The sequence below is a fragment of the Lutjanus erythropterus genome, chromosome 22 (genome assembly GCF_056507025.1).
Source record: "Lutjanus erythropterus isolate fLutEry1 chromosome 22, fLutEry1.hap2, whole genome shotgun sequence".
In the NCBI taxonomy this organism is placed as follows: domain Eukaryota; kingdom Metazoa; phylum Chordata; class Actinopteri; order Lutjaniformes; family Lutjanidae; genus Lutjanus; species Lutjanus erythropterus.
In genome coordinates, this window is record NC_139338.1 from 14,954,759 (window position 1) to 15,056,815 (window position 102,057).

General features: G+C 39.9%; 2 protein-coding genes across 2 annotated transcripts; one reads left to right on the forward strand and one right to left on the reverse strand.

Moving 5' to 3' along the window:
• Window positions 1-30,219: 30,219 nt before the first annotated feature.
• ccdc146 (coiled-coil domain containing 146) lies at window positions 30,220-97,124 on the forward strand. Its single transcript, XM_084710706.1, has 22 exons — window positions 30,220-30,528; window positions 50,459-50,541; window positions 51,967-52,182; window positions 58,405-58,462; window positions 62,415-62,497; window positions 62,723-62,816; window positions 62,935-63,008; window positions 64,408-64,635; window positions 65,239-65,328; window positions 66,180-66,276; window positions 68,483-68,575; window positions 70,009-70,176; window positions 70,912-71,000; window positions 73,410-73,574; window positions 73,761-73,836; window positions 74,848-74,996; window positions 75,080-75,308; window positions 89,275-89,385; window positions 89,547-89,684; window positions 90,537-90,662; window positions 92,742-92,864; window positions 96,482-97,124. The coding sequence occupies exons 1-22, from the start codon at window positions 30,316-30,318 to the stop codon at window positions 96,680-96,682; spliced, it is 2,904 nt and encodes a 967-aa protein (XP_084566832.1). The 5' UTR covers window positions 30,220-30,315; the 3' UTR covers window positions 96,683-97,124.
• fgl2a (fibrinogen-like 2a) lies at window positions 32,499-44,074 on the reverse strand. Its single transcript, XM_084710705.1, has 5 exons — window positions 43,231-44,074; window positions 41,894-42,098; window positions 35,575-35,797; window positions 34,003-34,173; window positions 32,499-33,532 (listed from the first exon to the last, which is right to left on the reverse strand). The coding sequence occupies exons 1-5, from the start codon at window positions 43,828-43,830 to the stop codon at window positions 33,217-33,219; spliced, it is 1,515 nt and encodes a 504-aa protein (XP_084566831.1). The 5' UTR covers window positions 43,831-44,074; the 3' UTR covers window positions 32,499-33,216.
• Window positions 97,125-102,057: the final 4,933 nt, after the last annotated feature.

Consider the following 102,057-nt stretch of genomic DNA (forward strand, 5'->3'; position numbering starts at 1 on the left):
CGCAGGAAACCTACACCCAAAGACTGTGCCTGAACGCATCCCGTAAAGAGGACTAAAGATACTGCTGCTGCTCTGCTAATGTGCTGCTCATGCTAAGCCTCCTGTTTAGATACAGTATAAGAGTGTTGATGAAAGCTGTCAGTGATACACATTATACACAGACCAGCTCTGTGTTAATGTTTGATAAAATTCTCACATGGTGTTCCACAGGGTTCAGTGCTGGGCCCATGGTTGTTTTATTGTTGGTGGTGGGGTTGTTGTTTTTTATCGATGTTTCTGTGTCTTTCTTTTGGAAACCAAAGACTGGTGAGACAGACAGACCTGTGCTCTACGTTTTATGTCCACATAAATTAAATAAATAATGTTTTCCGTCTCTCTGTCTTTCCATCTGTCTGTCCATTTGTCCCATTCTTGTGTGGTGAATGGGACAAACAGAAAGAATTTCTTCAAATTTGTTACAAACTTTTGACTCCATGTACAATCATGTACATCCTGTTCTTGTGATCCCGATACCTCAAGAATAACTCAAGGGAATTTCATTACATCTGGCACAAATGTCCACTTGGACTCAAAGATGTCCTGATCAGATTTTCCATAGTCAAAAGTCACTGTGACTTCAAAACAATCACACGTCTAATATCACATACCACATACTGTATGAGTCTGGACAGACATGGACATAAAATGATGACAGATTGGTGGAGACAAACCACCACGAGGTGGTAATTCTAGTCCAATATTATATATAAAGCTTGTGGATGTGATTTATCTAAATTCTGACCTTTCTTTTGCTGCTCAAAAGACACCAGTTGTACTGTCTTGTTTTCCTCCAGCATAAGTACATTAGTGAAGAATGATTATGTCTTAACTTAGTTTCTGTCTCTGTGGAAAGCTCACTATGAGCAGAGCTCATGCTGCTGCTCTTCTCTGGTTATCTGTGGGTTTTAAAATGGACTTAAATTAATTTAGAACTAATAGACTCTGGCTCCTGTCTTTTTTCATTTTCATCATGTGCCGTCTGTCCGTAACCAGATCTTATCTCCCAACCAAAGGTCATTATTGTCCTTGTGTTTTAGCTGTGGAGGGGATTTTGTTCAAAAAACAAACAAACAACATAAATATGTTAAGTTTATCATATTTTTGGAAACTTTTGATGTGTTTATTAGATGACATTTGGCAGTAATGTAATAGGAGCTTTGCTACCTACTGTCAGCCATTACCAGTACTTTTCCATCATACTTTCACTCCATACAAACCACTATCTGCTTTGGTTTTGTCCGATTTTCCAACCAGAATCTCCTCTCCAAGCCATGCTGCTTCCTCAAGCTCTGATAAGTCTCCATTGCCTCAACAAGTTGGTTATGATTCATCTGTGCAGACTTCTGCAGGAGTGAAATTAAAGAACACATAAAGTCAGAACAACCAGGTGTCACCATAATCACAGATCACGCACCAACACAATGCAGGTACTGGCCTGCTAATAACAGGCTCAGATCTCTTTCTATGTATCTGGCTAATATTTTGTGGTATGCGACTGCCCTGGGGAACTAAAAGTATGAGTTACAAGTTATCTCGAGTCATGCCATATATTTACAAGAATTTTCCAGAGATCAGTGACCTGTATTGTGTGTGTAACACAACCACACACACCACACACACATAAACACAAAGGTTCTGGAAAGAAAGCAGTCATAATCGTTTGCAAATGTAACAAGCTTCTCTGTAATATCAGCAAACATACCAAAAAGCCTCATTATCGAAAATGAAGCGTAACTAATCTTGGAAGATGTTTCTTGGGAATTCAGTGCAGTATAGAGGATGGATAATGAGAAAAAGTACTTCTTCGTCCTTAATGCACACAGGCTCTGTTAGTTCTATACAGATGACTTTCACTTCAAAATTACATTTCTACCATTTAGAACACATAATTATTTTAGCATACTTTTGACTGACAAGTAATTTGTTTCTCACAGTTTTTTGATGATTTTTGCATCAAACAGTCATTTGAAAATAGTCTCGTCTATACCCATACTAACTGTAACGCTAAGACAATGGAACAATATTTGAGATTTGGCTACATTGGGGCTTCATTTTCTCAAGGCACAGAGCTTGTTTACACAGGTGTCAGATGTGAGAGGTTGTGGATGAATAGATGTAATACTTAAAACTACCCAGCTGCAACTTCAAATCTTGTTAAATGGAAACTTAATTAAGTGTAGCTGCAGCTTGCAGTGAAGGAGATTGTTTGAGGATTCACATGACTTAATCTGTGTTAATACACTGGGGAGAAATGACTTCCTCTGCTGAAACACACTATTTGTAAAAGTCAATAACATCTACAAAACAGATTGTTTCTCTAACTAATTATATCTCCCCATTACACAATGTGGGGAGGCTGAGTAGGGTCTCCAATTCCACCAATCAGGGATAAAAGTAATATGACCATTTCAGTGTTTACCCACCTCCTCCACAACACCACATGTTGGGCCGTGGTAACCCAATACTGCAAATTATTTTACAGGAGTCATTTTAATCCTAATCTGTAAACCTAAGGAAGTGTTTTTTGTCCATAAACCTCACTGTCACATTATAAAACATAATACATTTGTACAACACGCACAATCAAGAAACAAAGTGTTCAAATCTTGCAGGTTTCACAGATCTAAGGCTACCATCTAGCAGTCTTGTCTCCCTCCCAGCTCATCAGGTACCGATGAAATGTCTCGGAGTCGGAGTACCCATTCACAGCTGAAAACAAAGCACTGGGCTTTTCCAGTGACTTCACTGTAAACCCGTCTGTGGCTGACGCCCCAGGCTGCTGACATAGTAAAAAAAAGTGAGAACATGGATACATGGGGGAGATGGGATGGATGGATGGCTCAGACAAACATAGGACTTCCACGCAAGATACCAGAGTTTTGGTTCAAGACTTTAGTCACGTGCCTTTCCTAATTATGGTAACCCCAAACATTTGCCAGCGTTAACAGCGTTAATCATGTGTTAAAAACAGCTTTCTGAGTGCATCAGATAGAGCAGCCAAAGGATACCTTCTGCCTCAGCATCAGACGCAGAGGTGTGGTGACATTTCGTCGGTATGTGATCAGTTGGGATGGTTGCTGGTTGCTGCAAGACACAACACACATGGTGGTTATCAAGGCTGGAAACTGGCACATAAAGATTCTATACAGAAAGGTAATGAAGTAATAAAAAAGTTTTACCCTGATTTTTGTACTTATTGCTGGTATAGTCATATGACTTATATCAGATTAAACTGTAGTTTCTCAGTCAAAATGTAATGTATTCCTCACTCATTTCAAACCACTATGCTAATAGAGCTAGCTTAACAATGACGAACAGGGGTGGGGTGCAACACATCTTTAAAAAGAAAATCCTAATTTCTTTTGCAGCTTTGTGATTGCCACTAGCTGGTGCATAACACACAAAAGTTTTACATCAGTTTAATTGCATGTTTCTTTAATTGGATCTTTTATAGAGATTCTATATTTCTCCCTGAAGCTGTAATCTGTGATTTAATAGGATGACAGCGCCATAAACCTCAACCGCTAATAGGGGCTGTGGTGTGTCATAGTGCTCTGATGCCATGCCACTTTGTGGACCATTTATTAATGTCGCCAGCTGTTTATAGCAGCTGTCACACAGTGGTAAACACACACACACACACACATAAACTCATGCTGTCTTTGTTGTAAGGTGAAATCCCCCTTACCGTAAATACTTTTAGTTGCAGCACCTTAACAAAACTTGAGTTGACATATTGTTAGAATAAGTAATTGAAAACCATTGGCACTGATGACTGAGAATATCTTCCACTGAAGGTAATCAGTCTTCTTGTTTGGCGAGTTGGTACTTCTCAGGGCACTGTGTCAGAAAGAGCTTTGCAGAAGATACATGAGCAGGCTGTTTATGTGATCTTTGCTCTCTACAAATCATTCGTCACTGTAGTAAATGCAGGCGTGAAACAACTTTATTTCTAATATTCAGCTACTTGCAACAATGTAACAGTGACTGTGTTGTTGAACTGGGACAGAGTCAGCAGATTGATCACATTGTCTGTATGAAGCCAGACTGGATACTTCAGCTGATTCCATGGAAAGCTTAAAACATTACAGTAGAAGACCCTCCTCTGCAGTCTTATCCAAATCTCCACCAAGACCTTCTTATCCTCCACGTCTCTTCTCTTCATCTATGCATCTCTTCTCCTACTCCATAATCCAGATTTTCCATTTACGCTGCAATCCCTTTCCCCCTTTTTAAGTCTTTTTTGTCAGTTTCATCTTTTCTTGCGAACTTCTGTCTTTTCCTTCTTGTCCTCCTCTCTTTCCTTCCGACCTTGCAGAACAACCCCTTCCACAGTTCACCCTTCACTTTTTTTCCTGCCTTTCTTAAGCTGGAGGGGCACCAAAGAGAAGGACAACTCAATCTCCTTTTAAAGTCTGCCATTCTGATGTTCAGGCATGCATTCAATTGTTATAAAAACCCACTGCTCACACTACACCGTTCACCTAAAAGTGAGAGGAAAGAAAAAATGATGAATGATCTACACACTGGAACAAAGATGGAAGAAAATATCCCCGAGCTGCCTTTAAGACTGGGACTGATCCAGGTGAATGATTGACTTTTTCTTTTTCAAGTGAAGTCAAAGGACAGAGAAAGCAAACCAATACATATAGTTTGTGAGATGGTCATGAAATCTTTTCTATTAGATTTGTGACACAGATTTTCCATTTTGTTCGTGACACTCAGCACGACTTTTAAACTAGTATTATCCACTGTCATTCTTATCCTGCAGTCAACTTAGCAATAATAAATATCCCACTTTCAAACACTCTTGGGCGCCTTGACTGTGAGTTTAGGTTCAGGAAAATATCATAGTTTGGCTTAAAATAACTGCTTCCTTAAGCAACCGACACTGGCTATTGGTCCAGAGTAAATATCATGAATTTATTATGAAATGTTGTAACAGGATGCAGTGGATGCAGGCTAGGACACCAAAATGTCCACAAACAACGCTGCAGCTAAATGATATAAATAACTGGAAAGCAGTGGCTGCCTGGAACAGAATGAAGTGAAAGACTTCAAAGCTCAACTGTAACAATCTCCATTAAATTCATACAACTCATGATTTTTAAGAAAAATACATTGAACAGGTTTATAATTGAGTTGTTCATTGAAGTTTTCATGGTTACAGCACATCAACAGTTGGATGGCGCACTGAAAAGGTAAGGAATTTCTCAAAACGGCCTCACGCTGAAGGACTCTGGGAGATTTTCCGGAGTTCACAGCTGCAGAGCTCAGTCTGCCGTCTACGTCTTCTTTGTTGATTCCCTTGTGAGGACATTAGTGAAAGTCTTCCATGCTGAAGGGCTTTTGGAGCTTCTCTGGAGCTCTTCTCCAGATGTCACCTGCTCTTTGCTGCAGTCGGCTCTGCTTCACCTCCTCAGCCTCCACCTGATCTATACAGGTGGCCCCCGCACTCCCGCCTCTCACCATCCGTGGTCATCTCCAGCTCCTTTAATGCCTCGTGGAGGGTCTACTGAGCCTCCTCTTTGAGCAGCACCATTATTTTTCACCTCCCTCTGCGATCTATCTCTGCCATGTAGCATCCTGATCCTGGTGTTCTTCCACCATCTCCTAGGTGAACATTTCCACAGTGGTTTACATCCTCCTGGACTGGCATGCTTCATTAGCCATGTTTTTATCTTCCAGAAGCTCAGACAGCCATAATTCATTCATAAAGTCGAAATGCGCAGCTGTTGCCTTGGTAACGCTGTGTTATGAAATGATGTTTGATCAGGCAATGCAAGCCAGAGACAGACAGTGTAATGTGTGTGGAAATGTTTTTGTTGCACATGTTTTTAACAAGGTGAATATGGTAGATCCTTATACGTAACAGCACTGTTTTTCACCTGCGAGGCTGCAGCATGGAAAATAAACATCTGCCCAACAGCTGCATGCCAGGCAGGGCTCTTAATTCTCAATATTAAGATTTATTTTAAGTGTGATAGAGTCTCCCTTCTGCATCCCCTCCAACACCTTTCCCTCTTTCATTTACTTCTTTCCCATGTTTACCCTTTTTCACCTTGTGTCATCCTCTCCTAATATTTATTTTTCTTATCCTCCCTGTGTCACTTTTGTCACTCCTGGGTTATGAGTTTTGAAGGAATGGAGAAGCGTTTTTTTCACATGCATGTGTCAGTATCTGTCAATGTGAGTGAGCCAGCACACCTGCTCTTCTTCCATAGATGTCAGTCCAGAGCTTAAACAAACATAAACTGAATCTTCCGACATCTTAAAGGATTAAGGAGGCCAATTGAGCAAGTCAGATAGCTCAGAAGCGCAGATACTGAATTTCAACCTCCCACGAAGTCCCTTGAATCTCTGAAAGAGCTCAGAAAAAAACAAAAACACCTTATTTCTGCTTTTCCCATCTACATTTCTATAAATCTTCTGGATAGTACAGAATTTAGAGAGTTTTATATATACAGGGGAGTATGGACACATGTCTGCTCACACATACATAACTACATACACTCATCAGACAGAAGGCCCCTTGATAGCTGTGGATCTATGAATAATTGCAGAGTGAAGCAAACAAATCTCCCCGTTTCATGTTGGCTAAAAAACATCCTCTTTGTGCCGTCTTCCTCAGGCCAAGTCTGCGTGATTTATAGTGAAATGTGCGCTCTAAGTGTTGTGAATGAGTGTGTGTGTGTTGGTGATGGTGTCTGTGTGTCTACAGATGATTTACCATGAAGGGTGAGTTCTCATTGGAACATCTGCTCTGCAGCACTGAGGGGCTACAGTGTGATAATGACATGTATGTGTGTGTGTTTGCGTGTGCCGTCGACCCTGAAGAGGCGCCACCTTCAGAGCCTGACTGCCTGTTCTGTTGTCAAAGAGTATAATTTTGTTCCTTGTCCTGTTATGTTCTGTTGGTGGATGTAGTGGACTGACAGAAAATAAGTAACCAACAGTATCGATCATTAATGACCATTAATGATAACTTGTTGAAGTCATTTACCAAAAGCACAAAAATGGCTATTCTGTGGTTAGAGGTTGTTTTTTCTCCATTTTCTACTATCACAAGTTGAATGTCTTATATGTCTTAAACAAAACAAAAATTTTGTGATTTTGTACGTTCCAGATGAAAAGAAAGATTAGATGTTCCTAGATTGACGCAATTCTCCAACTTCCTAAATAAAAGATCAAATCAATTTCTCATCTGAAAAACTGTATAGTCGCAAAGCTGAAAACAGGCTCATGAAAAGTCACAGGGGAATAAGGACCCACACATTTTACATGAAACTTTGCACCTTAGTCAAATATTTAAATACTTCATCTGATCATAGATGCAAAACTGCAAACTCGATTTCTAAGCAGCATTTAAATATTGTAGAGTTTTGAAGAGTAGCTTATTTTACATTCAATACATTTACTGTACTAAATCATAAAATGACCATAACATGTCATCAGAGATTAATGAAACATGCTTAGTAAAAATACTGTTTCCTCCAACAACAACACTACAGCCAGCATATTTTTTGCTTTGAAATTTCCAGTCTGGTGCGGGATGTCTTTTTTTTTTGGCTTAATTTGCTTTTAGTTGAGTTCAAATTAATGCTGAACATTTGATAAATGAGCTAGTGTCTGTTTATGAGTCACAAGAAATCATTAATCATCTTTTCAAAGGCGCAGATGTTTATAACAGTTAAATTGAACAATATGTTAATGAGTGTGGCGGTCAGTAAGTCAAGCAGTCACTGAACTCCACCTCCAGGGCTTCCAATTTCAGGATAACAAGTTTAGCTTTACTTTGGCAATTGACAGTTAAAGCTACAACTCTGGCAGTCAGCGTTACTTATCGTTGCCAGAATATGATGTTGTGCTCGTTTTGCGCTTGTCAAGGTTCAGTTTTCCTGCAGCCTGCTTGAGCTTCGAGTCTGGGGACGACAGGACGTGGGAAACAACTCACTTCAACCATAGATGGTACATTAACTAAACTATTTGCGCTATTTGGACTGCGGTACTCATTTTGGGACACTAAAGTCTTACATGTTGCTCCTTTGAATACTCATTATAATCTAGTTAATCTATAACAATGCATCATATTTTATAAACTGACTATATTTTTTTATGTAAGATATTTATCTGCAAAGTAACTATTAACTATGCCTGTTGGAGAAATGTAGTGGTAGAGGTAGAACAATGTATGCAGTAGCTTCAGATGGAAATACTCAAAACTACACTCAAGTATAATATTTGAGTAAATGTTCAAATGGCAGTCACATTACACCAGTGCACAGGAGAAGCAACAGAATAGCAAAATTTTGCAGAAATTGTCGTCCAGGGGACTTTTGCATTAACTGAGTATTTGCACAAAGTCAGTAGTAAAAAGCAAAAGTAAAAGAATGTTTGCTGTACAAGTTACGGCCCTCAACGCACCGCAAGGTCAGTGGACAATATTTTTCGTTTAAACATGGCCATCTAAATGGTGTTTATTTTCTCCACTTTCTTTCAAGGGGTTAACTCTAATATTTTGTCGGCAGTCTCTTCTGTTTTCTCAAGTCCATCAAAGCCCTACTAAAGCAAATTCACTGGAAGTACTTCTCCCTTGCTTAGCTCATGGTGGAGAGCCAAAACAGCAGGAAGACAGGAAAGAGCTGTTTAGGTCAGAGAAACCCCACAGTATTCTTTACAGTAATATATAACATGTCTTCATATTTGTGGTCCATCCAAGACAACACAGGAGAGAAGATGATTGGCCAAAGGTTGCAATGTCAACACGCATCTTTCCATCTATGCTTTAGCAGTATAGGACTGAGGTGAGGGAAACTACAGTCGGTCTTGTTTTGACAGTACCATTGTTTCAGCTCTGTGGAGGCATTATAGACACTGTCAGTGTATTTTAGTTATATGGTTTCAATCCAAACAGTCTGTGAACGAAACATAGTCTGTAGACTGTGTTGTTTTAAAATAGAAGTCTAAAAATGAAGAGAAACCTCAATAAAAGTTCCTGTGAAGTTAAAATTGGACTCCCCAAAGGGTTCATGTATTTTTACAGAGAATCTGCGCTGTAGAGACAAAAGTTTTACACAGATCACAGAAACTTGTCTCACAGGCTGTTGCAGATTGAGTTTGTTATTCCAAGCTCTCATCCCCCAAAATGTTTTCAATCAAAATTGAAGTCTTGCTTTATATTGTAGATGCAGAGAAACACACGCACACACATGTACATGGTAAAAATTTAACAACCTCTGGGATTCAGGTCACAGAAAGCAATATGTATGCAGCAGTATAAACTACTACATCTGCTACAGTAAAGCAGAGAAGTGAGGATATTGTTCATGGATGCAAACTGCAATTTCAGAACTTTAACTTTATCAAATTAGACATAAGATTTGCATGTTTTTTTCTATGAAGAGACCTTTTGGGTTTAGGTACATTTCCAAAAGACAAGCATATCTGTAACAGGCATCTCATTTATTTAAAAAATGTTTACAGCAGGAATTTTAAAATGAAGAAAGCAGTGTGACGTTTATTTAATTACAGGACATAAATTGTGCAGGATAGATTGTGCATCAGTTCTGGTATTATTCTTGCTTAGGCTGCAAGACGTCCCAGGTTCAGATCCTGGACAAACCCCCAACTTGTCATGACCAGCTCAGACATAAAATGGGGGGCAACAATCAATCCGATCAAGTGATGAATTTACCCTTTCTCTCCATCATATCTTGGACAAGCCCCCAATTTGTCATGAACGACACAAATCGGGAGGCAACAGAAGAAATCAATGAATACCTGACATCTGGACCACACCTACTGGGCTTCTGCAACAAAGAAAACACAGAAGACAAAAACAAGCAACCCACGTAGCAGCCAAAATGTTCTACAAAATATAATATCCAAATAAATATCCAGAAATCCAGACCTGTTTGCATTGTGTGCAGGCACGCATGGTGAATTGCATGGCCTCTGCACGTTCAAACACTGGCCAACACCCCACACATGTGAATGAGGGTTCAAAGGTCACCAAGAGAGCCTGTAGCCAACCCCGGAGCTGCATATCTTCACCATGATCTCAGCATCTGCTCATCTTTGCTCACCTTCAACTGAACCATGAAAACACGTGTGTTAACTTGTCAACCTGCTCATGAAATGTGTGTCATTAGTAGCTGCTAAAAAAATATTTTTGTCTACATTTTTCGTTCTCTCCCCAGGCCGGGCGGTCCGGTGGCAGGTCTGTGCGCCTGTTACGTTTCATCGCTTCATTTCATTATGGAGTGGTTTTAAGACCTCACAAAAACTGGCCACTAAATATTAGAGCCTGGAGGATTTTTGGGAATGCGTGTAACTGCGTGAGGACTGGCTCACTGTGGGGGGTCGGTTTCGAGGTCTGAAGTGTAATGGTTTAACTGAGACCCAGCAGACAGAGTGAGTCACGACGTTTTTCAGTAAACCCAGTTCTGTTTAAGTGGTCTGAGCAGACATATGTGGATGCACACAAAATAATGATTTGTTTGTTGTTTGTTCTTTTAAGTTCTATTTTTCACTTCCTAAATTTGATGAAGGCTGTTTTCAAGAAAGTGAAATTCCATTTTTTTTTATGAATTTGAGATGTTTTTTGAAGGAGCTTAATTGTCTGCGCATTTCCCCCCTCCGCCTCAGTCTGAGCTCTCTACTCTGTAATTTTGGTTTTGGGCTGTAGGCTACACCCCGAGGACCAAACAGAAATCACTCCACACTGCATAGAAACAGTCTCTGACCACAGGCAGGGGGAAAAAAAACACTCAAAATAAGTTGTGGATATAGCATATCATGCAATAAAAGTGAACTGTGCCTTCTTCAAGATGGCACCAGCATCCATGGAAAATTGTAGTCTGTGTCTGTGGTTTGTACATTTTGTAAAATAGAAAATGAAACAAAGGAAAGTAGTAGTTTATGGGTTTGGGATGTAAAATTATTGGAGTGCCAGAGTTTATGGTTAACATTTTGTTGGGAAAGTGAAGGAGCTTGTGCAAAAAAGTTTATTGGTCACTCTGTCACTTCTTAAGGTGTTTTGTTTAAATGTATACTGCATCACAGTTTCGGATTGACAATTTAATCATTAACAATGATAAAATAATTATAAAGTTAATTTGTTTGTAACTGGAGACATTAGTAGGAGAGGAGGAAGAAGCTGTTGTATGAGAATCATCTCATACACTATGGAGAGTAATGAGTTACAATTAAGAAACAAGAAAAATTGTTTTTTCCAAGGAAGAAATTTTTCATGTGTAAAACTGTTCTTTCACTCTTTACTCAAGTGTACTTTTAAGCCTGCTCCCCACCTCACTGAGAAGGTGAGAAGAGTGTAAAGAGCACTTCTCCAACTTGCTGTCTGGAAGAAAAATAAGCCCCTGCTGTCTTCTGACCATGATGCAATGATGACAAAGCAAAACCCAGAACAAGAGGCAGCTTCTAGCGGCAATCCCTCGCCACATCTGGCCACACTTTATTTACCAAGATCTGAAAGAGTTTCATGATTGAAGTAATTGCTGTGCCAAACCTCAACAAACACATTAAAGTAAGCTGCACAATCTGTCAGCATTCAATACACTTCACTATGTTATATTAAAGCATGATGTTTTAAAGTTGCTATAATCAATATTTTTCGTGTTCGTATTTCGATATTAGGCAGGTGTAAACACAATCTGTACAACAATCTTGATGATCTACCTGGGATACAGATCATCATCGAGTTTTTTCAGGAATTGGTGGAGACCAAATCAGAGCTAAAAAAAAAAAAGAGTGAATATTGAAAATGTATTTCTCTGGCGGCCAAAAACAACTCTAAATGAATGCACAGACTAAGGTGTCATATTTAATGAGCTGGACATGAGAATGTGTTGAAATAACCTCTTTGCTAAAAAGTTAAGTAAACCAAACTAAAAGATAAGATAATATGTAAATGAATATTGTGACCAAAAAGGTTTACATTTTGGAAGTCAACCCTTGTTGTTATTAGTCCAGTAAAAATCAGAGGGATAATTAATGTCACCCTACTGAAAAACCTCATAATAGACCGTATGATTTCATCTAATAAGAGGTATTACTGTATCACTGTGTGGCCACTGTGCAGAATACACAAAGACATATTTCCATAATACTGAACACCAGTTTTCCAGTAAGAAACATTAGGCAACATGGGTTTTTAATATGAGCCTAATATAGCCCCTCCAGAAATAAGAAATTCTCTCAGAGATTTTGCTATTATCATTCATTAGTGGTAGCGAGTGACAAGTTACCAGATGTGGAGTGTGTGTGTGTGTGTGTGTGTGAGCAACAGAGAGACAGAGAGAGATTCATGGTGAGGAAAAGTGATGTGTTCAAAGAGAAAAAGAGAGCAATGGTAGATATAAGAAAAGGATGGATTATATTGTAGAAGCTGACTAAAATAAAAGAACTGACAGAAACTGAAATACAGAAAGACAGAGATGATCTGTCTCGTAGCTGTTCCGTAGATTTAATCATGTTAACTAGGGAGGGTGGTGTTTGCAAGGATGTGGCTGTCTGTGGACTGTGGCTGGGATGAAAGGGAAGGAAACCAGGAGACCCTGGAGGATTCCTCCATGGATCTGTGGGAAGCACACACATTAACACACGCACAGACTCACAATGTGAACATGCATGTAAATGAGAGGCTACCCTCTAGATCTGGTGAGCAGATGATGTTAATTGTTTCCATCTTTCTCAACAGGCAATGTGCAACTCTCAGGGAAACCAAGTTATACTAAACAGACACTCATCATGGAGCTTCTTTCTCTCTTTCTTTCTTTCTCAGACATTCCAGTGTTGCCCATAAAAGAGGTTAACACCCTCAAGGATGGGTCAGCTACAGATGTTTTGTAGGTGATTAAATCTCCTCTGACGTGATGTAACATGCATGTATGTCTCTGTTTTCCAATAACCTTCTCCTCTCTGTTGTGTTTTCTTTTGTTTTTATTACTGTACATAGATATAAAGAGTGATGCATAGATTCCCTTTTGCACATGCATTTTTAAAAAGTGATGGAACCTGACTTTTTCATTTTAAGTACTATGTGCAGTTTGCAAGAATATTTGTTTAAAACATTCAAGAATTAAACTAAAGTTATTGACAGAATGTGAAGAATTATCAGTTTTGACATTGAATTGTATTGCAGAGATATCTACTGTGGTTGTCACGCTAACCAGCTGACCCCAGTCCATCATGTCTGGTGCCATTCTGGCGCCACTCAAGTGGAGCATTTCCCACTGGGTCCCTACCACCCTGGGCCTGAAAACCTCTTCTTACTGGTGGTCCAAAGCTCCTGCGCTAGCGGCATAAACACCAACACTCTCCTGGAGTTTCAAGCTCCCATTCTTACATTTTGCATCTCTGAGTACAATGTTAAGGTATTGGACAAAAACTATACAAAATCGTGATGACAGCATACTAACACAGTACCAAAGCTAACATGGTGATGTTTAACAAGTAATGCTTACCATGTTTGCCATCTTAGTTTGGCAAGTCAGGGTGCAAACATTTGCTCATTAGCAGTAAACACAAAAGAGCCACCAGCAATTGTAAACATTTGGTCGTAAAACATAGCCTGTTGCACTAGGTGATATGTCCAGGGGTCAACAAGTTATTGAGATTATCCCTACGATAGACATAAAAGTCAACCAGATTTCATGGGAATTCATCCAGTAGCTGTTGAGATATTTTGCTGGTCAAGTGTTCAGTAGTTGTTGAGATCTTCACCAAAGTGGTAGCCCAACTGACTGGCCAACTTTGCCATGCCCAGAGCCACACTGCTAGCATATAGCTCTCACAAAGATGCTGCTTAGATGTTAATGCACCAGTCATAGTAAAGATGTTCTGTCTTTAGAACTTTATCTTGCTGGTTTTATGTATATTTTGGATTCTAGAAGTTGTTATGCACAGCTTTCCTCTGCAACTCCCAAAGTTGTGTGACGGCCCACCCATGTGTCTTGTTTTGTTCACCCAGAGACTGGGTGGGTCGTCAGTGAGACTGGTTGCACCTGAGAGTTGGGAGGAGCCAGAGGGCATAAAAGGGCTGCTCTGTCATGGTTGTTGAGTTTTTTGGATTTGTTTTGGTGTTCTTGGTGTTTCGGTTTTCCTTGTTTCCCTTTTTCCCCCCTCCCCTTTCCTTCCAGGGCAGTGTGTGTGGCAGCGGCGGCGGTCATTGGCTGGCTCAGCATAATGAGACGCACCTGGCTCTCATCAGTGCACTTCCCCGGGTATATGAGCTTGGCCTAGTCTCCACTCCTGTGCCGGACTATTCAGTCGTTGTCGGTAATGTAGCGCAGCAAGCTTTCTAGTGGATTTTTGGTGTTTTTTCCTTCGTGACTCTAATCAACAGTGTTTTTGTGCAGCCTTCAGTTCCTCTTCCGACCGTGGGTGCAGCTCTCATGCTCCTGATCCTACGCCAGCACGGTTCCCCTCCTGCCTACCCCGCTGCGCCAGCCAGCCGACCGCGTCCAGCACCTGCCCTCGCCTTCCGTTGTTTTTTGCTTTTTGTGAAACAATAAACTCTTTGAGAACTGCTTTATCTCGCTCTCTGCGTCTGGGGTCCTGGCCAAACTCTGAACCTAACAGAATAGTCCGGCCAAATCATGGACCCCGCGGAGACAGATAAATTACGGCAGGCGCTATCCTCTCAAGGAGCACGTGTTGGCCAGATGGGGGAAGCCATCCACGAGATCCAAGGCGTTCTCCAGACCCTGGTGACCAGCGTATCCCAGCTCGGCAGCCGCATGGATCAGGCCGTCAGTCAGATCCCCAGTTTGGCTCCTCCTGGGAATCTTCCTCCTTCCTCGGCTCCCTCCTTGGCGACTCCGGCTCCTCCACCCGTCCTCTCCCGGGAACCATACATCCCCACCCCGGTCAGGTATTCGGGAGATTTAGGGGCATGTAGTCAGTTCTTGCTTCAGTGTACTTTAGTGTTTGAACAGCAATCCCAGACTTACGCCACAGATAGATCGAAAATTGCCTTCATTATGAGTTTGTTAACAGATCGGGCTGCCTCCTGGGCTTTGGCTATCTCCACTAATTCGGCGGTAACTCAGTCTTATTCCTCTTTTGTTAATGAGATGCGCAAGGTTTTTGATCACCCGGTCCAAGGGAAAGAAGCCAGCAGCCGGCTCCTTTCCCTCCGCCAGGGTACAGCGCCAGTCTCCCAGTACGCTATCGACTTCCGCATTTTGGCAGCCGAAAGCGGCTGGGATGAGCGCGCATTGCAAAGTGTTTTTCTCTTGGGATTAGCTGATAATATTAAGGACGAATTGGCAGCACGAGACGAGACCCAGTCTCTTGACGAATTAATCTCATTAGCCATTAGACTCGATAACCGGCTACGTGAGAGATGCAGGGAGAGAATAGGGAGACAGGGCGCCCCTCCTCCTGTGGTTTCCAACTACCCTCCGGTGTCCACTCCGCAACGCGGGATTCCCCGGGACCTCACCCCCGTGCCTGCTCCCGCTCCTCGTGCGGGTTTTTCCTCCGTCCCTAACGAAGAGGAGTCCATGCAGTTGGGTCGAGCCAGACTGTCTCCCGCAGAACGGGAGCGCCGATTACTGCACCGGCTATGCATCTACTGTGGTCAGCCTGGCCACTTCCTCGCCACCTGTCCTCAACTGCCAAAAGGGGAGGCTCATCAGCCACGGAGGGGGCGCTGGTGAGCCGTACTATCTCTTCCTCCTCTCCCTCCACCCGAGTTCAACTACAAGGTATGCTCAGACTCCCACATAACACGATACCACTGCAGGCACTGGTCGATAGTGGAGCTGATGACAATTTTATTGACTCTGAACTGTGTAGTCAAGCGAACCTTCCTATTGAGCCTCTCCCTGAGCCTAGGAACGTTCTCACCCTGAGTGGACAATTACTGGCTAGTGTCACCCACCGTACTGCCCCTGTGACCCTGCTGCTCTCTGGTAATCATCAGGAAGTAATTTCGCTGTTAATCATTCCCTCTCCCACTTCACCTCTGGTTCTGGGTCTCCCCTGGTTAAAGTTGCACAACCCCCATATTGACTGGTCCGCCTCGGCCATTACCAATTGGAGTACGTTCTGTCATTCCCATTGTCTTCACTCTGCCATTCCCTCCAGTGCCTCCTCGCCACCTGTGCCTACCGAACCTATTGACTTGTCCTCCATTCCCCCCATGTACCATGATCTTCAGGAGGTTTTTAGCAAGGACAAAGCGCTTTCTCTTCCCCCACACCGTCCCTATGACTGTGCCATTGAACTGCTCCCTGGAGCCCCATTTCCATCTCAAAAACTGTACAATTTGTCCAAGCCTGAAAGAGAGTCCATGGAGCAGTACATCACAGACTCGTTAGCTGCGGGGCTAATCCGCCCTTCCTCTTCCCCAGTGGGAGCGGGTTTTTTCTTTGTTGAAAAGAAAGACAAAACCCTGCGCCCTTGTATAGACTTCAGGGGGATAAATGACATTACAGTGAAAAATAAGTACCCACTCCCTCTGATTGATTCCGCTTTTGGCCCCTTGCACCAAGCAACCATTTTCTCCAAGCTAGATCTCCGTAACGCCTACCACCTCATCAGGATTAAGGAAGGAGATGAGTGGAAAACGGCGTTCAACACCCCCCTGGGACATTTCGAGTACCTGGTTATGCCCTTTGGTCTGACCAATGCACCAGCTGTTTTCCAGGCTTTGATCAATGACGTTTTAAGGGACATGCTTAATAGGTTCGTGTTTGTTTATTTAGACGACATCTTGATTTTTTCCAGAGACCTTGATGAACATGTCCAGCATGTAAAGCTGGTTTTAAGAAGACTATTAGAGAATAGACTCTTTGTGAAAGCAGAGAAATGCGAATTCCATGTCACATCTGTCAGTTTTTTGGGGTTCGTGGTGGAAAGGGGACAGCTGAAGGCGGATCCGGCCAAAGTTCAAGCGGTGGCCGAGTGGCCTGTCCCCGCCACCAGAAAACACCTCCAGAGGTTTTTGGGGTTTGCAAATTTTTACAGGAGGTTCATTCGCAATTACAGCCAAGTAGCGGCCCCACTCACTCAATTGACCTCCTCCAAGCTCCCCTTTGTGTGGTCGCAGGCAGCCGATGCTGCCTTCGACCGATTAAAGTGCCTGTTTACCTCTGCACCTGTGCTTTCCCATCCAGATCCTGCATTACCGTTCGTGGTCGAAGTCGACGCCTCTGACTCTGGGGTAGGGGCTGTCCTCTCTCAACGCTCCCCAGTTGACCACAAAATGCACCCCTGTGCCTTCTTCTCTCGTCGGCTCACCCCAGCAGAGAAAAATTACGACGTGGGCAACAGGGAGCTCCTCGCTGTGGTCTTGGCTCTCCAGGAGTGGAGGCATTGGTTGGAAGGTTCCACGCACCCTTTTACGGTATGGACTGACCACAAGAACCTCTCCTATCTACGGTCTGCACGTCGACTAAACTCCCGGCAGGCTCGGTGGGCCCTGTTCTTGGGTCGGTTCCGGTTCTCCCTCACCTACCGCCCTGGTTCCAGGAATGTTAAGCCCGACGCCTTATCCAGACTGTTTACTCCACCGGTGGAAGACACACCTGTGGAGACCATCCTCCCTTCCTCCTGCGTGGTGGGGGCGGCCAGGTGGGAGATTGAGCAAGTCGTGCAGGAGGCTCAACAAGATCAACCCATTCCCGAGAGCTGCCCTCCCAACCGGATGTTTGTTCCACCCGCCGCCAGAACTCCTGTGCTCCAGTGGGGACATGCTTCCAAAGTCGCCTGTCATCCTGGGTTTCATCGCACCCTCTCCTTGCTCCGACGCAGTTTCTGGTGGCCCTCCATAACGTCTGACACCAAGGAGTATGTTTCCGCCTGCTCCGTCTGTGCCCGCAACAAATCCTCCCACCAGACTCCTGCTGGCCTCCTACGTCCACTACCCATCCCCCATCGCCCTTGGTCTCATGTTGCAGTGGACTTCGTCACTGGACTCCCACCGTCAGAGGGTAACACAGTAATTCTTACCATTATTGATCGTTTTTCCAAAGCTGTGCATTTTGTTCCTCTGCCCAAACTCCCCTCAGCCCTAGAGACGGCCAACCTCCTCGTCCAACATGTGTTCAGACTTCATGGTATACCTCAGGACATAGTTTCGGACCGGGGTCCCCAGTTCTCCTCCCAGGTCTGGAGGGCCTTCTGCCAGGCTCTGGGAGCTTCAGCCAGCCTCTCGTCTGGATACCACCCCCAAACCAACGGCCAGACGGAGCGGGCCAACCAGGACCTCGAGTCAGCTCTCCGGTGCGTCACCGCTAGACATCCCGCCTCCTGGTCCACCCATCTTCCCTGGGTGGAATACGCCCACAACTCTCTGGTCAGCTCAGCCACAGGTATGTCCCCCTTTATGGCCTCTGTGGGTTTCCAACCTCCCCTCTTCCCCATCCAGGAGACCGAAGTGGCAGTTCCGTCCGTTCAGGAGCACCTCCGGCGGGCACGGCGGGTCTGGCGGGAGGCAAGGGCGGCTCTCACGCGGACTGCGGCTCGCAATCAACGATTGGCGGACAGACGTCGCGCTCCTGCCCCCCACTATCAGCCGGGTCAAAAGGTGTGGCTTTCCTCACGCGACCTCCCTCTGCAGACGGAGAGCAGGAAGCTAGCCCCCAGGTACATCGGTCCTTTTGAAATTGAGAAGGTAATCAATCCCAGTGTGATGAGACTCAAATTGCCCGCAGCCCTTAATGTTCACCCGGCCTTTCACGTTTCCCTGTTGAAGCCTGTGTCCACCAGTGCTCTGTGCCCTCCGGCCGAACCCCCTCCACCCCCCCGGCTCATTGATGACCACCCTGCCTACACTGTCCGGCGGTTGCTGGACGTCCGCAGACGGGGCCGGGGATACCAGTTTTTGGTGGACTGGGAGGGGTATGGTCCGGAAGAACGGTCATGGGTGTCCCGTTCTTTTATTCTGGATCCGGACCTTATTAATGACTTTTACAGGGACTTTCCTGGCAAGCCTGGCAGGCCGCCGGGTGGCGTCCGTTGAGGGGGGGGTAATGTCATGGTTGTTGAGTTTTTTGGATTTGTTTTGGTGTTCTTGGTGTTTCGGTTTTCCTTGTTTCCCTTTTTCCCCCCTCCCCTTTCCTTCCAGGGCAGTGTGTGTGGCAGCGGCGGCGGTCATTGGCTGGCTCAGCATAATGAGACGCACCTGGCTCTCATCAGTGCACTTCCCCGGGTATATGAGCTTGGCCTAGTCTCCACTCCTGTGCCGGACTATTCAGTCGTTGTCGGTAATGTAGCGCAGCAAGCTTTCTAGTGGATTTTTGGTGTTTTTTCCTTCGTGACTCTAATCAACAGTGTTTTTGTGCAGCCTTCAGTTCCTCTTCCGACCGTGGGTGCAGCTCTCATGCTCCTGATCCTACGCCAGCACGGTTCCCCTCCTGCCGACCCCGCTGCGCCAGCCAGCCGACCGCGTCCAGCACCTGCCCTCGCCTTCCGTTGTTTTTTGCTTTTTGTGAAACAATAAACTCTTTGAGAACTGCTTTATCTCGCTCTCTGCGTCTGGGGTCCTGGCCAAACTCTGAACCTAACATGCTCTCCTTTGACTCTTTCTCTCTGGCTGGGCTGCTGCCACCATTCCTCATGGCTGTCTCATCCTTTCAGTTTTGGGTTTGAATCCTTATTTCAGCACTCTTACATACATTCCTATACACCCACACATGCACTACATTACTGATTACAGATTCATCCCCTTTTTTTTCCCACATTTCTTTGGGTTTACAATAAAATATCCAGATAATTGATCTTTCTGTGTGCTGACTCCCTCCTTTTGTTGCAACTTTGAGCCAAGCTGTAACAGTTGGTATGTCTAAGAGATAAAGCGAGACTTTCTACTATTTTCAGGATGTTTTTACTTTATTAGATTCTATTCTAAAAATTAGAATTTGTAAGTGCTAATCCAACTGAGCTAAACTTAGAATCTTGTCTGGAAAGGTACTAGTTTGAAGGAGTGGAACATTTGCATTTGGGCTTTAAATCATGTCTGTATAGACAAAGATTGAAAAGAAAAACAGTCTTATGACAGTTCTGAAAAACAACCATAGTACCACCTGGAACTTAAAGCCTAAACCAAACAAAAAATGTTTATGTAACTTGAGTGTATTTCTGTGAGAATGAAGAGAAACTGACTCATCACTTGTGGCAGATTGATTGGCTTTTGCTGCAGTGCAGTAAGACAACCTGACCCTGATGTGTTTACTTCAAATCAACATTTTGACTCTTTTCAGGAAGGTAATGTGACCCTGTGTGACCCTTCTGAGGTATTCCAATTTACTCCAATATCCTTGACCATGAAATCCATACAGGTTTGCGGAGAGCAGTAAAATAGATACAGGACTCTGTAGCCTTTCCTCAGTGGAAACAGGAAAAGTGGTGGTAATTTTATTCTAATCCCTCTGGACATTTGTAGGGTGTCCTTGGATAAATTCCACTGCAAAGGTTGTGAAAGGTCACATACCTGGAATCAATTACTGTCCAAGCTTTACCCACACGCTTCCAGATACATTGGACACAAACAGGGATTTATCTGACTATAAATTAATCTATAAAAAGTTTGTTTCTCTCATTTTCTTAATACTTTTATTATTTGCTACAGTATTCTTCTCTATAAAGACGTTTAGGACGGAGGCCAATCACTTTACCACTCATGGCTTTACTTTGTTTTGCTGGTTACAGTCCAATATCATCCACGCGAACAAAGACGGGGATTCAGTGGGTTCCAATCAGCTATAATTAGTCTGGGCATTTGAGGTGAAAAGCATTAACTGAGGTTGATTCAGCCTTTCATTTAGCATGGAGCTAGACTGCCCAAATCATTTGTAATTATCCTTTAAATAATGTTTTTTTCCATTGATTTTCTCCAGGAATTATAAGTTATATAGAGTGATGATAAATACAGTCATTGTTTCGAGTGTCAAAAGGCAGGATGAACTTAATTTGTTTGGCTGGAAAAGCAACCAATTTGGAAAACAAAATACAGAAATACTGACGTGAAAACACACACACTAAAGATAATAAGAACAATCTACTTCTGTAAAGCGTGTCAGTAAAGTGGTCCTCAGGCTAAAAGTGCATAATAAAACCTAACTGTAGCTGAAAGCGACCACTTCCTGTCAGGTTATACTTATGCAGCAGTTGGTAATTTGTTTCATTTTATTGGACGTCAGCCACAGATAATTAGTTACAAGCACCAACTGCAGTTCCCTTAGAAGTGTATGAGGCCTTGTGAGGAACAGAGACCGGCTCTGTAAAATAACAAGAAAGACCACATCAAAGGTAGAAAGAGGAGAAGAGACGTTTTAAATGGTTTGGTCTCCACAATAGAGCAAATTTACTGATACCATGGAGAAGATCCGCCTGTGACCACTTCCTGCAAGAACAACTTGAGTCAGTACAACTTATATCAGTATTTAAACTACAAACACCCCTTGACCGTCATTGTCTGTTAAAAAATGTACCTCTTCTTTTAGGACACCACAAAATCTTGACTGATGTTTAATAATTTGACAGTTTGATCTGAATTTCTTGAATTTGAGGTCATGTGGTAGACGGACCTGCTGACTGGACTACAACCAATTACAGCAGTGAATCATGTAGCATCTGGTTTTTCAAATCTGTACCTTTTAATGCTCTTCACTAGAAATATATAAGTAGATGTTGTATTGACTGCTTCTGCCTGGTGCATTATGTCTACGCTAATTTGTGCTTAGAACATAACCACTGTGAGATAATCAGTAAATTATGTCATATTTTTCTGATTCACTGGTTTTTCGTTACCAGTGCTCCCTCACCTCATTCAGAGTCCACCTTGCATGACCGCAGCTGTGTGCTCTCTCTCTCACACACACAAATAAATGGACACAAACCAAAGGAAGCTTCTCTAGTTTGCAACGTAAACTGCAAGACATCGAACCTGGGTACATGAAATAAGGAAGTGGCGCAGGGAGACAACTCAGAGATGAGCTTGATTTGGTCCATGAACTGCGCCTGAGTAGTGCCAGGTTTCGGAGATATTTCAGGCTGACTGTGGAGCAGTCTGATCACTGGCTTGGCCACCACAGCGTGACATCAGGTTGCGTTTCTCCGAAAATCTGACCCTGCTTCAACTTTTCCACTGCACGCAGCTACTTTTTTTTTCCTTCTTTCTGCACTGTCACAGCCTAAGCGGACTAACTCAATTCAGAATAAATGAGATGACTGGCATTTTCACCACAACACCTGTTCCTGTCTGAATGCAGCCTTATAGTGCTTTTTATTCAGAAAAAAACGCAGCTTCCCATTTACATGTATTTGTTCACTGGCCAGTTTTGACCAGACCAATATGATGGAGATGTTGATGCACGATCCAACAGCCTCTGTGGTGTCTGACCATATCCAAGGCTGGTGAAATTCTGTCTGAATGGAAGAGAACCAAATGTATCTGCCAGAGCAAATGAAAACACGAGCTTGGCATATTCTACTGGGTTCTACGCTGACACCATTATAGGCTGCAGGTATGCCATAAAAATTATAATAATATGACCATTTAAATCATTATATGCGCTCATGTGTAGACTCCCTGAATGAGGAGAAGTATGAAAACATTATCTCATCCCACAGGCCTGCACCGTCAGATCTCAGCAAGCAAACACTTCTAAAACCTAACGTCAGCCCAAGAATTCGCCCCTATACATACACGTGTTCACATCCCCATATTTAGACCAGGTGTTGTAGCTAATAGTGCTGAAAATCCTATAAAAACACAGTCAATCAGTCTTGCTGGTTGTGAATATAATTAACTTAGCTGCAGTTCCTGAAATGGCCACTTGAGGCTGGCTTCAAAAGGGAGTCAATCCCCGTAGACCAACATATTAACATGCCCGCTTTGACAGCAGAAATAAACATCCTGGTACAAAAAATGGTTTTGGTGTCTCTAGAAACTATGCTCATGTTTTATACAGTCTGTGGTAAAGATCCATACCTCTTGCATGGTATGCTGTGTAATATAATCCATCTATTTATTATATGGTGTAAATGGCAGTTGTTAAAGTTTAATATGGAACAAAAAATATCTTAATACTTCTGATATATTAAAATTGGGAACACTTTATAATAACTATAATTCACAAAAAGTAAAGTGATAGTCAATTAAACTGAAGTTAATAGTAATTTTACTATTAACAATGAAATTATGATAATAATATTATAACTTATAAACTGTATCATAGCTGTCAAAAGACAACAACAATTCTGATTACAAATTATAGCATTACTACTAATTACTGATAATAATAATTTCAATGTTTTTAACCATTAATAGTTCACCATTTACTAATGACAGAATATCATTAATGTAGTCAGATGTGATATATTGCAATATAATACAGTGCACTGCACTATCCCCATGACCTTATTTTCCACATTGTTCATTGGTCTTAAACTTGTGTCCCGCCCCTAAAATCCTGTAACTTCGCACTTTCCCAGTGCCTGAAACATTTCAGTTCCTTATTTGTCCTAATAAACTGCATTTTTTCCCCCAACTTATTGACGATTTATACACTGACTCTTCAAAGTTTAGGATTTCTTCCAATTGCATCAAGATATTATTTAGAAAATGTGCACAGCTGTTGCAGGCTCACACATATGGCTTTAGTTGACTGACACTGATTCTGAAAACACACACGGGGTTCCTCAGTACACATGATTTTTTTGTTTATGTCTGGAAGAACTATACAGAGGGGTGAGTCAGGGGAGTCCAAGCTGCAGGGGGTGTTACAGTCTGAGGGGGCGTCTGGTCTGCCCCCTGACACACTGTGGAACAATGATTCTCCACAGAGATCACTGTGAGGAATTACATCAGACTCAGTCTTTGCCAAAAGCAGCTCTCAGTTTCTCGGTGATTTATGTTTCAGGTAGTCCATTAAACTCAAGATTTGATGGTACAAAATATTTATGCAGAATGTCAACTCAACAGTATGAGTTTGATCCAACAATGAGGACTTAGATCATGTTCATGTTTCCATCCTCCTGGTGAAATCACGTAACAATAATCATAACATCTCATGCACTTTCATCTCCTTTTATACATTCTGTCTCTGAATGTAAGGTAAAGATTTCTCAGGGACAACAGTATTTTAGCAGTGCACAGACGGTTTGGTCCAAGCTTCAATAAAAAGCTGGTTGCAAGGTTTTAAGAGACTTTAAAACATCTGTTTATAAACTGTCTCCAGACGCTTTGTCTGAAGGACAAAATCTCTGACAGGACAAATTGTAACAGCAGATTTTATGTATGGAAAAAGAACACACATTGCACGTTGTTGGTGTGTGTGCGTGCGTTGTAATTAGGACCTTTAAACCGGCCTCTCTCCCAACACCCAACTGCACATGAAAGAGAGGTACCTAGAGGTGGAAGAGGTTGTAAAATTACCCCCAATCCCCAAGTTGCATTTGTTGTGACTACAATACAGCAGTAAAACAGAGATCTGGACACTTCAACTTGGGAGTGCAGTAACTTTTTCCAGAGGTCTGCTTTATGCAAGGGCTAGTGAGCAAACAAACACACTCAGGACATGAACACACATACAGTTGCTGTGGTTCTTGACCTGCTCTTACACATGGTTCACTAAATGAGAGTTGCAGCAGAGGTTAGGCCTCTTAAATCTACTTTTAAACCAGTGGTTTTCAAACTGTGGGGCATGCAGCCACTGCAGGGGGGGTGGAAGCCCAGGGGAAAAATAAAGAGTGAAGTTGAATGATGTAGGGGAAATAAACAAAAAAGAGTTGGCTGATGTTATCATGCTGATCTTATTTTAGTTGCTTCCCCCAATTATTGTTCTTTTTTTGGGAGTCTACTACCATGCTAGTGGCCCTGTGACTTAAATGCTAATGTCAGCATGCTAATAAAACAACAATTATAATGCTAACATGCTGATATTTAGCAGGTAACCAATAATGTTTACCATTTTAGCTTGCCATGTAGCATGCTAATTAGCTCTAAATACAAAGCACACTTGAGACTGATGGGAATCTGATTATTTTTGCATAAGCCAACATAAGCCTTTTTTTATGGTGCATCTTTGCTTTTACAGGACAGCTGTGGGTCTGATAGGAGAGCAAGGAGCGAGACAGGGTATGACACGCTGCAAAGGGCAGAAGCACGTAACAAAACTGGGGCTCCAGTAATTCATGTTCAGAGGTGTATGAATGTCTGCACCACATTTTATGTTGTCCTAATCCATTCAATAATTGACATTTTATCAAAAACCTTGAATTTGGAGCTAATGGTGGAACTACAAAGTCAGATGATCGCCAGCATCAGTGGAATTCATCCTGTGGGGACCATGAATGTCTGTTCAAAATTTCATGGGCTCTCACACGGTTACCATGGCTCAAATAATTTAGGTACCATGTGCATTTATTTGTCATTATACAGCACAGGGTTGTACAGCAAGATTAAGTTTCAGTTCCCATTTCGCTCACAAAAAAATGTGTTCAATTTGTATGTAGTGCGATACTTGAATAAATACAAATAAAACAAATGATTTTACATGGCGGAGTGCTGAGGAGGTATTAAGCAGCCTCACAGCGTGACGGACAAAACAGCTTTTCAGTCTGGTGTTTACGGCAGCAGGGTGAACAGACTGTGCCTGGGTTGGGTATTGTCTTTTAGGATTCTTTGGGCTCTGCACAGGTAGCTTCACGACATCACTGATGCTCAGTGGATGACTACCAGCGATGATCTGGGCAGTTTTAATAACCAGCTGTCGAGTCCTCCTGTCCTGGGCTGTGTGCATCCCTTGCCAGTTTGAAAAGTTTACAGTCAGGATGCTTTCTATTTCTCCTCTGTAAACACTGACAAGAACTTGACAGTCTAAAGTACAAAATGCATATTATGTATAAGAACTATATAGTGGTAAAGTTTATGTCGGTGCATTATGTAATGACTGACTCTTTCTGTTATTCCCACATACGTTTGCAATTCAACGTTGCTCTCCCCAAAATAGCTATAAAAACGGAACTTTTGTTTTATTTAGCCAAAAATGGTAATAGCAGGGGCACATGAAGGGGCATATTTTCATCAGAAAATAAACTGGAGTCTGGCAGGATTCAAAAGTTCACATATTATCCAGACTGCTGGAAAGGATTCAAGGTTAATTTGGAAACCTGAGTTCTGTGGAAGAAAAGAAAAAAAAAAACAAAAAAAAAAAACACATTCAAATTCCAAAGTGCTGGGTGATTTGCTGAGATTTAACGAGGGGTGATAAAATTAGTCTACATAATTAACAGGTTTAATTAGAGAGTCTGTCTTTAAAAGTCTTATTTGGTCTTACATGTGAGGAGGATGGTACGTGCTGTAATCCCCCCCTTTTTTCATTCATACTGGCTCACAATGAAAAACGGAGGATGGTGTTTCTGTCCTGCATGAAGTTTGGTTCTAAAAGGTTTACTATTATAAGGTTGTGACTGAGCTCTGAAGCCATCTCCCATGTGTTACTATTTTCAAAATTTAGAACAGAAGCCAAACTGCGGTTATTGTGTCAAACAAAACCGCAGTCACTGGAAAAATCATTCATTTCAGTTGTTGACTTTGTGCGCAAAAATAGTCCATCTCTTCTGCCAAAACAACCAAATGGCAAGTGTGCAATCAGATGGCCAGATATGGCTAAAGTGAATTTAAGATGAGTAATAGAAACAGCCATCACTGTAATCATGGCAGTTTAACTCAGAAAGGTCTAGTGCCAAATTATTTTTCCCCTTGGAGGGAAAAAATGAAACTTCAGGGGAAAATTTGGCACTTTTCATGTGGATTTCCAGTAAGTGTTGATGGTAATTATAGTCAACTGAAGCGATAAATTCCTCAGTTTTTGTCATATAAACTGACGAAAAAAAGAGTTTGTAGTTTTTTTCAGGAAAAACTACAGGCTATTTCAGCTTGGATTTCTAGTTTCTACCTTTGTGTAGCCAGGAGGTGTGCTAACTGAGTATGTCTGTCACACCATATTGCTAACAAAGTAAATGGCGATAACATGGCAACATAAACATGGGAATCACAAGCTTGCCTGCAATGCATCCAGGTACATGTAGGCACTGCTCCACAGCTGTGTGAGCAGGAAAACCCAGAGTACATACTCAGGAATTTATTGCTTCAGTTGACTACATTTACAAAAAAACTGACTGGATATCCACATAAAAAGTGCCAAATTTCCCTTTAACAGTGCATCATGGGCCAAAAGCAAACACCCACTGTATTGTATTGTATTGTTAAGATGCAAAATGGTACTAGGAACTAAAATTCCCAAAGTATCACTCTGCCCACCAGGCTCAGATCATGAAAAATAGTCATTACATATTTTAAGAGCAGATCCATTTATTTTTTTTTTATTCATTCTGTGCCTTCCCTGTGGTGTTCCTTATGTATTTAAATCCAAATAATCAATGTTTGATAAACATATGCATATTTAGCATCAAAATACTACTTTCCAGAGACCCACTAAGAATATTTTTGCATTTTTTTCCTCATGAAGGTTTATGCAAGATGACGTTGCTACATATAAAACTCCAAAACACTCAGGGACCATTTTTTAAAAAAAAAACCCTGCATAACAGCAACTTAAATTATAGTTTTAATATTTATTATTATTTTCACTAAAAACATCTGGACGGGCAAAATCGAACCTTATTGAGGACTAACTTCGACCCACGGGCCCCATTTTGAGCAGCCCTGCTCTAGTGTATATGTGCATGCAATCATTAATACTCCATCATAGTTGTTTCCATGTGTGTGTTGTTTTTGGCTGGTGTGTGTGCATGAAGTTACATGCACATAAAGATTCACTCACCCTCAAAGCATTGTAAATGCACATACCTGTACCATATGTTAAGGCATATGGTTTTGTGTATTTTTTGTACTGTACAATGAAAACAGCCTTTGAAGAGGAGGGTTATTTGTGAAAACAGCCAGTAAACCCAAGATAAATGAGGAACATACCCAGGACAAAAAAATCAAGGCTGACAATGCCAGTATGAAAAGAGGGTTAAAGGTGCTTCTTGCTGGGAGTTATAGGTTTTTCAGTCAACGTTGGTAAAGATATATCCATTTCATTCATATATATTCTATGCACGCATACATACTGGCATGCACACGCATACATAGCTGAGATAACACATCCCTGCAGCTGTTGTAGGGAGTGAGTAGTGGGCCATGCCAGCCCCCAGAGTGCACCGTGGGAAAGAAGCTAACAGGAGAAGAGCACTATTGCATCATCACCATCACTTTCGCCTTGGATTTAGGTCAGCTGAGTCCACTTTCATTTTAGTGCTTTCATTGTGTAATCATTCAGCTGGCCCTCTGTGGTGCTGGCCAGTGCATGACAAATGTTTGTTTGTTGTTGTTGTTGTTTTTAAATAAACCTATTTTATAAAATAGAAAACAAGACTGGAACCAAATATACAAAAGCTGAAGACAACAATCAAACAGCAATGGTGGAAACCCTGCAGCAAACCAAATACAAATAGGAAACGATAGAGGGGTCATATTGAAAAGCATCTATAATAACAATTAAAACAAAACATATAAGTATAAAAACAAGACAAAAGAAACAAGCAAAAAGTGAACACAAAGGAGCAATTTATAATACAGTACTTAAACAAGGACTGAGAAACACTTTTTTTCTAACCTTTCAAGACAAGATGGACAGTGAGAGAAAAGTGTGCATCCAACTTGTTCATAAAATAAATAAACTGGAAGTAAATGGAGGCATGTTGTCCATCTACAGAGATAACCAGTCAGGCCTATGAATTTCAGACCAAAACAAAGTGACATGAACATTTAGAAATGAGATGGTCAATGGTTTCAGCCACTGAGAAAAAAAACATGAATCAAATGCTAATTTAAATCTTTTGTGTGAAAAATCACAAACACATGAAACATGTTGGTGATGTGCTGCAGTACAGACCACTGTGAAATTACTATTTCCCACCATCTGCTGGACAGTTGCTGCAAGTGTAAAATAAGATCTTAGATTTTGTATGAGTGCACTTCTTTAAAACTTTTACACCTTTGTAAATTACTTAACCAAAATGTACGTACACACACACACACACACACACACACACACACACACACACACACACACACACACACACACACACACACACACACACACACACGTATACACCTACAACCAACGCAAAAATAAGGTATTTCACCGAGGACGTACCCATGATGCGTCGTTGCTATGGTAACCACAACACACCATTCAAGCAGAGGGAAATCTGTGATTGGGTTTTAGCTAACATTAGCTGGAGCTAATTAGTTTTAAATGACAAAGGGACGTGGGATTGAGGACGTGTGCGAGGACTCAAATAATTCAGAAGTAAGACTTTCGAATAAATATTGCTTTCTTTGTATGTTTTTTAAGCAGAACAACAAACCAGGCACAATTAGCTAGTCTAACTAGCTACTTGTGACATTAGCTAATCCAGCTAGCGTTTGAATAGAGTTTAAATGAGAAAAGCTTAATGTTTATCGGCGTGAGAAAGCATTTCAACCGTACTTGGAGAACTTTTACAGAAGAATCCAGGTGTTCTGGGACAATAATTGAGCTGAAGAAGGTTTCTATCAGGGTTTTTACATGTGCGACAGGACATTACAGTAACGGTGACAAGATGCAAACATCCAAAAAGAAAGCTAGCGTTATCAGTAAATTTGTATGCTGTAGTATCGAGTCTGTCGAGTAGATATTTTATCACAGCTGTTAATAGTCTCATCACTCAGGCTCTTCCAGCTGCTTTGGCTTGTGGCTCACAAGAAGCAAATCACTATCACTTGTTTTGGGTCTGTACATTTGGCACAAGATTTACACAGCATTAGTGACTGCACCTATATTTAGGACAAAAATTGCTTTTGGGCTTTTGCATTCAACAACTTTAAGTTTTAAGACAAAATACTTGAAACTCTGAATGTGGCTTGCTAGAAAAACAATTACAAGGAAGCTGACTTAAGCTAGAAACCCCAGAGGACTGGTATATTTTTTTTATTTTTCTTATAATGGAAAGATTCACTGTCTCCATGAGGCACCAGGGAAAAAAACACCCATCTTCTATTTTGTGGTCTATAATAATGTGATCCCAAATAAAAGGAAAAAAAAGAACAAAGACTACAGTCCCTGAAAGTCAACTGTAAATATTGAAACTGTTTGTGTACTCTGCTGTACCAGTCCGCGCTTGCTAGTATTTCTACCCGTCTATATATATTTGTCTATGTACACCTAGATTAGTTGTTCTTCTGTATCTATGTGTTTTGCATTAGTGAATGGTTCTGTGGAGCAGCACGACAGCAGGCCTCCCAGTGGAGGAAAAGTGGAGCTGAAAGATCAAGAGGAGGAGAGGGGAATGGAGGAGGACACCCCCCTGGTGGCCCTTGCACCTGATGCGTCTCTCCCGGAGGAGCAGCCCTCTGCCAGTACTGATGTCTCTGCAAGTCCTGCTTTACAGTGTCTAGATGAGGTAAGACTCATAAATGTAGTTCGGTGATCATATTTCATGTGAATGGCATTTTGAGGGTTTCATAGGAAGCACAAACATCATATTTGGCAGTGAAAGTATTCACTGTAATTACAAGAAAGGATTCTGAATTTTAGATAAGAAACGAGAGATCTAATGTGTCTGTTTAAAATCCCTCAGCATTTTATTTTCCAGTTAAATTTATGTTTGGATTTATGTGCCTTACAACATTTACCTTAAAATGTTTTTAATGTTTATACAAAAGTGAATACTTAGACCTTGAAATCATTATGTGGATGAGCACAATACTCTTTTATTAACTTGATCGTCACATACAGTAAACAGACAATTCAAGTCACAGGCCCACAGTTTGATCATTTATCGTCTGTGAAGTTCATATGAGCTAATTCTTTTATTGCGTTCCTTTATAAAGTCAACACCTCATTAACCCATTTATTATGGGCATGCAGCACCTCCGCCCTCCATTTTTACAGGCGTCAAATTGCCCTGGATACTAGACAGCAGACACTTCAGAGTGTGGGGTTCCTACTCATGGATACTCATGCTAAATGTGTATACATTTCTGTTTGCATTCATTGAAAGGTGATTCCAATACAGAAGATGCTTTAAAGAAGGGCAGGCATCAATATGATTTACAGACACTGCAGTGTACACAGCCTTGTAGTTAGAACTTTATTCATTTTTTGTTATAAAAAGTGCATTTTTTTTGGCATGACAGTTGAATATGAATGATAGAAAAGATCAATATTGTACACACACACAAAGCTCCAAATACACACATATAATTACTATGAATGGTCACAATACTGCACAGTCTTTTCATTGCTCAAATATCAACAATCATTAAACCTTGCGCTGTAAGACCTACGTATTATATAAAAGCTATCATACCTCACAAAATAAAATAAATACTGTACACGTCCTTAAAGTGAAACATTTCATTCCCCGTCTGTCCCATTCACAGTGTGTATAGAATGGATTAAATGATGCAGTACAGTTTTCTAACATTAGGCAGCAGTATTGTACAAGTGGTGAGTCAAGGAGGAGATTTTTTTTACATATGAAAACTGGTGTATGGCATCAAGAGATGTGCAGTAGTTCAGTGCACCCAAACATAAGGGTGGAAAAACATTTTTCCTCTTCTTGCTGCTCTGCTGTGGAGGACTTTAACTGCCAAAATCAAAAATAAATAGATAAATAAATGGCTGAATTTATATATCAATGCCATTTAATGCACCAAACATAATATAAAAAAAATAAATGTTGGCATTAAGTAATTTAGAAAATGTGACATAAATTGTTACTGTTATTTTTGTCTTAATTTGCTTCTGTATTTATTTATCTTTGTATTAAATTCCTATTTTTTTTACTTTGCCATTTACCTTTTCAGTTTTATTATTTATTCCGTTATTTATTTCTGTATTATTTCCCTTTGTATTTTCCCCTGTTTGGTTCTACATCATTTATTTTTTTATTTTCTTTTTACATTCTATCTTTTATATTTGTGCTTCATTATGCCGATGGGGGGGGGGGTCATGCAAAGTGTGTAATGGGATCAATATTTTGCCTGTTGGTTGATGACATCTGAGTGCATAGACTGAATAAGTTGTTTGCTGCCACACTGAAAAAGGAATCATAAATAAAATGGAAAATTCAATGGGAATGTAAATAAATTGGGGAATTAATATGAAGGTAAATAAATACAGAAACAGATTAAAAACGGGAATATCTATTTATGTCACATTTTATAAATGAATGCCAGCATCTATTTCTAATATTATTCTGATGCATTTAATGGCATATTTATTTATTCATTGAGGTGTTTATTGAATTTTTTATTCATTTATTTTTCATTTGCAGTTACAGTCCTCCATAATTTACCAAAACTTTAATAATGCAAGAGTGTATTTTAAATAGATATTAATCTCAGACTGCATATTTAAACTGGGATGTTTTATATTGTATAGGATGATGATACATTAGAGCCCCAGTGTGATTAAATAAATGTCACAGAAGCTATAAGTGTTGTATATCTTTCCCTGTAGTTTTGACTCGTGTCCCAGCATGAAGTCTGTGACAATGAATTTCAGACCCGCTCAAAACTGTATCATTACCTCTCATATACCTTACTTGAGTGGCTGCTGTTAATTATTAAACCACTTAGAGCGCAAAAAATGATAGCTCATTGGTTTTTACTACTACTGTGTGCTGCAGTGTGTCTCAACTGGGTTTATAGCAGGAGGCAGCAGGACTTAAAGTGGAGAAATGTCAGAACCCGTGAAAAATCTCTCATGGTAACCCTCCGTATAATATTATGGCCCCTGTAGGAGGCTGGCCTTTACACTGCATGTGTGGTTTTTTTTTTTATTAGTCCATCATCGTTCATAGTCCATTGTCCTTTATTATCATCATTTTAATCCAATGTTTTGAAGGCCACACTCACTACAGTGGAAAATAGTAATAGCACAGTTAATTTTTTCACAAGTACTTTTGTTATTACTGCATTCAAACTGTCTATAGGACTTCTTTTGTGGTGTACACGTATGCATGTGTAAATGTGTGCAAATGCATGACTATGTGTATGAGTTTCAGAGCCTACTTGTTTGTCCATTTTCTGACTGTCTTTGCATTTGTCCGTGTGACTATACTCGTGAATATTTACCTGTCCACTTAAGGAGCATAGTTCTTGGGCCGGATCATCATCTTGACAGTTTTGAAGGCCTGCCTGTAGTTGGTAGGGTAGTACTCCGTCGACATGTTGTGCCATGTTCCCCAGAAGATCCCGTTCCTGACCCCCTTGTACCTCTTGTGGTAGTACTTTCCGTTGAGGTTGGCGGACATGCAGGCATCGAACCACCAGCCAGAGCTGTAGTAGGCACCGCAGTTTCCAGAGGGGTACATGTCGTTGTCGCGGTCGGGTGTGGAGAAAAACTTCTGGTCATGGTTGAAGTGCTTGTTGAAGCTGATGGCATTCCCAGCTGTCCCACTAGAATGAAGCATCAATTTATATTTATGATGAAGTCCTCCTTCACATAGGGCTAGGCAATATATCAATATTACATAGATACTGTGATATGAGACTAGATATCATTTATCATGATATGGCATAAAGGGACTTAGCCTGGTTTTAATGGCTGCAAAAATCTTGATGTGTTAATATTTTGTAAAATCACCAACAGTCATCCCTATAATATTGTCACAACATGGATATCGAAGCATTTGGTCAAACATATTGTGATATTTGATTTTGTTCATATTGTCATGTTTGTTTTGTAGTTTGATCAGCAGCAATGTGTCATGCTCTATAAGATCATTATGTTTGCAGTATTTGAGAATTCACACTTATTTTAGAGAAAATATGTGTATTGAGATATATATCTGGTATTGCGATTGTTTATGCCATATCACCCACCTGAAATCTGATCACACATGCATAGATGCATTCTAATATTTTACCTGTATCCGCTGACAGACAGCCGGTATCGTAGATATTCATTGGCCACATAGAACTGGTCATACTTGGCATACTCCCGAACACCCTCAAAGTCTTCCAGCTCGATACGCAAGACCATGTCTTTGGCTTTTGTCATCAAGTGGATATGGTCATTTCCCAGCCAGAACTCACTTCTGCAGCATAGAAAAGGGTAGACAAAGGAGGGACAGACAAAGAAAAATAGCTTAAAAAGAGCTCAGATGTCTGTACACTTGATTAAAAAAGTGGATACAGTAACTCAACCTGAATTTACTCATCCCCACAGGGAAGGGAGAGGAAAGCAGGGGATGCAAGGGGAGAGTAGTGTGACAGTAAAAGAAGCATGAGAGGAGACATTATTCTTTTAGTGGGAGGTTATACTAGATCTGTAGGCATGGTTATCATGAGGTAACCATGGTTATTTCCCTTATAAAATTCCTTCCTACAGGAGCTGAGATTAAAATTGAGAAAATGAGCAGAAATTTGAATCCAGTCAGAGGCTTTAGTGGACACTCTGCATTAAAACAAAATACTGTCAGTGTGAAAAGGCTGCTTCTTTCCATTTTCACTGGGACCTGTTTCCCATCTTTAACATTTTTTAACCATTAACTTTAGTCAACAGGCTTGTTATTTGTTAAAAATGGATAAGCCATGCTGTGGTGATTTGAGTGTATTTTGTTGACGTGTTAATCAGGGATAGTGAAAACAGGTGGTGAACAATCAGCGATATGGAGCACAGATGTGCATCATTTGGCCCTCAAACCACTGAGTGACTGGGCACTCTCAAGTTGTGGGAGGCGGGGTAAAACAAGTGTGTAACATAATATTTTAAAGTAGTTAGTTAAAGTTTGTGCACTGATGGGTGTGTGTCGGTGCCTGTGGATACATTCTGCTTGTCTGTTGAATCTTGAATTAATGCTTACTTAACTATTGTAAGATTTGTAATCAGTCTAGCTCACCCCTGTGGTTACCTAAGCAGATGGTAGGCTCCATTTAGGAGGGGCTGAGGAGGTGATAAAAGGCCGGATACTAGCCCATAGTTCTTTTGGGTTTTTTTTTTGAGAGTTGGTGGAACATGCAGTGTGTTTCAGCTGTGTGGCACCTTTTCAATTTTAAGTTGTTCTTGTTGAACTTGGAGTTTTTGTGTTACCTGTGTTGTTTTAGTTAGTAGGCTACATAGATTTGGGGGATTTTATGAAAGACTCGGAGGGAAATTTCTCAAACAGGGCTACACAACATGAACTACCCTCTATATGGGGTGGTGCACATAGAGCGTGCATATATCATCCATGATTAGTTATGAGCTAAACTGTAAGACAAAAATGGAAGTAAGCCACTGCCTTTACTGTGAAGACAGTGTGGCTGTGGCTGATAACAGTCAACAATAAATCTTGTGAGGAATAAACCTGTCTCCTGTGTGAAATGTCTGTAGCTGAATAAGTAGGTCTATGCTACTATATTTTAACTTGAGTCATAATGGTGGTAGTTGGAGAGCTTAGTATTTCCAAAGTGGAATTTGTTATAAAAAGTTTGCGAAACACTGCCCAACCCATTACCTGAGGTTTCCAAAACCTTTCTTATACTCGGTCCAGGTGCGGTTGAAGCTGACAGACCCATTGAGCCGTTGCTGTATCACGGTCCATCCGCCACCAAAGGACTCCATGTCGCACAGGACCTCAAATGTCCCATTGCGGGGATCAGGGGTTACACGATACACACCGTTCTTCCTCACTTCTAGCACATTGTAGTCTGAACAGTCCCGAGGGGCCATCATGATTGCTGAAAGACAGAACAAAAGAAGAGAGAGAAGTTTTTTAAGGGGACAATATTCAATAATCTTTTCACTTTTCTCTGGCATTTTTCTTTGCCCAACTGAGAGACAGTAATAGAAACAGCCCCCGAGGCTAAGGATAGGAAAAGAAATGCGATAAGTTAGCAGGAAATCCAGCCTTAACCATTGTGGAAGTTCTCATTCCTGCATTAATTTCCGGGGAAGTCTATTGAAACACAAAGCTGTTCAGCATGTTCTTCACCCAACCGGGCACTAGACTATTCCCCAGTTTCTCTCAAACTAAAGTTCAGCAAGCATGAAACAGAGTGCTATCTTTCAGTATTTGAGAAAAGTCTAACCTTATCCTCTGCTTCTCAACATGATATCCCCTTTCTGGTGATCACACTGAGTATCAGGACTCCAGCATGAAAGAAAGTAAGTGAAAGGACAAAGGCCACTGTCAAAGGATAGGAGAAGTCAGTGACCTTCCCCTGTGCTGCACCACAGGCCTATTTCATACAGCTACTCTACTTTCTGAGATCCTTTCCTTTTTTTTACCTGCCCACTTATTTCTCAAACCCTTGCTCCTGTCCCCTGTGTCGCGCTGCAGGCTGCTGACCCCACCCAAAACCGAGGTCGAAAGGCCCCTGTCAGTTAGCATTTGGGAACTGAAAGGAACAGACTTGTCAAAACGTGGGAAACTGTAAAACTGGATTAGAGAGGCGTACCCCCTCCCTGCATGTTCGGCACCTGGGGCCTAAATCATCCTGACATTGGGCAGGCAGCATGTGGACCCCTCCTGAGTTTGTTTGGGGCACTCAATCGCTGATACAGTTTTGTCAAACTGTTAAATCTGTTTAGTGGGTCTGGTAGATTATAATAGAGCAAGGGTAGGGGGACTCCATGCTGATTACAGAGGGACAGACGTCAGGTTTCTTCAAGCACAGGGAGAGAGAAGTCTAGACCAAATAGTGTTTAGTGGAGAGGAGAAATGTGCAGTCTTGCTACTTCCCAGTATCAGTGCAAGGTTAGACTTTTTTTTATTTTTTCCTCTCATGATTAAATGAGAAGGTATTTGTTACTAGAACATGGTGCACAAAATAAAGCACCATTCATGTGTTTTGGTTGCTTTGACTCTATAGCAATTGTTATGTGAACAGGTGGTGCTGTTCAGGTGATTGGAGGGTGGCCCTGCCCCCCTTTATTTAAGGCAGCTGGAGATGGAAATCCCCTGCTCTCCTCAACAAAGCAGCCTTCTGACATTGCATTGGGAGGATGATTTGGGTCATATGGCCCATGGCATAGCTGGTCCACACTTCCTACATCTTTTTGTTCTTTTTAGCCAGGCCTTCAGACTCATAGTTTTGGTTAAATGTTGATATTAGCCTAAAAAATGTAATCCTTGGGTATGATTTACTCTATATGTTACTGGTCATATATTCTGGGGGCTCATCCAGGATGTATTTTCCTTTCCTTTCAAAATATGCAGACTGGGTGCAAAATGGATGCAGATCACTCCATATGGAAAACTGTCTGGGAATTGAGCGTTGGGGTTTGCAGATTTTATCCTTGTCACGTTAACAGCTCTGTCTGCACTTGGCATTCAAAGTATTGTCCTGTAAATTCTTTCAGTGTCTCCTTCAGTTTAAGTGTCTGACTGTAGTTCCCCCACTTGCACATCTCCTTCTCCTTATTTGTCCCCATCTGTCTGATTGGGCAGCCAGGATCCCCTCAACAGACAACAGCCATCTCATATAACTGCCCCTGGCACTATGCCTGACCTAAATAACTCTAATATCAGCCACTTACTGATGTCCAAATGACTGTTGGCTGATTGGCTGTCAGGCTGTTGAGGTGGCTGTTGAATCAAATGACTGCTTAATTGGGTGGCTGATTGCTTTGCTTACTTACTAACTTCCATAACTGTTAGCCTGCTCTCGTAAAGGCTGATAACTGACTTGCCTTTATAGGCGACTTTTTGCCCGGCTGTTTTTAATGCCACATTTCCTGCTTGACTCACTGCATACAGTTACATGATTGGCATAAAAGGAAAACAACTGTTATCAAGGAGGCATTCCCTTTTAGAACCAGTAGTCAACGAAGATTAGCATTTGTAATGGAAGTGCGTATGTGTATCTAAAGTGATAGTATAATTTTTTTCCTACAAACACAGCTCAAACAGACAAGTGCCAGAGTAGCACTGTCTGTTTTGAACGAAAGAGGCTCATCAAAAAGCAACATCCTTCCTTTAGGAAGCTGTGTATCACCACATTGCAGACAAGCAGCTCCTGACAACATGGTGGACTGGACATCCATTCTCTTTGTTTATAATTGAGTTAATGTAGCTGAACAGTAACATGAATTGCTTTCCATTCACCTCAAGGCCCTAATATGTCTTGCAGGAGTGAAAGTGAAGATTAGTGCTTGCAGCAAAGGATGGGAATTGGCAAAGAGGGTAAAATAAATGCTTACAGCACTGTGAGCTGTGTGAGTGATAAAAGCATCCTGACAAACTAACTATTAGTCCTGCTCGATGGAGAAACTGGGTTCTCTGCCTAAAATGTATGTGCGGGTAATGTATGCTAGGGTTACCAGCTGCATGTTCATTAGCTGTATTTTTGAGCCTGGGAAAAGTTATAAAAATAGTGGATAAAGGGATGAAACAAATTAGAAAGTGACTGTCCTTAGATGCCTTCTCTAAAGCCACGGAGTGTAAATGTTGTTTGAACTGTGTAGTGTAGCCTAATGAGCTGTACCAGTGTGGCTGCCTTCTAAATCCCTGTGCATGTGTGAGTGGTTAATATTTGCTTGCCAATGATCCATCGCCACAGCTCCTATCTACATAAAAACACTAACATCTGTCTTGTAGGAGGTCTCCCTCCAGCTGTAATCTAGATATAATCTTCAGATGATGTGGTCAGGTCTGCTCGCTTGTCTTGCTTTGGATGTACACGGAATTTAAATTTGGTTTGTGCAAATCTCCATTTTATTTAACAATTATTTAATGATTTAGCTGTAATTTGGCAGCTGTATGGTTTATTCAGGAGTCAGGGGAACCATTAAACCATGAATTGCTTCACTAAGCACTTTCGCATAGTGATAAACAACCGGAAAACATTTTTTTTTCACTGAAAGTCACTCTGTAGTGTACATGGAAAGTAGAGGGCTGTATTAATTCAGCATCTGGTATTTGTAGTATTAAAATGAGAAGTGTAAGGAAAACCTTTCTGAAAACCTGTCTAAAGGATATGAAATATGTCATTCCTATCATTTGTTAATCATGCCTTTTTGAATAAGATGTATCACTTGAGTAAAACAGCAGTTAGGACATTGTTTATACTTGTGTTGTGAAACCGCAGAAGTCTTATCATCACATGTTGCTCTATTACCATGGTAACAACAGCTGTCTCTTATCTACTTCTTTTTGGATTCACTTCAGACACCATCAGGCATGATTTCCTAACGTGCGACAGAATAATTTGCCGGTTCTTGGGTTTAACATGACAGATTGATGTACAAATACAAGTGTTACTGACCCTGTGTGCCATCCGTGACTAATGTTGGAAAAGCCGCCCACATTACTTTCTTGTGTTGTTGTCAAGAGATAATGAGAGCGAGTTGTTTTATGCAGGAATGAACACTCAAGAGCATGACCTCCAGAGGCAGAGAGAGGTAGGGGGAAGGCACTGGGGAAAAGGGATTAAAAGAAAGAGGGAGATGGGGAAAGTTTTGGCAAGAGAAGAAGTGAAAAAGAGTGGCAATATGAAGGAAAATGGAAAGATGAGGAACGGACAGATTGAGGATAAATGTAAAGGGGAGAAATGCGAGACTGAAGGAGAGTTTGAAGGAGAAAGAGAAGCAAGTTTAGGGGAGAAGAGAAAGCTGGGATTCCCTTCACACCACTGTCCCAGCTAATCTACTTAGAAATAAGCTCACATCTGTTTTCCACATAAAAGCCCCAAAATAGTGTCACATTCACATTCACTCATGCACTATCAGGACATTATTCAGTTTCAGCCTGAAAAAGTGGCCTGCATTTCAACTGTGCCATCATCCAAATAAGCTTTTACATCAATGTAAAGTGGAATGTGTGCTACGCTTGGCTAGTTTGCAATCCCCACTGATGCGTTTTTGCATACTCTCCATCATGAGGTTCTCCTCATTCCTCTCCGCTGAATTGAACCTGACTCTAGAAACTGTTGCCTTTTAAGCATATTTTTTAAAAATATTCACACTATGGTAGTGTAAGTGCCAAGTATCTGTCTCTCCATTTCTCCCCCTCCCCTGTGAGTTTCTCCATATGGAGAGTAGTGGAATGTCAAAGCACTTGAATTAGTTATATAAGAGGTCATTTGAATTCTCACTTTGACCCTAGTTGTCATATTGCTTCACTCATGTACAGTATGACCTCAATGTAAAACTATTTTGCTTTTTAATTTTTGCTATGGCTGGGCTTAGCAGACTCATGCTCTATTATGGTAAGGTAGTGCACCTGGGCAGCTATTGTTGGCATGGGAAACTCACTTCAGTATATTTTTAAGGCAGGTACTATGCTCTCAGGATGGAAAAGCCACTGTGGCTCTTTGTACCTGAAGAAGAATAGCCACTTTGGCTATTTACTCCCAGGTGTCTCTAGCCTAGCACAACAGAGACAAGCACCTGAGGGTCATGATCTTGTGATAGAATTCCTGATGATATCTATTAGTGTTTCAAATTTTAATTGTTGTGATACCGGTGTTTGATTATTGCTATTTGGAAAACTCATAGTAAACACTGAACATCAGCATTAACCTGAAGTTAGCAACAGTCTTCCAAATGCAGTCTCTCAGTGTTGTCACACTCTGACATCAGAGGACACACTGCCATTTCAAACTGAGAGGTTCTCAATGTAAAACTTGGTGAAATGATTTCAGTCTGTCAACACACTTCAAAAATTAGGCAAAAATAAAGATAAACTTGATAATTTTGGTCGCTACAGTGGTGATATGAAATTTTTATACCATTTCACCTCTTGTGTTGCCTAAACATAACCAAGTAGTTATATTGCCTAAACTTAACCTAGCAGTTATGTTGTTGCAACCAAACCAAGTAGATGCATTGCCTAAATGTAACCAAGTAATTATGTTGCCTAAACGTAACCAAGTAGTTGCATTACCTAACCAAACAGTTATGTTGCCTAAATCTAACCAAACTACAACTGAAAAATAGCCAGTGTGGCTGTTTGCTCCCAGGGTGGAATAGCAATGTAGAATTAACTCCTATGATCCAAGGAAAGGTCATGAACCCCACTCTCCCGCAGCTGAGTCCCATGCATAAGTCATTCACCCACTGCAGACTGTTGATAACTGCAAATTTTATACTAAGACTAAGACCAAGGGGGTCAGATGTGAATGGCCAAATAGCTACCATGTGCCTCAGTGCAAATAGACAATAGATATTCTTAAAGGTGATGGAAAATTCCTGTTACGATTATACAGATATCCCCAAATTTTCCTAATGCTCATGCTGATAAGGGAGAAGGCATGTTGCAACAAAACCACTGTGTGTGTAGTAAACAATGTCATTCTTAGGCTGCACGATTTCATTTCCCATTTCCCAGAAAGGCCGTGTTGGGTGAAGGTGACCACCCAGAGTTGGGCTGTTTGTAGTGATTACAAGTCGCCATGTCCACTTAGGCATGATTGGATACGTCCTTTGCCAGAAAATTCACCTCAAAACAATCCAATGGATCCGCTACAACTCGAGTTTCATTACCATAATAACATCTGCGGTGAATTTAAGGGAATAGAAAAGAAAAGAACACAAGAGAGGAGAACAGAGAAAGATAGCTGGCTCAGAAAGATAGCAAAAAGTGAAATACATAAGAGCAGGAGAGCAGAGGAGAGGCATCTTTTGAAATGGCAAAGATGGAACAGAATAGTATATAACACAACAACAAAAAACACACAAGAAAGGTTCAAAAGAGAATTCATATATAGTAAATAGCTGAAAAGATGGAGAGGGCTTTCAAAGAAAAGTATGAGATAGGATGAAAAAAGATTGGAGCATTCAAAATGACAAAATAGAGAATGCTACCCCACCAATCTTAGTAAAAGCAGGCTTACACTGAGGGGTGTTCTGTACTGGGCACGCGGTGGTGCAGGTGGAGCTGAGCTTGTTGACCACTCCAGTGATATTCTCCACTTGTCTGTCCACCATAGCCTTGACGTTGTCCATGTTGAGCAGGTTGAGCCCCTCCAGACGACCGTGCAGAGCAGAGATCTGGCTCCTGGCGTTGCGTAGGCTGGCTGACATCCTATTCAGCTTCACCTGGGAAGGGCCAGAGTAGAGGAGGGGGGGGGGGGGGGGATTATCTCTGTGCCCAGAATACAAAGCAGGTGGATTACCGAAGTCACCAACCTCCTTCATTGTTTTAACAGCCAATTAGAATTTTTGAATAGAAACAGGTCTGCATGATGGTTGGCCGTCTGCCAAAGTGGCCAAAAGAGTCAACAAACTTAGCAGACAGAGCAAAAATTTACCGCCATTTGGCTGGTGTCAAACGCTGATTCCCCGCCCTGTTTACAGTACCAGGAATTTTCCCTGGCGGTCCGGTGCCAGGTAGGACTTTACAGGTCTTTAAACATCTGGTCTGTTTACATTCCAGCTGGGTGCATTTGATTGGGCAAATTTAGGTAAGTTTATATCTACAGTGTTACTTTGTTTAGATCAGTGTCACTATAATGTTCACAAGGCTGATAACGATAGGCTGGCTAACTGGGAATTCACATTTCTGATGGAAATGCAGAAATTGGTGCAGTGCCACTTTGCACAGTTTGTACATTTAAATTATGTTTAGGGTTGTTACTGAAATGTCAGGAGATGGTGAAAGATGTCAATCACTGTTTCCCAAAGCCCAAGATGATGTCCTCAAATGTATTGTTTTGCCCACAACCAAGTCAAACTAATTAATCAATATCAGAATAGTTAGCACAGTTTGACATTCTAAAAGTATTGCTTACCCTAATTTAGATTAAGAAGACAAATGTAGAATATAGAATATACACCTTGACGTTTCATCTATGTTTTTTTTCTTTCAGCTATTTTTATAATTGATTAATCATTCCAGTCATTTTTCAATCCAAAAATGTCAAACATTTGCTGGTTCTAGCATCTATAACGTAAGAATTTGCAGCTTTTCTTTGTAATTTATGATAGTAAATTAAGTCTTAGGGTTTTGGTGTGTTGATCAGACAAAAACATATTAGAAGACGTCACTTTGGGCTCTGAGAAATTGTGATGAGCATTTTTTTTTTTTTACAATTTTTTGACCATTTAAACTAAATGATTAATTGATTAATCATGAAAATAATCAGCAGCTGCACTTCTCAGAAAATCCATCATTTTCTAATTAAAAATGTTAAAAATTCTCTTTTTTGTGAGTCTGAACTGCGTCTCTTACCTGCATCTCCTGCATAGAGCTAGGGCTTGGCGTAATTTTTCCAAAAATAGAACCTTGCCCCGGTCCAGCAACGTCCACAGTAGCTCCAGGGATCATCCCGTCTCCCCTCTCCTCTTGGCTGGACCCACCTTGCCCCTCCAGCGTTGTCGGGACCCGTCTCTCTTCATCCCCAGCATCCCTCTGAACCTGCGTCTGTCCCTGGTCAGCTTGCTGCTGTGCAAAAGCCCCGTTGCCCCGTGCCCCCCCACCCCCACGGCACTCCTGGCAGCCGCTCTTCAGCTTGTTCACCACCTCCTTCAGGCTCTGCAGCTCCTTCATCGTCTTCTCCAGCAGTCTGAACTGCTTGGGCAGCTGGATGGTGAGGGGAGGCAGGGTGAGCTGGTAAGGGCAATCCTCCCCCTCCTCTGCCCCGGAGCTCCCGCACTGGCCTGAGGGTCTCAGTTTAATGGGGCAGGAGGTTGTGGGGGCGCCAGGTTCAGATCCCAAAGAGAAGGGTCCTCTAGGGTCCCATCTCTGGTGTGAGTTGACAGGGAAGTCCGCTGGCACCAAGGTGGCTGTGAGCAGGAGACTGGCACAAACGCAAAGCACAATTGTCCTCATTTTTCAGAGTGTGATTGGTAACGGAGAAATAAGTGTGTGTAAAGTGTAACTGCCTCTGATATGAACTCAAGAAAGTGTCTGAATGCGTGTGTGAGTGTATATCTGTGCCCGCCGCTGCAGATTGTAAGTATAGGAGTGTGTGAATGTGTGTCCAGTATCCTATTGGTTTAAGAGTGTGTGTATGAGCGCAGCCTGCAGAGGGGAGAGCGCGCAGGGGAACTGCTCGCTGCCTCAGATAGCTGTGTCATTAATATCAGGGTGAGTGAGGGAGGGAGAGGAAGAGAGAGAGAGAGATGGGAGAGGGAGGTGTTGAGTTAGAAGGGATGGGAGGGGCAGCACTATTGCGTAATGCAAAACACCATATCAGCAGCAGCACTGTTAGAAACCACAGAGATGCAGACTGAAATTATGAGAATTGGGGAGAAGGGAAGAGGGGGAGGAAAGGAGAAAGAAGGTAGGTCCTTTGCCTGCAGTCGGTGTGCAGTGCCGTCTTGCCCACTCTGAATCCAGCTCATTTCCCTGCAGAGCAAAATGACTCAATGTACAGGAACTATCCACTCAACTGGCATTAGGGTGATGTTTTTTTTTACGCTCTGTTGTTTCGCTTTTTTTGGATGTCCGCAGCACAAACTTTAAAGTCCCCTGACCAGGTTGAAACTCCAAAGCCTTATTAAAACAGAGTAAACTCTTGCCAGTTTCTCTCTAGTTCCAAATTAGGCTCAGGTGGGCTCAATTACTGTAAAATCCATGGTTAGCCAGCAGCAACAATAGAGGGTTTGTTTCAATTAGTACTAACAATTTTATTTACAAGTCTTGCTCAGGATGTTACACATTAAGCATAAGAATCATCAGAGACTTCTGAATCAGTTTTCCTTGAATCCCATTAGAGATCAGAGAATTTTGGCACCTGCTGTTGTCTTGATTCAGTAATTTTTCCTTTGTAGTGTACAGTGAATAAAAGTCAAACCAGATGGAAAATCTTTAGTTAATTTGTGAACAGTGAAGCATATATAATTTAGGAACAAGTTCTATATATGACAGGCAATCCACATACAGTATCCTTAGTAGATATGTGTAATATCAAACTTATGAGTTTGACAACCGTCACTGAAACAGGTAAGATGTTACATATATGAAACATACACATAAAAAACAAAAAACAAATGTAATGGTGTATATTTATCTATAAAAAGTCTGTCTTTATAACTAAGGTATGTTTAAATATTTATAGTCATGGAGTGCCCCAGCAGATCACCATGCATCAAAGCTCTTAAGGAAAAACAAGTCGGGGAAAAAAACTTTTTTGTGATTGATAAGATTGCATTCTGCGGTGTTTTGCACTCACAAACTCCATAGCAACATGTCCACAGTACTGTGTGGACAAAAGTTTAATAAGACAGAAGCGCTAATAAGCAGCTTTCACTACTGTCGATGCACAGAGCAGCCATCTTGGATTTTGGGGTTGAGGTTGATGAGGTTCCTTCAGCTTTTTGGACTGGAACTTGGACTTTCAGTTGAAATTTCTAACTGGAAGCTCTGACTTGTCTGACCTGTCTCCAAACATTAGATGTTTAATGTGTACGCTTTACCTATAAACAACATAGATTCCATATATTAATAATTAATTTGAAATGTGCCAGTGGATTTCATGAATAAATTGTTGAATGAAAAATATTTTTTAGTTTTATTAGGTATACAATACATATATAACTAATGTTTAATCTTGGAGGCAATGGACAATTCTTTTTCCGTTTTCTTTTCCATTTGGGTCACATTGCACCTTTAATAGTTTCCTATATTGATTTCCTATATTTATTGCGACAGTGTCAGGAAAGTTTGGGCTGAATTTAAACTGCCTCTTTTTATCTCTAGCATGAACAAAATATGGAAATTGTAGAGCAGTCTGAAACCAGCAGCACCAGATACAACTGCAACATGTCACTGAAATAAATGCAAACTTTAAATGCTCAACTTTTTCTTTGCTTGCTTTGGTCGCCTCACTGTCAGTGTGGATATCATTAATTGAAACTGCTTGCTGGTTGATCTTTATTCACTTATGCCACTTAATGATTCTCTTGCATTTACCACTGCGTCTCAGGAATGTTTTAATGAAGTGAAATGGGACATTTTTGTAGTTAAAATCTGAAATATCTTGTTTTGGGAACCCCTTGAAAACAAGATGATACGTCTCAAAGGCTGATTTAATAAATTTGACTAGTCCATACAACAATGCCTTGACTTTTTAGACTTTATTTGCTCACATGAAAGTTATTTCACCTGCCCCCTTCATAGGGAGATCAAATGTCGGAAAATTATAATGTGAGTCTGTTATTTTAGAGTAAGTTCCTTGCTCACAGATCTTGAACGTGGCAGATATAGGCTGACAGATTTTGAATCATCTCGCTGCTCCATTTTGTGGCCCTGGAGTTGCGCAGCATACAACTTTTATTAAGACTTTCATATCTGTGACTTCACCATTGACTGGCAGTATAAATTTGTTTACGTTGTTTTCGATATTAACAAAGTGAACACATAATGAAGTCTTAATGAATAAACAATGCACTTGTTTTTGCCTGTAACGATGTGGTGATGTGGTCATTTTTTGGTGGTTTTGAAATTGCACCCACAAAGATTATTCATACATTGCCTAATTCCATGGAACGTCTTCTGGAACATCCTATTAGTAACAATCATCAGCCTACACAATTCAAGCTCTTAAAATGATTGTTGTTTATTCTACAGAGTGAACAGATCTTTGGAACTTTGACATTTACAGTTTGGATTTTACCCTACTTGGAGTCTTGTTATAAACTCATAGTGAATTCATTAACTTGGCACTGATTATTTGTTTTCGGGACATGGGTATTATTTTGGTACACTAAGTGATTCATAACCACGGGTCATAATTGGATTTCTGTTTCTGGGGCGTTATGTCTCATCCACTCGTCATAGTTCTAGAGAAGTGACACAGTTTCCGGATAATTGATTTCAGCTACAGAAGTGGCTCTCAGCCCTGATGGAGGAGCGCTCCAGAAAGGAAAATATTACCGCACAAAACCTCTTCCTAACAAAGTGATTCAATCTAGCTGTAGGCCCAACTCCAAGTCAAACAGTCAATATTCGGACATGATGGTGGAGATACACACAGAGAAAGATGGTGCTTCTCTCCATCACATGAAGGAATTCAATGCAGTGTCTCTGTGGTCATTATTTTTCTCCCCGAGGGTGCAGGGTTTGAAAGCCCACAGGTTCTTTTTGTTACACATTTCACATACCTGCTGCATTACGCACTATTACTGGAAGGTTTACTGCAGCGCAGATCACATGCTTTGTTCGCCAAGTTGTATATGTGTGCATGTGGGTGGGTAGGGGAGTAAATGGACAGGTATGTGTGTCCATGCATCAATATCTTCCAGTGATTGTCTGTATCTCACTTCAAAGATGTGCTCTGCCACATGTGAGCCTTATGCAGCCACCCCATAAAAGCCTCCAGTACTATACTGCTGAAGATAAGTCTTGGCACCAGAATTAGAGAGGCTGCCTGAAACCGCTTCAGGCTGCTTCCCTCGATAAATGCCCAGCGTATGGCCAGGATGTCTGCTGCATCACTGGTATGCTTTCCACATTGCTGAAAACACAAAAATGGCCATATTTTATGTGTTATTCAAATCTGTTTTGAATTGTTTTCATCCGGTGCAGTGAGATAATGTTCCCGTAATTTGCTTTTTTTAGCACTCAATATTAGATTACATGACTAAGAGTTAAAGATCAGTCAGCACCAGATGATCCACTTAGAATTTCAAGATGTAAGAGTCAGGGTTTAAAGGGTTTACAGTGGCAATTATTAATAGATTTTGAATTGATAATTTGATTGGTTTGAGTAATTTTTTGGGAAAAAGTCAAAATTCTGATTACAGCTTCTAAAATGTGAATTTTTTAATATTATAATAGTTTCTGTACTCTTTTATGACTGTAAAGTGAATGCCTTTGGGTTGTGAACAAAATAAGACGTGAGGATGTCATCCTGGGCTGTGGGAAACAGCGATCAACATTTTTCACATTTTTCTGACATTTTCTAGACCAAACAACTAATGGATAAATTGAAAAAATAATCACCAGATTAATCAGCAATGGAAATTATTGTTACTTGCTGCCCTACTTGGGAGGCACCAACTGAAATGAATGTAATCTAAGATAAATTCTAATTGAAGTGTAGCCAAACAATTGAATAATGAATAAATCCAGATTTAAATTTAAGCAGAACTCTGCTCAACATTTAAAAATTAATCTCAGCTCAGTATATCCAAGTTTAATGACGTTAACCGAAATTAAATACAGTTTAATCAATATGTAGATTCTTGCTTACCCAAATTAAATCAAAAAATTAATCTGTGTGCTAACAGGGCCTAGCGAATATTCTATATACTAGCTTTTAAGCTAACTAGCTAAAAGGTAAAAAAAAAAATAAAAAAATACTGCCACGTTGTTTGATAGCTAACTAAAACGTTAACAAAAATATGCATTGCTAGCTAGAAGTTCACTAGCTAAAAAGAAAAAAAAGAAAAAAACAAAAATGTTATATTGTTCAGAAACTAAAAAGCTAACTAAACATTATATTGTTTGTTAGCGAGCAAAAAAAGTTAGTTAGCCTAAGATGGTTTAGCAGCAATGCTCTAATTTGTCCTTGGAAAAAAAAACTTGTTGGCCAAATTATCAACTGGAGTGAAAGAGGAGATGCATCCAAAATAAAATTATTCTGTTTAATCAGTTCCTTAACTTTCTTTAAAGGTACTTGCTTATTTTGCTCAATTCATCTCAAAAAGGCAACCATTTTAAAAGTTAAACCCCCTCAAGTGTAAGTTTAAAGATAATACTACATTTTAAAACAACAGAATTCAATTTATCAAAAGTAAAAACTGCGTTTTAAACGCAGATCATGTAATGCTGGTCAGGTGTTTTTGCTTGTAGTGATGTGACCTTGGGTGACTGCTAATGCAAACCGACTGAAAAACATCAGAATAAATCATATTAACGAGAGCCCTAATCTGCATCATTCACAACATTCATATCTCTGTCCTTTCAGCCCTTGGAACGTGGTCGGGCACTTGCGAGCACATTTGACAAAAGCTGGATAAACAATATAATGGAATGAATCTAAAAACATAATCGGCTATCCCTAATGTTTGAAGTCGGGGAGAGTTATCAGTGCGTGTGTGTGTGTGTGTGTGTGTGTGTGTACAGCGTATAATAAAAGTGTTTGTGTGTGTTCATTGCCGTTACACAGTCCGACCTGAGATATCCTCAGTTCTGCAGCTCTTTGATAGAGACAAGGCTATCCCTCATTACTCCCCACTATACCAACCTGGCTCTGAAGATAAGAGGGGAACAACACCTGTCTCCTGCTTCTATCACTGTTACACACACAGAACTACCTCACCTCAGAGAGAAATTTATCAACAACTCTTAGTGACAATTTTCCCTTTATGCAATGCTGTTGACCTGATATCTTGTTCCTTGCTGCATTCTGTTTTGTTTTTACCAAGGTTTCACAGCTGTGTATCTTTTTTTTTAATCAACTTTTTAAAAAATCACTCAGAGCTAATGGTAGCTGTAATCTCAAAAGCTATACTTAACATTATATATGGGCCATTTCCAGTGATTTTTCTTCTCTTTATGAGATTGCAGATAGTTGGGGGGGGGTTGTTTTTATACTGATTGTGATAAGGTGTTCTGATACTGTGATATCTGCTGTGCTGATAAAGGTTTATTCAGTCCAACTTGGGTTAAATCCTCTTTACAGACATCAGGGAATTGGGCTTTGTTGTTGGCAAGACCAGACAGATATAAAAGTGCTTTTTCTTACAACAGTAACTGAAGTTTAAACACATTACTGCAGAAACGAAGCAATTTTTGTCAAAAGAATTCTGACTATTATGACATTTGAAACAGTTTTGGACTCTCTGGTGATTTAGTTTTCTTCTTCTTCTATTCCTGGAACTCAATTTTGTCATTTAACAATATTACAAAATTGCTTACTGGTCAGAATTGTATCTGGTCCCCAGCAATATTGCCCTATTGAATATTCTCTATGGGAAAAAATGGCAACAAGAGATTTCTACAGAATGTGATATTCTATTCATGTCATACCTTTTATTCAGGCAGCTCTGGGTCACTTCAAAGACTTTGAAATAGTACAACCTGTTCTGTCAAACCCACACAGGAAGATTTGTGGCCCATTTAGCTGAATAAAGTTTCAGACTGCTGTAATGTCTAGCTGTAGCTGGACTGCTCAGATGTGGATGATTGACACAGGAAATTTGTAAGTCCCAGCCACCAATCTTATGCTGATAGGAGATTGGACATGATGGTTACACACTTAGATTTACCATAGACCAATTAAATTGGGTAGTCACCAAAAGGAAAAAATCCGCACACTAAAATAGCTCCCATTCAGCACATGACGTTTCGATCCATCGGCTCTTCCTGAGACTTTTTCCTTTTCTGTTCAGAATTTCTGTGATCCAGCACCCAACCCATTGGGCTCAGGGATGTCTGTGTCTTTTCCACATTGTTAGTCACCATAAGTATATCTTAATATACTGCTTTTTAATGTTTTCTTGCTCCTCAGCTGTTGTCATCAGGCAAAATCAGCCAGACCAAAGTAGCCAAACTGAAATCCAGCTACAGGCTCCTTCATGACACTCTGAAGAGGTATGTTTATGGTTCTTGTCATGTTATATTTTGGAGGTGTATTATGACTGTAAAGATGCTGAGAGCAGAAGAGAGGTTCAGTTCTTGTGACAGCCAGAATCCATCCAGCTGAAGTGTCCTTGAAAAAGACTTTTAACTCCTTATCAAATCAGTTGTGCTGCTCTTATAAACTGTTGAAAAAGTAGAGAAGTAGCACCTGACAGCCACAGGCTTCTGAAGAGGCATTTTTGAAGCCTGTATTGGAGTTACTTCTCCCTCACTTATCCTAATTTGAGCAAAGAGGTGGAAGCAAGTATGTATATCTGAGGTAATATTAACAACGTACAACCACCTCGAGGCTGAGACACCTGTCAATCAAAAATAACACTAAATCTTTATCAAAGTTTTATCAGATTGTTAATGGAACTGTGAGTCTCAAAAATGCCACCAGGGCACATCATGGAGGAAGTGAAATTAACTTCACCCCAATTTCTTCTTTCTCTTGAAGCAAGAATAGGTCTTTGTGTAATTTCTTGTGAAAACAAGAAAGAAATCTGTGGACATAAAATTTAATTGGCTCTGTTCTCAAAACTCTGTCGTGAAAATCAGCAGCTGCTGTATGTTTATATGCATATTATACCACAGTTTAACTACAGTGAAAAATCCACTTCAGACAAGAGTTAACCCTGTTTAGATTATTTGTAGTGAAGTAAGGTTTATCTGGATTTATCTTGCAGTTACTGACTTTACATTTCCAAAGGGAACTGCCATGTTGTCAAGTTAATATTTAGATTTTTAAGGGCCAAATAAAAATGAGTGGAAATCTACTTATCTTATTCAACTTAGACCTATGATTAAGGATGCAACAACACTAAAAACTATAGTGTGGTTGTGCCACAATAAATTAAGTCCATGTCCTAAGTGAGTACACAATACAATATATATCAAACAATATATTAACAAACAAGCACTTGTTTTTTGTGTACAATTATGCTAATGATTGATGTAGATTAGCTGGTGTTTTGCTAACATTAGCTATCTTTAGATATTAACATAGTATATCACTTTTGCAGGTACTCCCGCTTCCCTTTTTCTGGTTTTCTTTTCAACATAGATAAGCATAACACAAAGCATACCTGAGCACAGGGAACAGTAAAGGAGGAAGTTGTACGAGGTACCAAGCTTGCTCAACTGTTTATTGGAGGATAAAGAGCAAAAAGGGACAGTTGGGGTCAGTTGTCTTTGGCAAAAAAGTGTTTGAATTATGTATATACAATTGCAAAACAAAAACAGTGCAGCAGTCTGTAGCAGTTCTTATATAAAATAAAATTGAGGAGAAAAACGTTGTGGAGTTGGAATAGCATTTTACCTGTGTAAATTTACCCAGCTGCTATTAAATATTCTACTTGTACTGCAACATACTTAAATCGTTGTTTCATCCTATAGTACCCAGGATTCTGAGATCCGACTGTTGGAAGAGGCAAAGAGGTGCCGTGCTCAGCTGGAGAGGCTGCAGGCCGAGGTGGAGAGAACGGAGGAGCAGAGCACCTCTGAGGAGCCTGAAAGTGAGGTCAATGAACTGAGGCAGCAACTCCTCCAGGCATACAATGAACTGAAAGCTGCTGAGGACAGAGAGTATAAGACACAACACAAGCTGAAATGGTGAGCTGTATACATACACGCATTATTACTGCAGTCACTCATATATACATCAGATGTCAACTGAGCTGAACGATGAAGACATTTGCTTCAAGAAAATACGTCTGGTACAAAGTTCTTGTAAATTCGGCTGCAACTTTGTCTGTCTTATAAATGAACACACACACACACACACACACACACACACACACACACACACACACACACAGAGATGAACTTCACACCACTGACAGGAACCCAAGAGACGAAGGAAAGTAAGGACAAAATGCAGAAGTGAAATTGGAGTGGTGTAGAGAGAAGTTGTGTACAGTAGGAGAGTACACACATGCATAGACACACACACACACACACACACACACACACACACACACACACACACACACACACACACACACACACACACACACACACACACACACACACACAGCCGCAGTTAGGTAGCTGGGGACCAAACACTGAGGTGAGCTAGAAGAGGCACTATCTTTGCAAGTTTCCATTGACTTTAGAGGGAGGTGAAGGTGAAAGAGTATTAGACACAAACAAACACAAATAGTATTGGTGCTCTGTGTGTGTGTGCGTGCGTGCGTGTGTGTGTGTGTGTTGCCTGGTGACAGCTTTTTGTTTTATGTACCACTGAAACTGTTCATAATAAGAAGAAAAACATTCTGTTACTGTAAGGGGTGAGTTTTATTGTCATTGTATAACACACTGTTTCTGTTTCAGTAGCCACATTATCTCAATGTCAAGGTGGAAACTTGATGTAATGATACAAATACCAGTTATAGGTGGATTTTTGTTTACGAATATGGGTACAAATACCGAAACTTAATTTCCAGAATGTAGAAATTTGCCTTTGGTTTCACCATAAAACATGCCATAACTAGAATTACTGACTTGCGGTCATATGCCTCTGCCAACCAGTCAGTATAATATACAGCATTAAGTGAAGATGCCAACAATTATACTCAATACCTTTTATTAAATTCCATCAAAATTAAAGTTATCACTATATTGATGTGCATGACTCCAGTGAATTATTTCCGGTGAGAAACTTGGCTGTCTACATGTAGAGACTATTTTTAACAGAGGAGCACAGAGGACTGGCAAAGAGCTGAACCTTGTGATGTCACAGTGAAGTTGTCCTTCGACCTTTTGGATATAGAAATTCTTTCAAGGCGTTCTTGAGGTATCATATTCACAAGAATGGGATGAACGGATGGACCCGAAAACATAATACTTCCGGCCACAGCTGTTGCCAGCATGTAGATATAAAAATGCAACATATAAGACATTATATTTTGGATTATATACTCTGCCGGACCTAATTTCATTTGATACCTTGACAGCACTTGGAACAAAGGATTTCTTGTACATATATATCTATTTGCCACTGGTAATCTATAATGTCTCCCTGAAGATAAAGTTCAAAATTCATTTTTGCTCTGAATGTTACTTGTTTACTTGTCTGAGCTCTCCACCACACTGTCCTTTTTTTTCTTTTTTTTTTTTTGTCAGTCCTCTTTTCGTTTCTGTTCCTCTGCTCTAATCCTTTCCTTTCACTCCCATGAGTCTCTTTTCTCATCGCAACCAATTTTCCTCTTTTCTGCTGCAGGTCTCTTTTCCTTCCCCCAAACTCACTCAACACCGCTATCAGTGTTTCCAAAAGGTCAAACACACCCACAGAAATGGAAAACCACGTATTCATTTTAGTATCTTCCTGGCCTCTGTACACAAACTCTGCTTTTCAAGGGCCGAAGGGAGGTTACTGGAACATTGCTAAGCAACATGATAACATACAGCAGTGATTCCCAAACATTTTGGCTTTATGACCCTTGAAAGAAAATTAATGTCTACTTGTGACCCTTGTTAGAGGCTGCATATGTTTTATGATTGTTGACAATTCAACTCAAGAGCAAAAGTACACACATTCTTTACCCAAGTAGAAATACATGCATTAAAGAAAAGACTCTGGTAAAATTAGAAATACTGACTCAACCTTTTTACTCAAGTAAAAGTGAAAGAGTGCAGGCTCTGACATGTACATTGACGTGACATGAAGGACATTTCTACCAGCTGTTTCTGGACAAGGCTAACTGACCCTCACCTTTTCCTCACGGTCACGTCTCCCTCTCTCGTCTGTTTTCTACTTGTTGCATCTGTCATGCATGATATGCACTGATGGATGCACAAAGGAATTGTATTTAAGTAAAGAAAAAGTCATTGAAATATCAGTTGAAGCTGAAGCACCAGCGATAGTTTCAGTGTGTGTGCAGTGTAAATAGTTAAGGTGTCAGCTGACGATGAGTACTGACAGCTCAGATACTCAAAGTGATATTTCAAGTGCTCAGTGGAAAAGTTAAATTTGATATGTAGAGGCTAAAAGCGGTTGAAATGCCAGTTAAAGCAGTTATATTGTCAGTTCAAAGTTACGAGATAAAACACTTAAACTCTCAAGCAAGCAAGCAAAACTTTATTTATATAGCATATTTCATTCCAGGTGGGAACACAATGTGCTGCACAGAGGATGAGCAGCCACAAAGTCTGTAGATAGTGCTACGATAAAACATTAGACATAAGTAAACACAATTAAAACAAATATATAGATTATACATGTGAGTTGAAAAAACATTCCACAGTAGGAATAAAAATACAAATCTGACTAATGAAGGTCATTAAAACAAATGAATTAAAACTATTAAAAAGTGGAAATTTAAGACCAACAGCTGACCAATAAAAAGGAATAAGACCCACCAGTTAAAACAATAAAAGAAGTGGGCAGTGAAAATAAAATAAAATAATAGACCTGAAATGAACAGCTAAAAAGGAACGTTTTAAGTTTAGTTTTAAAATATGATAGCGCTGGAGCACACCTAACATAAGGTGTGGATGTTCTAGTATCTTTGAGCATAAAAGCTAAAGGCAGTTTTACCAGTTTTTAGAGACCTGGGGGAATAACCAGACTGCCTGCTCCAGATGACCCGAGGGGTCTAGCTGGTTCATAGCTCACAGGTATTTCAGAGAGATATTAGGTTGCCATGTAGGGCCTTAAAACAAGCATTCAAATTTTAAATCAACTATAAAATTTACTGGAAGCCAGGGGAATGACCTCAGCACAGGTGGTGTTCGTTCAGATACTCCAACTGACATTTCAATCACCATCGCTGCTTAAGGTTCAGGTCATTTGAAGAGCAAACATTACTTGCGTCAGTTCAGCTACTTTCATCCTCGACATATCAACCGCCAGTTAAAAAGTAAGCAATAAAATGTATAACTTGGACTCAAGTCAGACTCAAGTCACAAATTTAATTACTTTAGACTTGATAAAATCAAAAAACACTTGCAACTCGACTTGGCCTTTAACACTAATGTCTCGTGACTTCACAGACTTGAGCCTTTTGACTCGAAAATACTTGGTACATTACACCAGGCCTAAAATTTAAATAGCATGTTATTATGATTCATCTCCTGAATCAGCTAACATTAACGCTATTCATTCTCAGCAAGTCACCACTTAATTCCACAGATCCACTTTGGTTGAACAAATTCAACAGCATCCATTCAAGTTGCAGGAAAAAATGATGAAGTACTAATGTTACTTTACCGAGCTCCAGTTGGAAAAATTACACAAAATATAATTTCGTTTGCATAAAAAGACCTGTTTTTTTATATGAATTTCAAGTTGAGGCTCTGCTGTTAAAATGGCATTGTATTTGTTTGCCTTGGGACTTGACTCAGGAATCGCCTGTCTTGACTTGGAACATGAGTGCCAAGACTTGAGACATATTTTTGACTTGGAAAACGATGACTTGGTCCTACATCTGATTAACAGGGTCTGAAGAGCACATGGAACTTGTACACTGATTACTGGCAAAACTGTAAAAGTTAGGAAAAAGCTGAACTAACTGGGACTTGTTTAAAGCCTTAATTAATTTTCTAGGTGAAAAATTAATGTATATGAATGGGATTTAAGAGGAGCTGTAGAAGACCAGATAGGAGGAAAATCTAAATGGTAATAATTTTTGGTAGAAGAAGAATGTTTTTGACTGGTAATCATCTCACAGATGTAGACAGATGAAAGAAGATTCCTAATACTCCTTATTTACACAAGAGCCTAATACTCTTCAAAGCTGATCTCTCTCATTTGCTCTGCATTGCATTTGACCCTGGATTGCCTCATCATATTTAATACCACTCACAGCACGTAAACTCACCATCGTATTGCAAAGATATGATCTGTAGGATACAGTGATTTTTAGTGCAGAGTGCACACACTGAGGCAGAGACTTGGAGGCACAGCGGTAATTGAAATATTAAATGAAAACCACTTACAGGGCATTCTCAGAGGATGCGGTAATAGACAATATTAGACACTGAGTATGCATATTATTTGTGACAGCTTTTGGTAGTGAGCTCTCTTGTCCTCTCATTATCTCTGTCTCTCCTTCTCCTTTCTGCCCTTTCTTTGGTCCCCCTCTGGTCTTATTTCATCCCCTCTTCCTGACTTCTCTGCTGTTCTTTTTTCTCCCCTCTCCTCTCTTGTCCAACTGGCCAGCGGTCTGCATATGACAAGCAGATGCTCACCATGCAAATATGCCTTTTAAAATCTTTGCATCCTTTTATCTGTAGCCAAACACATACACAGGAATTCAGCACTTTTTCCAGTCACATATTTTAGCATTCATGCAGTTTTCTCTGTATATCAGTTAATATCCAATATATCAACTTGTCAGGAAGATTAATATCATTTACTTTGTGAAACGTGTAGCTGTACACTCTGCCCCACCGTAAGGTTTTTCACAATGACAGAGCTGACTTGAAATTATTTCATACAAACTTTAATCAATTACTGAAAAAACGCCTGCTGCAGGGACATGAAAAATTCATAGAAACTGTTTTCACATGCACACTTATACTGTGTTGAGTACTTTACTGTACTGATTCTTTGTGTTTTATATGTGAGAATTCATGTATGTATGTAGTTCTTTTATGCATTATGTGTGTTTATAGCAGTGATTCTCAAAGTGGGGTCTGGGGACCCCAAGGGAGTCCATGGCAGTCTGTCAGGTGGCCTATGTAAAGTTTTTAGATTTATTCATTTAAATTGTCATGAGTAATATTTTTCTCTTGAGCTGCAATGATTAATCGATTAATTGATTAGTCGGTTGAAAGAAAATTAATTGCCACCTATTTTGACAATCAATCCTGTCATTTTTCAAGTAAAAATGTTAAACATTTGCTGGTCCCAGCTTCTAAACTGTGAGGATTTGTTGCCTTTCTTTGGCATTCATGATAGTAAATGAAGAGTTTGGGTTTTTTTTAAACTGTTGACTGGACAAAAGAAGTAATTTGAAGCTGTGGGGGCTCTGAGAAATTGCTGAGCTTTTTTCACATTTTTCTGACATTTAATAGACTAAAGGTCTGTCCACACCAAGAAGTGTAAGTAGAACTATTTTAAAAATCATTGTAACTCAATTGGATGTCTGGACTGCAACTTCATAGTTGTGAACTTCACCATCCAGATGTGGACGGCCTGTAAGCAATTAATCTGCTGATTGTTTTCATGATTTATCGATTATGAAAACTGTCCCATTCTCGTTAATGTGCATCCTGAATTTCAACTTGGTACAATTGTCCATGTGGACTCAAGGCTGAGCTGATAAGATTTTGGTGGTTAAAGGTCAAAGTTCAAGGACAATGTGACCTCACGTCCATCCCATTCTTGTGGGGCATACATCAGCAATGCCTGGAGGGAAATTCATTGCCTCTGGCATAAATGTCCACTTGAACTCAAGGATTAACTGATTTGATTTTTGGGGGTCAAAGGTCAAGGTCACTGTGACTTACAAAACATATTGTAGGCCATAACTCTATTTCTCTATTTCATATGCTAATGAAGACAAAATTTCACATAATTTCACACTGTTCAAATTAAAATACTATTCATTACACTTACAAATTTATAATTCTTAGACACTTTGATTCTGCCATTCAAGCAAATGTTACCTGTTACCGTGGCAACACAGTTGTGGAATAGTTTAGCATAAGTTTTGGTTAACTGGGAAGTACCCATCAGTTTATTTTAAACATGTAAATGTTTGTTCCTCTCATTACATTCCTCTTTCTGTTGAAGCAAGAACTGAAACACTTTTGTTAATAACACATTCATTTTGGTTTCTTTTTCAAATGTCCTCCTTGTTCTCCTCACTTCACCTCACCCCCATGCAGTCTCTGGGAGGAGAAGCGATATCTGGAGAAAGAGAATGAGAGACAGCCAAAACCTGCTGTAAGTTCATCATTGCACCATCCAGGTGTAGTTTCAGACGGGGATTACTACGGCAACAGCGGTCTTCAGAGAGGGATAAATATGAGTTTTACTTTAAGCCTCCATCCAGGCTTAATCCCTCAATATAAAGACTTGCCACTGGCTTTTTTCAGGGTGATTTGAAGCAATGTGAAGCTAAAACATTTCATATTACAGACTCACATTCAGGTTTAAAATGAGTTATAATCCTTGTTTTGTTTAAACAGGCGAAGAAAGTCAGTAATGGCTGGTAATCATCCATAAAGGCCACTGCTGGAGCAAACATTTTTCACAGACACATTTCAGAACGAGTAAAATACCTTATTTAAAAGCGAAAACAAATATGATATGAATCACATCTTTGGATAGTTTCCAATACTTGTTTCCTGTATGTGTCTCTTCTTCCACTCCAACTCAAATAATTCAGTTCACTCTATTATAATATCCATGATTCTCTGCATTATGTATGAAAGGAACAAATTTACAATGAAAATAAAACATTAATTGATTTGCATATCATACTATAACCTCAGTATCAGTGTGCATTATATCATGCTGTAGGGCATATTAATAGTGTATTATTTTTATGATTTAATCCATCAGAAGTAGTTACAATGTAGTGCAATTTGAGCATTTCAAACTCTTGGGTGGGCATGAAAATCTACAGAAGCACTAAAAATCTCAATTGTTTTGAAGAAAATCTGATCAGATATACAAGCGTATAAACATAAGACCCCTAGGGTAGTCCCAAGGAGCATTGCACTCTCAATTCACAATCCTCCAATCATCAAACTTCATCAAAATTCTGTTGCCTGTGCCGCTAATGGCAAAAGAAGTTTGGGCTTTGTAGAACTTGTTTAATAAATTCAGCTGCATTAATTAAGTTTTGGATCTTGGATACTTTTGGGGTTCAATTATTCAACTACCATTTAATTACTGATTATAATAACAAAACATTCCAGATGTACTACAGTTCTGCTCTCATGCCTCTGCCTGGTATCATTTCCATAGTGTATAAATGCTAGAACTACAGTGTCCATGAGTAAAGGTGGCTTATGGGTGACATTGAATAAATCACACAAATAGGGACAAAAATGATTTGAAGTAATGAAGCTGAATTACAACTAATGCCCACAACTTAACTAATTCATCCTAAAGATGCTTGTGACACGTGCAGGTTGGCTGCTCTAATAAGATAAGATAATATAAGATAAGATGTACATTGTTGTCCCTGAGGGGCAATTTGGCTTGGACAATGAGCTGCTTATAGCTGCAGCCGTCATCAGGACAGTACAACATCACAGTACAAAACATATATGATACAATATCCTATAATATAATACTGTTTCAATGTCATCATAACAAAAATTTCAGTTACTACTATTTTGTCGACTTAATTTCAACTGCATGCACCACAGAAGAAAAAAAAATCTTGCAGCATATTGACCCAAATTACCTTCAGTTGTGTATCATCACCACTAGATAAATTATCAAATTTCGTCTGCATCAAAGTAGTATTACAGTATTATTTTAAAATTGTCTGTCACTCTGACTCAGTCACTCAATGTGTCAAACTGTTCAGCATCCATACAGATTATAGGCTGTTTATTTTTTTTTGTATTATATGGAAAAGTAATGAAACTGTTTGAATTCTTGTCACTGAAAACGATTTAATACTTTTCTTTTTTTATAATAATAAAACAAGAAATTGCCACAGACCCCCTGCAATATGCAAACTGACATGTCATTCAATGCGGTGCTGCTTACCTTCTTCAGCTGGGAGTTGGGCAGGTTCAGTTGGGGGATGGGGGGGACGAGGAGACAGGGCTGCTGAGCCTGAAGCTCAATCTGCATCTGTGGGACCGGGGGCAGCAGGGACAATTGATTTAGCATGAATAGTTTGCTTAAAGTGTGCCTGTGTTGATTAAATGTTGGCTAAAGGAGGAGCGAAATGTGAACACTGAAGAAAAAGTGAAGTAACTAACATTTGGGTTGCAACAGTAGCCTGTTTAACTCTGGCCAAAACTGATTAATTTCATAATTAATTTTAATATGAAACGTGTAAAATACCATCAAAAAGATATGTAAAATGTTGCACAAGCCCTGCAAGATAGATAGAAACACTACCTACACTGTAAACCTGAATAAATTGAGACAATCAGTGGCCACAATGTCAGATACTGAGTTATCAGATCTTAAATATTTTGCTTTACTATTGCTTTTCTGACAAACTAGTTTGTATTCACAATTCAGAGAACGGTTTGCTTGACTGACACTGACCCACACTTTCATTGGTGTTTTTACCACGTTGTCTATTCTTGCTTTTAACTGGACTGCGATGGCGCTGGACCATGATACCATACTATGCTATAGCTGATGATGCAGCCCTGTAGAATGTTAACATGATTTCAGTACCAACACTAAGCTGACATTATAGCCAAACAGCATTTTGACAGAGAGGCAGCATTGTGTGCACAGAAGCATTTCAATACTGTGGGCACACACAGCACTCAGACTCATGAACAATTCTGAAAATGTACCACATCAGAAGTGTGTGGTCGAATAATATTCATACAAGCAATCCCTTCTTCTGTTTGATATTAGAATAACAGAAACTGCTGCCTTTACCAGAATAGTTCGGGCAATTTATTCTGTTGTAACGGAGTGTATGTGTAAAAGGGCCTTTTATGAGCCCTTTTCCCATTGGACCTACAGCATAAAGTGTGATATTAACTCTAATGAAACACTCAAAGGAGCCCAGGGGAATTTGCATTCTTTCCTCTGTCTCACACAAACACACATACACACTTGTCAAATATGATTAATAAGCTATGTGTTTTATGGCAGAGTCCACACATATTGTACATTTCTAATTGTCTTTGCTGTACGTACAGTACATGGATACTGGAAGGAAACCACAAACCAGCTTTAAAGAGCACAGCATCTATTAAGTTCACTGGAAAAAAAAATCACACAGGAATTTAGTGGAATCAACTAATCTTTTCTCATTAACTTGATGTGAATATATATGTTTTATTTATTCAAGTTAATTAAAGTTAAAATTTCTGGTATTTATTTTTCAGAACTTATGAACATGAGTTCTTGTTAATTAAATGTCTTTTGACTTGGAGTCAGTCCCTCCAAGAATTCCCACGATTTTTTGTGATGGTTGTAGCCAAAAAAGCCTAATTTCACTGCAGAATTACACCCAGGGGGTATTCTACAAAGAAGTAAAATTTTTATGAAGGTCAACCTCAGTCAAAAGAGCAAGTACAAAATTTAAAAATATAAAAGTACACAGAGAATTGATAAATGACAACAGCGATGACAGAACTTCTGTGATTGGTGGAACTCACGGGGGGCTACGACGCTTTTATCAGACCTACCAACATTTTTGTTTTGTGTGAAATGAAGAATTGACCCTTCAAGCTGAAAAAACTTTGATGATGATTTCTCAAGTACAACTGAATTATATCAGGTTTATTTATAATTTATAAACTTAAATGTTATGACAGCCTGGACACCAACTTCAAGTTAAAACAAATAGTTATTTGTTAGTTTGTTTTTACAATGTTGAAATGACCGCTGATTCAGTTGCAGTTGTTTATGTTAATAATCATTCTTGTCAGATGTACTCCAACATTATCAACAGTTAACAGAAAATGATGAGAATTATATTTTGGGCATCAAACTAGAGCAAGTTATAGCACTGAAGAATACGGCAACATAAAAAATTGGCTTTCTGGGACAAAATGTGTCCCAAAAAAACAAAACAGCACATGAAACAAAACAAAGGCTGTTGGAAGTGGCTCTTGAGTGTTGAGATCAAACGGTAGCATTTTGCCTGTGCAGCCTGAGCTCAATTAAATTCTCATCATAGACCTGAGATTCTTGACATGTGATCTAATGCTCATACGTCTGGTGGCTCCTGCAGGAGCTGGAGAGCAGAACAAAGGCCCTGCAGGACAAATATGAGGATCTGAGGAGAGAGGTTGCCCAGAGACAACTGGAAGTCAGGTATTTTATCAAGCATACACTCCATTTTCTCACATTACCCTGCAGATTTATGCATGTAATTTGTGTTTTTGTGCTTCTTTATATCTTTTCCGTTCCATTCAGTATGCTCCTATTGTCCGTTTAAATAAGAGGCAGTGCAGATGAATATTTAAGGTTCTGTTAATCAAATTTTTTCAGATAATAAGCAGACTTTTTGTGTGTATTGCCCTCACTCCCCCCGCACAGAAGCCTGACGGAAGATGTGGAAACCCATGAAACGCTGATATTGAAAGAACAGAAAGAGCTGGAAGACAAGAAGGCGATCATAGAGCTCAAAGAGGTCTGTGCGTGACGGCATGTGTGTGTCAGTGGGTATAGCTTACAGCATACCATCAATAGAATAACAAAGCATCTGCCTTCCTACATTTGTGTGTGTGTCTTTTGTGTGTTGTATCAAGGCTGAGAAAGCCCGCCTCATCAGCATACCTGACCAGATTTTAAAGGAGATTGAGAGGAAACGCTCTAAGAAGGAGTAAGTACATTTAACCCTTTGATATTCTTTATTGGTGGAAGAGCAGGGAAGTTAATGTTTCAGACAGCAGGAATACAAATGAGCCAGTTCAGGTGCTTCAGAAACAGCAGAAATGCATCTGCTGAAAAAGTTCCTCCATGATTCATACAATCCTTATGTCAGTTGGCTCAAATTCTTCTGTAATCTGTCTCCATCCTTCCATCCCTTCATCTTGATTTCCTACACACGAAAAAGATGGATTTAACCGGATGAACTCAGTTATCATACTGCGGTTTTCATACAGGATGCCTGCAGGGTCTTAAATAGTCTTATGAAAGTCCAATAATCGGAAGTTTAGACCTTAAAGGGATAGTTCACCCAAAAATCAAAATTCAGTCATTATCTACTCACCCTCATGCAACTGAAAAAAACAACATAAAATGCCTTCATGCTGCTCGTCTGATGTTACCCAAGTCTCCTAAAACACCAACATGCCAACCTGACTTGAAAGACATCATTTATGGGTGTGACAGTGTGTGCGTGCATGTGAATGCCAGCATGCTAATGAAAATCCATCTGACATGGCTCAGGCAGAAATCATGTTCATGGATGAGGTAATTTTTATTAGTTGTATTATGTTTTATTAATTAAGTAAGTCACATTCACCAACTTTCTTCCTCACTCTCAGATGTAGCCAATGTATCCTGTGTTTTCCGGGAAGTTATAGCAACTAGCTAGCAGGAAACACACCATTACTTTGAACAAATTATGGATTTGTCTGCATCTGAACATTGTTGTAAACATTTGGAATAATGTAAGTACACAAGTCAGCAAAATATAAAACGGTTTCTTCTGTAATTTTCCTGCCAGATGTATCAGTTTCCAGTTCTATACCTGGTGTTTGATTTCCTCTCCGTAACATATCTATCCAGATTCACTCATTTCGATGCACAGTTAACTATGGAAAGGCATTTTTTGGTCTAAATAAGAATTGTATAAACAAGTAAATTCTTAAGATTTTAAAAATGTCAATCCTATTTTTTTTTTTATTTTTTTTTTTTTTAATGAAAAAAAATGCAGCTGCAGCTGCAGTCAAAGCCATTCCATCACTCGAGAATGGTTCCACTTTCTTCCTTACTGCAGTCTCTTTTATGTTTATTTCAAATTAATATTTGGCTCTCAAGTGATGCAGTGGAGCTGTCTGTATGAGCCATGTGAGCTATGACTTGTAATATGAAATTCACAAAGCTGAAGCGTACTGGGGGGGTGTATGTAAAATATGGATACGCATGCTGTTATTTCATAAGATATGCATTCTCACAGTGCAAGTGAGGAGTAATAAACTGATACTCTTCTCTTGGACTGAGACTTACCGTTGTTCTTTTGTATGATTTACATTTCATCACTTTAAACGCATTAGAGCCGCAGTGAAGAAGACAGAAGTGCTAAATGCGGAGATTTCAGAAATGGAGCAGCAAGTGAGGGAGGTGGAGCGGCATAACCGCTCCCTCTGGTCGAAGAAGAAGGAGCTGACTGAGGAGTTGCAGGGTCTCTGGGCTCAAGCAGAGGCCAGTCAGAGGCAGTGCAGACAGCTGCTGAAAGAACAGGAGGTCAACAGGGAGGAGGAGGCTGAACTCACAGGGAACAGGTACAAACTTATACAGTGAAAAATCCACACTGTGGTGAGGGCATTGAAATAAAAAAATGATTTAATTAGATAAATATATTAGGATAGAAATGCAGCATTACTACCTGACCTCAGACAAGTTGCAACAGAACCTCTTTCAATTGTTCTAATCTCAGAAATATGTCATCTATAACATATCAAAAGTCTGAGTGGGGAAAGTATAAAAATGTTCAAATCGGTCATGACATGACAATTTCTCTTTGCCGCCCTTGTTAAAAAATTTATTTAGGCATGTCTTCATGTCTGATGTCTTCACAAAGGGTTCAGTGCTGTACGTAAAGAACCAGGAACTGTGTTTTACATGAGAGGTGCAGTTGGATAGAGCACAGCGCATGTACAAAAGGAAAGAAACTGCATCCAGATTTAAAACTAAGCAGTGTTCTGAACATATTACCAACAAAAAACATTGAGTTTATGTTGCAATTTGTATAAAGTTTTACCTGCACTTTCAGGTGAAATGCCCAGACTATGCTTGAGTTTGTGTGTTAGAGTTAGAAGAGAGGCCTTCGCTGTGTGTTTTCATGCATGTCAGTGTGTGTTTTTTTTTTTTTTTTTTATCACAAGGGGAATCTTGGAAATGAAGTTGCAGAACGTCATGTCTGACAGAAAGCACCTGTGTGAGAGTCAGTCTGTGCAGCTGAAGGAGACAAACAGGTAGAGACTGATTTTAGTCGCACATATAGATCATCCCTAAGTGTTAATACACACTTTGTGGAGGGGCTTTTGCACTTTTTGGTTATTCTCATAAAATCATAGTCTCAAAGATTTCAAACATGAAAAAGGTAAAAAGGCGTTAATAACATCATTTTCTTTTGAGAGGAAAAAAAACAAGGTCAGGACTATTAGTCTCAAAACATATTGACAATTTATCACAATTTTGTTCACATTTCACAGAAAGAGTCCTTGAAAAATCTCATTAATCCAACTATCCAAAACCACCAAAAACAACTCAAAAACAAATTATTTATACTTATGAAAATGAATTATAAACACCCCTGTACAGAGTTACATGAAATGCTGGGAAAAAAAATCACTTAAATATATTTATTTCATTTTCTTGACTTCCTTCATTACCACAACACCCCCTGTTATCTGCGTCCTGTTTTTGTTGTGATATTTCATGAAACTCTGACGTTTTCAAAGTCATGCTCCGAAACTGAAATAACAAAACTTTATACATTAAATATGTGTTCTTTAGAAACATTCAATCAAAGAGCTTGTGGTTTTAGTTTTACAGCTTGTTGCTGTACTAATTTGTCAAAGCCAATGAGGCAAAAAAAGAGCCAAAAAACATCTTATGTGGTGGATGCACAATGTAAAGTTTAACAAGATAAGTTCAGAGCATTTTTTTTCAGCTGCCTTCCACTGCTGAAAACCTGCCTATTTGACAGGGACCCTTATGTAATGAGCCTTATGCTGAGTTTCCTCATTTTGTGTAGGAGGTGCAGCCTGGTGATGATATTGATTATGATAAATGTTTAAAAGGTCCTTTTGTCTCTCTTCAGGCAGATGCAAGCTCTCAGGAGGATGGAGCACGTGTTGACCACTGCCACTGAGCAGCTACAACACACGCTGTCTATCTACAATGAGTTACAGGCACAGGTGACTTGTAGATTGTTACTTTTAATGAGATTTTACAAGTAAACCTCACAAAGTTAAGACACAAACTTCTCTGTTTTTACCAGTATCAGCAAATGGTTAGGAACATTTCACAGGCTTAAACACAGATGTGGGAGCATTTTGAGTGTAAATGTCATCGTGACAGTAATCAGCAAATAAAATCATTATTCTGCCTTACACCAGAAGCTTTCTTTATTCTTGAGCTTCCTGTAATTTTGCTCAACATGACAGTTTTTAAAGAGAAAGATGAGAGGGAGTCATGGGAAATGTGTCAGCACATCTCCCAAGCACATAACAGTATGAGAGGAAATCACTATGACACACCAAGGAATTCACACATTGAGAAAATATTGCAAACAAAAACGGTTACAGTACAATGGGATTCATTCATTTCCACTAATCTGCCGAGCATTAACGACTCTCACATGGACAATCACTCATAATGAATTTGATGCGGACCCATCAGTCTGTGGGTTTACCACAAAATTACATCACATTTATCTCAGTTAGGATGTGATTGAATGGATATTAGTCTGGAACCTCTCAGTTTATTTTGATTTCCAGGCACCATTATCAACAGACAGAGACCAAAATGTCACTGGACTCAATTTGATGGACCTATAACTGCTGATGTACCGCTGAGCTACACACTGGGGCAAATTGGGGTGGTGCTTGGTTAGTTAAGGAAGAAAAAAGTGGCGGTCGGGTCACAAACTTTTTCAAATTACAGCCAAACAGTACCCTGGGTGTATTCGGTTGGCAGGCTGTGGGACAAATCTGTCCATTTAACAACCTCAGTCCAACCCTTTGAGGTTGTTTAAGCAGAGGGCATTTAGGAGAAACAAACTGAATGAAAAAAGCTGTTAAATGCAACACTGTGTTTATTTAAATGACAACAAGCTTCTCCTAATGAAGCATTACAAAGGTGCTTTGTTATTCTGTACCTTGAGCATAAGGTTTCTTTTCCAACTGTGAAAACTAATAAGTGGAGAAAAAAATTTAACCCCTTTGCACATTACTCTTTTCCAAATCTGGCTTTTCTGAAAAATAATTGAATAGGCCTGCAGTACTCTTAAATGTGTTTCTGAAAATATTTGAGGTGAGAAATAAGCAATACTGTGACCTTTTGACTTTTCAAATCTGGACTGGTGACACTCTTCTGTCAGTCATCCTATCAGACCTGACCCCATATCAAACAGTTGTGATTGGCCTGACAAGAGAAAGGACAGTTGGAAATGGGAAAAGGGTGGTCAGGCGTATCTGCCAGAGTAAACAAAGTTTGAGCTCGCAGATTTGTCAGGTTGCCAGGCTGTTAGAAGTTAAAATGAGGACTAAAATAGTTAAGTCAAGTCAGTTTATTTATATAGCACAGTTTAAAAATTGTGCACAGTAAAAAACCATAACAAAGATACATTTTGGTATACATAGAGCAGATTAGAAAGTCAGAGGGAAATACTTGTTTTTCAGGATGGATTTAAAGCATTCAAAGGTGGGAAGTAATCAAACGTGTAGCGGGATGCAGTTCTGCAGTTTGTGCCCAGTTGCAGAAAAAGCACAGTCAGGTTTCCAATTCAAAGATTTTGAAAACAAAAGTTAAAATCTTGTTGACAAAATTAATTTGATAGCACTAAAATCAACAGGCATAAGAAATAAAATACTGATGGTATTAAGTACTTCATGCGTGTAGCTGGTATAAGATTCTGGTGTTCTCTTTTTTCAACCCTTAAACTTACTGATTTAGGATTTAGTCTTACAGTATTCGGCTTTGAGGGGCTGACAATCTTTAATTATGGAGCAGTGCAGCTGATACCACTGAACACAGGGCCTGGCAACCCTGCAAAGAGGGGCATACCCAGCACCCAAAGGCATTCATTTTTTATGAGTCTCAGTGAGCATTTTCAGTGTCACTTGATCCAACGGCTATCAGAAAGACCTCAGGGAGACTCTGATATATAGTATTAATTATTTTGCAGTCAATGTTTAATGTGGGTTTTCGTATGCATGGACTGAATTTGATCTGAAGTTTGGTCATTTTTGGATCTGCGTGCTTCTGACAGACTACAACCAAGGAAACAAACGATAATACATTTTTACGGCTTTTTACTAAGATCCAGGGCTGACTTCCAGCAGATGTAAGATATGTTAGCACACTGAACTTTTAATTTTACATTCTGACTTGAATTTGCAGTTAGACGCTGTTCCCAGAAGAGAGGCCAGTATTCAGCAGAGGATGGAGCTTCAGAAAGAGGTGGATGCTCTCAAAGTCAGCTTTGAAAAACAGGTGAGAGCACTGTGCGTGTGGGTGGACACGATATCATTAGCAGCTGTAAAATGTAATGCAATTTACTGCAGTACTCTCGAAAAAATCTGTCTTTGTCAAGCCTGTAATTTACATTTTTTGTTGTTGCTGAAACTGATAACAGAGCACCCAGAGTCAGCTATATCTTAGACAATCTGCAGTGAGAAGAGAAGAAAAATGTCTGACATATGTATATTAAAACTAAGAAAATATCATTTTCATGTATAAGTTCGTTTGATATTTATTTTCTAACATCTTTGTGATGTTTTTTAAGTCTGAAGGTAAAATGAGATTTCCCATTTCATTATTTTCTCAAATAGTCTACTTGCCAGAAATGTGAACCTGGAAATGTTAAGTTTTATCTTAAAAATGTACACCGTGTGTCCCCAGCATTTAGAAACTGCTGGATTCTAACTTGCAATATAATTTGCATAATTAGTATTATTAACATTAATTAGGGCAATCATCTATAAAGACAATATGTCAGCAACTACTTGGCCAATTTTGACAGTAGTGGAGTGGGTTTGGAGGGTTATTGTTATTATATTATTATATTATTATTATATTATATTATTTAAGCAGAAGTGATTTTAACTAATGTATTTGAAATAATTGAAATAACTTCTACCTGGCTATAAATTGTAAACTTTAATTTTGGAGGCCCCTGTGTACAAAAGCAGTAGTGTTTCCACTGTAATAAACCCAAAATGTAACATCAAAAATAAGAAGAAATCTGCTCCTGCTTCTTTTAACCTGGCTAATGGCCTTTGAAAATGTAGACACTGCCTCGTTTCATCTCATTTCATAGGAAATCCAACCTAGTGGCAGGCACTTAGAATAACTACACAGAAATAGCCAGTCTTCTCGTGGCTGGTCTTGTTGAATTATGCAGGTCATATAGAGGTATCAGTATTAACAATCAGTATTAATTTGAGACTGTTTTATAACCAGTTAAAGTATAACTAAAAATATTTAACAGGGACGGATTCTGCATCCTTAATATCCCCCAAACCACTCCAGTACTGTCCAAGCCAGCCAAGCAGTTGCTGAAATATTGTCCATATAGCTTGCTCTAATTTATGCTAATAATGCAAACTGCCCAACATATGCACGTTGGCATCCAACAGCCTCTAAATGCTTTTGCTTTGCTAAACGCTTTAAATTTCTAACATGAAACCTCAGGTTACTCAACATTTCAGGGTTCATAATAAAGCTTTACTGGCTGAAATATAGACTAAAAACCAAAATGACCCATTGGATCTGGACAGAAAAGCTTCAGTATCCATTCTCTATACATCTTCCTTGTTATGGGGCTTTTAGTCTGCCCTGTCCCATTCTGCTGTCACCCTTCAACTGCAGTCAAATTGTAGTCTGGAGATTTTTCAACTGAAAATGGTGCTGAAATTCCCAACCAGCTCTCAGTAGCCGAGGAGGAGAGCCAGAAGCAGCAGCAGTATGGGATGATTCAGGGGCTGCTGAGGGACTCGAACTGCCTCAGAGAAGAACTCCATAACCTCAGATGTCTGACACAGATCAAAGCCGAGGAGAGGGGCCAGAAGCACCGTGAACTGCTCAGGGCTGAGGTTCAATTCAAACACACGCACACACACACACACACCCAAAAGTACATTTGAAATAGGTTGTCATATAGGATATCATCATTAGTGAGTTTAATAACTTGCATGCAGACATAGACATGCATATTTCACATAAAGCATCAAAGAGTAACTGCAGTAGGTTTATATTTTAGGCCCTCTTCATGTTAGGGGGACAGGAAAGTAACAAAAAATGACAAAAACACAATTTCACAGGGTGAAAATGTCAAGGCTTTACAGGCCTAACAATATTACTGTCGCTGCAATGTGATTATTTCAGTGTGATGTGAAAAAATAGAGAGAGACTAGGCAATTTCAGTTCAGCTAAATTGAAGCTAGACTCCAAGGGGAACATGTTTTGGCAGAAATGACTTTCATAAATGGTTCTGGACTCCCTTTTTGTTGGTTGGTTTCGAACAAGTATCACTCGCGACTGCAAATTCGCAGAGTCTCCAAACTAATTAGTAACTTATGAAAACCCAGATCAACAATGAGCAGCTCCACAATGACGCAGTGAATTCAGAAATCTGTAGATAATTTATTTATTATTTCCTTTTTAAGTATTCAAAGTGTCAGAAAAGAAGCTGCTACAATGGTGAAAAATGTATACACCCACAAAACTGATTGAAGGTTGATGTTTGTGAGCACACACACACACACACACACACACACACACACAGAAGTGATGATACTGTAGTTTTACCTGTGTAACTCCATCCACAGCAGCTGAACCAGCACATCCAGCAGGAGCTGCTCGAAAAAGACCTGATCATCATGGACCACAACAAGCTGAACACTTTGCTACAGCGCAGGTGACACTGCTGTTTTCTTTTATTATTTCCTTGTCGGCCACCTTTCATTAAATGCGAAGGTGTGTGCCACGATAAAGAGGATTTTGGCCACACAGAAGCTACTCAGCTGTTAGTAGACAGCATTGGAGGAATCATAATTACCTCCTTGTCTGTCACTGTCTTCAAATTTTCTGTCTGTCTCCCACAACCCATTTACACCTGCTTTCAAAATGGGATCTGTATGGACACGTTATGCGATTCGATTGTCTGCACCCGGTACTTTTAATGCACTCTTGTTGAAATCTGGGATCGCTGCCCTCCAAGGCAAAACCTGCATGTGAGTAATTTAAGGTGGCAGAAACGTTTACAAAAGTCCACACACTGGGTGATGCTTCCATAAAGCATTTGTTAAAGCTGCTACAAGGTGTAGCTTTGTATGTGTAAATACAGTATATGAATATACTATATGAATATATTGCCTAATTTCAAAACCAACCAGACTCCCTTAAAAAAAACGTTTTTTGGAGTTGTGTGTTACAGCAACTTTATAAACTTTGTGAAATCCTGTCTATGACATATTCTTAATGATTTGTCCCCTCTGGTAAATGTATTACATTAAGTTATTCCTTTCTTTGTCTCGGTGTGTTGCGGTCCCAGGTACTCTGTGACTAGATAAATACTTGAGCTGCAACTATTAATTGATTATTAATCACTTCTTAAATTAATTGCCAACTGTTTTGATAACAAATTAATTTGTTTGACTAATTTAAAAAAAGGTTAAAATTGTCTGATTCGAGCTTCCAAATTAGCTGCACAAATGAATGAAGCACGCACCGTCACACACACACAGTTGTTTCTTAGAGTAAGTCATTTATTTTCCACCCGTATCATTTTTAGTTTTCACGCTGATCTGTCAAACTTTCTTTAATCATTTTGGGACGCAAGCACGCGCAAGAAATTGTGTTTACACCTACCTAAAATCTGTATGCAATGCAAGCCAGAAAACCTGCAGCTGTCGTGGGCACATCCGATCACGAGGCATTTACACGTCGCAGTAGTATTTTTTTTTTTTTTTGTATTTCTCTTTGCATAATGTTGACATAAGATCTAAGATTTCAGTGCACAATTCAAGCTTTTGTCATAAATGTCATTACAGATTCCTTTTTGAATTGTATACAACAGCAAGAATGGCATCCGTCCATCCAGGGTCAACTAGTACCTGTAAAATATGTCCATGATTAGTGCAGGCAGCAAGCTGAATTCCTGCATACAGGATATTGATGTGATAATTGATACCCTGGTTATTTTTTTTGGCTCCTGTGATCTGTATAACAGCTGGGATCACAATTAATTCAGACATCCGCACATGTTGTCTGGGTACAAAACCATAACTTACTAATTGGTCATACTTCAGTGTTCAGACGCAGACTAATGCATCTGGCACCACCCAGTGTAACAGCAGACTCTCAAAATGCATTAAATTAGATCACGACCACAAACTACAGTCTGATGCGGTTGTACTTGACGTGGATCTGCTCAGAAAACTGCATCAAGTCGACCAAAAACAGGGCATGACAGTTAAATATTGCACATCTCCTCCTGTCTTACATGAATGGTTAATTGAAATTTAATGAGAAAGTCACACTGCATTAGACTTTAGTTTTCTAACAATCTTTTGACTGATTATTGGTGATGAACATGAATACGTTTTTTACCACGTTCACCACACTTTAGTTCATATTCATATGATGATTATGACACTGACATTTTTTGTCCAAACTTTATTTCCAGCACACCTCCAGTAGACCTAAAACCTACTATGTTGCTCATATCTGGGCACCTTACATCAGTTGAGTCATCTATTGACAAATGTCATTGGCTATGGGTATAACTATCTACATCCAGCTTCTCCTGTGAGCTGAGCATCGCTGCTAACGATATGTATAGCGCCACCCCCTCAGTTAACAGAAAGGGTTCTGTTCAGGTTATGACTTCATATACTCAGCCTGACTGAACTTGTTTTTTTGAAGCTGCCTCTGCTCACTGCTGTTTCAAAGCGAGAAATGCTCAGACATGGCATTTACTGCTTATTTTGCACATATTTCTTGTGACACTTGAAGACCAGCACATGGACATGTTAAGATTTAAGCCCTCTCAAGTGTATTAAAGTTAATACTGCATCAAATTTTAAATTGAAGGTCAGGTTTTGGAGCAACATAATTAAATTTAATCTAGGTTCAAAATAATAACTAAACTGACTAAACTCTTTAAATAGAAGGTTAAATTAATACAAAATTTTAAGCTAGTAAATTCAGTGATGACTTTGATAAATAAATGATAAAATGTCAAAAACCTGCCCTTGATAGCAGCCAGGATTTGTAATGCAGATCAAGAAATGAGCTCATTGCTAATCAGTCGTTTCCGCCGTAGAATATCACAGTATTGTAAGCTGTGCCACATGATTATGGAAGAGAAGAATAAATACGTCAAGCTGAAGGAGATCGCCTCACAGACAACTGCAGAGATGACGGAGCAAGTGAAGGTGCAGGAGAATGAGACGGAGATCCAACGCACCATTGTCATCAACAAGGAGAGGTGTGTTTTGTGCAGAGGAGGGAGAGTTGTTTATGTTGGCATTAGTATACTAATGCAGAAAAGAAAGCATAAAGGTCCATCTAATACTGTAACAGCACTACAACAAATGTGAACAGATGTTTGTAAAGGTTGTGAGGTTTCATTTGCCAGTGCGCATCGTGGTATTTCTGATATTTTTCTTTTCAGATCGCTCGCAAAGGCTCGTATGAAGATCTCTAATAGCTCCAAAATGAGAGACAAACTGCGCAATGACATCTCCAAGGTCCAGGCACACATACACACACACAAACACAAACACAGATAAGAGACCTGTCAAAACACACTGTGGGAAACAGTCTGTTGACCATAAGCCCTTATCAGAAATTGAACAGTTTAAACAAACTAATTAAATAAGTTATGAAGAATAATATGACCCAGAGGGGCCGGGTTTGAACAGAGATCTGGAGCCGAAACTGCAACTGAGTCATTTTGAGTGAGGTCAGAATTTCTAGCAGCGGTAGACTTTATAGCTGTCTAAAACATAGTTTAAGGAGGCAAACGTTCATCCAGTTTCTTCTGTATTTATCTTTGTGTGTTTCATAAGACGCTCAAGCAGTAACACAGTTCACAGATTACAGCAGTCTGTGAACCTCAGCAGAAGTTGCCTCTTAGTTGTTTTAGAGTCACTGCTTAGCAGTGTCAAGTGAAGGCATTCCACTCCACTTAAAAGCAAAAACATCCGCCTGAAAATGTTACGTGTTGTTCAGATGTATTTTTTGACTTGGAAATGTTACATTAATGCTTCTAAACAGCCTCTCTAAACATTAAAATAAATGTTAAACACTTATACATAGATAATAAGATGATTCAATGATTTGAGAGACTTGTCTTCTGTCATATTAAACATTCCTGTGTAAATTAGACAGCTCTGGTAGAAGTCAGGTGCTTTATTTCAAACAATTTCAATGTATGAACTTTGACTGTGAGACTTTTTGTAAGAGTAGAAGAACACAAGACATGAATTAACATTAGATCCTGTATGTAAATGTGCACACAGCTTCATTTTACCTCACCCACCTGCAGCTCACCAAAATATTAATTTTTATGACCCCATGGATTAACTGCAGTGTCCCAGAAGCAGAGTGTACAAGTATTGTGTGCAAAAGCCAAAACTAGCACTGAAACCAACAAAAAGCTAAACTGAAATGAGCACACTCATTCTGGAAACTAACTGAGACAAAATTGAACTGTTGTGGGTCTAAACATATATTTCACTCTTTTTTTTCACATCTAGGTTGCTTGGAAACACCGTCAGATCAGTCAGGAGTGTGACGACAACAAGCTGGATTTGATGAAACTCACACAAATGATCAGCCTCCAGGAGGCGACTCATCTGGAAATAAACAAGAATCATGAAACAGCCATACAGCGCCGCAATTCTCTGTATGTGTACTTACATAATGTTGCCTGAATTCAAATACAGGAACAAAACTACGCGTGTCGAATAATGTTTGTGTCACCTACAGTGGCATTCAGCTCCTGGAGCACGATGAGGTGTTATTCAACCACTACAAAAAGGTGAACATCCAGGGGGCGGCCATTACAAAGGGCAACATGGCGCTGGAGACTCTGGAGAAGGAGATGAGAGACTTACAGCTAGTGATTAATGAGGAGAAGAGACAGATAGACCTGAAGAAGAAGGAGCTGCCCCTCCAGAAAAGATTGGAGGGAGAGATCACCACGCTGCAGATAGAGGTGGGAAACGCATCATTACACAGACATTAGCAGTCACACAGACAAAATTTAGAAGTCGTTCAACAGCTGAACTTGTCATAATCTGCCATAATCTCTTTCCGGGCAGACATTTTGACATGAAATAGTAAATAAGTAAGTGAGTAAGTTTATTTATGTTGCACGTTTCAAAACCCCAGCTGCTATCAGCTGTCAGCTTGTTGACTGAATAATTTCTTCTTCCTCTTCTTGCCTTTGGCAAATAACTTTATGGTGCATTACCGCCACCAACAGGTATGAAGTGTGGATCTGGAATCTAACTTATTTTTAATAATACTGATAATAAAATAATACATAATAAACTAGAAACTAAAAACTAAAAACAAACACATAAATACATAAAATAAATGTATGTCCTCTATATCAGGTTTGTTCTGATACCTTAACAAGGCTTGAGAACATTTTTCACTTGACCTTCTTTGTAAAATAATAATTAAGTCATTGTTCTGTGTTCTCAAGTTTCATGGAAGAGCTACTTTCTTTCTAGTGGAGGAATAAAAGCCTCAGTACATGGGACGCACGCTCTAACAACTGAGCTACAGGAGTGCCCCGTATATTTTTGATTTTAGGGTGAGCTATCCCTTTAAAATATGACTTCCACCTCACTGACCTCTGCTACACCAGTTCTGCCTCATACACACTGCTGCCTCTGACCAGTTTTGCCTCCTTCAGCCTTTCTAGAGTCCTAGCATGCTGCCATCAGCACCAAGCATAACTGTATTTCCATTTGTTGCAATTAATTGTTAAATCTATATCGAGTCTGTTTCCTGGATGAAGTGCTTAACAAAAGCTTAAAAGCTTAAGGAAAATAAAAGATGAGTGCAATACAAGCACAGCAAAGAGGAGAAAGAAAAAAGCACAATAAAAAAAAGCAATTAGAAACAACACAGATCAAAGTACTGTACATGACTCGAACACAGATACGGAAGATAGATCTTAATCTATGACTTAAAACATCCAATAGAGAGCTGATCTGACTCCCAGAGGAGAATCGTTCCACAGCCTGGGACCCAGTTGTTAGTTATTAGCAGCAGTAGTTCAAAGCCTTATACTGTAGACAAGAAGGATCCTGCTTCTTGAATTGAATCCTAAATTTAATTAGAGGCCAGTAGAGTGACATCATCAATGCTCCCGCATCACCAGGGTGATATCAGAAATTCAGTTTTACTGCGATTTAACTGAAAATTCCGGGACCATTCAGTTACAAATTTCAGCCAGACACTTGTGTAGAGTGGAGTTGCGTATCAGATGTTCTAAGAGGACTGTATAAAGAAAACAAAATGGATCCAGGAAATTACCCCTGTGGCACCCTGCAAGCCAAGGAGCACACAAGGACATCTTGTCATTAGCCGAGACAAAACACTTCCAGCTGGATGAATAGGGGGAAAACCAGTCGGTGCAAAACCAGATATTACAACTCATTTTTCCAGCCGCAAATTAGAATTGTATGATCAGTTGTATCAGACAGACAAAATGAGAATATTTGTGACCCTTGGCATGGCTTTCTCAGGGACGTGTTTCTGGCAAAAGCTTAATTGGTATTTGTCAAAAATATAATTTTAGCTAAGTTAAAAACAGATGTTACAAATGATACTCATTAAGGTCACGTTATATTTAGTGTAACAGAGCCTTTCCAGTGACCCAACGTGCACAACAGCAGCACCCTGACTCTGTTTGACCTGAATGGAACTGAACCTTCATTAGCATCATTAGTAACACCTGTTTTTAACCCGTGAGCTGTGAAAAGAGTCTATTATTCACAGTCTGTAAAAATAATTAAAAAAAAACTTTCACAAAAGAATCAAATCCTCTAAACTTCCACAACTGCAAACTAATTACCTGAAAAAGTTGTGGGTGGAAGGTGTGTGTACTTAAAAATTGTCGAGGATGGGTAATAGACAGTGTTTCATGGAAATCATTCATTAAAATCTTTTTCTGTTGTGTGAACAGTGTCCCGGTGACAGTCTCCCAACGCCCACTTCTCCTTTCTCTCTGTCTTGCCGACAAAAAACGAAAACACTGAATAGATCCTGCTGAATAGTTTCCCAAAAGTTCCAGCAAAGTGCAGGTGCACTGTAGGACTCTTTGTGCTCCTTATTTTTTTGCAAAAGCAAGTGTTAGGGCCTCCTCTAGGTATATAATTATATTGTATCAGCACTGCACAAGCCTGTGTGCTGGTTTTCTACATCACCCCTGCACTTTCAGTTTCTCAGTACACTGTTGTCCATGCTGTCCCCAGTGTCGGGATGTCGGGATGTGTCCCAGCTTGTTTAATTCGAAATCCTATCTGGAAGTAGCCCGCCAGTTAGTCCATCCCAGTGTTATCAGATGATAAAATGTCTGCAGAAAAGACAGATTGTGTGTTTGCAAGTTGTTGCCTGGAATCTTCTGGCTGATTCTGCGTGTTCGTATGCATGTCCACGTCCAAGCCAGAGACTTTATCCAACAATGCTGAAGGCCATTGTCCAGCAACATTTGTGCGTTCCTGCACGCAGTAAAATACACTTTTAGAAGTTTATGCATAAAATGTAGGGATGTAACAATATATCGAATATCACAATAAAAAAAATGAAAATGAATAAACTAACCTTTATGCATAATTATGCATAACTTGAATTTAAACAGATGAGTTATATACTCAGTCACCCCCTCCAAAGTTCTCCAAATTAGCTTTAGAAACCGAAACCTTTTTTTCCCATAAACATGTTTATTGGCCATTTCAATATCGACGTCTATGGGAATTGACTCGCTTTTGAAGCCTGAAGTTGCTTTTCGAGGAACTGATGTTTTTGGCACTTCTGCGTTGGCTTACTTTTCAACCCCTGAGGTTGTCGCTTGGATTTGTGTCAGTGGAGAGTCCTCACACGATCGTATGAGGTAGATGATTGTGCGTACATGTGATTTGTATGTGTCTTGGGTTTTGCAAAGTATTGTTCAACTATTGTTTGTATTGTGTGTGTGTGTGTGTATTTCTGAGAAATTAGGGGAACTCCAAAAAGAACAGTTGCGTACAAGCTCCAGAAGACCGTGTTTGTGAATGTGCAGGCACCAGAAGATTCACTTAAAGTACCACTAATGAGCAGATCTCTTTTTTGAAATATTCTCAAAGCCTCACCATATAATGAGACTTTTGAGTTGTTATAATATAATTTACAAGGCTTTCTTTTTAATATAATGAACAGACTCAGGTTCATATTCTTCTTTGCTTACGGTAAATATCAGCAAATGTATTTATTCTGAGCACATTCCAGGTGGATTTTACTTTCTCTCTCTAGACTCAACACAAAACTACATGCACAGACCCTCCATCACAAAGGCTTTTAGCAAAACAACACTATAATGTATTATATTTGTTCTGGTTCAAACACCATTACTGTATGTCTCTAAGCTGCCTTTGATCACTCATCAAAAGTGGTCAATTTATAGCCTTATTTTCAGAGACTTTCATTTCGTCGATTGTGGTTCTCCGTAATTTGAACGGAGACAGAAACATTCCTTTTGCTAACTAAACTCTATAGACGGGCACGTAGAAAAGGAGATGAAGATCCAAACCAAGAGGGACAGACCCAAAAACCCTCACACTGCACAAGACTCACAGAGACATACTGAGACACACATGAATAAATAACATAAAAACACAAACATATTCAAGGATCCTCTGCAATACATAGAGAGTGACAGACACGTAGAAGGAGAGACAAACACACACACACACACACGCTGAGTTTCCCTGCCAGTGGCGGCGTCGCGGGATTGGGTGTGTTGCTGCTCTGGATCAGAGTGACTGGTTCTGACTTGTTGTTGGACCACACTCCTCTCATCTGAGTCTTGTGCTCTTTTGGATGAACGCAGTGTTGGAACAGACTTCACCATGTGCTGCTTTTTGTTTTTTTTGAAAAACGCCCCTTTCCCTTTTCTCCATCTGTTTACTCCTTCTGCTGTTTATCATTTGCTACAAGAAGCCTCATTGGTGCCATCTTTTTTCTTTCACTCTCATTTTGCATTGTTGCAGTTTCTCATCATTAGTTTCTTTGCTCTTTCGCCTACTAACATTTGTCCGACCACCCTTTCCCTCATTGTTCCCTCAATGCATTCTTAAGGTTTTTGTTTCATTGGAACTATTTATTTTACAAGAAAGTCCCTTCCAACCTTCCAACCTCCCTGTCTCACATTTTTCTATTCCTTTTCTTTTCTGACTGACCTTGTGTTTGGCTGTAGATACAGTATATTCCACCTTCTGTCCTTCTTAGTCATGCTAGCTATTGGATGGATTACCATGAAATTTGGTACAGACATTTACAGCTCTCTCAGGATGAATTGTAATAACTTTGATTGTCCCTCAACCTTTCATCTAGGGCAACCTACAGGTCAAATTTTTAATTAGTCCATGCTTTGGGACATGCTTGGGAACCAGATGAATCTCCAAACTCATATTTCATTTGCTCTGGCAGATACGTCTGGCCACCCCTTCCACTCAGGCAGACAGATTTTCACCTGGTCTGGAGCACACTGGGCCCATGACAACGATTTATCTAATATGGAGTGGGTTTTATATTTTGTCTGTACAAAGAAGAACAAACCTACTGGCCACAACCAAGGATGGCTGCCACTGCTGTGGAACCATTTCTGTTGAATCTGCTGCTGCATCAGTATTAATGCTTATTTATGCTAAACATTAGCTATGTTAAACACTTTGTAAAGAGAAAAAACAACTGCACTAAAAGATTTTGTTGATAAGAAGATATGCTTACCGTACTTCCGACAAGTATGAAAGCTAGGATGCTAGCATTAACTCAAAGAACTACTGTGCCCGAGTACAGTCACACAAAGCTGTTAGCGTGGCTCTAGACAAATGCAACTCCTGGAACTTTCTAACAATCAACAGTTACATCCCCGATTAGTGAATCAATTCTGTTCATCCATCCATGCATTCATCCATCCACTCATTCCGTATTTGTCCCTCTCCTCTGTGTGTAAATAGCAAATCATTTTCTAAATCGCTGTTTTCCCTCGTACGGCCGTCTGGCTCCCCTGGGTACCAAATGTGAATCACAGGGGTCTCTCCTATTGCGGGAGGCTTGCCAGCTCAAATCATTCTCCCTCCGAATTCATTTTCTATGCGAATTCAATTTCCATGCAGCTGCCTTGCTGTCGATTTATTATATATATTGTATATTTGTATTCATCTGTGACCAGTTTATCTGTTCATTGCAGACGTATCCCCCCTCCCCTTGATGGGATATTTTGACAAAGATAGATCGGGCCATCTGTGAGACTATTGAAGTTCAATATACTCTGAGGCTTTCATTTGCTCTGAGGAATTTTAATTGCAGCAAAATAAACAGAGGTTGGTGTTGGATTCAGAATTTACAACTTGTTTATGAGTTGCTGGCACGTCGACATCTCAAACACACATACAGGTGCACACGCATCAGTGCGCACACACTGAGATCCGTGCAGTGTTTGTGGGGTTGAGATAACACCATTGCAGCAAAATCTGAATTCAGCAGTCCTCAAATGACTAGCAATACTTCTGTTATATAAAGTCACATAACACATAATATCACAGACATGCAGATGGATATATTTATAGAAAACAAACACACTCAGTGAGTAAGGGAGTGGGATTTACAACGGGGTGGAGCTGACATGCTGCACTGTCCCTATGGTGGTGAGTCATATTGTTTGTCTGTCCCTCTCTTAAATCTTTGTCCAACCTGTCTGAAACTTATTACCACGGGGAAACCCACCGTGAACCATGTATGTGCAAGGTATATCGTATGTGAGAGACATGAGTGAGTTGGGTGGAGAGCAAGCAAGAAACACAAGCACACAGAAATAAAAAGGGATGATTTATCCTGTCACAACATTGCGTGGAGTGTGAGCGTTTCTGCTACTCTACAAATATTGAAAGTCATTTGTAGCTCACCTCTGAAATCTGACTTTTCGTCACGCTGCTGTCTAAATATCTGAGAATTCTCCTGATATCCAACTCAGACAAATAGGACAAAAATCAGGGTGGCTACTGGGTAGAGGTCCTTAAAAAGTCTTAAACAGACCTATATTCTGTTTGGGATGTTTTTTTATTGAATGCTGTAATGGTCTAAAATTCACTCCAACCACTAAATGCCTGTGCATTTAATTACTGGCAATATCAACAAGTGTAAAGTTTGAATTCCTCCCCGTCTTTTAGGTTTTTGCTATTTGTGTTTGTAAACTTTGTCTCCTGGTGACCACCGTAGTGTCTGTGGCATGGAGGAGCTAGTTAGATAAGCAACAAACAGTCCAGTGTTTGTGGGATTACTTCTTTCTAATTTGAACCCTTTCTCTGTGCTTTCTTTTATCAGTTAATCTCCAAAATCTCCATTCGTGTCATTTCGTCCATATATAATGTCTGTGGGAAACATTTTCCAGTAAATAATTGTCCAACTCGAGGCATTTTTAGGTAAATGATTGTCCGACTCGACTAATATATTTGGGCAAAAGACAAGTTGTAAAAAGTGGAGCAATCATTTGTCCAATTATGCCAATGGCTGTCTGTAGCCTAAATGAGACAGGCTGGCATTTACTAATTTATTTAAAAGCCATGTGTAAGCTATAAAACAGAAGCACAATAATAATGCAGGGGTCTAAATGACTTTCAACGCAAAAAAATCAGAAATTCTACCTTGATATAACCTCATTTCGCACCCTGGCTGCAGTACAATTGTAGTGATTGATGCTATTAAGGACAAGTATCTTTTTTTTTCACACTAATAACTCTTTAACTCAGCCAATTATTGTCATGTTGCCTTACTTATAATTTGAAATGACAAGATATGTATTTACTCAGAAGAGTACCCCTGTATTTTCACATTTGTTGTTTGGTTTTGTTAAACACTTGGCCTTACATTCATTAAAAATTGGCATTAAAAAGTCTTAAAAATGTATTTAATTTGCTAATACATACCCTGAAAACAAAGCTGGGATGCATCACAAATGTAGTCAAGATAGTGTGTTACACTAGTTCTGTGAAGACATGTTTTTGCAGAACCACAGGTTAAAGTAGGTCTGCTCAAGATTCCCACAGCAGACTTCTGATGGGATTTTTGCACTTGCTTTTCTCTTTCTTTTTGGACCATGTGACGCATCTTGGCTGATAATATTCTCCGTTAGGGTTACATCTCCATATCATATGCAATCACTAATTGCTTTTAAGGTCATGCATGGTCTGGCCCCCAGTTACCTGTCTTTTAATGTCTTATGAGTCCAGATGTAGCCTGAGGTCCTCTGCAGAGAGGAAACTTACTTTATAACTATTCCTCTACCCAGAGTCTGAAATGAGAAGTGTTGTAGTCAGGGGCTTCAAGGCTGTGCAGTGATTTGCCTGCAGAATTCAGCCGGCAGAGTCAGTATCAGTATTTTATACCTCTTAACTTTTTAATATTTTCTCATATGGATTTCCATTTATTTTATGGTTTTTGTAATCATGATGGTTGTTCGATGTCTTCCATCAATAAAGCCCCAGACTCGGCCCCGCTGCAGGTTGTATTCTCACTCAAAGCAAAGGCTGACTTGATTTTTCTCCAAAACTTCAGTTTGACATTTTGTGTAAATCACTTAACTAATATTATGTGACATCCTGTCAAATATTTATGTAGAAGCCGAGTTAAAATGCATATTTTATATCTAATTATAATTTTTTCTCGTTTGGATCTTATGAAAGGTTCAGTTCAGCTTCTCTGCTCGCATGTTCTGCTAATTAACCTTACATAACCTTATTATGATTATGACTTTACTGCTGTTTTACTTACTGACCTTTCTGCTTTACTGATCTGTCCCTTTGTCTTTTGTACCTTTTAATTGTAAGGCACGTCGTAACCTAATTTGGAGAAGTGGTATATAAATAAGGTCATTATTTATCTTTATTATACTGTTAAGCGAGCATGTGCCATTTATTATGTGGCTTTTGAAGCCATCATGCTAACTAATAACTAAGCAGAAATTATGTAAATGATATGCAAATTGTATTCTGCGTAGAGGTTGTCACACGCACAATGTTTTACAGCATTCATGAGCCAAGAAAACAGCTATTCTTTGTGACTGTCAGATGAAGAAAACAGAGAGGCAGGCAGGCAGAACAGAGACACTGACACTGAGACAGATGAATACAAAGAGAAAGACAAACATCAGCGCATAACAACAGAGCGAGGAGGACGGGTATAAAAATGTTAAGAGCGAGGGCACAGCAGAGAAAAAAAAGATTGATTGAAGAGCGGAGAGAGTAGAAGGAGAGTGACAGAGACGCGCTGTATCCCATCCATCATGTAGTGTTTAAATGGCTTTGGGTGGCAACTGATGAGGGTGGAACACATATCAATCAGACTCAAAAGTGAGGAGTGGGCACACACTTGTCTCAGTTGAGTATTTGCAGATTCTGACACAGTCTGAAAAGTTCATTTTGATTTAAAGCTGTGAAATAAACGAAAACACCTCTAATGCAGCAAGGTTTATTTATCCTGAATATTTATTCTTCAGTGCGCTGTTAGCTAGATGACCAAATTAGTGCACAAGTCAAAACCAATCAGGATTGTCCTGAGGCTGAACCCTTACATCAGTATTCTCCAGTTGGGGTGAAATTTTGTAACTAACTAAGAATGTTAGCACTGGTATAAAACAATATTTGTGTGGACAGGCATTAAAAAGTTTGAAATACCAACAGCGACAGACAGCGAACAGCTGGGGACCGATATTGTTGAGGGAATAGTTTGACATTTTCACTTTCTCACTCAGAGTTAAATGAGAATATTGATTCCACATAGTTCTAACAAGCAGATGGTTATCTTAGCTTAGCATAAGGACTGGAAAAAGGAGGGAATAGCTAGTCTGGCTCTGTCCAAAACAAATGAAATCCGTTCCCAGCCCTTCAAAAGTGAAGCAAATACGGTCTATCTTGTTTGCTTAAAGGTGGGGTACATGACTCTGGGAAAAGTAGGTTGACTGTTGAGTCTCTTTCTCAGGTTGTCAAATACAGACGCTTAGGGTTGTTGGCTTGGACCCAAACACTCAACAAAACAATGAGACTCAACAATCAACCCAACCTAAAGCGAGTCGGTATTTGATCTGGGAATGAGACTCAACAATCAACCCAACCTAAAGCGAGTCGGTATTTGATCCGGGAATGATACTCAACAATCAACAATCTTTTTCTAGAATTACTTACCCCACCTTTAAGACAACAGGGCAAAGAGCCACAGACAAAAAAAAACAGCAATTTAACTTTTTTAGTGGGGTTATTTCTCACCAGAGCAGAAACACTCTATGCTATCACCCATTTTCTCTCTTCTCTCTTCTCTAAGAAGAGAACATGTTTAAGTAACAAACATGATCATTTTTGGTGTTTTCATACGTTGTTAAATAATTATATGACCGGGGATGTGGTCTAAAAGTGTTTAAAGGGCATTTTTCCTTTCATCTCCACTAAAACGGCACAGTTGGTCCTCCGAAATGTCGAATGTTGAAAAAGAACGCATGGCTAAAGCCGCCAGCGGTATATAACCAGCACTAGATGTGGGCTTGTTGTCCTGTGCTCCAGTAAGCAGCGCAGTTGGCAGTATGTCTTCTAGTTAGCTGGTCCTCGAGTGTCAGACTGTCGCCGCCATCACAAACACACATTCAGAGGCTTCAAGGTTGCGCGCTGTTTCCACAATGTCAAACTGTTTTCTACACTTTTGAAAAATGTAAAACTATACAGAACTGCAGCTGCGCAAAAAGTGGAAAGAACTAAAAAAATTAATTTGACTTTAATTTGTAGTGTCACTATTATCATTGCTTTGTTGCTGAATTTTGGTTTTGTAATTGTACTCGACATGCCTTCAGCTCCTTGCACCATGTTCTCTTTGTGAAAACTGCAGATAACCCTGTTCCCTGTTGGTCAGCCCCAATTCCTGTTTCTCCACATCTCTCGTCTCCAATTCTGGCTTTCTTGTCTGCTTTCACAGCCTATCTAGTGCTCCTTTTCTCACTCTGGCCTTCATACTGTCTTTTCTTCGCTCGTCTTCGCTTTATCTTCCTCTATCTGTCAGCCTTATATATCAGTCTCTCTCTGTGTACATCTGCTCCACTCTCATCTCTGCCTCTGCTTTTCAGCTTATCAGCTGCTTACTGTCAGCTTTGTCAGCCTCTCAGCCTTTTTTTTTCTTCTCCTCAAGCATCTGTAACTTTAACCTTACAAACACCCTCATTTAATCACATGACAGTCATACTATTAAGTTAAAACTTGAGTCATATGACGTTGAGGGAGAAGCGTCTTTTAAAGGAGGCTGAACACTGAAGTCTGTTTTAATCAGACTCACTGTCTGTCTGCTGAAGAGAGGCTTCATTAATCTCCTCCAATGAAGGGAGGGGAAATGGGAATCATCACTTTGTTCCACGCTGTCTTTCAAGTCTGACACACAAACTCTCACATTAGATCCAGGCACGTAAACATACGCAGGTGCGTGTGCGTGCACGCGCTGACTGTATGGTTGAGTGGAGAGGAGCTGTTGTTTCATAAGTCAGGTCGAGCCAGGGCAGACCGCCTGTGTACAACATTTTTCCACACCCTGTTTTTCTTCCTCAGCTCCTCCCCACTCGTCTCTTTGCTTTCTGCTGCCGATCCAATCACTGCATCCTCACTTATATTTGTCTCTTTTTCCAATCCCCCCAGGCGGCTACTCATATTTTCTCATGTTTTTTTCGTTTCACTTTATTCTCGCTTCTGCCATCTGATCTGTTTTTCCTCCTTTCTATTTCCTGCTTACGTCTCTTTTATGGTCCTTGTCATGGTTCCTTGATCATCTCAGCTTCATATATTTTTATATATAGACTTTACTTTGTTGTAATGGGGCCATTGGGCATTTGCATTAACTTCTCTGTTGAGATATTTTAATTGCTCATTTCCATTCTCACAGATTAAGAGGCCACTTGTCTTCTTATCTGTCTTTGTCTCTATAATCTACTTCAAATAGTGGATATTAGAAGGAGACTGTTTCTTACATGAAACAGACCAGGTGAATTCAGGTGCAGCTTTATTTTCTTCATGGTTGTGCTTTTTTTTTTCAATTAATCTCTTCATTATTTTTTCAGTTGGTTGATTAATCATTTGAAAATGAAAATGTTTGAAGACTTGATGTGACCGACAGTCAAACATCCAGATTAATTCCATTTAGGGCTGCAACTAACAATTATGTCCTTTATTGATTAATATGTTGGTCATTTTCTTGATTAATCGATTAGTTGTTTGGTTCATTAATTTATGAAAAATGTTGATGATCACTGTTTCCCAAACCCAAAAATGTTCAGTTGACTGTCATAGAAGACAAAAGAAACCAGCAAATATTCACATAATAAATAATGAAATAGGCAGTCTGGTAATTTTTCTTAGAAAATGGCTCCTAATGAGTAATTGATTATCACAGTAGTTTGCAATTAATATTATAGTTGGCAACTAATCAATTAATCCACAAATCGTTCCAGCTCAAATTCATAAAACCCCTTAGCATCAAGTCCTAGAATTTCCGCTCTAAATACCTTTTAAAGGGTTGATACATGACTGTATACAGTTTTCTTTGGCTGCACTGATCCACTTTTCTCAAATTCAGGTCAAAAGGAGTGACACAAAGTGGAAAAGTGTCCCGTGGCCTGACGAGTCCACATTTCAGTTTCAGTTTTTGAATCTCATGGACTTTGTGATGTCCTGGCTAAAGAGGAGAAGGGACCGTCCACATTGTTAGCAGCACTAACTTCAAAAGCCATCCTCTGTGATGTAGCCTAGGTTTTCTACTAAAAGGTCAAAAAAATAATATTTGTGCACCAGACAGGTGGACAAAAAATATCCCAACCTGCCACTTTAACCAACAACTTTACATTAGATGAGCTGGTTAGCTGATAACCTTTGCTACAAAAGCAAGAAAAAACTAAAACATTATATTCTAACCAAACAATTATCAACTCCAGAGGGGTTAATGATCAAACAAAAAATCCCCATAACAGAAAATCTGCAGAATCCAAACTCAAATTCCACGTCTCAAAAAAACCCAGGCTGTTGAGCACCTGAAGTCCTCAAGTCAAGAAAGACTAAGAAAGAATTTCACTTTCAAAACTTCAACAACAAGTGTCCTCAGTTCCCGAATGCTGACTGAGTGTTATTAAAAATGAAGGTGATGGAACACAGTGGTAAACATGCCGCCGTCCCAACATTTGCGAAACGTGCTACAGGCATCAAATTCTGAACGAGTCCTTCTTTACAAAAAAAAAACAGAAGAAAGTTAATCAGTGTGAACATTAAATATCTTGCCTTTGTATTGTGTTCAATTGAATGTTGAATTTTTTTTTTGCAAACCATTGCATTCTGATTTATTTACTTTTTACAAAACATCCCAACTTTTTTTTTGGAATTGGGATCGAAGCTTCAGCTAAACAGCTAAAACAAAAATTAAAAATGAAATAAATATGAAAACTAATGAAAAACACAAAACTACATTAACTCTGACTATTGTTAGTGATTCATTTAAAAGTGCCTTGAGGCCTAAGAAAATTAATTTAGCTTCTTTCTTCATGAAATATTTGCAAAGCCGAGTTTTTGAACATTTTAAATCCTGCATTTTGTACATCTGTTGGTTACTAGCTTGCAGTCCTCCTCTTCCATGCCTTTGTTCCTGCAACCTGTAGATTAGTGGAAGAGTGTGAATATTTATTGTTTTTGCGTTGGAGGTCCTTGTGTTCCAGACCAAATAGAATACAGACCCATTCATTAAAAGAGTGGCCCACAGCGCTACTCGAGGTACTCAACAGGGTATCTTTAATTAATGTTTTAGATGTAAATTTTCTAAACATTTAATCAATAAATCATGTCAGGACTACATTTTTTACTTGATTAACTCTGAACCCCTCAATCACCAACTGCAGCTGCTTCAGTGGCAGCGAAAGGCCTGAATCTAAAATCCCTCCTGCCTGTCTTTTGTCTTTCTCGGCTCTTTTAACTCATCATCTTTCTGCTTTATTGTGCATCCTTTCCTCCCTTTCTATTTCTGTTGTCTTAAGGGATGTCAGAGTATTAAAAACAGTTCCTAAGAGGGATCCTGTGGCATTTTAAATGTTGGTTTCTTTCATCACATTTTGCCGGCGACTTGTCATCTACTGGGAAGTAGCTCCCATATTAGGCGCTGCATTTAGCTGAGAAATGTCTTAAATGTTTTTTTAAAATCCCCAGAGCAATAAGCATCTTAATGCCTGGAGGACAAGCCACTCAAAACACAGACAGTAGCGGACTAATTCCAGATGTCTTATTTTCTCTTTCATGTTGTTTACTTATTCATTGTGTGAACTGTTTTGTCCTGTGGGAAATCACTGTATTAGTTTTATTCTTAGACCTCAATGTCAGTGGCTTGATCACTACAGTTTGGCCTATTATAGCAGTATATAATGTACACTGAAGTATCTGTGTATTTAAGTGTGTTGTAGAGATGTCACAATACCTGAAATTTTGTACTCGATAAAACACCAGTGATATTCCCCAATTCTTGATACCCAATTCAGTATCACTCGTAAAACACAATAATACAATTCAGTGATTTCAATATTTCATGTGTTAAATATCAGTGTTATTGTCAAAACTGGTATGTTGCGAGACCCCCAGCTGGAAGGCTTTCTTTCTCTTCCTTTGACATTTAACAGCAGAGTAAAACACTCGTAGACATATATGCTGGACTTGTCCGGTCGGAAATTACAAGAATTACGTCCCCTGTACCTACAACAGTGTAGAAGAAGAAGTACAATCATGTGTTCAGAATTTTTGGCATCAACTGAAGTACCGGTTCTCAACAGTGTATTTCAGTGTATTTTATTTACTGACACAGAGTCAGTTAGAAGTTTAGTCTTGTTTTTGTCTCTAATTCTCTCTGCTTCTCAGCTGTCAGAGGCCAGGGACAAGACACTGGAAGGTCTGAATCGAACAGTTGATTACAAAGAGCTAAAAGGCAAAGACCCTTCAACTGTAGAACTGGTCAAGAAGATTGAGCAGGTAAACAACATGATTACAAGGAGTTTATGAGTGTGTTTGTTAGTGTGTATTTGCCATCCAGGTCCTTAAACGGTATCTATTTAATGGATTTAGATAATATTTTCTTTAATTTCCCATTTTCTCTTGGGGCACAACCACTGATTATATCTCTACACATGTAGCTGGAGGTGAATCTTGCAGAGAGAGAGAGGCAGGTGCTGGAAAGAGAACTCCTTGTGGACCAGGTGACCCGACTCTTGAAGCCACTCAGCGAGCAGGCTGAGAACTGCCAACAGGACAGACTCTCGCTGGCAAAGAAGGTAGACAACAAGATCCACTTGCACACAGGCAAAGAGATGAGGCTCAGCACATAAATACGCACAGGTCGAACAACACAAACACAGGAATATACATTCAGATTAACACACAGATATCCCTGTTACATCATCCACCGGTTCATTCACAGTCTAGTCTTTCTCACAGACACCCTCGCACGTTGTTTGAGGAGCATGTGCGGTCCATGTGAGGAGCATGCAGAGTGAGCATTAAGGAGTTCACCGAGCATTACAATTTCCTCGTACTCCCACTTGCTCTGTCTCCTTCTTTCTCTCTCCTCAGTTGTCTGTATTACTCTCTCTCACACCATTTTTGAATAGCCTTAATAGCAAGGTTCATTACATTTTAGGGCTGTCACGATATCATAATAATATATAGAGAGAGATATAATAATAATGTTATGAGTCAAATTCATGTTTAACTTGAATGAATTGCATTCAGTACAAGTGTAGGGAGTTGCAGGGTCTGTAACCATAACTGTACAAAAGCGTTCAAAAAGTGCAGTTACTCTTTTTTTGTAATAACAAAATGCAAGTATATTTAATAAATATTTAAGATCAAAGATTCACTTACAGTACAAGCTAACTGACTAACACACAGTAGAGTAAATGCATGAACTAAAGGCACGGCACAGTAGGAGTAGGGTGGAACTATAATTAATATTGAATGATAGTGAAACGTACTGCATCATCATAGTGCATCAAGGCAGATCACGCACAGTGATTAGCTTCTCAACTTGTATTTTATGTGGATCAGAACATTGTTTGTGTATCCAAATGCATGTCGAATCAGTGTGAAATTGACCTAATCTGTGTGTGTGCATTGTCTGCCTGCAGTTAAACGAGCTCCGAACGCACATAATCGACACCAACCACCGTCTGATGGCCGTCTCTGCAGAACTTTCCATGAAACAAGCTGCTGCTTTGTCTCTCCAACAGGAGATCAAAGAGAAAGAGCACCAGGTCAGCTCTTGGTTGCACATTCTCCCCTAAGTCTCCCACTGTCTTTCCCATTACTCCTGTCACTCTCCACTGACCGCGATCGAAGAGAGCAGAAAAAGTCTCACTAATAATTTCTCTCTGTGTCCCAGCTTTCACCTCAAACCCATTTATTTTGCTTATTTGCACAGTGGAACAAATCAAGGGGTAAACAAAGGGAGACAAAGTTATATTCAATAATAATTTTCATAAATGTGGAAAAAAAACACCATGGGGTTCCTAAAAATAAAACAAGTGAAGGAAAAAGAAACAATGCATAACAAAAAAGAGTTTGAGCGAACAGATTAGATTAAAGCATCAAGGAATCAGGATTAGTGTTTAGCAACAGTGCAGAGCGTTTACATCTGCAGAATCTATGTTGTAGTTTGAGGAAAACAGACTCACCGCCAGGAGTCTGCATTAGCCGTTCAGCAGATGGACTTTTTTAGTTGTCATGCAGATGTTTTTCTGAGCAGTTAAAAGATGCGGTAAATGATTCTGGAGAAAGATAAGAACTTGGTAATCAGTGACACTGGATTTTTGGCTCTAAGATGGTTGATTGATGACCTGAGGATGAGAGTTAACAAATACTTGTGTTTTGGAAATGAGACTCAACAATCAGTTATCTTATAGAGCTGCGACAGGCCGCTCTCCTGTCACAGGCTGAATTTATTTAAAGGTTGAGAACAGAGCCAAAAGGAGAAGCATAAATCTAGTTTTCTCTTAGAATGCTGCTTGTTTATGTTGGTATAAAAGATAACATAAGTTAGAAAGCTGCAGAAGCGGGTCATGAGAACACGGTCCAGTATCAAGAATAAAGGCTCAATAAGTTGTTGTTTGTTAACTGGAACTGAAAGTAGCACCAGCAGCCCATTAGCAACATCTATATCCGTAGCGAACAAGAAAAAATCCATTGTTGTTTACATTTAAGCCACGCTAATTGCTCTGTTTGTATTTTATACTACTACTAATCTGTATCTGCCTTTCCATGCTTTTACCTTTAATACACACACCTGTTACTTTTTATTCCCTGACTCCTGTCTTTAAACAAAACAGTGACAGAGTCAAATATTCACTCTCCTTTTAACTCTATTTGGTTCTCCACCAACCCCTGAGGGAAATATACAGTTCTTTAGCTGCTAAAGGCTCCACTGTGTTTACCAGTTTGTCGCTAACTTTGTTTGTCTGGGGGCTCATCAGAGCTTTTTTGCTGAAATAGCTGCCTTCTGCTGCTGGAGACAAGGTTAATAACAGAGACGAGAGTGAAGCCAGACATTAAAATTGAGACCGTTACAACCAAACACTAAGTTGAAAGACGCTAAAATGCTACATAGAACTGAGGGGAACTGTTTTAGGTCCATTTACTCATACTAATTCAAGACACTGATAATATAAAATATTGATTAGTGCTTTACTAGTGATTTACGCTGACATCTTCAAGCTAAGTAAGATGAGTTAGTTTCAAATGTTTCAACATAAAATCCTGCATGATTAACTTTTCAGGAAATGTGTCAAAATAAGCAGTGGTTTTATTTCAGATACATTTCCTTTCAGAAGTGAGAAGCTCAATTAATGATTTTACTTGACTTTGATTGGCATCAGTTATTAACGTCTCTATGCTAACAACCACCTACATTATCGCTATTTAGTATTAGAAGTCTCTAAGTCTCCAACTCTGTGAGTCTTAAGAGATGGAAATAGCCATCAGCTAAATCATCATTTTAGCAAGACAGTTTGAAGTTCTGACTGATATGAGCAGAAAGTCTCTCCGCTTTCTGTCTCAATGAAAAATTAAACTACTAAAAATGAGCGGATTTCCCACTTGCCTTGTAAATGTTTCAAGAAGTGTGTGTTAATAACCTGAAGAACCCCTGCAGCTGCTGTACGCCTGCAGCGCAACCACAGACACAACAAGAAGCAGAAAATGCAGAAGCATAACTTTGCCCAAATTCTGACACTAATAGGACCATCTGTTTTCAGGCGCGTTTAGAATTGAACTGAGAGTGGACTGGGCGATAGGAATACAAAGTGAATGCTCCTCTCACACCGCCCCTGTGTTTCCAGATGGACAGGTGCCAGCAGCAGCTGGAGCAGGGCCTGCCTCCGTGCCCTGAGATAGAGGAGGAGTGGAGGAGGATGCTCCGAGACAAGAGGAGAAGACAGCGGGACAAAGAGGAGAAAGAGAGGGTAAAGAAACACACCGGCACACACAAAGATCACCGGTCAGGGATTGATTAAAGCACTGAGAGGCATGAAAAGAAGATAGAGTGACAAAGAAAGAAGAAGTGGAGCGGGGACACGACGCAGGGCAGGAATCGATTAAGATTCTGAGGGACAAAAGACGGCCGCTGTATACCTGAACATGCACAGAAAGAGAAGTGAGTAGGAAAGTCTCCACACGCACAGAAAGTAAACAGAAACTACAAACCCCAGTTCTAATAAAGTTGGGATGTAAGATGAATACAGTACAAAGAAACAATATTTAATGTTCAAACTGATTAAGTTCATTGTTGTTTTCCGAATTCTGAATTTGATGCATCATTTTCCAGTGTTTACCACTGTGCAACATCACTGTTTTCTTCTAACACCCAGTAAGTAAATGGGAGCTGAGGACACAAATTGTCGAAGTTTTGAAAGCGAAATTCTTTCCCATTCTTTCTTGATATATTCCTTCAGGTGCTTAACAGTCTGGGGTTGCTGTGTTTTGCACTTCATAATGCAGCACACATTCTCAGTGGGAGACAGGTCTGGACTACAGGCGGACCAGTTTAGTAGTTGAACTCTTCCTACAAAGCCACACTGTTGTAACAAGTGTGGTTTGGCACCGTCTTGCTGAAATAAGCAGGGACGCTCCTGAAAAACAGGTCTGGATGGCGGCACATGTCGCTCCAAATCCTGTATGTACCTTTCAGTATCAGTGGAGCCTTCACAGATGTGCGAGTTACCCATGTTGCCATGAGCTTTAACACATCCCCATACCATCACAGATGCTGGCTTTTGAGCTTTGCGCTGGCAACAACAATATGAATGGTCCCTCTCCTCTTTAGGCCAGAGGACAAAACGTCCATACTTTCCAAAAACAATTAGAAATATGGACTCATTGGACCCCAACTGCATTTTGTCACCTCTGTCCCAACTTTTTTGGAACGTGTTGCAGGCATCAAAGTTAAAATTAGTGTATATTTACAATAGAGTTAATCAGTTTGAACATTAAATATTTTGTATTTGTCATGTATTCAACTGAATACAAGTTAAAGGGTTTGCAAATCATTGCATTCTGTTTTTTATTTTGGTTTTGCACAGCATCCCAAGGTTTTTTTTAAATTGGGGTTTGAGGAATAGTTTCCACCGCATGCACAACCACAGGACAAGAAGGGCAGACTGGCTGACAAACAGAAGTAGAGGCTGTCTGCACAAGAAAGGCACACACGGGGATCAGCTGTGTCTGAAACCGGTCCAGCTGTCTGCAGCCTGCCTCTTCTTATACTCATCTGTGTTTTCTCACCCGGTTTATTCCTTTTTGTAGCCACTGACAAAAAAAAAAAATAGGTAGAAACCTGCAGAAACTGAAATGTTTGTCAGTGTATGTGAATTTAAAGCTTTTTTCTGACTTTTGGAGTCACTGATAATCGTGCCTTTTAAGCCTCTCCTTAAAATGTAAATGTGTTTTGTGAACCTGATAAGACAAATATGTTATTTCCTGTTTATGTATTGGCAGCTCCTGCTATTTTTTTTTTTGCTTTCAAAGCCATTATTCCTTGTTTTGTGTGCGCGCCTTAGATCACATGCCAGCGGATAAACTGTTCATATGCATGAGAAAATCGCCATCTCTTTGAAGTCTCAGCGAGATTTAGGCACAGTTCATTTGCATGCTGTTGTGGGGTGAAAGTCAAAGGGAGGACTGTGGTGTCATGAGGACGTGTGCACACTGGGAGATTTTTTTCTTCCCAGCAGGAGTCCGCCATGGTTACAAATTGATCCATCAACCGTATTGGGTTCAAATCAATTCTGTCAGCCTGCTGTCAGTATTCCACAAGCCATATTTTAGTTTTAATGAAGGAGGAATGAAAGTTTTCTATAATCTCTTTTTTTCTCTGTTTAAAAACCGTTCTGACGTGATTGAGGTGTTTATGTGTTATCACTTAATTAGCGCTAGCAGGCACCTATTGTTTGGTCTTATTGTTTAAAGAGATAATAGACAACCTTTTTGCTTTAACTCATCATAATGAAGTAAATGTTGAATGCACAGTGTAATGGCTGTAGAATAATGACACAATCTGTGTTTAGATTGGTTCCTTATCAGCCTAGTTTTCATTATGCAGTTCTGTCTGCCACTGGGCGCCATATTTCCCGGAAAATGAGGCTCACTTTGTAGACTAAATAAATGAATAGCTGTGCTTTTTCTTCTAACACCCGGGGACACTGGCTGTGACGTCTACCTTGCTGGACAGCTACAGCTGATACACCTGTTGTCACCGTGCAGACAGCTTTGCTGCTGTGGGGTCGCTACTGCCAGGTCCGTCTCTCTACACCGAGTCTGAGCTTCCAAGAGACGAAATAAGCTGCAACCTGAAAGAAAAGAGAAAGCGTACTGCCTTTCACAGGACTTTTTTTCATGTCTGTGATATATTCTCCAGATATAGATGTTGACACTGTAGTGAAAGGTTTCATGTTGCTGGTGTGATGTTGATATGACCATCAACACATCATTTTCACTTTGATGGTGGGGTTTTGACTCTGGGGAAAAACTTAAAGCACTCTAGTTGTCTTTGCAACAGCCGCACAAACACCAGTACCACTTGAAAAAGCTGGAAAAGCTGCCTATTTCCACTTCAATTTACAGTATTTAAAGCTTTGCCAAAATGATGATTCAACCCTTCATTTCAACTCGAAGAATCATTGAGCCTCATTTACAATGATGCTAAGTAACAGATAAGGTTGTTCCAAAACATTTGGGCACCAAAGAAAAGGCTGACTTTCCAAATTCAGACCGTGCTCAGGGGACTTTATTTAAGTAAGTAGTGTCCACTCCAGCATCATTGAGCTGTAAGGCGGTAGCTTTCCAATCTTTTCCTTTATGATATACGGCATATATGCTGTATGTTTGCTGAAAATCATAGTGGGTTAGGAATTGTTTCGCCTTTTTAGAACTGAAAATATACATCTGTGACCCATTTTTGAAACATCTATCTGTGCTTAGGCTTGAAAGCTGTAGAGAGGGTAAGGTCAGAGTGTATTGAGTTTGGACACTGTGGGTTTTTCTGTTTTTATGGGATTTGTTGACATGAGAAACAATACAGAATACCAGCAGCCTTGTCCTTAAATGGTTTTAGAAGCCTACCTGTCCGCTGAAAGAAAAGTACTTTGAGGGGAAAAAAACAGCTTTCATCCGACGTTGTTGTGCACTGAACATCCTGTTGGTGTGTCGGTGTCATCTGAGTGTCATAACCTGCCAGTCAGACAGATGAACAAGAGCAGCTTACCGTGTCGAAGTATTACTGTAGTCATCCAGAGGATCTCTAGTACCGCTCATCTCTCTAATGTGCATACTCAATAACTGAATATGAAAACAGCATAGATGAAACTTTAATCAGCCTTGTGATTCTGAACTCGAGCACTCAGCTGTTCACTGGAGCCCTTATTTGTCTTGAGAAGTTAAAAAAAAAAGAAGTAATTATTCCATTTTCATGATTAAAATTCAGGAAAATCAGATTTTAACTATTTAGTCCAAGGTCATGCAGTCTTACATCAAATATTAAAACTGCCTCTGGTGTGTGTGTGTTTGTGTGTGTGTGTGTGTGCAGCTGGCTGAAGAAGAGGAGTGGAACCAGTTGCCTAATGGAGTGTACACCACAGCTGAAATCCGTCCCAGCGCCTACATCCCCGAGACCGACCTGCTCCCTCTGCCCAAACCCTACGGAGCGCAGGCCCCCTTCAAACCCTCAAAGTCAGGAGCCAACATGAGACACTTTCGCAAACCAACGCTCAAACCCTTAGAGACATAGAAAACGACGCGCATACACTCAACAAAACTAGAACTGCACCACTTTTGTATTTTGTCCATTTTTCATTAGTTACAGTAAAAGACCTAAAACAACTTCTCTGCCACAAAAGATTTATTTTTCTCCAATTTTGTTCACAGATTTGTTAAAATCTTTTTCTTGTTTGTGAGCACCGCCTTGGGCTGGTTAGTATCAAAGGCCACTCTAAAATGTGTTGTTTTATCTTGATAAAAGACATTTATGAGGCACTGACCTGTGGCTGTTTGACACAGGACTACAGATATAATTTTTCCCCGTTAGGGCAAAGTCATGGCCTGCCCTACTACGCCTCTGGTTACCCTAATATTCTTACAGTAACACTAACCAGCTGCTCCTCATGCCTAAATCTAACCAACCCATCCAACTAAGGCAGTGACTACTGGCCAATCAGAGGCAGAATAGGGGAGGTCATGACTTTGTCCTCCATGGAAAATAAAATGGTATTCATAACCATATTTGAAACAGCCATAGTTCAGTGCCTAGTAATTCTTTTTTTAAGATTAAGCTGACTGAACTATGCCTGTCTCATATATGGCTACATATAACTTTTTTTCCAGGAGGGCAAAGTCTTATTGGCTTTTCTTACTCTAAATCTAACCAATCACTCCTCTCTCTTAAATATAACTAACCCAACCAACTAAAGCAAGTACTAGCCAATCTGAGGCAGGGTAGGACAGGTCATGACTTTGCCCTCCTGAGGAAAAGAATTGGTATGTGTAGCCCTGCGTGAAATAACCATGTTTAAATTGTTTTCTCAGGAGGGCAAAGTCCCTGTTCTGGTCCCTATCCAATCACTCCTCATGCCTAAACCTGACCAACCAGTCAACGAAGGCAATGAGTACTGGACAATCAGAGGCAGGGAAGGGCGGGTCATGCCTTTACCCTCCTTTCATCATGGCATCACACTAGTACTCGTTGCCTTTGTTGGTTGGGTTGGTTAGGGTTAAGCATGAAGAGTGACTGGTTAGTGTTAGGTTAAGCATAACAAGGCAAACCAGTCTGAGGCAGAGCTGGATGAGTCATGACTTGGCCCACCAGGGAGAAAAGCGTCTAATTATGGATTTGGATAGATTTTTTGGAGAAGGAGTTCTCACCAACACAGATTTGAACACATTTATGAGCAGAACTCGAGAGAAACAAATGTTTTGTGTGCAAAGAAAAAGTCTTTCATTTGCTACTTCAACTCATGAAAAATGGAGACAAAAACGAAAGTGCTGTATTTGTATTTCTGTTGAGTACATATTCATAAACGTCTGGGTGCTGGCTTGTTTCGGTGACCTTCAGAAACTCCACTCGAAGAATCAAACAAAATTTCAAAAGCAAATGAGCATTTTAATTTTCAAAAGATTTTCCAGTGCATGTCGGTGATTTGGCTTGTTTCTATCACACACGTATTGATCTGGATCTGCTCTCCACACACGTCTCAGTGCTGCTTCTTGTGTTTCTTCTTCTTGTTTTTGTTCTGTCCTCATTGTCCAGCATACCACTCTTGTTTTTGTAAGAGCATACTTGTGGACTGCATCTGGTTGTAATTTTGCTTCCTTTTTCTAGATTTACTGGCAAGAGCTTGTTTACTCTCTTGCATGCAGTAATACTAAATACTGTAGGAGAGTAGAGGGGAATTCAGAGGACATGGGGGAGATAAGTGTGTGTGTAATGTTACATCATGTTCAGCAATAAGAAAAATATATTTATTTCTGCAACACATCATTATTGTCTTACTAGTAGCGTTCTCTTCTATAAGCTAAATTAATTTCTCAGGGAAACTGGAATATTTCAAATATTCTCCAGTCTTGTTGCCGTTTCATCTGCCGCACTTGTAATCTTGCAGCTGATGAATAAATTGTGATGGGTTTAAGCTCTAAGCTAGGCTAAGAGTGCCTGCTTAATGCCTGAAATGATAAATGTAAATACAGAGAGCAAGATCAGGCAATGAAAGAGCATAGAGGATGACAAGAGAGAGGAGAATTTAAATGAAGAGGAGCGAGAGATGGCAGTCAGAAAAGGTGGCAGGAGGAGAGTCAAAGGGGGGTGAAAAAATGGATGAAAGGGGAGCTGTAAACGGGATGGAGAGTTCAGAGTTGTGACCGAAAACAAAGTCACTTATCTTTGAAGTTTGCTGGAAGTTGTTCAATCTGCTAATCTTAATGTTGAGGTGAAAGTAGCTGTGGTGTCAGTGAGCGTGTCTTGAAGCCTGTAAGCACATGTGTGATCTTGATCAAAAAGTGTACGCACATGTTTGTGTTTTGGAGAAAAATAAACATCCGAATAGAATTTAAACAGCGGTGTGATTGATCTGATTATTGTGAGAATAAATTTACAGCAGTAAAGTTCAGCTTGAATCAGCTGTAACACACAGAGGTTCCCAACCTTTTTCTTGAAGGGACCCCTTTACTATTATTAAGTAAACTGACATATTTTATCCATATTTCAAATGATATTTAATGCATAACAATAACAGTACAGAACAACTGATAAAGTGTAGAACAACTGATTTGGATGCATTTTGAGCAGATTATTTCCTGTGAATATTTCATTAGAGATAATTTTTTTCTTGGTATTTTTGTAGCTTTTTCTACAGTTCTGTCTGTATTCTTTTATTCATTGTTTAATTTTTTTAACAATCATACATACTTAATGGGCTTCTTTTTTGGCAAATTCAGTGTTTTCTTCTCCTTGATGTTTGGCCACTGTTCCATTAGCTCTTCGGTTGTTTTTCGTGCATATTTCTCTAATAAAGTTTATATCTTAACTAATTAACTAAAAAATAACAATTTCATTTAGTTTGGGGTTTGGAACCAGTGCCATAGAGGAGGCATGGAAATTGTTAACTATGAGTAAGTAGTGATGTATATATGGATTAAATAAATAAAATTGTAAATCGTAATTCAAGTCTCCTAAAGAGCCGAAGTTTTTTATTTAGCAGGCTCATGTCACACGACTGTAGGAACCTATGAGACACGAGAGCCGTCACACACATCTGCATCAAACTTGAGAGAGTGGCAGAAAGGAAGCATAGCGTGGTGTCGCGCCGCTTTTCAAACGTAGATAAAAACCTCTTCAGACATTTAAAAACAACACGCCCTCAAAGTTATAAGGGGTGAACAAAACAAAAGGTATTTTATCATTTTTATCACAGCATTTCTGTAAAAATAGACCAGTGGTTCCCAACCTTTTTTCCTTCAGCCGCCCTACGTCTGTCTAAGAACAGCTGAGCTTGCTTCCATTCTTAGAACCTTTACCTTTGGTAAATGTTTCTAGTATAACTTTGACATTTTTCTTTCAACAACCCAACAGAGTAAGTTTATATGCACTCATGCTTACCAAAATAAAAGATTCATTATCAGAGCTTGAGAGGTTACAGAGGTGCTGCCTACTAAGTAGCCTATTGTCTTTTTAGCGAGGACAAAGCCGTGGGGACTTCTTGTGATTTTTGTCATCCCCTGGGGGCCTGAACCCGGGGCTGCCACCTGTCCCGTACAACACAGGATCGTCCTTTATTGAAAAATAAAATGCACTGTCCTGCACTGAATCAATACAGGATGCAATCTGTCCCATATTTTCATGCACACCACTCTGATGCGTAACACTGTCTTCACATACTTGGAAAGACATGAGAAATAATAAAACAGTTTCTTTATTCGTAGAGAGGAAGTATCAGAATTACGGCAAGTTGTCTGTCACTCATTGTCATTGTTTCCCTGGTTAAGGAAACTCAGACTTTTGTTTTTGTTTCATCGGCAGTAAATACCTTTAGCTCAGTCCACTTGTAAAAAAAAGAATCTGTCCAAATACAGATCCAAATGGCAGACAGACAGTAGATCAGTCCTGTCAGTGAAAGTGAGTACAAGGAAAACTGTCCAGTATTTTCTGTTGTCTTTGGTGGACTGTCCAACCTGGAACAAGTATAAGAGCAGAGGCCCAGAGTGGAGTTATGTTTATACGTGATCTGAATCATTAATATAACTGATGCAACTTTGCATTTCTCTTATTGACTTTTTTTTACATTAATATTAGCAGAGTAGCAGAGGACCCCAAGATCTTGGTATATCAAATTAAAAAAGTGTAGTGTTGCCCAGCCCTGTCTGATACTGTGATACTATATAACTGAACTTCACCCTCATCATTTAGCTGTTGACCACACTGACAGTGAGCATTCATGAATATTGTTCCTCAAATCTCAGTGTGAAAGCACTAATTATTGAAACAGCTGTTTTTTATTAATGATAGAAGCTAATTTATATTCACTGTCATAAAAAAGGAATTTTTACTGCTGCAAAAAATAAAGATCTGCTGCTCACTGGAGGCTCATACATGTTAACTTTCTAATTCATAACCTTAAACTGTGATGATATCAGTGTTGATGGAGAGCTCGTCTGACAGGGACGGGGGGCTGCGACAGACAAAAACCTTCAGCTGTAAACTGAGTTTGCAACACAAACGGTGAGCTGACGTCTTAAAAGACTCAAGGAGGCAGCATGTTCAGTCTATTTGACTTTGAGGCAGCCCTGTCCACCCAGCGGTGTGTGTGTGTGTGTGTGTGTGTGTGATCAATCCACCGTGAGCTGATGGTGAGAGCTGTCAGATAAACTTAGCCCCTAACTGTTTGTGCTTATTAGCCGGCTACATAACACTGCCTGCATAACAGAGTGTGGAGGAGGCAATTGAGTGGGGAACGGGCGATTTGTTCACATTTAAAAGAGGAATTCCCCAGAAGAGAAATGATTTGAGATGACTGCACCGAGCTGGTGATGCTCAAGGTAAAAAAAAAAAAAAAAAAAAATTGTGTAACATGGAAGTGATGTGGGTGTAAATCAAGCCTGTATAAAAGCATGATGGGTGTGTTCCTCAATAAATGTGACTCAGCGTGCATCATGACTGATGCTGAGTTTATTCCCTGACTTGAGTGGAAGTCTGCTGAGTCTGTCCAAAACATGCAGGTATTTTTTTTTTTTTAGGAATCTGAGTGCCCGCTCCCTCCTTTCCGCAGCTGTTCGATGTACGAACTGTTTGACTGTGAGCGTCCGCAGAGCAAGCTGGCTCTAAATATTTCAGGCTTCAAAGGAAATTGATTGGAAACAATGTGAGTGAGTCAAAGCCTGACTGTTGCCACGAAGCCTCTCTGCACACAATGTTCCTCAAAAGTTTGACAGAGGAAGACAAAAGTACAGTAAGCTTGAAAAAGATCTCTTTATTTACAGCTCATCTTACAAAAGTCTGAGTAAACATAAGGAAGATTAATGATTAAGAAATCCCTTTTTTTCTCAAATGAAAAGACAACGTGAGATGTAAATCGCAGGTCTTAAGTCTCAGGGTGCCAACATTCAGACACTGAAATG

Excerpts from the sequence above, each read along its gene's own strand:
- ccdc146 (XM_084710706.1), top strand. The coding sequence starts at position 30,316 with ATGTGTTTTGCATTAGTGAATGGTTCTGTGGAGCAGCACGACAGCAGG. Across the intron at positions 52,183-58,404 it reads ACACAACACAAGCTGAAATG|TCTCTGGGAGGAGAAGCGAT; the intron begins GTGAGCTGTATA and ends ACCCCCATGCAG. Across the intron at positions 68,576-70,008 it reads AAGTCAGCTTTGAAAAACAG|CTCTCAGTAGCCGAGGAGGA; the intron begins GTGAGAGCACTG and ends ATTCCCAACCAG.
- fgl2a (XM_084710705.1), bottom strand. The coding sequence starts at position 43,830 with ATGAGGACAATTGTGCTTTGCGTTTGTGCCAGTCTCCTGCTCACAGCC. Across the intron at positions 34,174-35,574 it reads AAAGGTTTTGGAAACCTCAG|AAGTGAGTTCTGGCTGGGAA; the intron begins GTAATGGGTTGG and ends TCTATGCTGCAG. Across the intron at positions 33,533-34,002 it reads CTGTCTGTCAGCGGATACAG|TGGGACAGCTGGGAATGCCA; the intron begins GTAAAATATTAG and ends GCTTCATTCTAG.